This window comes from Notamacropus eugenii, chromosome 5, assembly GCF_028372415.1.
Source record: "Notamacropus eugenii isolate mMacEug1 chromosome 5, mMacEug1.pri_v2, whole genome shotgun sequence".
Lineage (NCBI taxonomy): Eukaryota > Metazoa > Chordata > Mammalia > Diprotodontia > Macropodidae > Notamacropus > Notamacropus eugenii.
Genome location: NC_092876.1, coordinates 78,011,478 through 78,125,051, shown reverse-complemented (window position 1 = coordinate 78,125,051; position 113,574 = coordinate 78,011,478). Strand labels below are relative to the sequence as shown.

The 113,574-nt window shown below is 49.6% G+C and overlaps 1 protein-coding gene across 1 annotated transcript; it reads right to left on the bottom strand.

The window, feature by feature from the left end:
- Nucleotides 1–1,600: 1,600 nt before the first annotated feature.
- Nucleotides 1,601–68,983, bottom strand: ADGRB2 (adhesion G protein-coupled receptor B2). Its single transcript, XM_072609887.1, is given in 32 exon segments — nucleotides 1,601–2,190; nucleotides 4,146–4,199; nucleotides 4,636–4,734; nucleotides 5,245–5,280; nucleotides 9,255–9,874; nucleotides 10,529–10,568; nucleotides 11,098–11,193; nucleotides 12,534–12,705; nucleotides 14,579–14,680; nucleotides 15,290–15,375; nucleotides 15,613–15,679; nucleotides 16,524–16,593; nucleotides 17,424–17,574; nucleotides 18,357–18,459; nucleotides 18,881–18,984; nucleotides 19,701–19,827; nucleotides 20,237–20,280; nucleotides 20,561–20,663; nucleotides 20,786–20,958; nucleotides 20,961–21,118; nucleotides 21,438–21,546; nucleotides 21,742–21,810; nucleotides 22,191–22,385; nucleotides 23,018–23,124; nucleotides 23,211–23,312; nucleotides 23,748–23,912; nucleotides 24,324–24,488; nucleotides 25,893–26,057; nucleotides 27,710–27,874; nucleotides 28,848–28,931; nucleotides 52,565–53,441; nucleotides 68,638–68,983. Coding segments are annotated over 31 exon segments (4,809 nt in total). The 5' UTR covers nucleotides 53,427–53,441; nucleotides 68,638–68,983; the 3' UTR covers nucleotides 1,601–1,974.
- Between the last annotated feature and the right edge of the window lie 44,591 nt (nucleotides 68,984–113,574).

The following is a 113,574-nucleotide window of genomic DNA, read 5'->3' as shown; positions in this document are numbered from 1 at the left end:
CCCAGATGTGAGTTCTGATTTCCCTTCAATTCAGGTTGAAAGGGGCTCAGATTGGTTTCAGCCAGGGTGGATATGTACCATACAGGACAGGGTCAGAAAGGGTTAAATGATTGTTCCACTTGCTTCCCTTGAAGTGACTTTCTCCCCCATCCAATTCCATGGTGATGTTTGCTTTGGCCCAATCAATCAAGTCTCAGGGCAGGAAAGGAAGAATGCTTCTATTATCGAAGTCAGGGGAAGACAGGGAGCCCAGAGAGTAGATAAAGATCAGCTCCGACTAAGGGGATGAGGAAGCTTTCTCTGGAGTCTCCCCTCCCTACCTAGCAAGAGAAGGTCATATGTATACGCACTGGCCATCTACAGATCAACATCCCTCAGCAGACAGCAAAGGAAGGCACACTGCTCTGAGAGTGACTCTGTGGACCAGAGAGGACCCATGGATCCACATCATTCTCCATAAACCCAGCTGCGGTAGGCAGGGACCTAGGTTCCAATCCTGCCTCAGATACTTTCTAGTGGTATGACTCTAGGCATGTCCCTTAACCTAGGCCTGTCTTCTCATCTGTAAAATGGGAGGGATCAGAATTGTAGGTCTCTGAGATCCCTTCCAGCAGTGAATGTATGATGACGTCTATGACCTCCTTGTGCCCAGGGAAAAGGAAGGCCAATAGAATGTAGAGATGATGGCTGGAAAGGGACCCACTTGACTAAGCTCTGGAGTGCTATCTTCAGACTTATTTGATCTTAATTAAGTTCCTGATCTCAGGCTCTTCACCTCTCATTCTCATTCGCTGACCTTGGGTCCCCATCTCTGGTCCCTGGAGGCTGCCATTTTCTCCCTCTTAGGTTGGACAATGTGTGTGTGTGTGTGTGTGCGCACGCACAATCATGCACTGTTAAATACCCAGAAAATAAACACATCGGTTCGGAGACAGAGTAGAAAGCCCAAGGAGGCCCTGGAGGGTGGAGAATGTGTAAAACTGGGCACCCAGAAAGCCCAAGGTCTGGCCTCAATTACTCCTGCCTCTCTATCCACAACTGGCCTATTTCATAGTCATAGCTGACAAGAGTCCTCAAACACCTGAGAATGAATACTTCTTTTGGAAATAAGATTCTCCTAAGGGGGCTAGGACAGGAACAGGAGACAGGCTACCCCCGCCCAAATCCCAGAGTAACAACCGGACTGGTGTAGCCCAGATTGCTGTACCAAGTGAACTTTGGTACGCTTCTGATGGTGAGGAGAGACAAGAACCTGGACAGCTGGGGGCAGGGGTGGGGTCTAGGAGCCCTAGTAAGTAGGTTGGAGTCTTGGGACCCTGTATGAACAAAGCTTAACCTGAAATCTAGAAAGCTCCCTGTGTAGTCAGGCTTTCCCTAGCACAGAAGTCCCAACTGGGGTCCCTTAGGGTCCTCCAGACAGGCTCTGGGACCAAAGCTTCTTTACAAGAAATCTGACTGGGCTGAGATGCAGGAGGCAGGAAATGGAGAAGGGGCTCTCTAGACCTTGATTGAGATACAAACCCAATAGCCCATCCTCTCACCACCCCACTCTACCCTCACCACCCCCCACCCCAGCCTAGAAGGTCACTTGGCAGGCAACTCCACAGAGCGAACTTTATTCCCAACAAAGATCCCCCCCAGCCCCGGATGGGACAGACAGACGTACGGACAGGCTTGGGGGCAGGAGACATGGTGGCCTGGGGCTATAGGCTCTGAAAAATGAGAAGGGGGCCCCTTATTCTGTCTCCTCTCTGGGCTGCAAGCAGGTCTCTGGAGTCCAGCCCACCCCTCTCATGTCCAGGGTCCCCACCTTGTCTGGAGCCAGAGTCCGGCTGTGTCTCCCTCCAAGGGCCAAGACCGCACACGAGAAGAGAAAGGGGGGGGGGGGTCCCTGGCTCCTTGTTTTTTTTCCAAATTGGAGTGTGAAAATAGAGATATATATATATTTATAGATGCCTAGGCAGCTGGCCAGGCTCACACCTCCGTCTGGAAGTCACCATCAGAAGCATCCAGACCCAGGCCTGCTGACTCCCAGCGAGGCGTCCGATGCAGACCCATCCGCTCACGGGGCTTGGGGGGCAGCGAGCCCAACGTCATTGCCTTGAAGGTACTCCAACTCTGATGTCGCTGGGGCTGCTGCTGCTGCTGCTGCTGTTGAGAGGGTGGCCTCTCTCCTGGGCTTATCTTTTCCTACATGGGGAAGATGAGAAAGGAAAGAAACAAGAATTGATGAAGCACCTACTATGTTCCAGGAACTGGGTTAAGCACTTTACCCAAATATTGTCTCATTTAATCCTCACAACTCTGAGAGGTAGGTACTATTACTATTGCAATTTTACAGCTGAGGAAACTGAGGCAGATAGTGGTGAAGTGACTTGCCCAGGGTCACATAGCTACTAAGTATCTGAGGCTGGATTTGAACTCAGGTCTTTCTGACTCCAGGCCCATCTAGCTGCTGGTGGGGATACAGATGGGAACTCAGTGAGATGAGAATGACTGCAAAAACCATACTCTGCCTCCTTCTATCCTTCCTCCTTCCCTGTCTTCCCCTGAAAATATATATTAGGTTAAATAAAGTTTCTCCAACCAAACAACTTTCACCCCTGTCTACTCCAATTCACAGTGCGCTCTCTCTCTCTCTCTCTCTCTCTCTCTCTCTCTCTCTCTCTCTCTCTCTCTCTCTCTCTCTCTCTCTCTCTCTCTCTCTTCTTAGATCTGATAGGACTCAAAATAGAGAACATCTGAGTTGGGAAGGACTTTAAAACACAGACCATCAAAGCTGGGAGGAACCTTAAAACCTAGAATGTCAGAACTAGAAGGGACCTTACAACATGGGATGTCATAGCTGGAAAGGACCTTAAAAGTCTAGTCCAAATCTCTCATTTTACAGATGAAGAATAGAGGCCCAAAGAGGTCAGGGTCAGGATGTGACTTGCCTGAGGTCACATAGCAAATATCAGAATCAGAAATTGAACTCAGACCCTGACTCCCAATGCAGCCCCTTTCACATTGTACAGAGAATGTCAGAACTGGGAGAGAGACTTTAGAATACAGCTGAGAGTCCAGGGCTGGAGGGAACCTAAGAGACTTGGGTTCAGATTCCAATTGATTTTCTACTTAGTAACTCTCATCTTGGGCAGGTCTTGACCTGTCAGCTCTTTTCTCATCGACAAAATGAACCTGAGCCAGAAAGGACCCTACAGGTCACCAAGTCAGACCTCCTCCCTCCTCATTTTACAGAGGATGAAACTGAGGCACAGAGTGTTTAAATGACCCACTCAAGGCCATGCAGACAATACATGGCCCCAGATCCAGAACTCTGCTCATATGAAGGAGTTGAATTACATACATCTGGGTTCTGATTAGTGAGAATAATAAATCCTGTGAAGGGGTCACATTATTCAGATCTGTGTTGCATCCTTCCACTGGGTTAAAGCCAATGACCATATTTTACCCAGTGATAACCCTGAATAGTGCCAACCTGAATGTATGCGATCACCCCATAGGATTCCTTGTGTGCATTAACTGGGACCTGGCTGTCTATCTCCAAGGACACATCAAGATGGAAATCTGATGATATCACACCACCTCCTCCCTTAGACATCCCACAGTCAACAACAGGGCAAGGAGTAAGAAGCCAGGGTTCCTCTCTCCTGGGGGCTGGGCTCTTTTCCCACACTGCTCTGATATTGCCAAAATCATTCCAGATGTTGACAGTTTGTCACTCAAGCTGGATTGGGAGCACCCAGGGGTAAGGATAGGTGAAGGCTTCTCTCTCTCCCACATAGCACCTAACTTGAACAGCTGGTATGTGGGGGGACTCGGGCAAAAGAACCAGCTTTCCTTCCTCTCTTCCTAACCCATGTCATACTAATGCCTCCCAGGAAATGCAATTCTCATGGATTCTGAGGAGAGACATGACACACACACACTCACATAAATGCAGCCCATCAATCTACCCTCAAGACCTCATCCCCTTTTGGTCTAAGAATCCCAACAGCCAAGGGCAGCAGGGTCCGGGATCATTCTGGGTACTCCAGAAGGTAACATTGTAGTGTCTGACTGGGGAAGGGGAGCCCTGGACCCCATGCTAGATACCAGCCCAGACCAGAACTCCCCACCCTGGCCCCAGGACCATCACTTACAGTGGAAACGCTGCGTTCAGCCCCGCCCGAGGACACACTCCATCGTTTTTCTCTCTGCAGAGGGGAGGGAGGGAGTCCAGTCAGGGCTTCCCCCAACTCACCCTCCTGTGCCCATGGAATACCCCACTGTCACCCACTGTCACATCGTGGGGGACCAGGAAAGATGACCAGGGTGAGCCAGAGCATCCTAATGCTTAGAAGCAGGAAGATCAGAGGAAACTGAGGCTGAAGAGATTTTTCCTGAGCTGTATTTGAACCCAGGTCCTCTAACTCCAGGGCCAGGGCTGCTGCACTGTACCAGCTTTAAGATTTATGTGTTTAATAAGAACATATGTGTAGAACCCATATAAGATTACATGCCGTCTTGGGAAAGGAGGGGAGAGGGAAGGGGAGAAAATTTAAGACTTAAGGAAGTAATTACTAAAAACTGAAAACAAATTAATTAATTAATTAAAATTTAAAAAAAAAAATGTATCTGGTTTCCTCTCACCTTGCCTGAGGTCGGGCCCCGGTAGCGATCGAAGGTGTGGAACTTCTGATTGAGCTCATGGTAGAGCTCTGAATGTCGCTTCCGTGTGTGCATCACCTTCTGGGGGGAGAAGGAGGATGGGGGGGGATGTTTCTCCTTTTCCCCCTGTCCTTCCCCTTTGACTGCTCCCTTATCCCTGTAGGCACCACCCCAGAAGCCACTGTCTTCCCCATCTCCCTATAGGCCTTGTTCTGAACCCTGCTCAGCTTCATATCTAGTGAAAAATAGGCCCAGATGTGGCTCTGAAGTCATCCCCTCTGGCAGTGGCTTATATGACTAGGGGCTAGAGATCCAGTCTGAGAGAAGGGGTCATCCCCTTTTCTACTGTTTCTGGAGGAACCCTGACTTCTCCCTATTCCCTCTCACCAAAAAAGGTCTTGAATGAAAATGGTGATCTTGGATAAGCCCTACTGAAACGGCGCCCTTTGGTACCTGGGTCTAGGTTCTAAATCATGTCCTAATTCCTTTCTCCCCAGGGCTGGGGCTGGGAGTGTACAAGCTACAGAGCATAAGGGAGGTTCCTCCCAAGCACCCCGTTACACATGGCCCCCTTCCCTCCACAGCTCTTACCTCAAAATCCAGGTCTGAATAGCGTAACTTTTTCCGCTGGAGTTGTTGCGGGGCAAGGGATATTAGGAGGAGGGGAGGGAGAAAAAAACTGCATTAGTACATGACTGGGAGTAAAGATGACAAGGACTTCCCAGGGGTGAGATCTGGGAGCCAAGGATTATGTCTACCTAGTTGCTTGGAGCCATAAGGACAGGATTCTTAGGGCCAGGGGGAAGCCTCAGGCAGAAAGAGCACACAGCTGACCCTAGGCATTCCCTGGAGTAGCAGGGAGAACAGCTGATTGGTCTGAGCTTGTGGAAGACCCCAGTAGAGTAAAGGAGCCAAGTGGGTGACAGGGGCAGTGACCACAAGCGCATAGATCAGACCCAACTCCCCACAAGGTCTGCAGGCCAACCAATACCCCCCAGCTCACCACAAACAAGACATACACATGCACACAAAAGGACACACACCAAGAGACGGATATACACACGTAGATGGAGAGGTGGTGAGAAGCACATGTGTTCCCTCAGAGGCCAGCCAGCAGAGGTTCCACTTCACCCTAGTTTTCTCTGTTCCTACACCCCCACCTTACTCCTCTCCAAGCCTCCAAGGAAAAGTTGTCCCTACTCTTGGCCAAGATCAGACACAATGAGCAATCCACAACTCATTTCTCTCTCCTATGTCTTCCATCCCTTCCTCTCCTTGGTCCAAAAACATACTTGGGTACACCTCACCCATCTCTTGGAGACAAATAGTTGATGTAAGATCTCTGTAGGCAAAGACTCGCTATTGTGACCCCAGTCTCAAGCATACACTAGGTGCTTAATAAATGCCTCTTAGAAGCCCTGGATTCCTTTTATACTCAACTCAAGAGTCATCTCCTCTAGGAGGTCTTTCCCTGTCTTCTCTGCAGCTGGTGCCATCCCCACTAAGGTTGCCTTCTAGCTACTCTGTGTTTAGTGTGGTGTGTGTGTGTGTGTGTGTGTGTGTGTGTGTGTGTGTGTGTATGTGTGTGTGTGTGTGATGGAGTCAAGAGATTCCTTCTGTAGGCTAGGGTCATTCCCACCCCTCCACTTTCATGCCTGCTCCCTAAGGGAAGAAACTCTTTTTGCATTTTCCTTGTATCTCCAGAATTTAGCATGGTCCCCGGTAAACAGTAAGCCCTTAAGAGATGCTTGTTGATTGACTGACTGATGGACTGGCTTGAATGGTGTAAGCAAAAAGAACAAAAGATCTGACGTTAGAGGAGCTGGGTTTGAATGTTGGCTCTGCTCCTTCCTACCTATGACAGCTTGGGCAAGCCCCTTCCCTGGGCCTGGCCCAGATGAGGATCTGCCAACGGAAGGGGTTGGATTAGAGTATCTCTAGGATTTCTGCTAGGAACACTGGGTGGAACAATGGATAGAGGACCAGGATTAGCGTTGGGAAGATCTAAGCTCCAATCTAGCCTCAGATACTTCCTAGCTGGGAGACCCTGGGCAAGTCACTTCACCCTGTTTGCCCCAGTTTCCTCATCTGTGAAATGGGCTGGAGAAGGAAATGGCCAACCACTGCCAAGAAAGTCTAAACAGGGTCACAAAGAGTTGGACATCACTGAAATGACTGAACAACAACAAAGATTTCTTCTAGCTTTGAATCTTAAAATCCTAGGAAAAACTAGCTCTGGCCTCATGATCCCAAGCTTGTTTCCTCACTTGCACTCTCTCTCCATCTCTCTCTTCCTCTCTCTGTCTCTCTTGTCCCCTCCCCCGTCTCTCTTCCTTTTTCTCTCTCTCTTCCCCCTTCCCTCTCTTTCTGTCTCTGTCTTTGTCCCTCTCTCCCTTAGCCTCAAAACTTTGAGAACCAATAGTTCACTGGGCTGGGTTGGGCTCAGTCTTCCCCATTCATTCTCACCGCACCAAGGTCCCAAAGTCATTGAATCTCAGAACTTGAAGCAACCTCAGCAATCAGTCCAACCCCTCATTTTTATGTTTCTCCTCCATAAAAACGGACTGGAAAAAACAGGACTGGAAAGAGGAAGAGACTTGCCCCAAATCACCCAGCAGGTCAGCGGATCGCTAGGCAGAGAGTTCAGGCTTTCAGGCTCCCAGTTCTGTGTATCATGTCTTGCCTTCCATCTCCCTCCTTGCTTTTCTATCTGGCTACGTTCTACCCCCTCCCACATGACTGAAAATACTTCAAGGTCATTGGTGACCTCCCGGTTATCAGATCTAGGGACCTTTACTCATTCTTCATCCTCCCTCCCCCATCCTCACACCATCCAACTACAAGACCCACTTCCTCCGTCTGGATACGATTCCCTTGCCTTCCATGATACCATTCTTGTCGTAAGAGACAGACCTATAGTTATTCAATGATTCATCTTCCTTCTCTCCCTTCTTCTTCTTCATTCTCTCCCTTGGCAATTTCATCCACTTCCTTGCAAGTGACTACCAAACTTTCAGGCCCCAGAGAATTCCAGTGGACATTCCAACCTGTTGACATCTGGACCAAAAGACTACGTTCCTCTCTTGGACCTGCTCCTCCTTCCAGCTGGAACCATATCTGTTCATGGCACTGCAAACTTGAGCATCACCTCTGAACTTTCCTTCCTACTATGACCTTTTTACCCTTCAAAATGTCACTGTTCTCCATCTGGCCCCTCTTCACTCCTAAAGCCCCCCACCCAATTCTAGGCCTTTATCACCTTTTGCAGTTTCTTTTAATGTTTCCCTGGACCTTTTCTCTGAAACCAGCCTTTCTAAGACCTAGCTTTCATCATTACTCCAAGACTTCAGCTCCCCTATGAACTGCTTAAGAAGACTGGAAAAGGAAAGGAAAGAAGGACCAAAGAGTCATCCCAAAATTATCCAAGATATAGTCAGAGCTAGAGAAGAACAATTGGTTAAATTCACCCCCTGTGGACATTTCTCAGGATTAGTCTCCTGAGTTTAAGGGGGAAACTCAGTTTGGATTGCAGAAAAGTCTTCACTTTAGGGGTGATCAGTAATCAGCTGATCTGGGATGCCATCATATAAATGTCAGGGCTGGCAGAGGGCTTTTCCTTAAACTTGTTTTTCTGTCTCTTCAATTTCTGTTATCATTTGCCCAGGAAAACCCTGATGTTATCTTTGCTTTCCTCCTCTCTTTCACCTCGTATCTTGTCCTGGGGTTCCCACCTTTGCATTCTCTCTAGAACCCATCCCCTCATGCCTACTCCCACTCTAGTATAACAGAGGCTCCAAGATGACTGTGACAGCCTCCCACCTCCTTCCTCTTCCCTCCTCTAATCCATCTGTTGCACTTGGCCGGAATAATCTTTGTGAATAACTCTCCTGATTGCATCACTTTTCTGCTCAGAAATCATCAATGGTCCCCTACTATCTAGAGAGCAAAGATCAGACTTCTCCACCTGGCATTCAAGGTCTTCAATGGGTTATTGTCACTCTGCCTCTCCAGCCTTGTCTCATACTTTTCCCATGCACTCTACATTATTGACAAACTGAATTCTTTTCTTTTCCTTCAACATATGTTCCCATAACTCTGTGCACTGGCTCACACTGGTCCCCATGCCTTGTTTTGCTTTTCAAATTCCTACCTATCTTCTTAAGACCCAAGTTGAATGCTGCCTACTTCAGGAAGCCTTCCTTGATTTCCCTCACCCCTCCAACCCACTCAGTGACTGAACACCAACCTCTTCACCTTGCATTTTCCTTTGTTTGCTCCCTGCCCTTTTATCTGGGTGTGAATTACCATGAATTACTAGATGCTGAGTTCCATGAGAGCAGGACCTGGACCACTCCTAAACCTTGCATTCCCCTCAGCCCAGAACACAGTTCTCTGCAGGTGGGAGAGAGTTCCCAAATCAAACTGAAGGATCTAAGGGAGGCTGGAAAACTAGGGATAAACAGAAAGATCCTAGCCTAAAAGGCAAACAGAAGCCGGTTCTTGAGCTTACAGTTCTCCCCAATGACAGAGGCTGGCAGGGCCCAGAAGGACACACAGGACTGGGTATGCTCCTGCTCCTCCCTCCCCAACAGTCTCCTCACCTCCAGAGAGCCCAGCTTCATGGTGGAGCCAGGCACAGTTCGGGGCATGGTGCGGCTGCGTTCGCCAGGCTCAGGGGTAGGGCCCTGGCGAGCACCAGATGGAGCCGGGGGTGGGGGCTGGAAAGGCACCCCATAGGGGTTCTGCAGAGTTCCATAGGCTGGGCCCAGGCCCAGGCCCACATGGTCCACGGACAGGAAGCTGGGGTAGCCTTCTGTCTGAGACAACCCCTTTCCCCCACGACGGGGGGTACCCTCGGGCCTGGCCCGCTTGGCCTCCTCCCGGCCACCAGGTTGGAGGCTCAGAGTCCTCCGGGGCAGCACCGTGTACTCCCCCTCACTCCCAGGGTCCCCAGACCTCAGCCAGGTATAGTCCAGCTGCCTGAGGCTGCTCTCCCCACACATGTACACGGGGTTGGTATCATGTGGGTGGGGAGGCTCGCCTACTCCAGGAGAGGGTACTGGCATTGGCACCAAGATGTTGCCTGGCAGTGGGGAGAAGTTCAGCCCGCTCTCCGTGCCCATGAGGCAAGGCTTGGAGTCTTCATCCTCATCCAGTGACAGGCGGGACAATGTGGCCGTGATGGTGGAGGGGTTGCACGTGTTGACTTCCTTGAACAGAACTGGTGGGGGGCAAATGTTAGGGAGGGGGAAAAGGATGTGGATTCAGGAATACAGAAGGGCACCAGCCCCTCCCCCAAAGCCCACTCACAGGGCAGACTGGAGGCCAGGGACAGGTACCCACAGTGTAAGAGCGAGTTCATCTCCTACACGATGGCCTGACAGACTATCTGGACTTAGGCCTGTGCACTGTATTGGTGTCTCACAACAGATGGAGGGACCTCAGAGTCACAGACTGTCACAGAGGGTGGGGGCCTTACAGACCATCCACTTGAAGGCCCAGGGAGGGGTCACAGAATATTCAGTGACAGAGTCAGGGCCAGATCCCAGATTAGGCCACCTTCTAATAAGACCACACTAATGCTACCAAATGGCCACTGACTCCCTTTCCCCATTCCCTCACACGCATGCACATTCCTCCTTCCCTCTCCTCCCCACATATCACATATATATCCCTCCTGCCCAGAGCAGGTCCCCTCCCATCTTCCTGGGCAGTGCTGGTACCTTGAAAGATTCCTGGGCAGAACAGCCAAGTTACAATAAGACCCTGCAGCCTCGCAGCCCAGAAGGAGGTCATTAGCAAAGGCTTCCCCTTTCCCACCCTGGCTCCCTCCCTCCCCTTCACCCCTCCCCATCTGGAGTCTCATCACTCTCACCTGTCTGACACGCCAAGTCCACATCCTTTTCAAAATCTGTCTATAGGCAGAGAAGGGGAGGGGGTTGGAAAGGAGGGAGGGAAAAACATAAAAGGGACAGTGGAAGGAAGAGGCTGACCTCCTCTGTCCCTAGACCTCCCCTTCTTTCATTCCTCCAAGCTAGATAGGACAGAGTGCCAGCGACAGAAGGTAACCCTGAGCCAGGAGGCCCCTTAAGAGTCAAATCCAACCCCTTCTTTTTACACACAGGGAAACTGAGGCCCAGAAAGCAGGCACACCTTCCCCAAAGTTACACAGTAATTTAGTGGCAAGGGCAAGACAAAAACCCAGGTCTGCTGGCTCAGCCTCTGACACCATGAGGCCCAACCCCCTTCAGCCATCCTTTTCCCCAACCTTAGAAGTCAAGGAGCTAGCTCCATCTACATACCCCTCAGACCTCCCCAAGGTTAACCCTTGAGGTGACATGACATGAGAAGTGGAGATGCTAGAGAGGGACATGAGGAGTGGGGATGGGCCACAGTCACCCTCCCAGAGGTGCCTATGTGCCCTGCCCTGCCCAAATCACTCACCATGACCTGGATCTGCCCATTCTTACATGACCCGGGGGAGTTCTCGTTCTCCTGGCTCTTGCAAACCCCAATCTGGCATTTCACCACATCTTGAACCTAGGCCAGGCAAGAGGCACTCATTGGGCATGTGCCCTCCTGGACCCAGCAGGAAAGCCACAGGGAGCCTGATGAGCTCCATGACTTGCCAATGGGTCCTGGTACTATACTAGGCACACTCCACCCACTGCAGTCCTCCCCCAGAATGTGCCCAGGCACTCTGGTCCAACTCAGCTCCTCTCTCCTCCCAGAGACAGATACTCCCCCTCCCCCAGATCCTTCCCACCTCAAAGCCTGACTCTCCCTCCTCACGCTCCCCTAGGCCTGTCCTGCCCACACTTATGCAAAACAAAAGGCTAGAACCTCCACTTCTACTCTGAAGAAACAGAGAAGAGACAAGGTAGGATAAGAACAGATGAAAGACTTGTGGATAGAGGGGGATAGCAGGGGAAAGATGAAGGGAGGTGTAAACTGAGGAGAGACAAGAATTGGAGAGACACAGGGATTGGACAGATGTCCATCAGCTAGAGAAGAATGGGAAAGATGGGAGAGATGGGAGAGATGGAGAGAGACAGAGAGGGACAGAGACAGAGAGAGACAGAGGGAGAGAGAGAGAGGAGAGATGGAGAGAGAAAGGGAGAAAGGGAGAGAGAGAGAGGAGAGATGGAGAGAGAAAGGGAGAAAGGGAGAGAGAGAGAGAGAGAGAGAGAGGGAGGGAGGGAGGGAGGGAGGGAGGGGGGGAGATATGCCCCTAGGGAGGCACAGACAGACTGGGGAGCACTGAAAGCCAGACAAGCATCAGGCAACCCTGATTCTGACTCTCTGTTGTTTTTGTTGTAGTGTCTGATTCTTTGTGATCCCATTTGGGGTTTTCTTGGCAAAGATACAGGAGGGCTTTGCCATTTCCTTCTCCACCTCATTTTACAATAAGGAAACTGAGGCAAACAGAGTGAAGTAACTTGCCCAGGGTCAAGTCGGTAAGTGTCTGGGGCTGGATTTGAATGCAGGTCTTCCTGATTCCAAGTCCAGTGTTCTATCCACTGTGCCATCAGCTGCCCTTCATCTACCACCAAACCAGGGACAGAGCTTCCAGCCCTACAGTGCCTCTCTGTTCTCCCCCATTTGCCGCCTGAGTCTCACAGAGCTCCAAGGACACAGGTGCAAACGGGAAAGACTGAGCATCGAACAGCGATGGCTCTGCCCAGTGGAGGTGCCTAGCCTGGTAGGTGGGGGTCCTTGGGTCCAGCACCCATCTCCAATACTCTCTGTGACCTCAGGACCAGGCCCTCCTCATCTCTGGGCCTCATCCTTCCCTCTGTACTATGGGGTAAGTCACCAGAGAAAATCTGCCGGGGACAGAGGCCCCTGGGGGGCGGGGCTGGCAGGACTGGCGCTCCCACCTCTCTCCGGAGAAAGCAATGCACAGCGATGATGACGAAGCCCTGCACGGAGTTGAAGATGGCAAAGAGGACCTGGAAGATGACGGAGCGTCGGTCGGTCATGGCCAGGACTGCAGACATCCAGGTGAGGGCAAGCAGCGGCAGCACCACGCAGGAGCTCCAGAGCGAGGCCCTGCAGCAGAAGACAGGGAGGTACAAGCCGGCCCATTGGCCCCTCCACACACCCATGCTCCTCCTGGGCCAGAGCAGGGGAGGTCGGGGCTCAAGCTGCGGGGACCCCGAGACTACAGGGGAGAAGGGAGGCCCCTGAGAGTCAGGCCCAGAGCCAGAGAGACAAAGAAGAAACAGGCAGACAGAGAAAGGTCAGACTGAGAGAGATCCAGACACAAACAGAGACCACGGATGGCAGAGCTGGGAGAGACTTGGAACGTGCAATGCTCTCCTTTTACAGAATGGGAAACTGGGTCACGGGGAAGCTAAACCCCCTGCCCTAAGTCACAGGCATTAAAGGTCAGAGGCAAGATTTGAACAAAGGTCTTGATTTCAGAGCTGTGCCTTTCTCATCACACTGTGGGGCCTCCCAGAGAGAGAGACGCCAAAGAGAAAACTATCGAGAAAAGCGAGTGGAGATGTGCCCACAGAGGGGCACCTGGAAGGGACAAAGGCAGGGAAGGGGGAGCTGTTGTGAATGAGACAGATACAGAAGAGTGTGTGTGTGTGTGTGTGTGTGTGTGTGTGTGTGTGTGTGTGTGTGTGTGTATGTGTGTGTGTGTGGCAGAAAGAGAGATGGAGAGAGAGACAGAGACAGAAACTGAGATTGAAAGACAGAGACAAGAAGAGAGGACCAGAGGGTGAATGATTCACTGAAAGGGCAGTAGGATGAGTCCATCTCAAACACATGCTCCTCTCCCTCAACCACTCCCTCCCCTAACTGTGAGTGAGTCCCTGGGGACCGTGCCCCATGATGCCCAAGAACATCATCAGCCCCTGCTTTGTGCAGATGCCCTTGCCCCACTACCTGACTTACTTTCCCTTCCCTCTCCCTGCCCCAGCTCCAGGACTGAGGGGGAGAGAGGAAGGGAGAAAGCACTGAGGGGGCCATCAGGCCCAAGGGAAAGAAAGAGAATGGCTGGCAAGATCTCAGGACAGGGCTCAGGGAGGTCCCCTCTCACACTCCCTGCTTCTACCTGATCACTCCCCCCACCATTAGCATTAGTGATCAATGCCTCTGACAAGTGCCCATAAGGATGGACAGGGTCAGATCAGAGGTCTATCTGGTCTCACAGCATCATAAATGAGACACTGACAAGCTGGAAGATGTTGAGGGGCCTGGAAACCCCGTCCCAAGAAGCGGAAAGAACTAGGTGTTTAGCTTAGATAAGAAAAATGGGAAGGTTACATTAGTCTTTAAGTGTGTGGAGGGCTGTGCTAAGAAAGCAGGTCAGACTCTTGCTCCTCTCAGCCCCAGAAGGCACTGGAAGCCATGGGTAGAAGGTGCAGAGAGGACTTTGGTTCTGTATATTGAAATAGAATGGGCTACCTTCTCGGGGGTAGTGAGCCCTCCATCACTAGAGGTCTTCAAGCAGAGATGGAATTGACTGCTTACTTGCCAAAGGTGATGCAAGTAAGGTTTCTGCTTAAGTATAGGCTACCCTCTGAGGTCCCCTGCTATAGTTTTCAAAGGACTGAAAGTAGGAAGGGGCTTTAGAGATCTGCAAGGACAACCTTCCAACCATTTTTTAAAGGAGAAGAAAACTGAGATGACGGATAAGGGAAGTGAATTGTCTAAGGACACAAAGAAATAAGGGAGTCAGGATTCAAACCCAGGTCCTTGGACTCCAAACAATAGCCCCTGGAGTCTTTGGTTCTCAGGGTTTAGAGTAAGGAGACAGGACAGGCTGGAGGGAGAAGGAGGTGTCTGTTCTCTTGTTCCCCTTCCTCAGGAAGGAGAACCTGGGAGCTCCCCTAGCTCCAGCCCCCACTCCCCCACCCTCTGCCCAATCCCCCCTCTCCCCACCCAACCCCGCCAGTGGGGCAGGACTAACATGGCGTTCCTGGCTGTGACCGAGCTGAGCAGGGGGCTGGGGACCATTCCACAGGCCGAGCAGGGGAAGAGGAGGAGGCTGGTACAGGGGAGCCGCTGCGGGCTTGGGGGGGAGGGGGGTGGCACAGACACAGGGTAGGAGAGGGATGGACGGAGAACCAGGGAGAGACAGAGGCAGAGCCACCCCCGGAGCGGTGGAGAGGGGAAGGGCAGACGAGAGAAAGAGAGAGCCCGGTTAGTGTGGGCACGGCCACAGCCCTGGTCACCAAAACTGCCTACGCTCCTAGACAGCCTTACGGCCTTGAAGAAGCCCGGTGAGGGAGGCAGTACAGAATGCCATTAGACCCACTTTACAGATGAGGAAACTGAGGCCAAAAGAAGGTCTCAACTCAAAGCTTTGGGAACTAGGATCTGAACCCAGATCTCCTGATCTCAAGTCTGGTGCTCTTTTCATTACATTTGTTGAAAGATTGCTTCACTCCTGGCCCTCCTTCCCTCTTGAGCTCTGTGTGTGTGCTTATGTTAGCAGCTGTAGGCCCTTAGGTGTGGGGGAGACTCCTCACAGCTCAGGTCCCCTGGGGGCACCCCCTTGATACCCCCCAATGCCAGGAGTAGGAGCCAGCAGTCCCCAGGGCTCAGTGGGGACAGGACCCAGAGTTCCTACAGTGGTGGGCATGAGACAGCAGGGCCCAGGACCCCGGGTCTAGCTTACGCAGCACGTTGCTTCTTAGACTTGTCTGAAATTCCATCTCGGGTCATCAGCTTGTTGAAGACTATGATTCCGATGAGCATGTTCACCTGAGAAACAGTGGGGAGGAAAGGGGGACAGAGGGCATCACAGAGTGCCCTCTGTGCCCAGGTGAGGACGGAGATCTGCTCCCTCCCCATACTGACAGAGAGCCCTGCTTGGACAGGCTCAAGTTGTCTGGAGGCAGAGGAAGGGTCAAGCTGACCCCTTCAGGCGCCTCCACCTTCAGCGTGCCCCAAAGCCCTGGGCAAGGGTACTGGAGAGGACCCGAGGCAAGGAACACCTACCAGGACGATGACTGCTGCGGGACCCACGAAGGCGTAGAGCAGCCCCCCCTCTAGGGAGAGCCAGCAGCTGTGACACAGAACACAGACTGTCAGAAGTGGAAGGGACCCTAGGACACAGTCTGTCACTTAAGAACTTAAAGATCATCAAATCTAACCTTCCTCATTTTACATATAGGTAAACTGAGGTTCTGGGAGATGGAGCTCCTCACACCCTCCCCCCTATATCCCATTCTGGTCCCCACTCAGCCAAACCACTCCAGGCATCCAACCCTTCCTATGACCCATCACATTCCATTCATTACTCTTTACTTCTGGATGGTATTTCATCTACCTCAAACCTTTTAGACACTGTTATAGAACTATACTGCCAGGAGGGGTCTGAGAAACCAAGTTTACCCCCCTCGTTGTACACTGGGGGAAACTGAGGTATGGAGACGGGGAGGGTCTTTCCCCATGTCACACAGTGAGTTCGAGGCAAACTTGTAACCAGAATCCAGGTCTGGCTGACTCCTGGGCCAGGGCTCACCTCCCACTCTTGGAATCTCTAGTTTCCTTTAAGCCTCGGGGCCAAGGACCCCCTCCATGAGGACTTTCCTGAACTCCCCAAAGTTGCTCTGACCCTCCCCCCAGAGTTAGCCTCTCTTCATTTTGTCCACATTTGGGTATATACATAGATGTACACACATACACACACACACACACATGCGCGCAAATCACCTAGACTGTAAGGTCCTGGAGGGCAGGATACGTTTCATTCTTTGTATCCCCAGCACTTAATGGGGTGCCCAGCACTTAGTGTGTTTAATAAGTGATCCTCCCCTCCCCAAAGAACCCAATGCCTCACACCTGCCCCCCTCTCTAGCCCTGGGTTAAAGCACACCTCCCCCCCCTTCTCTGAGCGTCTCACGTACTAGCTGGCTGTGCCATAACCTTTCGTCCGGGTGAAGCCAACGGACACAGCCACCACCAGGGCAGGCAAACCTGGGGAAAGAGGGAGGTCAGGAGACAGGAGAGAGGGTGAGAGAGAGGATAGGACAGTCCAGGGAGGCCAGGAGCCTCCCTGAACCTCTAGGCACAAAGACAAAATGTTAGAGAACATTTAGGCCTGACTCCCAGTGGTCAGTCCAATCTACACCCCCGCCCGCCATTTTACAGATGGGAAAACTGAAGCCCCAAAGGTTATAACAATGAGTTAGTAGAAGAGCTAGAATGTGAACTGGAATCTCTGGACTTCCAGCCTGGTGGAGTGACTCCAGTGACCCCTTCTGCTCCTCTTGGTCCTGAGCCCAAGCACCAACACACATGGTCAGCAGCCAGGGTCAGCTGAACAAGCCAGGCCCAGGGCTGGGATGACAGTAGCAGTCATGAGGTCCTGGCCTTTCTTACCCTCACAATAGCCCTCTGGGAGGCAAAGGCCTGAAAGGGGCCCCCAAGGTCACAATAAGCCAATAGTGAGATTGGAACTCAAGCCTCCTGGCTCCCAACCCAGGCACCTATCTAGGGCTTTCCCAAAGCTTATTCTGACCCAATGGCCCAGCCATGTTTACCTTCAGGTCAACTCTGCACTCCCACCCACCTGCCCACTCAGCTTCCATTTCTCTTGGAGACCCAAGGATATCAGACCTAGAGCCAGAGGAGACCCTGGAAGGTCACCCAATCCAACCTCCTTGTACCATAGCCCTGGAGACGAGGCCCAGAGAAGGGTTCACCCACGATCCCACGGGTGGAAGGGGTGAAGTGAAGATGGGACCCCAGGTTCCCTGGGCCTCAGCACAAAGTCCCCTCGGCTGGCCTCTCCCAGTCCCACTCACCCCATCCCAGGCACAGGAAGCGCTTGCGGACAAGGCGCGTGCGGATGCGGCCGATGACAGACAGGTAGGACTGCCAGGCCTCGGTGAGCACCCAGCAGAAGGAGGAGAGGAAGAAAAAATGAAGGAATGCCGCGGTCATAGTGCAGACACCCTGGAACAGGAGGGAGGCACCTGTTCCTCCAGCTGGTCCCTCTCTCCACTGAGGAGAACCTCTGCTTTGGCTGGCCTGAGGTGGCCGGGCCATCGCCAGGACCAGCACCAAAAGAGACCTGGGACCTTATCAGGCCAATTCTCCTTTGTTTAACATACAGGAAAACTGAGGCTTAGAGAGGTGAAACAACTAGCCCTTGGCCCCAAAGCTAGTGAGTGAGTGGGGTGGGGAATGGGGGGGTTAAGATTTGGAAACCAAGTCTCTCTTAATTCCAGAATGCTTGTCACTTGGAGGGAGCATGCTACAATAATAAGGAGCAGTCAGGATTTGAACCCAGGCCCCTTTATTCCAAATGTGATGCCCCTTTACGTGTGCTGCCCATCCTTTCTTCAGATGTGCCTCTGCTGTGTTCTCACAGAGTGGGCATGGGCACCTGGCAGCTGCTCCAGGCTCCTGCGGAGCGTGAAGGGGCGGGGCCCCATCCCTCCCTCTCCCCAGCAGCGCCAGAGCCTCACAGAGCGCCCCCAGCTTCCAGCGCCCACACACAGCACGACACAGGCCTGGTGACACGCACAGGCAGCCAGGAGAGGCGGGGAGGCCACCCACGCTCAGACGTAGCTCCAGGGACAGACACAGGCTCAAAGCCTCCGCTGTCACAGGGAGAGGTAAGCATGCCTGGACTCACCAGTGTGTGTATACACACACACACACACACACACACACATCCCCCCACATGTGTTCAGAGACACCAGCAGACAAGTAGTCTGTCTCCCGACACCTGCCTTGCTCAAAATCTGGGACTGCCCCACCAGGATGAGCACGTTGGAAGCCAGGATAGAGACGCAGAAATTCAGGAGAATGATGGAGCGCTCAGACTTGATGAATCTGGGGGGTGGGCAAAAGAGGTATGGGAAGAGGCACCCGCTCCAGAGGGGCTGGGGCACAGATAGGGTCACCAACTGGCTCTAGAGAGCACTTGGGCCAGTTCACCCTCCCTCCCAGGACTCACACATCTACAGTGCTTTGTCTTTTACATAGGGCCTCTTTACAGCAACCCTGTAGACGCTCTGGCATTATTATGCCCATTTCACAGAGAAGGAAGCTGAGGTCCCAAGAGGGGAAGGGACTTACCTATAGTCACACAGTTGTTCCTGACAGAACTAAGATCTAGAACCCAGGGCTCTATACTCTACATCCCAGGGTTCTTTTACCTGAAGAGACTCTACGTCGGTCCCCAGCCACCTCCCTCCCTCACCCCTGAACCCGTGTGCCCACTGTGCCCCGGCCCTCACGTGCATGCACCCACCTCCAAAAGGCAGCATAGATGGCAAGAAGGGTGAGCAGGGCCATGCAGGAGACAGCGCAGCCGATCATGAGGGGCACGGAGGGGGCGCCTGAGAGCTCCAGACTCTAGGCCAGAGAGAGGGGGTGTCAGGGAGCAGCAAGGGGAGGAGGGGGTCCTCGGAGAAGAGGCAGTGCTGGGTTCTAGGTCTATCCACACACTTCCCCCAGAGATCCTCTAATGAGGATGGGGTCAGATAGGATTGTCCATGCTGGTGACTCCATCTGAGAGTCACAGGAATTGTACAGAGCAGGGCAGAGCTGAGAGGGGCCTCGAAATACAGGGGGTCACAGCTGGGAGGGGCCTTAGACCACAGAATGTCAGAATTGGGAGGGCCCTTAGACCACAGGATGTCAGAGCTGGGAGGGAACTTAGAACACAGAACGTCAGAGCTAAGAAGAATCTTAGAATATGGAATGTTAGAGGTATAAAGAAACCTACAATATAAAGTGTAAAAAATGGGTGATGGGGGGATGGGGCAAGCTTAGAACATAGTAGTCAGTGGAAAAGAGTCTTAAATACCACCTACTCTGAACTCATTTTACAGATAGGGAAACTGAGCCTCAGAATGGGGAAGGGACTTGCCTGAGGTCATGGGGAATCTTTAGCAGAGGCACCTCCATGGGCAGTCTGGGGAGGGGCAGTCCAGGGGTGGAGGCGGGGAAGGCAGGGGAGAGGAAGACTTGTCCATATGGACACCTCCTGGCTATATCCATGTACGTCCATACATGGACATGGAACACTGGAATGGCTTTCTCATTCACACATGCACACACCCCCTCACCAGGTCCTTGGGCAGCTGTGCGAGAACAGCAAAGGTAGACAGCTGTTGGCATTGGCAACGAGTATGGGCAGGCTGGGTCTCCAGGGTCTGGCAGCTCTCCGTGTCCCACTCCCCGGAGCTGGCATCCCTACAGATGAGGAGGCATCCTCATCACTGGGGGAGTGGGGACCAGAGGAGGCCAAGGGACACCTACCTGTCCCTCCCACCCCTGGCCAATGGTGCCAAGTGGACGAGGGTTGGTCCGAATGCCCTGAATCTGGAAGGTCTTGGTGAGCACAGGGAGTTGGGGTGACCCCCCCCCAGATGACCAGCATACTCCCTGGGTGCCCAGATAGAGGCTGGTAGGGAGAGTAGAACAGTGAGGGTGAAAAAAGTTTACTTAGGCCTAACTGGGCACTGCCCTCAGAGATGAAGGTGCTGCCTGGCCCACTGCCCCTGTATGACTGTGCCACACCCCAGACTGAATCTCTGTTGACCCCAACCCAGGTCCTTCCCAGGGCCAGGCAGGCCCCACCTCTGGGCACCGGGGTACTCACGCTCTAGAGTAATCCCATGTGGCACAGTGAGGATCTGAGGTACCCTGTGGAACAGAACACACAATGATGTGATGAGGAGAGAGGCCTAGTCCCCAGACCATCTTCCTGCCCCCTGCCCAGCCCTGAGGAAGTGTGAGAGCAGAGAACCAGAAAGGAGGAGGATATGGGATACTGATGCAGAGAAAGGGGTTGCTCCCTGAGAGAGATTGATTCCAGAGGTGGGGCTGCAACAAGGAAGACAGAGACAAGGACCTCCACCCTCCCACTGCCAGTGGAGTGAGGGCAGCAGCCTTCTGGGGCCTGGGATCCCCTGGCCTCACTCACATTGATGACATGGGACAGCTCCACAGTAATGAGCGGCTCTGTTGGCTTGGTGGGTGGCCGCACTGTGACAGTCAGGACCCTGGAGCTGACTGCTAGAGGGGGCCTGGAGACAGAGGGAGAGGGCGTGAAGGCGTGGCACAACTGGTATCCTTCATCCTCAGCTCCTCTGGTGCTGTGGGAGTCTGGGGTCCATCTGATTTGGGGATCCCCAGACTCGGCCCTTACCTGGGTGCTGGCAAGATGAGGCCCAGAGTCCGGTACAGCACAGCCCCAATCACAAAATAAGATGATTCATCTGTTTCTGTGGGGAGAGGGATAGTTGGGTAAAGTAGATCAGGGGATAATGGGGAGATGCAGGGATACATAGGTCCAGACCAGCTGCCCCATGGCCCAGAGCAGGGCAGGCCTTACCGGAAGGTGGGAGGCTCAGCACCTCCTTGGGCAAGAAGAGCCGGTCCTCAGAGTGCCGGGCCCAGTCCTTCATGCCACGGCGGCCTCGCATGGGAAAGGTGATGTCACTGGAGACGGCAGAAACTGGCTCCCTCTGAATGCTGATCACTGAGGCGGGCACAGGGACAGGACCCCAGACATGGGAGAGAAGTGTGCATCCAGAGACACACCAACAGAGACAGAGATACGAAGAAACACAGGAAGAGGTCAGAGACACAGAGACAATGAAAGAGACCAAGTGCAGAGATGAAGAGACATGGAAACCATCATACAAGGAGAGACCCAGAGAGATGAAAGGGGGCAAGGAAGGGACAAGGAGGGAAATGAATTAGCAGCAGCATCTCCCTATTTAACCATCCAGGTCTGTTTTGCTCCCACCTCTGGCCTCCCCCTCCCCCTGCCAAGGTAAGCCTGGCCTGACCCATACCCAGGTTGTCGGTGACGATGAGGGAACTCTGGAAAGCTTTGAGCGCATCACCCACCAGATGGATGAAATCCTCTACCACCCGCAGCAGGTGAACAGAGCCTGGGGACACCTGGAAGGCCATAGGCAGCATGAGGAGCCTGGGGGCCCAAGGTCCTGGGTGGGGCCCCTCCCCATCCCACCACCCACAGCCTCAGGGCTAGGATCAGGCCCCTCTGTTCCACAGGCTGGGGTACTTCCATCTTTGGGGGCAGCATCTGCTCCCTCCCTTCCTCTCTCTCCCCTCCCAACTGCCCTGGCTGCTTACCTGTTGGGCATCATCCCATTTCTCCTTATTCTCTGCATCCACCATATAGCTGACAACCTGAAAGAAGCGCTGTGGGGAAAGGGAGAGGATCTTAAGGGGTCCTGAGGGCACCGTGGTGCCAGCCCACAGGGCACCAGGTTTCTCACTGTGTCCTGGCATTTCCCCCGCTCCCCACCCCAGGCCAAGAGCTCCCAAGAGGCAGGTGTCATTCCTTGCCAGAGATGGAGGGCACATCCTCTACCTGCCATACCCTACCCCAAGGCAGACCGCTGTCTAGGAGGGAGTTCTCAGAGGACAGCTGAAAGGAAGGGATTCTAATCCTGCCTTCTCTGGTACTCATTGTATGACTGGCTTGTCCCCTCTCTTCTGCCAGGCCTGGGTTACCCCATCAGGGAAGGTCAGACCAGATGACCCTTCCCAACTCAGTGCTAAGCACCCCGCCCTGCCACCTGGACATCATCCGCCGAGGGCACATAGGTGGCTCTCTTGAAGGTGTCAGTGACATTCCTCAGGATGTCCACAGAAAACAGCAGGTCTCCACTGTAGTAGGTGCGCCGGGCCAGGAGCTCCAGCAGGCTTCGGACCACCTGAGACATGCCCTCACCAGCCAACATCCGTTGACCCTTGGCAAGGTGTTCCCGCAGCTGTGGGGCAAGAGGAATGTGTCAGGGGTGGGGGGAGGTCGGCTCTAAGGGTCAATCCAGACTCCACCAACTCAGCCACAGTCCTAAATATGCTAAGTCTGCCACTCAGGGGACAGACAGGCCTAGAGACAGACTTAAAGACACATAGAGAGATGCTATTAGGAGAAAAAGAAATGAGAAAGAGGCAGATGTACTGAGGAAAGAGGAGTGAGGGATGCCAGAGACAGAAGGAAATGCAGAAATAGCTGGAGAAAGAGAGAAAAAGAAAGAGAGATGGGGAGAGAGAGAGGGGGGGAGGGGGAGGGAGAAGGAAAGGGAGGGGGAGAGGGAGAGGGAGAGGGAGGGAGAGGGAGAGAGAGAGAGAGAGAGAGAGAGAGAGAGAGAGAGAGAGAGAGAGAGAGAGAGAGAGAGAGGGAGGGAGAGGGAGAGAGAGAGAGAGAAGACAGAGACACTCAGAGAGGGGCAGGTGGAGACAAGAGCAGGACATACCCAGATACTCAGAGACAGACACATCTGCACACCTACATTCGGATATATGAGATTTGACACCTGGGGATGGGGTCCTGCCCACCCACATATTCCTCTGAATTGCAGTCTGAGTTGTAGAAGAGGAGGTCCTGGGCTGCACCTACCGACAGATGCAGGTATCGGTATTCATGCGAGATGCACCGGGCAAAGCTGGGCAGGCCCCAGTAGGCGACACCCTGGGCACTGAGCAGACAGCGGCGGCTTGCAGACCCTAGAAGAGAGAAGAATGCCCAATATACGGAAGGAGAAGGAGCACTGGCCAGTAGGCAAAGGGCCTGGGTGACAGAGACTTCCTACCTGTGGCATTGGGTGGGCATTTATTGTAGATGATTTCTCCCGCTGCTGTCTTCTTCCAGGTCATCAGCATGACATACTCATCCCTGCACATCTCGTGGAGGGCTAAGGAGGGGGCAGCTTAGCCTGAGCCCCATGCCTGGCTGACCCCTGCCCACAGCATCTTCTGCCAGCTGTCTCCACCCCCAGTCCCCCCAGGTGATCCCAAAATCATCAAGCCTTCCCTAAGGATGGGAGGTCCCTCAGAAGGCATCTCGTCCCTGTCCAACAGGAGATCTGGGCTCTAAGGACATCAGTGACAAATCCTGCTCCTTCCAAGGCAGCCCAATCTCCCTTCAGACAGATGATCACTGGCAGGTTTTTCCTCCTCTCCAGGTGCCATCTTGCTTCTCGTTCTGGGACCCCACGAAACCAGTCTAACGCCATTTTCCTTGCCCATGGTATTCCTCTGGCTGAATGACCCTGGGCATTCTCCATCAATCTCCCTTCCAACCCAGCCCCTGTTCCATAGCATGTCAGGATCCTGGCCCGAGAAGGTACCTGGACATTTCTTTTCATTGCATGTCTTCACCTCTTCACCGCTGCCCTCACAGGGGTATCCCTGAACCCCCGTGCCCTGGCACATGCGGAAGCGTCGCTGCCAGCCTGTGTCGCACGTCTTGGAGCACAGGCTCCAGGGGTTCCACGGGCCCCACTTGCCATCAGCTGATTGGAGGATAGTATCCATGAGGCATGGGGGGAGGAAAAGGAGGCCCAGTTGTGTGCTCATTCATGGCTTCCCATCTATGACCACTGCCCTCTGCACCTGTGACCTCTCCTGACCTCTAGTTCTTGGTCCCCCTGCAAAGGGTTGGGGAGCCTGCCTAAAGATGAAAGGACTTAGAACTGGAAATGGCCCCTCTTATTTTATGGGTAAGGAAACCAAACCCAGAGAAATCAGACTCATTCAAGGTCACACTAGAGGGAAGCAGGAGATTTGAACCTACGTTCCCAGACACCCAAACCCAGGGCACTTTCTATCCCACTGACTTTCACTGTAATGGTGATCATGGGTCATGGTCCCCCCCCAACATACCACATTGCCCATCCCTTCCCCTGGCCACAGCTGGCCCTCACCTGGGCACTCCGGATTGCTGCACTCTCGGGCATCAGCATGGGCACCCCGGCACTCTCCCCAGCCATGGGCTGTCACACTACACCGGCGGCTGCGCTGCTGGGTCCCATTGGCACAGGACACAGAGCAGCGGCTCCAGGGGCCCCACTCCAGCCACTGGCCTTCCACTGCCCCAGGGAGACAGAAACAGAGGATGCCAGATGGTGAGCTAAGGAGAAGGGGCGGGGGCAGCTGCAAAGGGCACAGGTTTAAGAGGGGGAAGGCACCTTAGGAACTGCCTAGTCTCTCTCCCTCACTGTACAGACAAGGAAATGGAGACTCATCATGTGGACTCAAAGGTAGTGATGTGACAGATATCCCCCTCATGTCCTCCACCTCCAAATACATATTTGGGGCATTTCCATTATACCACACTAGCTGGGTTCACGCATAGGGGGCACCTGCTCGCCTTGAATATGGTATCCTGGCCCACTCCAGCCCCCCAGGAGCAAGCCAGGGAATGCTGGTCACAAATAAGAGAGGGAAAACCTAGTGGGCAGTGCCTTGTCCCTGTCTCAAGCCCCCAGAGATATAAGCCATGGCTGGGGAAGAGCCTAAGCCTGTGAGGATTCTACTAGAAGAGAATGGGAGCTGTCTGAGAGGCCAGAAGGAGGCTCCAGGGGAAGGGTCTCTGTAACCCACCTGAGAACTCCAAGCCTCTTAACAGAGCAACCTCCTTGACCCAAAGCCAAGCTCTGAGTCTCCCCCAGGCCCCAGAACCCTCTGCAACAGGTACACTTCCTCCTCAGAAACTCACTTTGGGGGGTACCAGGAAGAGGAAAAAGCAGGGCCCCCACTCCAGGCTGCCACCCCTGGGGATGTGGGGCTCTTTGTAAGAGATCTGAGCTGGTTAAGTCTCCCCCTAGAGCTTTCCTCACCACCTTCATACATTTATAATTAGGCCTTCACAGCCAGGGTTTATAAGTGGAAGGGATCACGAGGTTCTTCCTGTACAACTCCCTTGTTTTACAGAACAGAACCTAAGGTCCAGACAGGCCAAGTCATCAGATTACATACTTTCCCAAGGCTACCAGGCTGTTGTCCAATGCCGGGCCTCTCTGTGGCCAAGGTCAGGGTGCTGGGGCACTTGGGACTCCGAGGATAAGGGATTGCAGAGTTGTCTGCCATCAGACTATCACAAACCCATCCCCATAAATCCAACTGCCCTCAAACATGGAGTTACGTGGTCTTTCCCCTCACTTCCCTTGGGGGCTCATGATAAAGCAGACACTGGAAAGACCCCCTACCCAAGCCTCAGGGACTCCCCCTCCAACCCCAGCAGCCAGGACACAGTTTAAAATCCAAGATGGGTCTCCCCATGAGGCTCTTTTCCACTTCTATGTCCCTCCCCAGCCCCAGAAAACCCCAACCCCAGCCCAGTCCACATCTTGGGCTCCTTCCTGCCCAAGAAACTCAGTAAATAACCCTAGCGCCCTGGTAAAGAGAAGATGAGGAGTCAACAGGATTGGGGGTGGGGTGAAGGTAGGGAAGGGGAGAGGGAGCAAAGGTGGTGAGGGGTGGGCGCTACTGACCCGGACAGGCAGCCAGGTTGCAGAGTTTAGTCTGCAGCTCGGGACCTTCGCAGGTCTTCCCACCGTGCTGGGGGGGCACACAGGTCCGCGTCCGGCTCCGGGACCCCCGCCCGCAGGTGCGGGAACACAGGCTCCAGGGCCCCCACTCCTCCCACAGGCCAGGAACTGTAAGGAAGCACGCCACCCAAGTCACCTCTCCCCACCCTCCCCCACCACCTCCAGGCTTCACACACCCCAGGGAAGGCCAGGACCCTTGCCCCCAGTCAGGATCCCAGGACTACCTCCTCTCAGCAAGCGCAAGTTCCCCCTACAATGACAGAGGACAAAAGCACTTTACAGGAGCATCTGGTCCAACTCCCTCCTTTTATACAGGAGAAATCGAGGTCCAGAGGGGGTGAAGGGATCAGCTAACAGTCACAAGACACAGAGCAGAATCAAGCCTTGAGCCCAAGGTTCCTAACTTCAGAACCAGGGCTCTTTCCACTACACCACAAAAGCCATAAGTCCTTGTCCAGATTCTGACATTGGAGGAGAGCTGGAGACCAATGCCATCACCCAGTGCCTCTTGGGCATGGTTGACAGGAACACCATCTCCCCTTCCCCAGATATCTACAAGACAGCCCCCTCCACTATCAGACAGGAGAAAGCACATGGATGGATGCAAACCAGAGGAAGAGAGGGGTGGGCCTGAGGATCATTGATGTACAGCTTAGAGGTCATCTACACTACTCTGCTCATTTTACAGATGAAGAAACTGAGGCCCAGAGAGGGGAAGTTACTTGCCCAAGGTCACACAGGCATTAGGCAGCATGGCTGGGATTTGAATTTAGGTCAAATGGAAAAGACCTGCCTCCCTCATGGTCATCACCCCCTGCACCATGGTGCCTGCTGCTGAGGACCCAAGATAACAGGATGAGAAGCTATCTCTCCAAGTGGAGAGACGGGGCCGATCACTTCTATGTGGGTCGGGGGATTCAGAGTTGGGGAGCTGGCAGAAGAGCTACATGTGCGGGGGTGTAGCAGAGGTATAGGGAGGATGGGGGCCAAGCAGCCTCCCTCAGCCCACCAGAGACAGACAAGAGGACAAGGACACGCAGACACACAGGGGCACAACTAGAGGCCCCATGGCCATAAGCAGGACTACCCTGTCCCCAGCCCTTTTTGGGGGCCGGTACCCCCTCCTAGTCCTAGGCAGCCCACAGCTGACCAGCTGAAAGGGCACTTTTCTCTTTCCCCCTCAAACCCTCAAGACAAGAAAACAATGTGTCTCCCTGCACAGAGAGCCAGAAACTGACCTTCCAGGTGTCTAGTAACCTGCTAAGTAAAGGAGCTGATGTATAGTAATTCCTCCCTGAAGGGAGAGGAAATTGACCCTGGAGTAGTGGGGATATCCCTGCTGCCATGGGCCCTCCCCAGACCATCATCAGATTCAGGGCTAGAGGAGACAACCCTTTCCTTTTACAAAAAAGAAATGGAGGCCCAGAGAGGATCTCTTGCCCAAGATTGCCACGTCACACAGGTGAAAATTAACAGGCAGTGGGATCCAAATCCAGGTCCTGATTCCTAACCTGATTCCCTTTCCACACTATCAGGCTTCCTCTGGACCTGGGAAGAGATGAGAGTATCTTTCCCCATCCTATCCAGGACATCCCCTCACATGAGCAGTCAGTGGGTCTCCAGTTAGGGACCCTGATCCCTTCCCAGAGAATGTCTACTCTAGACTAAAGACCCTGGCAGCTGGGTGGGGGGCAGTGCCCCTCCCTTGGTGACCCAGGGTTCCGGTGTGTTTAGGAGATGGGCGGCCCCAAGGGCCGTACCTGGACAGGTGTCCGTGTTGTTGCAGGTCCGAGTCTCCCGCAGTGGCCCACTACACAACGTCCCATACGGGGAGGAGACACAGGAGCGAGTCCGAACCTGAAGGCCCTGCCCACACGTCAGAGAGCACACACTCCACTGAGACCACTCCTCAGCTGCAGGGTCTCCTAGGAGAAAGGGACATGGAGTATCGGGGTGCAGCGGGACAAAAGATGCCACCCAGGGCTATTCTGTGCTAAGACTATCAGGACACCAGGCTGTTCTGAACAGTGACTAGAGGGTCACCAGGCTGTTCAATTCTGTGACTGTGGGGTTAGTAGGCTGCTCTGAGCAGAGTCTAAGGTCACCAGGCAGCACTGAGCAGATTTTTTGGCCACCAGGCAGTCGTGAGCAGAGTCTAAGGTCACCAGGCAGTCGTGAGCAGAGTCTAGAGTCATCAGGCAGTACTAAGCAGAGATTCTAGGGTTACCAGGCAGTACTGAGCAGACTTTATGGTTACCAGGCAGTCCTGAACAGAGTCTAGAATCACCAGGCAGTCATAAGCAGAGTCTAGGGTCACTAGGCAGTACTGAGCAGAGATTCTAGGGTCACCAGGCAGTTCTGAGCAGACATTCTAGGGTCACTAGACTGTTCAAATAGCACCAAAACCATGGAGGGAATGATCTGGGAGACGATCTAGACTTGGCTTCAGGGACCCCGAGCTGATCCCTCTGTTCTCAGAGGGTCATTTGTAATGTCTGGCAATGGCATGGCTCCAAGCATGGGGAATTCCCTAACTGTAGGCCTCAGGCTTCCCTCTCCCTTCCTGTGGGCAGACCCTCCTTCCCACCAGCAGCACAGCTACCATCCTAGAGTCCAAACACACTCTGACTATCCCCTTGCTGGTCTGCAGCCATAGCAGACTCAGCATGGAGGAAGGACCTCTCCCCAGTGAAAGTCCCCATTCCCAGAATGTCCCCAAACTCCTATTGCTGCAATCCCCTGTTCTCCCCAAAGGGCTGGGGAGAAGGAAAGCCCTAGCACAGGCTGCAGACACACAGAAACAAGCACAACCCCCCAACATGCTAAGCACATGCCCTGATGCACTAAGCACATGGGCAGACACATCACAGGCTTGCAGACTCAGACAGACTCGGTTACCTGTCTGCGCCATGTACACTCCGGGCTCGTCGGCTGACCTGGGCCACTGGGTTTTCACCTTCGGCTCTTCTTCTGGCTCCTCACCTGCAACATGGAGATGCCCTCAGCTGGGGCAGGAGATGAGGCTGGGGGAGAAAAGAGAATCCCTTCTCCTCCATCCCCCATCCTCTCAAATCTGGGGCTATCCACAGGGTCTCCAGAGAACATGCAAAACCCATGAGTAAGACAGTCTGGAAAAGGAAGGTTGAGGGAGATCTAAAGCCAAAGAATGGCAATGTTAAAGAGTACCTTAGAACACAAAATTTCAGAGATGGAAGGGCCTTTAGAACACAGAAGTCTTAGAATATAGGATGTCAGAGCTGGGAGGGGTCTTGGAACACAGAATGTTAGAAATGAAAGGAAACCTAGAAATCATCTAATTCACTTCCTTGCTTTTATAGATGAGGAAACTGAAAAGGGAATTCTCTCTAGTGCCACACTGAAAGACAGTGAAAGGCAGCACTAGAATTTGAATCCAGAACTACCGGCTCCTAGTCTAGGAGTCCTTTCCTTGCAAGGCTCTGTCTCTATCATATGGCACCCTCTCCTGGAATAGTTCATTGATCTTAGCTGACCTCTTAGCTCGGCTGCAGAAGCCTTGATGAGCCCAGCCCCTCTCCCCCATACACAATGGTCCATCCTCAAAGTGGCCTCAACCACCCAGGCCCAGTCCCCTGCACCCTCCTCAGAGACTTCAGGTTGGTAGAAAAAGACCATTTTCTGGGCACTCTATTGTTGCGGAGAATGTCCATGTGTGGTGCCAGCTGTGTGCCAAGGGGATAGGTGGCCACCATTTGATATGCGGGTATATATATATATATATATATTGTAGATATATATGTAGATATATATAGATATATATGCATTGAGGGAGGGGGGGAATCTTTCCCAAAGTCCCCAACCAAAAAGTTTCACAAAGTGGTATAGCTGAAAAGCAGAGCATTGGGAATGAAAATGTTGATTCTCCTACTCCTCTATGTTATCTTGGGCAAGTCATAAACTCCTTGAATCAGTTTCCTCATCTGAAAAATGGGGTGATCTAGTCTAGTTATTGGCTAATGGCTTTTCCAGCTCTCTGACCCTCTGATCTCCTATCAGACGCTGACTGTGTGGTCCTGAGCAAGCCTCTTGTCCACTCTGTGAGTCACAGGTTTGGTGGAAGGACACAGCTTAGAAACCTAAAGAAGTCTATGGAAATGGTAGGTATTAAGAGGGCTGGATTTAGAATCAGAAGCCCAGGATTCGAATCCTGGCTCTCCCAGTTACTCTCTGAGTGATCCTGGGCAAGTATCTCTAAGCCTCAGTTTCTCTAATCTGTAAAATGAAGCGATTGATCTAGAGGACCAGTTTGAAGCTTGTGACCCCAACAAGCCGGGTCTGTGTTTTGACATATCTGAAGGCAAAAGGAAAATTTTAAAATTTTCAGGGTAAGTATTTATACCTCAAAAGTAGATTGTCTAGATCTAAGAAAGTGATAGAGGAAATATTAATAATAAAGATTAAAAAGTGTGTTGAGCATACCTTCCCCCTCAGATAGGTAGTTGTTAAATGTTTACCAGCATACCCCCTGGCAGTAGGAATAAGAATACTATATCTAACACACACATGAATACACACACACACACACACACACACACACACATACACACCAGCCTTTGTGCCTTTGTGCCTAGCACATATCTAATTTTTTTTCCCTGGAGGCAATCAGGGGGTTAAATGACTTGCCCAAGGTCACATGGCTAGTGTCTCAGGTAAGATTTGAACTCAAGTCTATCCTGACTCCAGGCCCAATGCTCCACCTAGCTGCCCTTTATCTATTTTTCAAAGCAAGTGCTACCTCCTACAGGAAGCCTTCCCAGATTTCTCACCACATTCTCCACTCCTATTTTTCTAGAGTTGCTCAGATGCAGAACCACAGAATTAGGCATCTCAGAATCCCAGCATCCCAGATCTGAAAGAGTCCTCAAAGGATGTAGAGTACAAATCATATGTGACTTGGGCAGTTGGGTGGTGCAGCAGACAGAGCCTCAGTTCTAAAGACAAGGAAGACTCATCTTCATGAGTTCAAATCCAGCCTCATTCACTTACTAGCTGTGTGACCCTGGGCAAGTCACTTCACCCTGTTTGCCTCAGTTTCCTTATTTATAAAAAGAGCTGGAGAAGGAAATGGCAAACCACTCTGCTTTCTCTGCCAAGAAAACTCCAAAGGGAGTCATGAAAAGTCAGACATGACTGAAAAAAAAAGCTGAACACACACACACACACACACAGACACAGACACACAGACACAGACACACAGACACAGACACACAGACACACACAGACACACACAGACACACACACAGACACACACACACACACACACACACACACACACACACACACACACACACACACACACACACACACACACACACACACACCCTGAATTAAGTACCCTATATACAAGGCACTGTGCAAAAGCAGTCCCTGACCTCCCAGGGTTAGAGGAAGTCACACGAACACAGTAGCAGTAAACAGATACAAAACAAAAAACACTGAACCTGTGATTGGATTCTCAGGTAAGGAAAATGCCCTCACTAATAAAGGCACATCCACACTTTCTTTGTAGCTATTTATATAGAATAGCAATTCTCAGACTTTTTGGTCTCAGAACCCCCTCATACTCTTAAAAATGGGACCCCAGAGGGTTTTTGTTTTCATGAGTTATTATCTGTCAATATTCACTGTATTTAAAATTCAAACCAGTAAATTTTCAAAATATATGTAATATTTTGTAAAATGTACGTATATTACATGCATGTAAAGGTCCACATGTATCATATATATGTAAAATACATGTGATGTGTATAATAACCTATTCCATATAAACATAAATAACACATTTTATGAAAAATATCTTTTCCAAAGCAAAATTAGTGAGAAGAGTGGTATCATTTTACATACTTTTACAAATCTCTTTAATGTCTTAGCTTTAGAAAAGACCGCTGCATTGTCTGTCTTATCCCCTTCTGCATTCTGAATGTTGAGATACATTGTTTTGGCTTTGAAATACATGAAGAAAATCCAGTCTCACAATATCATTATGTCTTACAATATCATTATGAAAATATATAATTGCTATAATTATAATATAATAATTATATTATTGGTATATATTAATATTATTATTATATTATTATTATAATAGTCTAGTGTATAATAATAAATAAATAATGGAATAATAAGTTTCTACCCCATGGACCCCTCTTCAAGAGTCTTGGGAATTTCCCAGGGGTCCATGGGACTACACTGTCTTAGCAGGTTTCCTAGCTTTGAGGCCTGATGGTCTATCATCCCCTATACTATACTGCCTCTCTGCTTATGGTTTGCAAACCATATATGCCAAGTAAATAAAAAATAATTTGAGGGCCAGGATCAGGAAGGCTTCTCCTAGAAGGTGGCACCGGAGGGAGCCTGGAAATCTCAGGGATTCTAGGAGAGAAGAGGGAAAGAGGGAGTTGGTACCAAACAACCAAGTAATGAATAAATGTTTATTTGCAGGTGCTTAATAAATGCTGATTGATTCAATGATTGGGGCACCTGCTCTCTGCTGGGAACTGTGCTCGGCACTGAAGGTACAAATACAATAAAAGGCAACATTCTTACGCCAAAGGAATTTACATTCTTTTAAGGAGAAAGCATCGCCCTATATAAACAGATATGAAATAGATACTAAATAACCATCAGGCAATTTGGAAGAATGTCCCACATGAGGCACAGCAAAACTAGTTTGTCTGGACTGTGTGGAAACCCAAGGCTGGAAAATTAGGCTGGAGCCAGGTTGTGAAAGGCTTTAAATATCAACCAGGAGAGTTTACACTGGGTCCTAGAAGTAACATGGAGTCATTGGGTTTATTGAGAAAGGAGACCTGTATAGGGGAGTGCTGGAGCCAGCTCTGACCTGCTTAGGAGGACCATTATTAAATTTCAGGGTGAAGTGGAAGGTAGGCGATGCAGGCAATACAGCGCCAGTCCTGGAGTCAGGAGGACCTAAGTTCAAATCCAACCTCAGATACTTGACGCTTAGCTGTGTGACCTTGGGCAAGTCACTTAATTGCCTCCAAAAAAAATTTCAGTGTATTTATTTTTACCTCAGGAACTGGCAAACTCTACAAATCAGGGCTCCATTCATGGCTCTGCTGATTGTCTAGACTTTTTTTTTCTTTTTACATATTTATTTATTTTTAGTTTTCAACATTCACTTCCATAAGATTTTGAGTTTTAAATTTTCTCCCTCTCCCTCTCCTCCCCTCTTCCCTGAATGTATAGGCTTAAGAAAGTGATGGGAAAAAAGGTTAATGCAGACTATACTTGAAAGTATGTCATGCTACACATGTATAACCAATATCAAACTGCATGCCTTCTTAAGGGCAGGGGGGCTGGGTGGGGAAGGAGGAGGGAAGAAATTGGAACTCAAGGTTTTAAAAAATTATTGTTAAAAATTGTCTTTATGTACAACTGGGGAAAAATAAAATACTAAATGAAAGCTAAAGAAATAAAATTTTACTTTTATTTACTTATTTATTCATTTATTTTTTTTAAAGTGTGTCATGCATACATTTCTCCCCTCCGCCTCCAAGAGCTGGTTGTAAAACATTTATCAGCACAACCTGTACCTAACAGAATTTTATCATTTTTCTTAGCACAGAAACATTCTACCACATTCATATACTATAATTTGGTAAGCTATTCTCCAATAGGACACCCTCTTAGTTTCCCTTTCTGGGCTACCACAAAAAGAGTTTTATAAATATTTTTGTATACTTAGATCCTTTTCCTCTTTCTTTGATTATTTTCACGTGACACAGGAAAATCATTTTGGCAGCTATACAACTGCCAAAGGAGAAAAAGGTGACATGGACCAATGGGAATGGTTGTGTGAATGGAAAGAAAGGGAGAGATAAAAGAGGCGTGGGAAAGGATCAAATATGCCAATGGATTGGCTGCATGGGGTGAGTGACAGTGAGTAGCTGTAGCCAGAAAACTAACCCACTGTCTTGTGAACCCTTTTACACAGCAGATTGTGGCAGAGGAATGTGACCAAGTGTCTCTGGGCCATGAGAAATGGGGAACGGTCAATTTCAGAAGAAACTGGAAAGACTTTTATGAACTGATGCAAAGTGAAGTGAGCAGAACTGGGAGAGCTGTTCCTGTAATAGTAACAGCATTGTAAAGAAAAACAACTTTCAAGGATGATAGAATTTGATCAAAGCAATAATGAAACCAGACTTCAAAAGACCAAATATGATACACGCAACTCACCTCCTGATAAACTTAACATACAGAAAGTGACATACTTTTTCAAACACAGGTGGATTTGTTTTGCCATAATGTGTAAATAAGCATTGTGTTTTTTTTAAGATGTTCAATGGGGGGGGCAGGGAAAGTGGGAGGGACAGGCTAACAAAAAATAATTTTTATTTTAAAAATAAAGAGAGAGTGTGTGAGTATTTGAAGATGACACCAACGTGGGTAACTGAAAGGATGCTGGTGTTCCAGGCAAGGAGGACACCTTCAAGAGGCATGGAAGTGGGAGGTGTAATCTTATATAAAGAGAACAGCAAATAGGTCAGTTAGACTTGAATATGGGATGAGAGAGGCAGAGTCCAGAAAGATAGGATAGAGACAGATTATAAAGGGTTGCAGTACTAAAGAGAGGCACGAGTTCTGTTAACATAGAAGTAATAGGGAACCACTGAAACTTCTTGATAAGGGGACGTGGTCAGATTCATGCTTTAGGAACATCAATTTGTCAGCTGTGCAGAGGATGGATTGGAATATAAGTCCTTCAGCTGGGGTCTGTGAATTTGTTTCTGTTTAAAATTTTGTTAACTATTTCCATATAACTGGTTTCCTTTGCAGTTCTATGTGTTGTGTTTTTTTGCATTTAAAAACATGATTCTGGGAAGAGATCCACAGACTTTTCAAGATTGCCAAGGGGACCCAGTACATGAAAAAGGTTAAGAGCATCCGGATGGGTGAAATAAAAGATTGAAAATCCTTGCTTATTCTTCTTTGACAGCCTCCAACAATGGGAAAGTCATTACTCCCTGAAGCAGCACTGTTCCACTCCTGGCCAGTTCTAGCAATTATGAAGTTTTTTCTTATACTAAGCTGAAATCTGAACTTTGTTCCCTTCTACCCTCTGGGTGGGGAATAGGCAGAGAAAGACCTCTCTCTTTCACACAACAGCCCTTTGAATATTTGAAGGTTTTCCTGTCCTGTTTCCTCCATCCCCCCAAAAGTCTTTCTTTTCTCCAGTCTTTTGAACTCAAGGATTGAGTCCTGAGGCACCTCATCAGGGACCCCTCCCCTCCAGATTGGCACCATTGCCACCAACCATTGTATCTGATTTCCATAAAGCTCCAGATGCTCAAGACACCCTCTCAAGACACCCTAACCTATCAACTCCTTCACTAACCCATTTCTTCCTCCATTTCACCACAGCAACATACAGAGATGTTCATCCCCGTGTTCTTGCCATCCTTATTCCCATCCATGTTCATGAACTTTGACATTTCACTGTCTGATCCCAACCTGTGGTCCTTCCACATCTCCCTCTGCCAGGCAGCCTCTAATCCTGCTCTTCACCTTCCCCTCTGCCTCCGATCCTTCCACCCCCCCTGTTCTCTCCCAGGCCATCCCTGCACTCTGTTCCTTTCACGTGTCGACCCCTTGGTGAGCCAGTTCAACTCTATCTACACCATCCTACTGACTCTCTGGTCCCTTCACCCTTCCAAACGTCAGCCTTGACTCACTCTCACCATCCACTCCTTTTGTTCCTGCATCCACACTGCTGAATGGAAATGGAGAAAGAAAATCATGAAATCAAGCTGATTGGGTCCACTACAAATTTCTGTTACATAACCTCAACTGGGCCCTCAGGCGATCCTTCTACACCTCCCTAATTAACTCGCTCTCCCACTCTCCGCAGTGGCTCTTCCAAACCTTTTCATCCCTCCCCAAACCTCCCATGGCTCCTCCTCCCCCCACCCTCTCAGCTGAGAACCTTGCCTCATATTTGACGGAAAAAAAAAATTGAGGCCATTTGCCGAGAGCTCTGTCTTCTCCCCCCTACCATTCTCCTATCACTCAGATGCTTTCTGTCACCGTTTCCTCCTTCATCTCTGCCTCACATGAAGAGGTGGCCCTTCTCCTTACCAAAGCAAATCCCTCTCTGTGTGATCCCATTCCAGCCCCTTCTCCAGCTGCCTGTCCCCTCTGTCATCCCTGCTCTCTCACCAATGTTCTCTGGTTCCTTCCATCCATCCTGAAGCATACCCACCTCTCTCTCATCCTAAAAAGCCCTCACTTGCTCTGTCCGTCCCTGTTAGCAACTGGATTACGGTCTATCTTTACCACAATCCTTTTGAGGCTAAACTCCTCCAGAAAACTGTCTACATTAAGTGCCTCTACTTCCCCTTCACCACCTTGCTGTTAACTCTTTGTGGGCTGGCCTCTGACCTCACCATTCCCCTGAAACTGCTCTTTGCAAAGTGACCAATGCTCCCTTAACTGCCCAATCGGATGGTCTTGTCTCAATCATCCTCTTTCTTTCTCCACCCTTCTACAGTCTCTGAAACTGTTCATCACCTTTTCTCCTCAAGACGCCCCCTTCTCTCTAAGTTTTTGTGACTCTGCCCCTGCTGGTTCTCCTCCTGCCTGTCTGACTGCTCCTTCCTCGTTTCCTTTGCGGGATACTCTTCCAGGTCATGCTGGCTAACGGTAGATGTCCCTCACGGCCCTATCCTGGGCCCTCTTCTCTTCTCCATTTCTTTGATTTCACTTGGTGATCTCACCAGCTCCCATGGGTTCAATTATCTTTATGTAGATAGGCGTACAGATCCAGCCCTAACCTTTCTTCCAACCTCCAGTCTCACATCTCCAGTTGTTTATTGGACATCTGCATCTTAAGCTTAATATGTCCAAAAGTGAATGCATTCCCTTGCCCCCAAAGCCCTCCCCTCTTGCTAACTTTCCTATTACTGTATAGGGACTGTCATCTTCCCAGTCACCCAGGCTCCACTGAGGCGTCATCCTTGACTCCTGTCTCTCTCACCTCCTCCCCCATATCCAGTTAATTGTCAAGGTCTGTCATTTCTTCCTTCGCAACATCTCTCATCTACACCCCCTTCTCTCTTCTGACACTGCTGTTACCCCAGAGCAGGCCCTCATCCCCTGAGACCTGGACTATCTCACTAGCCTGTCAGAGACTCTCCTTGCCTCGATCCCCACTCCAATCCAACCATTCAGCTTTTGAATTGATCTTAAAAAGAACAGATCTGACCACATCATCCCCATAGTCAATAAACTCCAGCGACTTCCTCTCACCTCCAGGATCAAATAGAAAATCTCCTGTTTGGCTTTCTTCTTACACCTTACTGCTCTCAATGTCCTGGCTGGGGTGAAGGGGTGCAGTGATAGGGGCTTCCTTGCTTTTTCTTGCATACAATATCCTATCTCTCAACTCTGAGTGTTTTCATGGGTTCTCCCCCATGCCAGGAATGATATTCCTCCTCATCTTTATCTCTGGGCTTCCTTTAAGCCTCAGCTAAAGTTCCACCTGTCCCAAGACCCCTTAATTCCAGTGCTCTGAGATTATTCTCAATTTATCCTGTCTCTGTGCAGTTTGTACATAGTTCTTTGCATATTGTCTCTCCCATTAAACTGTAAGGTTCTTAAGGGCAGGGCCTGTCATTTTCTGTTCTTTGTATCCTCAGCAATTAGCATGGTGCCTGACACAGAGGAAGCATTTAATAAATGTTAGTTGATTGACTGCCCACAACTTTGTGCACTTAGGCAGGAGTTATCCCCATTTTACAGATGAAAAAAACCATGACAGGGATCCAGTTCTTTTGATCCCCGGAGTTTCAGAGCCCAAGGACCTCATACTAAGATTCTAATAGCCTCTCCAAAACTATTGACTCCTACTCTTTGGGCACGATTATGCAGGCAGCTGAGAATCCACCTAACAGTACCATCATCCACATGACGTGAGACTTTGTCAAATGCTTAATGCAGTCAAGATATATGTGCATTTCCCCAAAGGGCAAACCTATCATCCTCATCTCCCCAAATAAATCAAGTTGTCTGGACATGATTTGTCCTTAGTGAATAAACATTAGTTTGTAAGGATCACTATGTCCTCTTCTCAATGTCCATAACTACCTGTCTGAGGATTGGAACTCGTATTTTTGCCAAGGATCAAGTTTGTTTGGCTCTACTTTCTGGAATGCCACCTTTCCTCCCTTATTGAGGAGGAGGAGAACATTTACCCCTCTCCAGTCTTCTAGCACCCTTCCGTTCTCCACAGCTTCCCTGAGATTACAGATAGTGGGTGTGAGATCACATCAGCGAATTCCTTCAGCACGCTGGGACATAATTTGTCTGGGTCTGGAGGCGCGAACTCATTTAGAAGAGCTAAATGCTCCCTTCCTATCTCATCACCTATCTTAAGCTGCAATTCCCTCTGAATGATGTTTGTTCTCCCCTTTTCTGTCTGAAAGCTGTTCTCCTTGTTGGGAAAACAGAAACGAAATGTGAGTAGAATAGTTCTGCTTTCTCTCATTAGTGGGCTCACGTTACTCCACCCATGGGGCAAGGAGAGTGCTGGACCTGGATTCAGGAAGACCTGAGTTCAAATGCATCCTCAGAAACTAACTAGCAGTGTGCCCCTGGGCAAGTCACTTAACCCTGTCTCCCTTAGTTTCTTCACTTGTACAATGAGGGGGCTAAAGAAATGGCAAATTATTCCAGCACCTCTGCCAAGAAAATCCCAAAAAGGGTCATGAAGAGTTGGACATGACTAAACAACTCTACCCATCCCAAAACAATAGGCCAAGCTCTTCCCTGGCCTGTGTGTGATGGAGAAGGCCAAGGATCTCAGGTTAAGCTTATTCAATCATTCTATATACTGTAAAATTCCTACTACGTGCAAGATATCATGTTAAGACAGAGATGTAGATAGTCATTGTGTATCTTGATATACTTATTAAGTGCCTACTATGGGCCAGGCACTGTTCTAAGAGCTGAGGGTATAAAGAAAGGCAAAGACAGCTCCTGTCCTCCAGGAGCTTAAATTTAAACAGAGGTGTACTTACAGCTGTCCAACAACTTCTATTCGGGAGTTGGGGGTAGGGAAGAGACAATGCAAGTAGGGCAACAGTGGGAGGTACCCAGGGTCACTGGAGCTGTACTGGTGAGTGTCACAATGCGAGGCGAGGTTCGTGCCATCAGCCCATTGTTTGCCCAGCCCTTGGCACTGGTAAAGCAAAGCAAAAGCAAGTTACAGGAGGAGAGGCCCTTGTCTGCTGGCAACCAGACTATCCCTTATCCTTTCCCTTTGAAGGCTGAAATCAATAGGATAGACACATTTGGGAGGAGATGAGAAAGACACAGTTTGACTTGACAATCTCTCCCCCCAAAATCAGCTTAAAACTGTGTACATCCTGGAGACAACCCTCTGTCCTTCTAACAGTCTAGTGTTTCTTCTAGGGTGTCCAGACCTCCCACGGATAGCCTCAGGGCCCTGCATCCCCTAGAGACAATCCCAGGGAAAATCATGGGGCCCTACAGTCTTCCTCTAGGGGCAACCCTATCCCTGCCAGGGCTATCTCTAAGGGGTGAATCTGACTTCCTGAACCTTCAATGGGATGCCTGAGCCCTGATACCCTTTAAGGATGATCCTCTAAGGATGGCTATAGGAGGACCTTGCTAGGAAATTCTAAAGTTTCTTAGCTAAGAAATCTATCACTACCATGCCCCAGGATCTCTGATCAGTCCTGTCTCTGGGTTCTATTCCTTCCGCAGGGGAAATGGGCCACCCAAGGAACTCCCACTGGACAGTCATCCCCTGCCCGGAACACTGGTTTTCACACATGGTCCTGGTTATTCAGCCTATTGATCCTCTGCATATATGAAGTTAGCATACAACACTATGATGACTCATTCTCTCTGGGCTTACAGAGCCTGGCTGGACTGGCCTGCCGCAGGCCAAACTCTTTGAGCCATATGCCATCTTGTCTGTAATGCTGAACCCCAAGCTGCATCTTCCCTTTCCAGACCCCTTTCTTCTTCCTCCTCCTTCTTTTCCTCCTCCCAGTCTAACAGAGTGCCTGCGTAGGAAGGACTTTATTTACAGGAGAAGAATAAAGTTATAATTTACAGCTATAACAGGGGACAAGCCCACTCAGAGTGTGATGAAATAATCTGCCCAATACAATGGCAGGAGAGTTTCTCCCCGTTACCAAACCTGCCTAGACACCCATTTCCCAGGCCCTCCTGAGAGGTGTTGCCACGTGGCAAACAGGGTGAGTCAAAAGCATGAGGCAGCAACCAGAGATGTAAGTGTAACCTTGGGCTGTTCACACAGGCATAGTGTCTACATCAAGGAAGGTGAGGATCCCATTGTCAAGTAGAGTCAACTAGCCTTTATTAATGCCTGCTAAGTGCTGGGGATACAAAGGAAGGCAAAAAAAAGAAAGAAAGAAAGAAAGAAAGAAACCCGGTCCCCACTCTTAAGGAACTCACAGCGTAGTGGTGGACAGAACATGCAAACAACTACGTTGTTGCTCAGCTGTTTTTCAATTGTTTTTGATTCTTTGTGACCCCATTTGGAATTTTCTTAGCAAAGACCCTAGAGTGGTTTGCCATTTCCCTCTCATTTTACAGATAAAAAAACTGAGGCAAACCGGGTGAAGTGACTTGTTCAGGGTCACATAGCTAAGAAGGATCGGAGGCTGTATTTGAACTCATAAAAATAAGTCTTCCTGACTCTAAGCCCTATATTTTGTCCACCATGCCACCTAGCTGCCTGACAATTATGTGCAAATATGATATAAGCAGGATAAACTGGAGATTGTAAAGGCAGTAAGATTAAGGAGGCCTGGGAAATACTTCTTACAGAAGGTGGGATTTTAGTTGGAACTTGGAGAAAGTTAAGGAAGCTAGGAGATAAGAGATGAAAGCTTCAGGCAGAGAGAGAGTGCCAGGAGTTGGGAAGATTGGAGTGTATGGTTCGAGGAACAGCAAGGAGGCTCATGTCCCTGGACTATTGAGTACAAAAGTGGGAGTAAGGTAGAAAAAGACCAGAAAGGCAAGAAGAGGGGCAGGCTATTATGAAGGGCTTTAAATATCAAACAGAGGATCTGACATTTAAGCCTGGAGATCATAGGAAGCCACTGGAATTTACTGAATAATAATAATGAATGATAGTTAATAAGTAATAAATAATAAATGATGGCTGATTGATTGAACAGGAGAGTGATGGGGTCAGCCCTGTGTTTTAGAAAGATCGTTCTGACAGTTGAGTAGAGATGGATGGGAGTGGGGACAACCCACCCTCTGATGGGGAGACCCATCAGAAGACCAGTCTTGCTGTCCTCTGTCTTCATCAGGCCATAGATCTGAAGTTCAGTTCAAGGAGCCATATTTTGGAAGGAAATTGACAAACTAGAGCATGGAAACAGGAAGGTGAACAGGAAGGGTCCATCAGTCAACAAGCATTTATTAAGCTTTGTACCGTGGATACAAAGAAAGGCAAAGACATAGTCCCTGCCCTCAAGGTGCTTGGATCGTGCTCCATGAATGACCTAGGAATGTTGAGGCTTCGGGAAAGAAGACTCAATGGAGATTTTAGGGTCTCAGAAATCATCTTATTGAATATTCTTGTTTTACAGATGAGGTAAGAAAGACCCAGAGAGGAAAAAGTCACACAGGTGACTGACCAGCAGAGAGAGAATCTTCACCTGAGTTGTGTGACTCCAAAGCCATCATTCTTCCCATAATTGATGTCTTCAGGTCTCTATGGAAGAGGAACCAATGCTTGCTTTTGGCCCAGGAGGGCAGCCCTTGTAACAATGGGAGGTAGTGCAGTGCAGTGGAAAGAGCCTTGGCTCCACTTTCACAGGCTAATCTGACACTTCCTGCAAGTGGGAGGAAGGGGCACTGAAGGCCTTTGACATGCCTCCCATGTCTACATCTAGGAAAATTGAATTGAAAACTCAGATCAGGCCACACCTTTTGCCAATCTTTTGTACATACACATCTAGGTGTATGATAGAATGCAGGCAGTCATAGTACATAGTACACAGAGCCTAGGTCCTATAGTCAGGAAGACCTGGGTTCAAATCCCACCTCAGACTCTCACTAGCTATAGGGGTTTACTCCTGGGCAAGTCACTTCATCACTATCTGCCTCAGTTTCCTAAACTGTGAAATAGGAATCATAATAGCACCTACCTGGTACGGTTGTTGTGAGGATTAAATGAGATATTTTTTAAAAGTGCTTAGCACAGTGCTATATAAATACCAGATATTATTGTTATTGTTGTGAGAGGGAGGAGGAGGATGGAAGTTCCTCCCAGGATAGGACTATCTCACTTTTGTCTTTGTATTTCCAGTGCCTAGACCCGAGTCTGACATACAGTAGGTGCTTGGTAAAGAACTGGTTGATTGATCCTTCCAGCTTTGCAATTCAGTGAGTCAAGGAATCCCAAGCCCAGACTCTGACACCTGTGAGGAGAGGTACCAGATGAGATAATAAATAGATGATGATATATTAAGGGGGGGCAAAGAAGCCAAATCCCACTCCTCAGTCAAGTGGCATCTCACCTGGTTGAGTGTGAGCCTGGAATGATTCTAAAGATACATGAGCCAGATCCAGCCTGAGTTTGCTCTTGAGGAAGGGAAATGTTCTTATTCGAGGTCCATAAATGGTTCTGACTTGACCTTAAGGATCAGAATGGGTCAGGCAGCTGGTGGCACAGTAAATAGAGCACCGGCTCTAGAGGTGGGAAGACCTGAGTTCAAATCTAGCTTCAAACACTCACTAGCTGTATGACCCTAGACAAGTCACAACCTCTGTCTGCCTTAGTTTCTCCATCTGTAAATGGGGATCATAATAGCACTCACCTCCCTGAGTTGTGAAGATCAGCTGTGGTAATATTTGTAAAATGCTTATCACATAATGGGCACGTTATAAATGCTACCTTGGTACCTACCTTCCTTGTGTCTTCCCTCTCTCTCTTCTTCTTTCCTTCCTCCCTTCCTTTTTTCCTTCTTTCCTCCCTTACTCCTTTCCTTCCTCCTCCTTTCTTTCCTTCCTTCTTTCTTTCCTCCTCTCCTCCTTTCCTTCCTTTCTTCTTTCCTCCCTTCCTTCTGGACTAAGCTTATAAGATCAAAGCACATAAAAAGTTCTGCAGTCAATAAACTGGCTTAGACTAGAAATGAAGCGGCACCCAGCCTGAGATTTTTATTTATACTTCTAATGACCTCACTTTGGTGTTTTATTTCAAAATTAGTATCTTTTTATTGCCCTCAAAGACAAATCGTAGAAAATCGGCTGTAGTCGCTGTTCATGTCTAAAGACGGGGGAGAGACGGGACAGCAAGGGTAAAGGCCAGAGTCAGGTATTCAAGGAGGATGGCAGGAGCCAGAGAGGAGTGGAGTTAATTAGGGATCAGGGGTAGCGGTGCTCCAAACCCAGAGACTGAGCAAGCTCAGGGGGCTCCCAGCATGCCCAGAAAGTCAGGAGAATTGAAAGCTCTGAAGTCAAAGGTCTCTTGGATCAGTTCCAAGGAGGAGCTAAAACCGGGGGACGTTGACCCAGTTTAACGAGGCTTAAAGTTCTACCTTGGATCCTTCGGATCCTTTCTAGAAGGTTTTCCTCTTTGGTGATGTGCTAAGCCGATGGCCCATTTCTGTCTGTGCTCTCTGCCACCCCTGCCCAGACTCCTGAGGTCCCCAAATCCCCCTGTGGCTCTCCTGGCCTGAGTTAGAAATGAAATCCTGTCTTCCTCTAATCCCAGGGGGACAAGATCAGAGAGGGGTAAGTGAGAGAATGTCTCTCCACATTTGCAAACGTGACTACCATAAGCTAGTACCTTATCTTGCTCTGAATTTCCCAGAAAAGTCATCTTTTTTTATTATTATTATCTCAGCTGCTTGGGGGGAACAGAGGATTTTTATTCTTGTTGCCTGAGACAGGAGACTCGGGGACCCTGATGCAATCTGCCGTGGGAAGAACTGCCAGGGGCAACATTGGCCCCATAAGGGGGTTTCCTGGGGTAACAAAGAATATCAGAGAAAAAAAAGAAATGGGAGAACTTCTGGTCCTCCTCCCTCATTTTGCAGATTTGTTTTTGTTTTGTTTTGATTTTTATGTTCTTTATTAAACTGATAATAGGAGTAAATTCATCTCAACAAGTGCCCACTATGTGCCAAGCACTAGAGATGCACCCCTTGCCTTCAAGGAGTACATTCCATAGTTTGGGTCTAATATGATTTAGTTTCTTAAAAATATATTCTTTCTGAATGTACATGGTTTTTCTTTCCCTTGTAAACAGACCATAGAAAATGTACTCTTTTGGTATGGAGGATGCAGAGATAGTAGGGAGGACAGAAAGAGTAATCTAACTCAAGAGGTCTTTGGGATCCTCTTATGGTAGTGTCAACAGCAGAAGGGAGGGTTGGGTATCAAGGACTGGCTCCAGAAAGGTCTCTGAGCTGCAGAAGCTGAGAGGTCTCAGGGCAAAGGAAAGTCAGGAGGAGATCTGAGCAACCTTAGAAAGTAAGGATGGGTCAGATCACTAATAATGAAAGAAATGTAAATTAGATCAATTCTGGTGGACAAAGTTGACAAAAATGACAAGTCTGGAGCAAATGCAGGCAAACAGGCACGCTGATGCATTGTTGGTGGAGTCATTTCTGAATTTTCAGGCATTCTGGAATTTATCAATTAATAAAATAACAATAATGATAATAATAGCATTTCTATAGTGCTTTAAGGTTTGTAAATTGCTTTGTAAATATTTTATTCCATTTTATTCAATTTGGAACTATTCTCCCCCTCAAAAAAAAACTAAACTAAAAGCACTAAATTATGCATAACCTTTGATCCAAGGATACTATTTACTGCTTAGCCTATATTCCAAAGAGATCAAAAAAAAGATGACAAAGACCATGCACAGAAGGACCAGCTCTTTTGGTCAGAGTTAAAAACAACAACAACTGGAAACTGAGGGTGCCCATCTACTGCGGAATAGAGAAATAAATTTTGGTATATGGATATAAGGGAATGTTACTGAGTGCACCGTTAGAAATGGTAAAATGGAGAGTTTGTGAGAAAATTAAGAAGACCTGTGTGAACTGATGCAGAATGATGTCAGTAGAACCAAGAGAATAATTTATATAAAATTAACAGCACCATAAAGAAAAGTACCTTTGAAAGGCAAGAGAACTCTGATCAATGCAATGACAAATCCCCATTTCAGAGGACCTTGGTTGAGGCATGTCACCTACCTCCTGTCATTGAGGCAACGGACTCAAGGTCAAAAGTGACCTGGACATTTTTGGACATGGTCATTACTGGAATCTGTTTTGCTTTACTATGCATAATTATTAGGATAGTTTTCTTCTTTTGTTCAAGGGGGAAAGGAGATGAGAAGAAAAAATCATTTTAAAAAATTTTAACCAAGTAAGGAAAGGTAAAGTCCACGGGTTAAAAACAAAGGTCTCTAGGTCATCGGCAGGGAAGCTCTGGAATCCCTGAGGAGCTAACCCAGATAAGCAAAGTCTCAAATCCGTATCAGGATCTCACGCTCCTAAGTATTGACTTTTCCAAAACTTTTCCCATGTCATTATCCTTACCTCTCTCCCCTCACAAGATCCATGTTGGGAGAGTCAGACCAGGATTTTTATCCCCATTTTATGGAGGTGTTCAGAGAGGGGAAGGTGTCAGTCCAAGATCAAAGAGCTGGTGGCAGGGATGGGTAAGATTTCAGCTTCTAGCCCCGTGAGAGAATATCTGCTGCCTGAGGCTATAGGGGAAAGAGGCAAAAGTGGTAGAACTTGGGAGATATGGGTTCAAGCCCCAGCATAAAGACTGACTACCTGTGTGACCTTCAATAAAAACCTTTTGGAGCCACGGTTTTCATCTATAAAACGGGAATAATTGGTTATCTGCATGACTTAACATGGGCTTGTGGTAAGGAAAGCAAGCAAGAATCTCAATGTTATCTAAATGTTATTATGAGGAAGTACTGCTGGGTGGCCAATCAACACCCCTGGATGGGAGAGGTCATAGCCACAAAGTTCTGGCTATCCTTAACTTCAATCAGATAGGTTGCCCCTCCTAGTCCTGGGGATTTTTGTCTGTACCTCTATCCATGTAATCCAGAAGGGGAGTTCCTAGAAGGTGACAATGAGGTTCTGCTCCCCCTAGGAAACTCCCTAAACAGAACGCTGGGCCAGAAAGATCAAGTTCAAATCCAGCCTCAGACACTTGCTAGCTGTGTGATGCAGGCAAGTCACTTAACCTCTGTTTGCCTCAGTTTTCTCAATTGTAAAATGGGGATCATAATAGCACTTTCCTCCCAGAGTTGTTGTGATGATCAAATGAGATATTTGAAAAGAGCCTAGCATAGTGCCTTGCGTTATGTAAATATTAGTTATTATACTTATTGTTAAATGAGGTAACATCAATAAAGCATTTAGTATAGCACCTCGCACACAATTGGTTACTTAATAAATATATGTCCCCCTTCCCACCTCCTGGACACATAGGAGACACTAATCAGAGCTGCTAGTTTCCTTCCCTGGAATTCTTTTAGAATCTTTTTGTTTGTTTGGTTTTGGTTTTTGGAGGCAAAAGGGGTTAAGTGACTTGCCCGGAGCCACACAGGAATCTCATAGAATCTTCCAGGTCGTCGAGTACAATCATGAAGAAGAACGCAAGCTTTTGGCCCTGGTCCACTAGCAGACAGGAAGGCAAATGAAGGAACTCCCAGAAAATTCTGGGATAGGCTGACAAGCAAAGATAAAGTAACCACATTTAGGGTCAAAAAATCAATTGCACAAGCACAGAATAGGGAAGCCATAGCTTGATCGAAGGACATATAAAAAAGGTCTCCGATGACCCACCAGCTCAATAGGGGCCAACAGTGTGATGCAGCAGCTAAAAAAAAAAAAAAAAACCAGAACATGATATGATCTTAGGCTATATTAATAGAAGTCTAATACCCAAGGGAGAAAAGGAGAGAACAGTCCCATTGTCCTGTCATGCCAGTTCTGACATTTACTCGCTATTGGAAAATGGGCAAATCACTTAACCTAAGTTGCTATTCTCATTTAAAAATGGTAATAATAATCTTTGCACCACCCATCTCAGAGGATGGGTGTAGGAAAGGTGTTACTCTCTATTTCCTGCACCCTGCTGCTCCAGCCAAACTAAATGACTCACGGTTCCCCAAATTTGGCCCACACTCCCCCACCGCCATGTCTTTGTTCTCACTGTTCCTAGAAGGCTCTCTCTTCTCATTTCAGCCCATCCAAATCCTCTCCGTCCTTCTCCACAAAGCCTTCCCTTATCTTCTCGATTGAAAGTAGCCTTGATGGGGTCTCCCTTCCTTCATGGCAGGCTGGGTCCTGCAGTTCACCCCTCCCTACCTCAAGGAAAACAAATCACAATTGGTAATACCAGCAAGAAACTTGGGAAGGGAAGCGAGGAGGGAACACAAATTATGAATGAGGAGGTGGAGGCAGCATTCCCCTGCCCCAGGCACCAGCGTGCTACCTTCTCACAGCTGGCACCAGACGCCGATTCTCCAGTAACTAAAGGTTGGAAAGCAAGAACTGTGGGAACTGTTACCCTACCAAGTGATAGGTACCCCAGCTGAGATTGCCGGCCTCCTGCTGCCACTCCCAGGTCTCCTTACCCATGTCAGCTGGACCATCTCTGCCCCCATAACTGTCTACCTGTCCTAGGGCCCAGCAACTACCCCATCCCGAACATCCAAGCCTGCATAGGATGCTGCCTCCACCTCCTAACTCCTTCCTGTTCCTTCCTCACCCCACACTCTCCCCCCCCCCCACTTAACAGATTGCAGCAGCAAGATGGTGCAAATTTATAGCTCAACTCACCAAAAATAACAAGAGATCTATCAAAGGCAGTTTGCGTGAAATTAACAGGCACCCAGACCCTCTTGTCAAACTCGGGCTCAGCACTGAGGCGGGCCGAGGCGCCGATGTCACTCTGTCACCTGCCCCCCTCCCACTACCAGCTTCCCATCCACTCCCCCCAACTCCTCTGGTCCTCCACTCCCCACCCCACTTTCCTCCTGCTACGGTTGCTTTCCATACCATTTCTCTTCTCTCTGCCAGGCCTCCTCTCCCTCCCCTCTGGCTTTCCCACTCCTCCCCACTGTCTCTACTGCTCTAAACCTCATCCTTGCCCACCCTGGTCCAGATGGCTGAGCAGCAGCCTCCCCAGGAGGACCCAGAGGGCTTCTAGCCTGGGCATGTCCCTCCTCGCCCAGGCTGGGAGATGCCAAAGCTCTGCCAAGAGGGATGATCAGGATGAACAGGGCCTAGCTACCACTCTCCAACTCAGGGACAGCCTCTGGGTCATAGCACAAAGACCACTAAATTCACAAGACCTCGGCCTGCAGGATAGTCCTATGACTTACTAGTTGGATGACAGTCAGGAAGTCACTTTTGCCCATAGAGGTTCAGTTTCTTTCTCTGTAAAAGGGAAGAGTATCACGGTGGGATAGGGCAAGGAGTGAATCCCTAAGGTCCCTCTTCTAGCTCCAATTCCTATAATCCCTGTGACCAAACTCACAGTTGCCCTTACTAGGCATATACTGGCCAGAACATCGGGAGATGGAGCCGTTCCCAGGAAGCTGGCTGCAAGACAGAGTTGGTACCAAGCAAGTCTGGTCCAGCGTGCACGCATGCACACACACACATGCATATTCAGCTATCACAATAAAGTGTCTCCCATGTGCCACTGATTCCCACCACCACCATCCTGAACTCCAGAAAATCCTGCTCCTTTTTCTTCCTTCCTTTCATCTCTCTCAGCAGGTAGGGCCTTGTCCATTGCTGCTTCAGATGACAAAAGGTGAACACCAGAAGGCTGAAGTTTAGAGAAAAGGGTCAGGGTCTCGCTCTCCTCCCATTTTCTCCCAGTTCCTGGGCCAAGCGTAGGAAATTGGAGTTGGCTCTTTGTTACCCACCCGCCTTCTCTCTCCCATCCCCACATATTCCTGATCGCAATCTGTCCGCTGCAAAATGCCAGCCCGTCTCCCTGCTGCCGATACAGCCATCCAGCTGGCCTAGCACAGAGGGGGTGGGGGAAGGAGTGCAGGAGAGGCCAAATGCTTGGCACAAGTGGCAATGCCATGTAGGCACGGTCCTCTCCAGGCCCCGGTGGTGGCACTGGCCCCAGAGACACTCCCTGCCACGGAGAACAAACCGAGCTGAGTGCCTGCTATCCCTGCTAATTGGCACTAATCTGCCCAATGATGGTCCTAGGCAGCGCAGGAGGTAGCAGAAGGGAAGGCTGCCTCTCCCTGCACCCACGGGCCTCAGTGCACTATAGCAACCAGCTTGCCCTCCTGGAGTGCAAGGCTGCCCACAGGCCCTTCTCCCACCAAGAGAGCAAAGCCAGATCCTCCCAGTGCCCATTGGTGATGACAACCACCTGCCCTTCTCCCTAGAGGCCCACATTCGTGGGCAGCAACCTCTAAGAAATGCCGTGTGGATGAGGAATGATTTGTAGCAGGCACAGGGTAGGGTGATGCCAAGAGCAGGGAGGGTTATATCCACCATACCATGAGATACAGCCTCATGATTTTAACTGTCAGAGATGACTGGCAGGTGAAAGATGCTCTGGGCATCAGGTCTCCTGCCCTGGTCTGGGGTCCCAGTTCTGAAGCTATGTACCCTCTGTGTGTGTATCCCTCAAAGCCACTGTTCCAGTCATCTCTGACTCTCTACTGCTGGCCTTCCAGGATGCTACATTCCCTCAACAGACCACCCCATCCCAGCCCCCAATATTTCCTGGCTCTCAAAGTCACCAGGGCAACGGACCAAATCCTTCTTCCGGCTTCACAACAACCCGCCATCACCTGGCAGAGTGCCCTGGATGGCCCAGTGCCTGGATGGTGCCCGCCTGTGTGGGCAGAGCCTCTCTCTCTGACCGCTCCACAGCCCAAGGGGAAAGCCAGACAGGAAAATCTTCTCCTTCAAGTGGAAGGGAAACTGAGGGAGGGGGTGGTTCTCCCCATCAACCTTTCCTCCCAGTTCTTCCCCAAAGCCATATGCACCTTGCTATGTGCCCTGGAGGAGAGCAGAGAGAATAATAAAATCACTGGATATATGGCCCCACTCTCCTTGGTTATGTTCAACAAAGAAACAAAATTCAATTTCCTCCTGAAGGCCCTAAATCTGAGGTCCCAGCTGCCTCCCCCGCTGGGTTTCCTGTTCACAGGAAGCATCTAAAACCTGTCCAGTGTTGCCCCTGCCTCCCTGGCTCAGGCCTTGAAGACCTGGGACTGTTACTTGCCTGGTAGGCTTTATCAGTAGCTATAGAACCAGACTTCACTGGGTTCCTGCCCCTGTGCGCCTGGAGGATGGCGGGTTGGGTGGCACAGAACCTGAGAATAAGAAAGTAGCCCCAAACTTTCTCTGCTCTGGAATGGTGACAGGGAGGGATGAACTGGAAATCCTGGAGCCCCCTCCCAGTCCCTGGGTGAAAGAGGGGGTAATTGCAACAATCCCCTTGCCCAGAGATACCAAAGAATATTTTAAAATAGTTTTCACATATATGATCTCAAGCACTGGAGGTGGTATTTTCTCCCAATAGACAGAAGAGGAAAGTGAGACTCTTATAGGTCCTGGGCTTTGGAAAGGACTACAAAGGCCATTTGTCTGATCCCCCCGCTTATTTTATAGAGGAAGAAACATGCCCAGAAAGTGCTGGGAGTTGCCAAAGTGAACAGTGAACAGAATTGGGGCTAGAACCAGATCTCCTGATGCCCAGTTCTCAGGCTCTTTCTACCAGGGTAAGGGGCAGAGAAGAGAAAAGAAGGCAGCACCCAGCCCACCTGGACCTGGGGATCCTGGATGGGAAGAAGGAGAGAACACCAGAACACAGAGGATTGGGGGGAAAACCTGGGGTCTTGGGCTAGCGAGAGACACAGAGAGGAACATGCCCTGCACACCAATCACTGCGCCTCTCGTAAAAGGCTTAGTCAAGGCTGCCTCGGGGACTGGGGACAATTCACAGGAGCAGAGAAGCCTGGAGAAAGAAAGGGAAGGGAGAGGAGGGGGGGAGTGCCCACAGCAAAACCCTGACTCAGCATTTCAGAGGCAGCTGCTGCAACAAGCCCTGTAAGCTGGGAGGGCAGGATGCCTGGGTCCCCCTGCAGATGAGGGCTTCTGCTTCAGGGGGTAGCAGGCCCAGAGCTCTCCTTGGGGTTCTGGAATAAGGGTGGTGCTCTGGACTGTGGGGGGTCCTGAGCAGCTCCCATGGGCCCTCAAAATGCCTTGGGGCTTATGTATGTGGGGGTATGCTTAGCTTGACCCCTCCTCCTTCCTGCCAGATGGCTTCTGATGTCAGCCACAGCTAGGTGCATAAGGTGGGGTAGCTCTGGGCTGACTGCCCCAGGCCCTGTCTCCATCCAAGGGGTCTGTTCTCAGTCCCAGCCGAGGAGTTTGGAAAGCTTGGTACAAAGGAGAGTCAGCATCAACCTCTGGTGACAGGGAGTAGGGATGCTCCAGGGGGGCAAGAGATGTTGGAGCCTGGCTCACTCCAAACTCTGTGTGTGCCCCTCTGATCTCTCTCTCTTTCCCTCCCTTTCTTTTCTCTCTCCCTCCCTCTCTCTCTCTTTCCTTCTCTTCTCCTTTCCTTCCTTTCTCTCTCCTCCTCCTATCTCTCTCTTTTCTCTCTCTCCTTCCTTCTCTTCTTCTCTCCTTTCTTTTTCTCTCTCCTCCTCTCTATCTCTCTCTTATCTCTCTCCTCCCTCTCTCTCTTTCCTTCTCTTCTCCTCTCCTTTCTTTCTCTCTCTCCTTCTCCTCTCTACCTCTCTCTCTTTTCTCTCTCTCTTTCTTTCTCTTCTCCTCTCCTTTCTCTCTCTCCTTCTCCTCTCTATCTCTCTCTCTTTTCTCTCTCCCTCCCTCTCTCTCTCTTTCCTTCTCTTCTCCTTTCCTTTCTTTCTCTCTCTCCTTCTCCTCTCTATCTCTCTCTCTTTCTCTCTCCCTCTTCCCCTCCCTCCCTCTCTCCCCACCCCGACTTCCTTCATTTCTCTTCAGTCCTTTTCCATCTGTGTTCCTCACCCTCTCCTCATTCCCTAACCAAGCTTCAGGCTTCCTGGCTTTCTCTTTTTCATGTCTCCATCCACTGGCAATCCCTAATCTCTCTCTGCCCCAGGCTCCCTTTTCTCTGGCCAGATCAACTCTTGATCCCTCTAGTCTCATCTCCCCCTCCTTTTCCTTATGTCCCAGTACCCTTGTGCTCCTCTCTCTCTGCCTCGGTCCCCCCCCCCCATGCTCTAGTCTACCCCATCCTTCTCTCCATGTACCCTAGTCTCCATTTCACCTGTCTTAGTTTTCCCCAATTCTTCTCTCTGAGCCCCAGTCTCTCTCCCTGCCACTTTTCTCTCTGTACCTCAGTCTTTCCTGATCCATGATTTCCCAGGCAGGAGTTAACAGGTTTACCAACCAGTGCAAAAAGGCCCTGGGGAGGGTCCTTCTGACCCCAGGAGCCTGTATACCCAGAGGTTTGCACATATACCTGCCCCACTCCCTCGGCCAGACCCTGGCGCTCCCATCTCTAGGGGTTGGAAGCAAACTCACCATATCTTATCTCGGGTGGGAAGAGGTCATTGCTGCTGCCTGCATGTAGGTCAGCCTCACCTGGAGGACTCCCTGGCACCAGGGCATTGGAGAGGGTCTGGCTGCGGGGCGGGGCAGGAACAGTGGCTGGAGGGCCCGGGGGCGCAGCCTCTTCCCCCTGGCAGCTGCAGCCTGGCTGAGAAATGCCACAGGCCCGGCCTGCAGCCCGCCCGCACTCCTGGCCCCAGCGGCACAGCACCCCACAGGTGAACTGGCTCGAATTGTTGTTATTGATAAGCAGCACCTCCACAAAGCGGAACTCCAGGGCCGAGGGTGCTAGCAATCGGGGAGCCTCCCAGGGCTCTGCTGTTAGGCAGAGCTGCACAAAATTCTTGTCAAAATGAAGAAAGGTATAGGGGTTGGAGCCTTGGCACAACTCCAGGCCACCCCCCACCTCTTCCTCCTCCTGCCGCAGTCCAGCCTGGGCTGCCGCTGCTGCTGCCACCTGCTCAGGCTCCTGCTCGGGCTCTGGCGCCTGCTCGGGTGCCTGCTCTGGCTCCTGCTCCAGCTCCTGCTCTGGTGCCTGCCGAAGGCAGGTGAAGTTGGCCAGGTAGTGATCCAAGGGCAGCAGCCTGGGCGAGAAGTGGGCACACACCTGGTCCTGGCGGTTGAAACGCAAGTAGAGAGAGTACTTGGTGGGGTCTGGGTTCTCCAGGGTCCAGGAGCAGCCTGAGGCAATGGTGGGAAAGAGGTCCTGAAGGGAGAAGGCCCCGTAGAGGACCCCTGAGGCCAAGGCCGAGCAGGCGCTGGGGGCAGGGTCAAAGGCCACGGTGAGGCGCAGGGACAGAATCGCAGACAGTAAGAGGGGACAGGCCGGGGTCATCCTATGTCACTTGCCCTGCAAGAGATCAGAGGTCAGTGGGTCAGCAGCATGTCCAAAGTCGGACCTCTCCTGTCCCACTCCCACCCCGCTCATACATGCCCCCACACACACATACCCCTGTCCCCATCTAGTTCAGTTCCTTTATTACAGGACCCCCTCTATCTCCTTCACCTCTAACCATTCAGCCTTTTCGGCCAGAGCCTTGAGATGCCTCAGCCCCAAAGTCTGCTCTCTGCATTGGCAAGTCCTGGCCCAAGGTACCATGTCAGGGGTGACCTCAGACACAACCACTAGACTCCTGGCTCAGCTCTCCCTCTGGAATCCTCCCTCTTCCCCCCATTCCAGTTCCTCTTTATATGCTTTATACAGGACCCCCCACAAAAATAGAAACTTTCTTGTTTGTCCTATTTGAATCCCAGCCTTATCACAGTGCCAAGCACACGGTAAGCACTCCATAAAGTTTCATATGTCTAGCTGCCAAAATAATCTTTCTCAAGCACTCAAGCACTGTCACTCTTCCGCTCAAAAATCCTCAATGGCTCCTTATTACCTCCTTATAAAGTTCAAATTCCCATGTCTGATATCCATTGTACTACTTCTTGTCATGTGTCATACATTCTAGGGGTGGGGAACCTGTGGCCTCAAGGTCACGTGGCCCTCTAGGTCCTCAAGCACAGCCCTTTGATTGAATCAAAACTCTAGGTCCACATGTGGCCTCGAGGCCACAGGTTGCCCACCCCTATTCTAGACAAACCAGATTCTTCACTGGCCTTTGCTCCTGGTTCCCCAGAGTATTTGGAAGGGATTTACATCAATAAGCATTTCTTAATCATCTTGCTTTAGCATTTTAGAATTGAATGACTATGGTAAATTACTTTCCCTCTCAAATCTCATTTTCTCACTTTCTGTATCCTTCAATAATGATAACAATGCTTGCACTGCTTACCTCACAGGCTTGTTGGGAAGAAAGCAGTTTATGAAAATCTCCAGTGACATAAAGAGGGTCACAGGATCTGAGTTGGAGTCCTCTCTTTGCTCCTTTGCTCCCTGGAGTGTTAAGTGAAGACAAATCCCTTAACCTCTGCCTTCATCTTTTCCTCATCTCTAAAATGTGGGGGTTGGAGGGTGAACGGATCCTCGGTCCTCAGTTTCTTCATCTATAGAATAAAAGGGTTGGACCACATGGCTTCCAAGCCCCTTCCAGTCTCATTTTGTTGATCCTAAGTGATCATTCCTACTGTACAGAGTCAGAAACAGAGACCCAGAGAGGAGAAGGCGTCTGGCCTTAATCACCCAGCCCGACTCAACAACCTCTAAGGTTCTTTCTGGCTCTAAATCTATGGTCCTATGACAACTATGTGCCAGGCACAGTTCTAGAGATATAATGAACAAAAAAAAATGATCCTTGTCCTCAAAGGGCTTACAGTGAGATGGCACAGTAGACAGAGGGCCAGACCTGGTGTCAGAAAGAGCTGAATTCAGATATTGCTTAACTATTGACTAGCTGTGTGACCTTAGGTAAGTCACTTAACCTCTGTCTTGGTTTCCTCATCTATAAAATGTGGATAATAATAGCACCTACCTCCCAGAATTGTTGATAATAATTGTACCTAGTGCATAGTAGGTACTAATATATATTTATGGAATTGGATGGATGTGAAGACCAAACAAGATATTTGCAAAGCACTTAGCATAGTGTCTAGCACTATTATTATTAGTGGGAGAAAACAACCTGTAAGCAGGTAAGTAAATAAAATAGACTCCAAACTCAGATGAACTAGTGTTCTCAAGTCTCTAGCCACACTGATTATCTATGTGTGTGTGCGATTCTAAGAAAATTGCCAACAGAGGGGGTCCCTTGCCTTGTCTTCCCATTAAGAGGAGACCCATGCAGCACATGGTCTCCCACCAATCAGCCCTCATTCTCATCAGGTGACCAAGCCATTTTCTTTTTCTACTCCTAAACTTCTTTGATGTCATCCTTCATCTCTTTGCCAAGAGAATCCCTCCCCATTCCTAAAAAGGCCGCTGGGCTGACACCTTCTCTGGGAAGCTTTTTCCTTTGATCCTTCTCCCCCGGCCTGTCTGTGGCACTCTGCTTAGACCTTTCAGGTCCTCTTATCAGGGAATATCTAGTCCTCGCAGCTGTAGTCTCATTTCACTATTATATGGTGAGTACCATGAAGGCAGGGACTGTGTCTTATTTAACCCTGTACCTCTCCTGGGGCGAGGCACAGTGGTCTGTACATGGCCCTGTGACTTTATGAAATGTTGGTGGAATAGAATCCTTCCCCTTCTATTGAACTCCTAATGGTTACTTACTGCAGGTGGCTAGCAGGTACACCAGGCAGACTGCTGGGCCTGAAGGCAGGAGAATTCAAATCCAGTCTTACACACTATGTGACTATGAAGCAAATCACTTAACTTCTGTCTGCCTCAGTTTCCTCATCTGTAAAGTGGGGGTAATAAATGCCACCTATCTCAATGAAATAACCCATATGAAGCATCGTGCAAATCTTACATAAATTTTAGATATCATATTTCTATTATGTTCATGATCTTATTAGAGAGTCATGATAACCCAGAAGGTAGGTAGAGTCCCCATTTTACAGATGAAGGAACTAAGGAGGCTCAAAGAATTTGATTTACTAGAAGGCATACAAATTAGGATTCAAACCCAAATTTCTCCTCACTCCAAAATCAGCATTTTTTCAGCAAAATCACCAAGCTATTTCCCCCACCCCCATCCTCCTCTGGCTTGTAAACAACCTTTGTCCATCTCAGAATGCCCATCCTTCCAGGCCTGACACAGGTCCTTTCTCTCCCAGGAAGCTGTTCCTGACTTTGCCATCCTTCCTGATGGTTCTTCACTGGTTGCCCCTTCCACCCTACTGCATTCGTAGCCGCACCACACAATTTACCACTTAATTACAGACTGTCTCGTACTGCTCCACAATTGCTTTATGCATGTGAGTCTTCTCTCCCCAAATAGACTATGAGACCAGGGACCATGTCCTGTGCCTCCACAGCCCTGAAGCACTGAGCACCCAGTTACTGGCACAGTAGGTGCTCAAGTACCCAGAAGTGGATTAATCATAGACAGTCCCTCACCGGGAGGGCAGGAGCTGATAACGAAGACAGACATTCTGGCACTGGCACTCATACCCACATCCAAATGGCAAAAGAACAGAGAAATTGAATCTGGATGTGAGTGAACGGTAGTTTCAGAAGACCAAAAACCAGGAGGAAAGAAGATACTCAGCTCACCTCTGATCAATCCAGGATAGGCCAGTGGCAAGGCATGACAAACTTCCAAGGTGGCTCCCCTAGCTCCATCCCATAGCTGAGAAATAGGAGACCTGGGCTCAGTGGGAGGCCAGGTGATGCTTCTACTGACAACTAGGCTGAGTGACTGAGCACAGGTGCCTTTCTGTATGTGGGCCTCAGGTTTTGGCTCTAGACAACCAGGCTAATCACAGGCTCTCTGGATTATAGATTTAAAGCTGAAAGGGTCTTCAGAGGCCAAATCCAACCCTCTTGGTTTATAGATGAGATAAAGGAGGACACATAAAATTAAGTCATATGTCCAAGGCCAAGCATTAGAGGCACGGCTTTAACCCAAGCCACAGAATCATGGAATTTCTGAGTTGGAAGAGACCTCAGCAGCCATCCTTACTTAAAAAAGAATTGCCATTCTAATAGACCAGATTGGTGGTCATCACTTCTGCCTGAAGACCTCCAAGTAGGGGGAAACCACCAGCTCTCAAGGCCCAACTATTCCAAAGCTTGGGCTCCACCTGCTGTCCAGGGGTACTGGAATTGTTAGAGCTCTGAAAATTTAACAGTGAGCTCTATGGACTGTCAAGGTCAGTTTTAGCACACTCCTGCATCCCATAGCAGGCTACACCTTGCACCTGCAAGGCACCATCCAAAGCAAGGGAAGACATTATAAGAGACAATGTCCTGGTTTGGTCCAAACAGAGAGAGCATGAAACTGGGCAGGGGGCAGAGGGGCGAAGGGGGAACCTAGTTTTTACTGGCCCTGCTGCTTACTGGCTACGTGGCTTCCCCTCCCTGGGTCCCAGTTTCTCCATTAGTGAAATGGGGTTGGGGGTGAACTTGATGACCTTTAAGGTCCTTTCCAACTCTAAAAGTCTAGAATGATTTGGATTTGCAAGCCCCAGCTCTGCCCACAGCATGCACATAAACTTGTGGCTAGGGGATTGAACTCTAAGCCACACTCATTAATAAATGAATTTATGTTTGGCTACTCAGTAGGTCTGAATTTCTCAAGCCTCCCCTTTGCAGCTTGGCTAAAGAGTACAGGCAGATGTGCTCACACCTTGGATCCCTGCAGGATACCAACCTTAAGCAAACTGACAATTAGCTTCAGAAATTAAAGTGTAAACAGAAGGGTGGTTGAGGTACTAGCTAATTGTTCTTCTCCCCAGAGTTTCTGCCAGAGATGCCTACTTCTTCCATATGTTTGACTCAGGCTGATCAGAGAGCCAAGGCCCACAGCGACTAGGCCAGCATGGGGGTCAAAGGGAAGCGCCCTCTGTCCCTAAGTCACAGCTCTCCCCTAGGTTCACAGGCTGGATTCTTACCTCTCAACCCCCAAATACAGCTCCCAACCCATCTGCCATCCTCTTACTCCCATACTGCACCCAAGCCCCCAGTCTCCCACGTGATATTTCAATCCTCAGACATCCTCCCAAACCCATATAGAATATAATATCCAACAGCCTTAGGTATTCCCAATCCCACAAACCATACCCTAACCCCTACATACTGAACCTCTGCCTCCGGATTATACCCCAAGTCTCACAAATCATCACCCCAAAACCCATTTTCTACATTAGATGGGGTCAGACTCGGAGGTCCTTTGCACCTCTGAGGATTCATATTCTTGCCATTTTACCCACAGAAAAGACCCTACCCTACCCAGAGCCAGGTCTAATCTCACACACTATCGCCCGAAACCAGTCACAGGCATACTCCCCAATACCACCATCCTAAAACTCCAGATCCAGTCTGATTTCCAGATCCACTCTCCAGTTCAAACCCCACTGAGTCCCAGTCACACACAACACTCTTCCAGCCCAGCCCTCTCACCAACTTATACCCTTGGTCAGCAGGAAACCTAGATACAAAGGTATGGATAACCCTGTGAACCCCACTGTCAATTCTGGGCATTTAGCCCATGAAATTCAACCTTCTTAGGGTTGGTTGGGAATCCAATAGGAAGGTTGGGATCCCCCTACATCCATGCTGCCTCACACAAAGCAATTCCTATAGAGGTGAGACTAAGCCGGCCTCCACTGCCAGCCAGGGGCCTGGACTTACTCCCTTGCTCCCTCCCAAATCCAGAGACAGGCCCTATGCTTCTTCAGCCCCAGCCTAGCCCTCAGGAGATGCCAGGCTTGCCATCAGGCACTGGGTAAATAGCTGATGAGTGACGTCCAATCCCCCCACTGCCCCCAATTATTTTTAAGCAGGTTGCAAAATTCAGGCTGCGGCTTCCAGGCTCAGCAGAGGAAAAGAGAGACAGAGAAGGGGGGAGGGAGGGGAAGGAAGAAGAAAAGGAGAAAGGGAGGGAGGGAGGAAAGGAGAGAAGAATGGGGGAGGCAGCATTATGACAGGCTCTCCCCTTCCCCCCAACTAAGAACAGGGTGCAGGAGAACCTCCCCTCACCCCACCTCCCATCTCCCTCCCTGATTCACACATGTATATGCCTATGTACACGGGTGTCTACAGACACACACATCTTTATCCACACACAGGCTCACTCTGGGGTTTCTGGGGGATGCCGAGTAGAAATTGAGCAGGCAGAGGAGGTTTGGGGCCCGGAGTAAGATTCATTTCTCCCTCCCGTGTGTTCCTATGGGGGGCAGGCAGGCAGCCGGAGCAGAGCACGGGCCAATGATGGATAATTGATCAGCCCTGCGAGCTCTCATTAGCCATGCCTTTTCTTGTGGGCCGCAGGAGGTTCCCAGCTAGCTCATCAGGCAACCCCCACAGCCAGCCAACCAACCTATTCTGGAGGGGAGAGGGAGAGGCTTCTCCATTCCCACCCTTGGCCCCCCAAGTCTGCATTCCCCTTCCTCCCTCCTTAAACGGGAGACTACAAGAACAAAGTACTGCTTCTGTCTCTCCCAGGTCTTTAAAGCCTGGGGCAGAAAAGGCCTGGGTCTGATGCTACCCATAATTCTACTCTGGGCAAATAGGTGAGCCCAGATCTGTTCCAGGATCCCATACTCCTATATAAGTTCTTCCTGGCATCTAGCCTCAGTCCCTGCCACTACAGCATAAGGCAGAGATGGGGAACCTGCAGCCTGGAGGCCACATGTGACCCTCTAGGTCCTCAAGTGTGGCCCTTTGATTGAGTCCAAATCTCACAGACCAAAGCCCTCAATAAAAGGATTTGTTCTGTAAAATGTGAACTCAGTCAAAAGGCCATACCCAAGGACCTAGCGGCCTTGAGGCTGCAGAAGCCCATTCTCTCTCACTGTCTCCTTACTAGGAATTGAGGATGGCCCTCAGTTCGATCAATCAACAAGGATTTATTAAGCAATCAACTGTTTACCACACACTGCTCTAAGGCTGAGGTAAAAGCAAAAATACCCTGCCCTCAGGTAGCTTCCTCTGTAAAGAGAGAGACTACACGTCCATGCGTAAGTAGAGAAGGGAGATACAATGTAGCCTGAAAGGGAAGGGCCTTCTGTACAGAGCAGTCATGCACTGAGTCTGGAGGGAGCCCTGGAGATGAGGAGGGAGACATTCCGGGCACGGGAGGCAGCCGGTACTCAGGCACACGGGTGGGAAACTGAGTGGCTTATAGAGTATATGGAACCACAGGTAGGTCTAGGTGGCCGAAGCACAGAGAGCACTGAGGGGAGTGATGGAACAAGTATTTATACGGTGTCCACAGGTACCAGGCATGGTGCTAAGAGTTTTACAAACACAGTGTCTCATAACAATTTTATCATTATTATCCTCATTTTAGTGAGGAAACTGAAGTAAACCAAAAGCAGGTGCTATTACTATCCACATTTTACAGTTGAGGAAATTGAGGCAAACAGAAGTTAATTGACTTGCCCAGGGTCATACTAGTAAGTGCATGAGACAGGATTTGAATTCAGGTCTTCCTGATTCCAAGCTCAGCACTGCACCACCTAGCTGCCTAGTGTAAGAAAGGATCAGGTGGCAAAGGATTTCGAATGCTTAAAAGAGAAATTTAAATTCGATTCTAGATAGAAGAGGGAGCCACTAGGGTTTACTGGGGGGGGGGGGGGGGCGCGCAAGAGTTAGGTGATGTGGGCAGATCTATACATTAGGTAAATCACTTTGATGGCTGATTAAAAAGTGGGCTGAAGCGTAGACGCTTGAGACAGGAAGACTAATCAGGAAATGGTCCAGGTGATGAGCACCCAAACTGGAGAAAGATGTGAAAGATGCTTTGGAGATATGTGCCCAGATCCAATCATTGTCTGCTCTGCATGGTGACTGACAGTGAGGCTCCAGGGATGGCAAAGGGACTGAGGGCTGGGGTTAGGGGAGACGACTGGGAGGGCAACGGTGCTCTGGACAAAAACAGGGAAGCTTGGAAGAAGGGTGGGGAAGACGCTGAGTTCTGGTTAGGGCACCTGAGTTTGGGATGCCCGTGAGACATCCATTCAGAAATGTCCAAGAGGTCCTTGGGAATTCAGGGCTAGAGCTCAAGAGGGAAACTTGGGCTGGATGTATCCATCTGGAACCCTTCTTGGTGGAAGTCACAGTTAAACCCATGGGAGGGGCAAAGAAGGGAAAGGAGAGAGAAAAGGAGGTCTAGGCCAGAGCCTACAAGAAAATCACACAGTTTCTTCGTATTGAAATGTCACCTTCACACCCCAAAGAGGGACAGAGGTATGCCTGACTCTGGGGGCCAGTCTAGGGTCAGAGTTCCCACACCTTTGGGAAACCAAACCACCAAGTGGGGACCAAAGATTCCCCGCTGTCAGGAAGCTGTTGAACCATGTCCATCCCCCCTATTTATCTGGGCCCCCTCAGCCTAACTCTCCCTTCATACTGGTGAGGGAGGTGTGAGGAAGGCCAGGCAAACATGCCAATCAGTGCCCATCACTGCCCTGCCCCATAGAGTACACCATCAAGTCTTAGCAGGAAACAGGTTCACCTGTTGGGAAGAACACTGAATTGGAGTCATGGGGCTGCCTTCAAATCCCTGTTTTGTCATTTGCTATCTGGGGCCTGAAGAAACCTCAGTTTCTTCACCTGTAAAACGAAAGGGATTGAAAGGTTAAGATCTCTAAGTTCCCTTTCAATTCTCAGAACAGCTGAGACCAAGCTACCCCCTAAGCCAGAGGTGGGGAACCTGCAGGCTCGAGGCCACATGTGGCTCTCTAGATCCTCAGGTGCGGCCCTCTGACTGAACCCAAACTTCACAGAACAAATCTCTTTAAATAAAAGGATTTGTTCTATAAAACTTGAACTTAGTCAAAAGGCCATACCCGAGGGCCTAGAAGGTCACATGCGGCCTCGAGGTTTCAGGTTCCCCACCCCTGTCCTATAATCTCCCCCCAAAATGCAGAGTTTGCCCTCCAGTACTGGAGAATTTGTTCTGGTCAGTCCCTCAAGGGACTCTGCTCTCCTGGCCACTAAAGGCCCACCTCTGAATACCCCATCTCTTTTCCTCCACTCTCCTCCACATATCCCTTCCCATTTTTCTCTGCTGTGGGTTCCAATGCACATACACTCTCCAGGTCCACTCTGGCATTTCTGACTCCCTGCCTCCCAGAGCCACTACTTCCCTAAAGTCTCTCCAGGTACAGTTTCCCCATTCACATGACAAAGGGAAATAGAAGAATCCACTTACCCTTTCTGATCCTCAGTCTCCTCCTCTGTAAAATGGGGACATTTAATTGCATTACCAAAATTTACCAGGTCATGGGGGAGAGGGGAAACAACTGTAAACCCTACAGCACTCTAGAAGTGGGAGAAAGACCTTGAAGATCATTTTGCCTAATTCTCTCATTCTACAGAAGGGGAAACTGAGGCCAGGGAGAAGGGAATTTCCCAACTTCCACAGCTGATTCCTGGCAGAGTCTGAAATCCTAGATCTCTTGACAAGTCCACAATTCCCTTGACAGGGAATATCCTAGCCTGGGAGGGACTGGCTTTTACAGAATGTAGAACCAGCCTCTTCCCTGCATCTCTGCTGAAGCAGAGACTTGGTACATTGGGTGTAATGACCCAAGCATGGGGAAGTTATGGTCACTCCACAAAGATTAATGAATGCCTACTATTCGCCAGGCACTAAGGGTAAAAGTCAAGGTAAAAGCCAGTCCCTACTCTCAAGGAACTCAGTCTAATGGGGGGATAACAAGTAAATAAACGCCTACAGACAAGTTACATATAGACCAGGAAGGCACTAGAATTAAGAGGAGTTGGGGAAGGCTTTCTGGAGAAGATCAGATTTTAGTTGGTGCTTCAAGGAAGTCAGGGAGGTCAGTAGGCAGGGATGAGGAGAGAGAGCTTTCCAGGTCTGGGGGGTAGCCAGAGAGAGTGCCCATGCCCGGAACTGGAGCCCAGGGATGGAGGGCCTTATTCATGGATCAGCCAGAAAGCCAGTGGCTTGAATCAGAGCACTTTAGCAAAGAGTAAGGTGTAAGAAGGGATAACAGTGAGGCTGTCCTTATTCGGGTCCCCTACTTCCGAGCCTCAGTGAAGGTAGTCCAGGTGATGTTGTGGGGCTTGTTGGGTCCCCCAGGGTTGCTATCCCCCTCTTGGGAGGTTCCTAGTCAATCCAGTAAGCATTTGAGCTTCTGCTCTCGATCAGGCAATGTGCTAAGGGACAAAAGGGAAAACCACCTCCTGCCCTCAAGAAGAGTATATTCTACCAGGCAAGAAGAGATTTACAAACTAAAAGGGTCTCCCTTCTTTGAAGAATTCAGGGGTTCTCGCTGAGGAATACTGTGAATTCTATCAAACTTGGCTGAGACGTACATTAGTCTTTTATTATTATTATTATTCTTTGTTACAAAGGATGGTTGCCCAGAGAGGGGAAGGGAGGAGGATACTTTTGGAAATAATGGTGATGTAAAAAAAATTAGATAGCAATACAATTTTTTTTTTAAGTGAGAAGGGCGAAATTGGGGAAAAGTTTACTACAGTGGAAGGCAGCACTGAATGAATGAGCACTGAATGAAGCCAGGGAGCCTGGGAGGTAAAGGTGAGGAAGGAAGGAGTCCCCCATTGGCACCTGAGAAAAACCAAAAGAGGTGGGGAGTGTGTAATGAAATGCTGAGATTGGGGACAAACGGGAAGGAATGTAAAGTGAAGCTGGAATGTAGAGTGGCTGAAAGGGGATGGCAGGAAATAAGCCTAGAAAGACAGACTGAAGTCTGATTGTGAAGGGTTCAAAACACCAAACTGAGGGAGGTATATTTTATTCCTAAGGCAATAGGGAGCCACATTGGACTCCCCAAATCACACCCTCTAGGGCTCAGTGGGGAGCCCTCCACTCTGGTAGCTAAACCTTGCCAGATACTTTTACAGCCAAAAACTCTCTCTGTCTGTCTCTGTCTCTGTCTCTCTCTCTCACACACACACATACACACACACACACACACACACAGAGTTATCTACCTTCCTGAGGAAGTGAAGAGTGTGTAATCTCCCTGTGTGAACCTGGCTAAATCATTTCTAATCCTTCTGAGCCTCAGTTTCCTTTTCTGTACCTATCAATCAACCATTCTTCATTTAGTCTTCTCTGCACTGGTCATTCTGCTGGACAAGGGATACAAAGGGAAAGAGCGCCTTCCCTGTACAATGAGGGGAGCCGATGACATGATTTCTAAAGCCTCTCTGAGCTCTAACATACTATATCACAGGCTACCCCTGAGAGCCAGGGGCCACAAGTCATCAGGCATCTGCCCAGCCCCTTCCTCATCCCCACAACAACCAGCCTTGTCCTATCCCCCACAGCCAGGGCCTCAGGTAACTCTGAAGGGGACCTCGTTCTGCAAGGATCTGCCCATGAGAAGCCACATCCTCTTGAGCCCCAGAGCAAACATAGAAATGAGAGGGATTAATGCTGGACCTCCGCAGGAAAAGGGAAACACAGGCACAGGTGAGCAAAGGAGGAAGGCAGGTGGGGGTTTCCTAGGAGTGGCTCCTGGTCCTTTGGGCTGGGTGAGGGTAGAAGAGGAGACAGCTTGCCATGGAGCCCCCATGAAGCTGGCTAAGTTGAGAGCCAGCCCTGAGCGCTGGGGCTGGAGGGCATGGGAGTGTCTGTAGAATGCAGACCAGTGTCGGGTGGGCTGGGAAAGCTCTGCCAGGGCCTGATGGAGGATATGAAGGGAGACACAGCGGGAAGGACGTCCACACCGTTTACCAACCTGGCAGTTCTAATTTGCCCAGCCATCACTCATGCTCGGCCTCCCAAACAGTCCATTACAAGAAGGGGCTTCCACCTGGCTTGGCCTGGGTATGGCCAGGCTGGGTGGGACCTAGGCTTGCCCCCCTAGATCCTACAATCAGCCCCATGCCCTGCCCCACAACACATTCTAACAGCCGTGTGGTCCCAGAGGCCTTGGACCCTGAAGGAAGCCAAGAATGCCCAGTCCTGTCCCTCGACCCAAACAGCTCTGCACGACCAGAGCAGGTCATTTTGGAGGTCCAGACTCTAAGCATTCTCCCCTACTTCCTCTGCTAGCAGCTCCCATTCCAATTCATTCTTAGGGACAGTCTCCATGTGGTATTGGGGGAAATGTCCTGGAGTCACAAGACCCTAAGCCTAATCCTGGGCTCTGCTGTATGTCTTGAAGAAGTCCCTTGCCCTCCCTGGGCCCAGGGTTCCCGTGCATAAAATGAGGAGGTGAAATGATCCCAAAACCCCAGTCTTATATAACAGTCCAGGAGCAAGTGGTAGCTCCCAGGTAGAAACAGCCAGAGGCCTCAGTTCTTCTTCTCTGGACAAGGCCTACCAAAGCTGCATTCCCCCTCCAACCACCACCCCCACCTCTGGCTCTCTGCCTTCTTTCCTTTGGAATCTTTTTAGGAACCCCCTAACCAACAGCTGAGGTGTCAGGCAGGAACATGCCCACACAGCCCCCTGGGCAGTGCCACTAAGCAGCACAAGATTAACCAAATCTGCTATTTTGGCAAAGAAAGGCTTCTGAGATGGACACTGCCCTAGCCAAGCAACTTCTGCCTGCCTCCCCACTCTTCCAACAGCTCCTGGGGGGGGGGGCGGGGTTGGGGGTGGAGGAGTCTCACAAGCTTTGCTCCTACCTCTGGTGACTGGCAGAGGGGAGAGAAGAAGAGGGAGAAGAATCTGGCTTTTCTCTACCCCACATACATACATACATACATACATACATACATACATGCATACATACAGCCCAGGGAACAGAAGGAGGAGAAGGGAAAAAGGGATGAGATAGTAGGAGAAAGAAGAGCTCAGTGCATCATCAGGGGCACCAGGTGGTGCCTGGGTACCGAGCCAGCCTGGAGGAGGCAGGGGAAGGGGGGCGGTGACTCAGCCCACCCCATCTCCCCAGAACTTTGCAACAGCCGGTCTTGCTACATGAACAAATGAGAAGAAACCTTTTGTTCTTCTAGCCTAGGGGGGTGGGGGTACTGGAAAACTGGCCTCCTTAGCATTCCTCCCCACACACCCCCAACCCTACTCTAGGATGAGAGAGGGTCCTTGAGTTCTGGGCTCTGGCTTCCCTATCCCTTTGGCAGTTAGCAGGGGCTGCTCTCAGGTTGGTGGCTGCTGGGCCTTGGTCACCTGATCCAGACCTCTGCCTACCTCCCCCCAGACAAGATGGGGCCTAGTCGAGAGGACACAAGAGTCCCCCTTCTAGCCCTGGACCTGGCAGGGACAGCCATCCTTCAAAGGCCTCCGAGAGGCTGGCAAGGGTTCAGATCTTGGGCTATTCTACTGTATGCTCTGACACTAGTTGGGTTTACAATACCTGGCCCTCCTGGTGACTTCCTTGAGACTCAAGGCTTCTCAGATTCTTCCCCACCAAAGCATCCTCAGTCACCAGGAAGCCTTGTGGGCATTTCCTCTCACTCTCACCCAGCCCCTCCCACACAGCTGCCACCAGTCATCATTATTCCAAAACTGCAGGTCTCTTCTCTGCCCAAGCCAGGTTCTTTAAAAGTCCCTCCTGGGCACCAGTTTCTTCTAGTGGTATTACCCCCCACCCACCCTCAACACCCTCCCAAAGTGATTAGCAAATCCAGTGCCACTCACAAACAATCCAACACTCAGATCCCCCTCACCATCATCTCCTGGGGCTCTGGGAGTAACCAGCCACATAGTTAGAGTAATGCCCCCTGAGAAGAGTTCTCTTATCTCAACTTTGATCTGAAGATCTCCAAGCACTTAGCCCAAACTACCCCTCATTACTTACTTACTTACTTACACACACACACACACACACACACACACACACACACACACACACACACACACACACACACACACACCAAGGAGATCAAGTTCAAGGTTGTGCCCTATCTGGGGCAAGAAAAGGTCTCAGGGGTCCCCATCCATCCCCAAGGGTTCTTCATTGCCCCCACACCAGCCCCACCCATGGCTCCACGTAAGACCATCAGGAAAGATAGGCTAAATGCTCTGAGAATGAGGGTGAGTTCAGAGATGGCTCTCAAAGGCAGTGAGGGGGACTTGTCTCTGCTGTAAACCAGACTAGACAGACAACATCCCAGACACCAGACAAACAGAACAAGGCCCTCTTTGGGGGGAATGCCCAGCTGGGACCTAGTGCACCAGCACTCTGAAGTCTCCACCCTCATTCCTTCCCCCTCCAAACCCTACCTCACCCAAAAGACCTAGGGGAGGGAGGGGTGAGAAATCTAATGAAGGGTCCTGGACCCTCTTCCCACCCCCCACCTCCCAGTCTCCTTTCCCTTCCTCCCTTCCAGGGCTGGGCAATGATGAATGAGGAAAAGGCCCTGCCAATGGCTGGCTCCCTCCCCAGGGCCACCCCTCCCCCCATTTCTCTTCTTGCCAGGAACATTCTGTCTCTGGATTGGAGAGGAGGGGGCTGGCCTTGGGGTACACTAGCTCCACTCCCCCCTAGTATCCTAGGCCCTACCTACATGTCTCCCAGACCCCCAAGTTCATTACTACTACCTCAGGAACTCTCCCCTCCTCTTCTTGGCATCAGATCTCGATACTCTCTGGAGGGCATTTCTGCCCATTGGCCTAAAAGTGCCTAGGGGGAGCACGGGAAGACAGCGTGCCAATGAGACCCACACTGCAGGTGGTTACATCCCTACCTAGGCAGGGGGACGGGGAGGGGCTAAGTGATTCCAGGTCCTTCCTCCAACCCGAGAGCCCCTCACCAAAGGTCCTGCCCGGCCGCTCAGCACCCAGGCGCCTGGACACTTGGGAGCCCGTACCCGCTGTCACACCTCAAAGTCCCTTGTCAAGTGTGGGAGTGCATGGCTCGGGGTCCTCGGCCCACGTGGACCCCTCCACCCACCGATGCCCACGGGCGCTCACTTAGGGCCGGGCGCCTCTGAGGGCATGCTCAGTGCTAAGCCTGGTCCTCACTGCCGTGCCAGGGCCGAGTGCGGGGAAATAGCCACCGGGCTCCCGACAAGGGGCGGACGAGGAGGGAGGGGACCCGGCAGAGCTGGGGGCCGGGACCACCGCCGCTCGGGGCACCGGCAGGGGCCGCCGGAGAGCAGGCCCCGCGGAGACCGAGCCGGCCTCGGCATCTCTCTCCCGGCTCCCCAGCCAAAGTTCGCAGCCGGTCCCCCGTGGGGAGCCGGGCCAGGCCAGCCCCCGAACCCCGAACACTGGGCCCACCCCGCCCGGGCGCTGCTCAAAGGAGGCTTTGATGGGCATCCCCCGCCCTCCCCCCACCCCCCCGCCAGCGCGGAAAACTGCGGAGAGCGCCCCCGCCCCGGCGCTGGCTGAGCATCCCCGGACCGCTCGGCTCCCCTCTGCCCGGGGCCCCGGGCCCCCGAGCCCCCGGGCCCGGTCGCGGCCCCAGGAGAGGGCAGAGGCCAGCAGGTCGGGGGAAGGGGTGCTGGGGAGGGTAGAGGAGGGGAGTCGCTGGAGGAGGGGCAGCTCCAGACCCCAGGGAAAGGGCAGGAGAGGGGGTTAACTTGGGCCAGGGGTAACTCGGGCCGGGGGCAGGACAGCCGAGGCCGGGCCGCAGGCACTCACCTGGTCGCCGTCAGTAGGAGTCGAGGGCGGCCCCACGGCGCAACTTTGCCATCAGGCCGGGGAGGCTGAGGCTGGGGAGGGCGGCCGGGGCGCCCGCTCGGGGGGCAGCAGGTGACGCCAAAAGCCAATTCAAAATGTTCTCCTTTGAATTTAAAAAACAAACGCCAAGCGCATCCAATGCAAACGGAAGCGCCGCCTCGCCCCGGGCTCAGAAGCTCAGACCGGCCCGGAGCAGCCCGAGCAGCCGCGGACGCGAGCAACTAGTGCCGGGCAGGCTGCGGGCACCGCCGCCGCCTCCTGCCCCCTCCTCCTGTAGCTGTAGCCGCCGCCGCCGCCGCCACCGCCCGGAGCCCCGAGCTCGGAGCCCGCCCGCCCGCCGCGCGCTGGCATGACTCGGCCCCCTGCCCGCGCCCCCGGCCCCGCGCCTCATCCGCGGGCGGCCGCGCAGGGTTCGCCGAGCCTCCTCTTCATCCTCTGCCGCCGCCGCTGCCTTCTCCTCGAGCCGGCCCGAGAGCCGGGGGTGGCCGCCGCTGCCGCCTGTGCCCGGGCCCGGGAGCCGGGGGTGGCCGCCGCCGCTGCCGCCGCCGCCACTGCCTGTGCCCGGGCTCCGCTGCCCGCAGCGCGCGCCGGGGCTGAGTGACAGCGCGGGGCGGGACCACGCGGCTGCGCGAGACCCGGGGACGGGGGAGGAGGGGTGCGAAGATGGAGGGGCTGGGAACCGGGGCGGGGGGTGTGGAGGGGGGCAGGGGCGGTGCGCGCGGGGCCTGAGTGACAGCTCTGCGCGACACTCGGCAAGGAAGGGGCCCGTGGCTTCTCGGGCTCTGGGCTCCGCCGGGGAGGGGAGGGGAGGGGGCTGGGACGGCGCGCACCGCCTCCTCTTAAGGGGGCCGCGGGCCTCCGGGGCGCGCCCCCACCCGCCCAAAGGCCCCCCACCCTCACTGCCCGGGTGGCTCTCTGTCTCCCCCTCCCCTCCCCTGCACTCCCCTGCACCGCAGGATTTGAGGTGACCCTGGGGTGCTCCTCCAAGAGTGGGTCCAGTTTCCTCTGGGGTGCCAAACTCGTACTGGTATGCTTCACATGTCCGAAGGGTGGAAGCGTATTCCACAGGATGATTTCCACACTGTGTGCCCCTGGAGAGTACGTGTTCCACGCGGGGGCCTCGGGCTGGCGTGTTGCACGGGTGTGCCCCGTTGCGGGAAGAAGTTGGAGTCCCTAAAGGACGGGAGACACCGTGGGTTTCATGCCTTTGTGGGGAGGGGGCGACGCCGGTGTGCCCCATCCCGAGCCTGGAAAAGCCAGTCCTCTGGGAAAGCTGCTCCAAGTCCAGATCCTCGGTGATGTCTGCCCATCCCCCACGCCCGGGGGAGCATCACTCAGTGGATGCCTGCTGGTGGTTTGTGGTGTGAGCAGCAGGCAGTGGGCCAGGGGAGGCCAGCTTGGGGGTGGGGGAGAAGGGTGCTCACCACTGAGGCCAGGCCGGCCATCGAGGCCAGAGACAAGTAGGTTAATCAGATGGATATGAGAGCAGAATGCTGTGGTCTGAGAAGTGGGAAGGCTCTGGGCACTCTGTCCCAGCCAGAGTGATGGCTGCAGCAGGATGGATTGGGGTTAGACTACGGAGAGGCTACTGCTGACCCAACGAATAGTGAAAACTTCCCAGAAGCCGCTCTGCTCCTCCTACTAGGTCTTGTTTGGTGCCCTTGTTCCCCCACCCTACCCACACATCAGATGTGTCACAGAGCAAGGAGAGGGCCCCCTCAACTCTACCTCTAAGACTTAAATCAGGATGCAGGGGAAAGAAGAAATAGAAGGGAGAAGCAACAGTCAGTGATCCACCTAGGTTCTCCCATTCCCAAGACAGGAAATTACAATTTACCTGCAAGTAGGCCCTAGGCACTAGGAAGGGCATCTCCCATCTCCCAGCAGATCTCAGCTTCCTGGCCTTGGTCTTCCCTAGCACAACAGAGCCAACCGCTTTCCCAGGAACCCCTCTCCCTTTCTCTCCCTCTGCACTGCCCCTTGAGGGTGAAATGTGTTCTCGGAGACGGAGACGGAAAGAGATTAGTAACCTTAATAGAAAAGGACCCTCATCTATCACCTTAAAAAATTTATGAAGTTAGGGGAGGGGAAGAGGAGACCAGAACTGGGGCCAGATAGGGCTTTGTGTCCCCTACTTGGCCCTGGGAAATAGGTACCCCAAGATTCCTTTCCAGCCACATCCTGTTCCAGAAAAGTATTGTGGGATATTTTGGAATCTGTTTTCTGGAATCTTTCTTCTGGCCTTGCAGGCTAAGGTCTCCTCCCAGCGATGGCCTGAGGTCCACAGAGAGAAGGTTATGTGGGGGGAGAGTAAGCTCCTCAGTCTTCAGATTATGCTTTCCTCTCCCCCTCCCCAAATAACCCCTAGCTGCATTTTAGATGGGGAGTCAGGAGACCTGGGATGGAATCCCTATTCTGCTGCATCCTCTGTGGGTATTCTCTTCCCTGGTTGGAACCTCAGTTTCCCCATGTCTAAAATAAAGGAGTGAGGCTAGGTCTGAGTGAGTGAGACTATCTCTAACATCCATGCCCTCTCTAGCATCCCAGGAGGGTTCCTTAGGGTCCTCTTTTCCTGTTTACAGAGAGTAGAGACAGTGAGTCAGCCAAAGAGGAGATCAGAGGAAAGAGCATCTTCCCACTCCAAGGCGGACAAGAAACAGGAGTATCGATACCCCCTCTTCACCTGTCAGTAGGGCTTGAGCCCTGATAACCTCTCCCCTCTCCCCTACAGAGTTGGGCTTTCTTATCTTCCCCCTCCTCACCTTAGGGACCCCTGTGGGAAATAGAAACTAGGAATCTTGACCAAAGATCTGTCCCCAGGAACAGTGTCACTGAAGGCCAGTTTAAAGACTGAGTAAGGAGGGCAGACCCAATTCTCACACACTGGGAGCCAAGATGCTCCCCTAGCACATCCCTCCCATGCAACATTTCCATGGGGAAGGGGCCTGAAAGTGGTCTTTGCATCTGCCCTTTCCCCGCCCCAGGTACTGACAACTCCCTCCACCCCCATATATATGTTTGTGTGCGTATATTTTTATACATAGAATAAAAATGGGGCCAGTAGCTACCGGAGAGAGACCATCAACTCTTCATAAATATTCATAGAGATTAATAAACGTGAAGATAGGGAGAGAGATTCAGAGACCCTGCGATTGAGAGATACCCTGAGACAGGGAAAGACTCAGAAACTGGGAGAGACCTTAAGACTGAGAGATCCCAAATCTCCATCTCCATGAGTGCCTGTGATGGTGTCCCCTTCCAGACTAAACAAAGAACTCAGACAGTGTGTACTAAATGGTAGTTGAATGAAAGAAAAAATTAACAAATGAAGGTCTCAAGGACCAGAGAAATACAGGGAGAGATCCTCCCTCCTCTCTCCTTCCTCCCTCTCCTACGAAAGTAAGGTCCTTAATGACAAGGCTCGTGATATCTTCCTCTACACGATGACAAAATTCAAGGCCTTGAACCTAGACGTTGCTGAATAGATGGCTGAATAAATAAATAAGTAAATGAATGAGTGATTGACTGGTGAGAGTCAGAAACTGGGACAGAGAAAGGTTCCACATTCCAAATGTGCCACAGCTGGTTCCTGATCCATTTCCCCCCAAGAAAATCTGCTCCAGGTAGAGGGAGCTGGCTCTTCTTCTCAGGTCTCTCCCCCAGGAAATGCAGTCTCTGGAACAAATAGAGACTCCCCTGTCCTTCCCTGGGCATCTAGCAGGAGGATACCCCAAGACTTTAGGGAAGAGAGGCAGTTAGCTTGACGTCCAAGGACTGGGAAGGATCTCAGGGGCTCCAAGGAAGATAGGTTTGTAAAGCGCTTTGACCAGACCTCAGGAGGGCCTTTCTCAGAAGGGAAAATCTCCTGCAATTCCCCCAACCACCACCACCACCTCTCAAGTCCCCACCCCAGGGAATCCTCAAAGCCATTTGGATGATAAAACTACCCAGGATGACTTAAAGTAATTAAAAATCATTTCCATATTCAAATGCAGCTGATTGAGGCCAAATTGACTTCTCTAATGGCCCATGGGGGAGGAAAAAGAAAGGAGCGGAGAGAAGAGAGAAGGCGAGTCAGAATTAGGGTTGAGGGAAGGACATCCAAATCAGAACTAAGCACCCTAGGCCTGGAGCAGAATGGGAGACAGGAGGGTTCTGCTAGCCCTTTGTCCTAATGCCCTCTGGCCCTTTGGGCACCGTAGGAGTTGACCCTAGCCTTCCAGCCCCATAGGTGAAAGGATACCAAAACAGATGCCCAAGGCACAATTTCCCTAGTTTCTAACTACTTAGGCCCAAGCAGTGGGAGTGGGCCATACCCAGCTGGCGTAAGGGACAATCCTTGATTCCCACTGCCTTTACTAGCAGTGCCCCAGAGCATCTGCCTGACACAGTAAGCCCACAGATGTGTGTTGAATGTCCCTTCCCTGATTGGGTGGGTGGACAGATGAGGAAGGAATAAAAGGGAGGGAAAAGGAAAAAGAAGAGAATGAATTAATAAATGAAGGAAGAAGGCAAGGAGGGGAAAGGAGTGAATTTGCTCCCAAGGGCTGAAGGACCTGAAGCTTCCTTCCCTTCCCTTTGCCCTCCTCTAGGCTCCCCTGGCTTGGCACAGGCTGGGCCTCCTTCCCCATGGGAGGAGGTCTTGACCATGCTTCATTGCTCTTTAAACAGATTAGAAACTACTCTCATTTCCTTTCCCATTATTTACTGGGCCTAGAGCCGAGGCAGGGTTCCTTCGATGGGGCCTGGGTTGGCAGGAGGAGGTGAAAGCCCAGAGTATATCTTCAGCCAGGCTCCTTGACCTTACCTCCTCTAGCTCCATGTTCTCTGCATTCCCCCACCTCCCCAGGGTCATTTCATCCACACCCCTGCCTCCACAGAGGCTCTTCCTTCCCTACCTGGACACTGGCTTCCATTGGAAGAGGTGCCTAACAGCCCCTAACGGATGGAGAGTTTTTCCCTTAGTCTAGCCTCAAGTCTTCCTATTGCAGGGGAGGGAGTGAAGGCCAGTAGAAAGACTGCATTAGATGCTTGGTCACTGGAGGAAACAGACAGAAGATCTGGAAAGGCAGGGTAGGTGCTACCTCCCCCTACCTACCTGTCTTGAGGTTGGTGGGAGTGGGGTTCTGGGTCAGTGTCTCTGGGCTCCAAAACCTGAGATCCCCACCCCCCATCCCAGTGGGGGGCTGAGTAGAGGCAGGAGATTGACCATGATGATCCTGGGAGGATCCTGGGGTTTATATGTGAGATCTAGGTATATGAATCTCTGCAAGTGTATATTTGTGTGTGTGTATGTGTAGCAGTGTGTCCCTGTGTCTGTATTTGTATGTCTGTGTGTCTCCATGCAGAGAAATTGAATTTGGACCACTTCCCTGTTTCTGGCTCATCTTCATATCTCTCTCTCTCTCTCTCTCTCTCTCTTTCTCTCTCTCTCTCACTGTACTGCTGTCTTCCTTCACTGTTTGCATGAAACACACACATATACACACAAAGACATTGACATATACCACACACACACACACAGACCCACAAACAAACTTGGGAACATCACACCCAGGCTTACAGACACAACCCCCTTGTGTCCCTCCCTTTCTTGCTCCTCACCTTGTAGGGGTGGGGAGGGAGAAAGGGAAGCAGCTGGGAAGAGCAGGACCCAGGAGTCCTACCTTCCAGCTGAGTAGCCAGTGCCGGGCTGAAGGGAAATCCCTTGGGGGAGCTGGGGCTTAGCGGACAGTGAGGCTGCCTCCCCTGGGCTCCTGGCCACCTGGATCCCTCCCCAGACAGGCATCTAGCCAGCCAGGCTGGAGCTGCAATGGGAGGAATCTTCATTCCCTAGGTTGAGGGTTGAAGGGGAACAGGCAGGTATAGAGAGAAAGGATAGAGAGAAAATGGGAATGAAAGAAACCAGCAAAAATTAGCCAAGAGAGAAGAAAACGGGAGGAGAAAATGATAGCTGTCTTGAAGCGTTTGAAAGACTGTCATATGGAGAAGGGATTAGATGTGCTCTCCTTGGCCTCAGAGGACAGACTAAGAGCCACCGTGGAAGTGACGAGGGAGGCTTGATCTCTGCTGTACAGCAGTGAATGCCAATCCATGCTCTGGCCTGACCTGGAATGAACTCTACAAAGTAGTGAGCTCCTCAGCACACAGGATCTGAGATCTAAGTCTTCCTGAAACCAAGCTCCAGTTCTTGGGAAAGTTGATCCACCCATTTTTTAGAGCCACCATCCTAGGACCCAACCCTAGCCACCATCCCATACTTCACCTTCATGCCCCATCCACACATGGCACCCAAGCCAACTCACCATCTGACTGTCACCCTGATGATGATCCCCACACCTCCTCCTTCCTTCATCTCCCAGAACACAGTTCCCTTCTCTGGTTCCCTTTTGTCTTATATGTATTTTCTGCCCTTATTACACGTTCCTTGTAATTTAGAAGTACGCCCAAAGAGCTATAAAACTAGGCATACCCTTTGATGCAGCAATACCACTACTAGGTCCCTGTTGCAAAGGGATCATCATAAAAAAGGGGGAAAGACCCACATGTACAAAAATATTTGTAGCAGCTCTTTTTGTGATGACCAAGAATTGGAAATTGAGGGGATGTCCATCAACTGGGGAATGGATGAACAAGTTGTGGTATATGATTGTGATGGAATGCTATATTGTTCCATAAGAAACAATGAGCAGGTGGATGTCAGAAAAACCTGGAAAGACTTACATGAACTGATGCTGAGAGAAATAAGCAGAACCAGGAGAACATTGTATACAGTAACAGCAACATTGTTTGACGACCAGCTTTGATAGACTTAACTCTTCTCAGCAGTACAATGATGCAGGATAATTCCAAAAGACTGATGATGGAAAATGCTATCCACACCCAGAGAAAGAACTATGGAGTCTGAATGTAAATCAAAGCATACTATTATCTCTCTTTTTTTTTTCTTTCTTGTGGTTTTTCTCTTTTGTTCTGATTCTTCTTTTACAACATGACTAATAAAGAAACGTTTAATATGATTGTATGTGTATAGCCTATATTAGATTACCTGCCATCTTGTGGAGTGGGAAGGGGAGGAAGGAGGAAAATTTGGAACACAAAATCTTATAAAAGTGAATGTTGAAAGCTAAAAATAAATAAAATAGCTAAAAGAAAAAGAAAGTAAAAAAAAAAACCAGAATGTAAACTATTGAAGGGTAGGGACCATCTCATTTTTTAATCTTTGTGTTTCCAGCAACTTAGCATAGTATGTCTGGCTTATAGTAAATAATGTTCTTTCTTTCTTTCTTCCTTTCTTTCTTCCTTTCTTTCTTTCTCTCTTTCTTTCTTTCCTTCCTTCCTTCCTTCCTTCCTTCCTTCCTCCCTTAGCAAGAGATCCATGCTAAGGAACTGGTTGGAAGGGATTGTTTCTGAAGCCCCTTCCAAATCTGAGGTTCTGGGATTCTTTCTAAGGAAGCTAAAGTTAGACATCCAGGGTTGGGTGAGGCAGGGTATAGGAACGGGTCCAGCTAGGTAGACTTTATCATATCCATTTTACCAACAGCTGCTCCAGCCATCACCACAAAGACTCCAAAATATCAGGAGAACCAAACCCTGCTTTCCTTCACTGCTCAAGGTAGGTCTTCTCAGCCAACACCCTGTCTCTGATGACCATCCTAACTGCTCCTAGAAATAAGGGTCCAACCCCCCCAACTCCTACAGGGAGTCAATTAAGCTCTCCATTTAACCAACTTTTGAGGTCACTGTTTCAGATACTAGGACCCCCTTCAGTCTCTGGGATTCCCCTACCTTTTTTTCCCAGAAAAAACTTAGGATATCTCCATCTCCTGATAATCTCCAGTTATCCCCCACTCTGAACCCTGATCCCTGGGTTTCCATAGACACCTCATCTCCCCTTCTCCTATCCTAAATTTCTCCTCTGGTCCCATCCCCTAGATCCTCCCTCTCTTCATCCCTTTCCCAATCCTCCCCCAGTGGCTTCTCTTCTTCCACCACTCCATCTCTCCCAGGGACTGGGTCTGCACTGAAGCGGCAGAAAACAATTTATTTCCCTGATTACTGATAATTTTCCCCTAGACACCTGCTTCTTGCCCCCCTCTTCCACACACTCCTCCTTGGGGCCTAATCCCTTTAAAAATGGCCCTCTGAGGTTTTAGGGCAGAGTGGGGGCTAGAGAGGGGAATGGGGCTGATAAGGGGATAAGGTGGGGGACAGGAGGGGAGGTTTGAGGGTCAGGATATTTGGGGGGAAGATAGGAGACTTTGGGGACAGGATGGGAAGTATTTGGGGAAAAGGATGAATGCTTTGGAGGAACAGGATGGAAATGTTTCAGATCCAAAGCAGGTCCCACAGAGCTGAACCCCACAAGGATTAAGTGAGAGCCTTGAAAGGCAGGGCTGAAAAGAATGACCCTTTCCAGCTAGTATTTCCTGAAACCTTCTACCTCAGTAAGGGTCCCACTTGTTCCTTCGGTCTCTCCATACCAGGGAATGAGAAATATCAGTCCCACCCTGCCATACCCAGAGTCATGGGGGTGAAGGGGGTCTGGGTTTGACAATCAGTTTAGATGATCCATCCAGGGGTGGCAGGCTTTTCTCTTGGCCTGGAAAGCTCAGCCTCACCACCCCACCACGCCCCGCAAAAAAAAGATTCCTCCATGTCTCTTTGCCTAGAGCTTTGGCCCTGTCTTTCTGTGCCTAGACTAGATGTGGGAATGACTAGCTCAGAAACCTCTGCAGCCTAGACACCTGAAATAGAATGTCCCAACTCAGACCTAAAGATCAGATAGACTGCAAAAGATGAGGAGAGAGTGGGGGTGGGGAGAACAACAAACCTTTCCAGAGGATCCCTGAGAGAAGGGACCTCCAGGATCTGGAGGTAGAACTGGGAAGTGAGGAGAGAGGGCTACGTGGGGGCTGTGAGCGAGGCTTTGTGTCTGGGGCGCCTGGAGCACACTCCCCAACGGTACTGTGGGGGCGGTGAGCGCTGAACTCACCAGCAAGAGTGTGTGGGTGTGTGCGTCAGTGTGGGGGTGTGTGGAGTGTGTGTGTGTGTATGTGTGTGTGTGTGTATGCTCACAGTGTTTGTGGCAGGTTGAGCTGCATGTCTGATGCTCTAGTTCTGCCCAGCGTTCATGGCATGGGTCTGCGTGTGTCTGCCACTCTGGGGGTTTCATCCTCTTTCCAGACCCCTCCCTACCCAGGGCCCCTTCTTTCTCACCCCTCTCTCCCCTCACTGTCACCCCCAGAAGTCATTTCCTTAACCGAATCTCGGCTCTTTTATTCCCAAACTCAATCCTAAATCTCTTCCCTCCCCACACACACTCCCACCCCACCATCCCCCTCATCTCTCCTATTCTCCCCCATCTTGAACTAGCCCCTCCTCCCTGGCCTCAGAGAGGGACCCAAGGTCACACAGCCGGAGAGGGCCCATCCAGACCTGTAGCACCAAACACTAGCTCTGTGAGCTTATATCTAGACCCTGACACAGACCTGTTCACATATGGACACAAGAACGGTCCGAGCTCAGCACAATCACAGACGCACGTGGACACAGACCCCAGGAGCTGATCCTGCAGCCAACACACCAGGGAAGCCCCCTCCTCCCAGAGCTGGTTTCCAAAGGTCGCCCCTGGAATGAATTTTAATTTCCGATCTGGGCAGCCTGCGGTAATTAGACAGGATGAAACGTGGTGATTCCGGCAAGAGCAGCTGGGGATCCGAGGCTGGCGGACTGGGCCCAGTGAGCAAAGGAAGAATTTGAATTTCAAAGGCAGCTGTGGTATATGAGCGTTTGGGGAAGGACAAACTCTGTCTTCTCATCCCCCACCCCACAACCCACCAAGGCCAGACCACCCCAACAGATACCAGGGTGATCCAATAGGGATTCTCTCTGCCCTGCCCAAGCTATGTGGCACCAAGGGCAATGACTCACCCTCTGGGCTTGGGGCAGGGGCTGGGGGAAGGGGAGTCAAGGGTGAGAATCCCTCTCTACCTGGACCAGGGAGATCACAGGCCCAAGTTAAAACCCATAAGAGTTTTAAACCCTTATGGAGCTGAAAACCAAGAGACTTAACCTGTATATTTCCCTGTTCTGACCCAAGCCCATCCTGGCACCAACCCCTGCACCATCCTGCCCATTCAGGGCTCTCTGGCAGGAGATGTTGGCAAGTGAAGCTGAGAAGGATCTTAGGTGTCCGGGTCTAAACTGGCATGGAAGCTGAGGAGTGAGGGCCAAGTCCTGCTCTGGTGCACACACTACCCTCCCTGCCCTCCCGAATGGGCACTCGGGAGCCAACAGCCAGAGAGGACGGGCTGTTAGGCGGACAGCTGCCACCCTCCATCGGGCACAACCCATTTCACGCTCCCAGGGTCTCCAGGGGAATGAGGCAGGGAGTCATCTGTCTTAGATAATGGGGCTCTCACATACTTGAGGCTGTCACAGGGCAGGCTAGAGCCCAGGACGGACTTCCCTCTGGAGATTCTGACCGGTTAAGCAAGATGTCCAAGGTGGAGAGGCCTTAACAGTGAGAAGGTTAGAACACAGGACACATGTGCAGCTGTGAAAAGAGCTAGATTTGGACATAGGTTCAAAACCCACCCACCTCTGCCTTTTGCCATCTATGTGAACTTGGGCCGGTCATTTAGCCTCAATGGACCTCAGGTGCCTCATCAATAAAATGAGAGGCTTGGACAAGATAACCTCAACATTTTATTCTAGCTCTAAATCTATGACCCTTAGAGCAGGAGAGACTTTATGTTATAGAGTGACAGCCCTGGGAGGGCCTTAGAACACAGAAGGTCAGAGCAGGAAGAGTCTTTAGGGTACAGGATGTCAGAGCTGGAGGAATCTTAGGAATGGGATGCTAGAACATAAAATTAGAATATTGGAATGGGAAAGAATTATCCAGTCTAATAATAACAGCTAATAAATAACATTTATATAGCACCAACTCTGTGCTAAGCACCTTACAAATTATCTTATTTGATTCTCACAACAACCTGGAGGGAGGGGTGTATAGGTGCTATTATATCACCTCCTTTTTAAGGTTAAGGAAACTGAAGCAAAGGGAAGTTAACTGGCGTGCCCAGAGTCATATAACTAGTAATCACCTGAGGTGAAATTTTAACTCTGGTTTTCCTGACTCCAGACCTAGTACTCCATGTAACCCACCACCTAACTGCCTTATTGTAGAGATGGGGAAAGTGAGACCCAGGCAGGGAAAGAGACTAGTCCAAGGTCAGTCATGTAGTGAGTAAGTGGCAGAGTTGGCTGTAGGAACCAGGCAGGTCTCCAGATTCCTGGTCTGAGGCTCTTTCCAGGACATTTTCTGACCAGGGCCAGTTAGAGCTTAAGCAGGACATCCTAACCACAGAGGCCATTGCTAGAGACAGAGAGATAGCTGGTTTGAGGAAGAGTTCAGAGGGCACAGGAGCTTCGAGTGGATAACACCTGCCACTGTGCTTGACTCTCACCGCCAAGAAAAGGGGAGGCCTTGGGAAAGAGCCAGGCCTATAGACAAAAGTCCCAGGCTGGTAGGGCATCTCAGTCCTTTCCAGAAGGAGGGGCCCAGGATCTGCTGAACACACTGTGCATACTCACATAAATAACAGGGCCATTTCAAGGGGCAAGGTAGAGGGGAGATAGCATGCCAAGTATGAAGAAGGACCAAGGTACAGAGGTGGAAAACCAATCAACAAGCACCTTCTATGTGCCAGGAAAAAATAATTCAATTCTATTGATGTATAGAGTGCATGGTAGGCAGCTAGGTAGAGGAGTAGATACAGTGTGAGGCCTGGAGTCAGGAAGACTCATGTTCATGAGTGCAAATCCGGCCTCAGATACTTCATAGCTGGGTGACCCTGGGCAAGTCACTTTACCTTGTTTGCCTCAGTTTCCTCATCTGTAAAATGAGCTGGAGAAGGAAATAGCAAACCACTCCAGTATCTCTGCCAAGAAAACCCCCAACAGAATCACAAAGAGTCAGATAAGACTGAAACAACTGACCAAGAAGCGTGTGTGGTAGAGAATTACATGAGATGGAACTCATGGTAGGCGGTACCAGAATTGTGGTGCTGCCATCCATCCAAAGACGGGCTCCAGAGCGGGACATGGAGCACTTCTGAGTAGCAGTGTCACAACCACAGCCACTTAAGAAGGCTTTTTCCAGCAGCCTGGGAAGGTTGGATTGGAAAAGGGAGAGAACAGAGGCAGAAAGAGCCATTAAGATGCTGTTGTACCAATTGTCCAAGTGGGTGGCAAGGAGGAACTGTACCTGGGGCGTGGCTGTGGGAGTAGAGAAAGAGGAGACAGATTCTGGAGACCTGCAGCAAAAAGAAAGAACAGAACTTGGCATCTCATTGGAAGTGGGAGAGGAGTCAGAGAGGACTCCAGGGTTTTAAGCTGGGGTGATTGGAAGGGTGATAGGACCATGAACAGAGCTAAACAAGTTGGGAGAAAGGGCCAATTTAAAGGGGGAGGGGATGAATTAGAATTCAGCCATGTTTCAGTGGTTAGAGTAGAAGATCTGACTTTGAATATAGCTTTAGACACTTACTAGCTGTGTGACCCTGGGCAAGTCACTTCTCCCTGTTTGCCTCAGTTTCCTTATCTATAAAATGATGGGGTTGGACTTAATGGCCTCTGAGGTCCTTCCTAGTTCTAAATCTATCCGACAAACTATAAAATGAGGGGACTAGACCAGAAGAATGGAGGGTCTTTCCAATTTTTACACTTATGTTCCTATGATCAGAGTGGAAAAGAAGCCATTGGATTTGTGGATTAGAGGTCATTGGTGACCTTGGAGAGAGCATTTTCGGTAGAGTGGTGAGAGGAGAATATTGCTGGAGGTTGGAGAGTGAGCCTGTGATAAGAAGTGGAAGCAGTGGGTGGAGGTAACTCTTTTTAGGTGTTTGGCTATAAAAGGGAAGAGAGAGAAGGAAGGACAGCTTACGGGGGTGGGAGAACTGAAGGGAGACCTGAGTGTGCTTGGAAGGAGAGGGGACAAAGAGAGTGAAGAGAATAGGTGAGCTATGGAAGGAGGTGGGGGGGGGGGGGCAATCAAGGGTACAGGGCTTAGGGAAGCACTCTCCCTCAGAGACCCAAGGGAAAGAAAAGATGGGGAGAAAGATGTCAGTCAAATCAGAGGTGAGAGGGAGAGGAACAGAGGCAGCAGCTAGCCACTGGTTTGAGGGAAAAGATCAGAGACTGACATCTGCAATGGACCTCAGAGATAGAGCAGCCACTGCACCGTGTACACATGGTACAATGGAGGGAGCACCAGAACCAGAGGGAGGAGGATCTGAGTTCAAATGTGGCCTCAGACACTTACTAGCTATGTGACCCTGGGCAAGTCACTTACTTCTCTTTGCCTCAGTTTTCTATAATATAGGGATAATAATAGTACCTACTTGCTGGGGATGCTGTGAGATCAAATAAAATTACTGTAAAGCACTTAGCCTAGTGCCTGGCACTTAGTAAGTGCTATATAGTGTTAGCTGCTGCTACTGCTACTGTTACTACTACTACTCTTATTACTACTACTACTGCTCAGTCCTTTTACAGTCATATCTGCCTCTCTGTGACCCCATTTTAGGTTTTCTTGGCAAAGATACTGCAGTGGTTTGCCATTTCCTTCTCCAACTTATTTTACAAATGAGGAAACTGAGACAAAGAGGGTTAAGTGACTTGCCCACGGTCACACAGCTAGTAAGTGTCTGAATCTGGATTTGAACTCAGGTCTTCCTGACTCCAGGCCTTATACTCTATCCACTTTGCCACCTAGCACAACCTCATTTTGTAGTAGAGGCAATTGAGGCCAGGGAAGAGAAAGGAATTGCCCAAGGTCACATGGGTAGTATGAATGGATCAGGTTTCGAGCTTAGTTTCCTACCTCCAAATCCAGCTGTTTTCCTCCTTAGTGGGTGGAAATTCAAGGTGATAATACATGAATCCAGGAGATATCCAGCCACGTAGTTCTCACTGAACTACTGCCAGATAAATTTGTAGCAGGATGTTCTTCAGGCCCCTCAGAAGGTCAGGGGATGAGAGGGCAAGGTTTGGCAGGAGACTAATGAAAGCAGGGACCAAGGCTTCCAGCAGAGAAGGAAGGCAAATGAGGCCATATCAAGAGATGTCAGGGACTCCACCTAGTTAAAAGAGACCTCATCCTGAAAGAGGAGCTATCTAGCTCCGCCCACCTCTACAACCTGGCGGCTTCTTTCCTCAAACCAGGAGCTCTCTGAGGGCAAGGAATGAGTCTCCTCTTTCTTCCGTCTTTCTCCTTAGAGCTGAGTATCCTTCCACTATAGCTCTTCCCCTCTTCTAGCTCCAAGGGAGATAAGGGTTCCTGCTAATTGCATTAGGATTTTGTGTCAATTAGCAGACAATTACACGGGTAAATTGGTGCTTAATTTGGAAGCAATAAATATATCTCCATTGGCACAGAGATCCAATTCCCCCAACCCACTGGCCCATGCCCACCATGGGGGCCCCTTATGGAGTCCCTAGGAGAGGCCTTGGTGCAGAGTTCCATCCCCACCTCTCTCAAAGCAGAGTTTAGACCAAAGTTCTGGATGGTCCTTCAGGATGTCTGTGGCCTGGAGCCAATGAGTGTGTCTTTACTGACCTCCTCATTTGTTCACATCCAAGTTGTAGGGAACAGAGAGAAAGATACCTGCAAAAATCCTTGCTTGAGGAGGTGGGGGGTGGGGAGAAAGACTCTGGTGCAGTCCAGACCTTGGGGGCCAGTGGGATAGGGAGGGAGAGAGTCTGGAACTGACAATAAAAAATATTGAAAAAAGCCTATGACCATAGGAAAAGCAGGGAAGGAAAGGTTTCTGCCGTCTTCAGAACAAGATGCAAGTTAAGTTCACTAGGACCTAGGCATGACCTGTGTTAGACAGATGTGCCCAGAGATGTGTGGGTGTGTGTGCATGCCCCTTCCAGTGAGTGTGTTCTCTACTCACACATGTTCTCTGGGAATATATTCTACCCCCCCACCACTACCACCACCATCACTGACCAGGTGGTACAGTAACCTGTGAGAGTGACTGTACATTTTTTTGATCACTTAATTTGCTATGGTTGGTTAAACATCTTTTGCTTTGCAGGGAAAAAAAGTTACAGGAGGAAGTGGTCTTTGAAGGAGGAAGGGAATTCCAAGGGAAAAGAACAAAGTAAGGCTGGAATGCAGAAAGGAAGCAGGACAGGGAATATACTAACTAGGGTGGGATAGATGACCTATGTTGGGAAACTGTGGGAGATCGGAATGCAGAATTTGGGGCTAGTTGGGATAGGGCCTCGAATGCCAGGCTCAGGAAGTTAGACTCCTTTACCTCATGAGCAACAGAAGCCATTCCACAGGACTAATACCCCTTTTCTCCTCATGAGCTGACTGTTCATTGAGAACTGGGAGGCACCTTAGAGCTCATCCAGTCTGATCTCCTTATTTTACAGAGATTCTGAGAGGAGAAATGACTTCTCCAAAGACACAGAGTAGTAAGTAGCAGAGTTGAAACCCAGGTCTTCCACTCTTTCCTCTGTATTCAGAGAGACCTCCCCAAATTCACACACATAATAATAAGACCAAAGATTAGGTCTAGGGAAAAAGTAGGGACTGGAGCCTCCCTACCTCTCTTTTCAGGCTTTCTGGCTAACGCACGGGAAGAAGGGATAAACCTCAGCCCCCTAACAAGTCACAGAATCACAGAATGTCAAAGCCGGCTCTCTGGCCAGACCAAGAGTCCTCTCTGGTCTTTCACTTAGGCCTTAAGGCTCCTGCCTTCGAGAAAACCTCTGGTGATAGGGAGCTCACTACCTCCGAAGGCAGCTCAATTCACTTTGGAATGGCTCTGATCATTAGGAAGGGTTTTTTTTTTCATGATATTAAAGCTAACTGTGCTTCTCTGAAACTTGCCACACATTTTTCCTAATTCTTTCCTCCAGGGCCAAACAGACCCTCTCTAAGCACTCTCCCATAAGATGGCCCTTCAAGGACTGGAAGACAGTTATCAAGGTTTTTATTCTCCTCGCTAAACATTGCTAGTTATTTCAGGCCATCTTTCTATAGGCTGTGATTGCCAAACCCTTCTCCATCCTTGTATAATCCAATTCAACAAACAATTATTAAGAGACCTACTACGTGCCAGGTCTGTGCTAGGTACTGGGAGTATGAAGATACAAAAAGGAAAAAGCAGCTTCTGTGTTGTCAACCTTCTGCTGGGGTAGGGGTGGGGGATTAAATATGAACACCAGTAAGCGAATAAAAAGCATATTAATGCCAATTGACTGAGAGAGACAAAGAGAATTAAGGAAGGGAAATCAATCAGGAAAGGCTTTGGGGTGGGGGGCATCTGAGCTGGACTTTGAAGGAAGCCAAGGATTCTGCAAGGAAGGGTGAGAAGGAATCATGGATTTTGACCTGGGAGACCTCAGAGATAATCTGAGTCCAACCTCCTTCTTTGACCAATAAGGAAACTGAGGCCCATGAAAGCTGTGACTTGCCTAAGGTCACATAGGTAGTGTCAGAGGCAGAATTAGAACCTATGACTCTGGAACTGGAGTTCTTTCCACTGTACCACATTGCTTGCCTAGGATGTTCTAGGTTCAGAGGACCATTTCGGGAATGAAAAACTCATAAGTACAAGATGGAGCAATCAATTGGAAAAGAATAGAAAACATAAAACTGATTTTGGAGTTGTTGTTTTTGGCTGACATACCACCAGCCAACACACTGAACTTGCACGTTGTACTTGTAATGTTGATTTTAAGGGGAAATGGAGACAGGACCTTAGAGGTAACAAGGAGCTCAATGTGAGTCTACTGTATGAGTGGCAGTCCAGAAGACTACAGCCCCTATTCCTCAGGTATCTAGGATTTCACTGGTGCGGGCTATTTCCTCCACAAAAGCAGATCCCAGGCCCTCCATTCCTCTTTAGTACTTTACTGAGCTATTGACACCCAAAATGCTTCACTAAAATGTTAATTCCCCATGGCAGCCTTGGACTCTATTAGGAGGGGCACATTGGCCAAGGTTAGGGAGGTTATCATCTTCCCATGGTCCTCTGCCCTGCTCAGGCCACACCTGGAGTATTGAGTTCAGTTCTGGGTAAAATATTTTAGGAAGTACATGGATGAGTTCATTGATAGTTAAGAGAAGATCATGATGGGAGGGAATTGGAAAACAAGCCATACAGAGATTGGTTAAAGAACTAAGGGTATCCACACACAAAAATAAAGTACAAATGGATATATGATCTATGTATAAAGACTGATCCTATAAACAAATTAGGGGAGCAAGGAATAAAGTATTTGTCAGATTTATGGAGAATGGAGAAATTTTAGACCAAACGTGAGACAGAGAACATTATGAGGTGCAAAATGGATAATTTTGATTACATTAAATTGAAAAGTTTTGCACAAACAAATCCAATGCAAACAAGATTAGGAGGGAAGCAGAAAACTGGGAAAGAATTTTTGCAACTAGTGTCTGTGATAAAGGCCTCATTTCTAAAATATATGGAGAACTGAGTCAAATTTACAAGAATATAAGTCATTCCTCAATTGATAAATGGTCAAAGGATATGAACAGGCAGTTTTCAGAGGAAGAAATTAAAGCTATTTATAGTCACATGAAAAAAATGCTCTAAATCACTATTCATTAGGGAGATGCAAATCAAAACAACTCTGAGATACCACATCACACCTATCAGACTGGCTTTTAACATGACAAAATAGGAAGATGATAAATGTTGGAGAAGATTTGGGAGAGTTGGAACACTAATTCCTTGTTGGTGGAGCTGTGAGCTGATCCAACCATTCTGGAGAGCAATTTGGAACTATGCCCAAAGGGCTACAAAAAATGTGCATATCCTTTGACCCAGCAATATCACTTCTAGGACTATATTCCAAAGAGATAGTAAAAATAGGAAAGGGTCCCACATGTACAAAAATATTTATAGCAGCTTTCTTTGTGATAGCCAAAAACTGGAAATCAAGGGGATGCCCATCAAATGGGGAGTGGCTGAACAAGTTGTGGTATATGAATGTAATGGAATACTATTGTGCTACAAGAAATGATGAACAGGAAGACTTCAGAGAGGCCTGAACTGATGCTGAGTGAAAGGAGCAGAACCAGGAAAGCTCTGTACACAGCAACAACCACAGTGTGCGAGAATTTTTCTGGTAGACTTACTGGTAGTACTTCATTGCAATGCAAAGACCTAAAAAATTCCCAATGGACCCTTGAGGTAACACACTTTCAACATCCAGAGAAAGAACTATGGAATTGGATTGCAGAATGAAACAGATAATTTTCTCTTGTGTTTTATTTTGTTTTATGATTTCTCCCATTCATTTTAATTCTTCTATGCAACATAACTAAGGTGAAAATGTATTTAATAAGAATGTATATGTAGAACCTATATAAGATTGCAGGCCATCTAGAGGAGGGAGTGGGGAGTGAGGGGGGAAAGAGGTAGAGGGAGGGGAAAAAAATCTAAGATATATGGAAGTGATTGTAGAAAACAATATGAACAGGCAGGAACTACGGACTCCATGGAGCCTTCCCTGATACCCCTGGCTGTCAGTCCTCTCCTGGTGGCCCAGTAGATAGAGGGCCAGACATGGAATCAGGAAGACCAGGGTTCAAATCCAGCCTCAGACACTTGCTAGCTGTGTGACCCTGGGCAAATCCCTTAACCTTTACTAGCCTCTGTTTCCTCATCTGTAAAATGGGGATACTAATTGCACCTATGAAACAAATAAAATACTTTTTTAAAAAAGAACTAAGCATGTTTATAGCCTGGAAAAGACAAGACTGAGAAAGGGTCATGATAATTGCCTTCAAATATTTGAAGGGCTGTGATGGGAAAGAGAAAATAAGGTTTTTCTGTTTAGCCTCAGAGGGCAGAACACAGATCAAGGCAGTTGAGGTGGGGAAGAATCCAGAAAGATATATTTAATTTCAACAGAAGAGGAAAACCTTAATATTGACTTATATTTAACATTATTATAATATAGTAACTAACATATGAATATATTGTATATAATATATTAAACATATGTATAATATGTAGTAACACATAATATATACTGTTTATAATGTATTATACATGTATAATATGTGTGTGATTATATACAACTTTTATATACATATAAAATATGATACAGTAATTCTTGCCAGCCCTCTCCAAAAGTAGAATGAATGGGCTGTTTTGATAGGTAGTGAGTTGCCCATCACTGAAACTCTTCAAGGAGAGGCCAGTGACCACCTGTTTGGATATATTGTAGAGAGGATAACTACTTCAGCATAAGTGGAACTAGAGCACCTCTCATTCCTCTTTCAGCCCTGAGATTCTACTATTTTATAGGATAAATAATTTACATGTATCAGGCTTGTTCAGTCCTTTTTTTTCAGTTATATCTGACTCTCCATGACCCCATTTGGAATTTTCTTGGCAGAGAAACCAGAGTGGTTTGACATTTCTTTCTCCAGCTCATTTTACAGATGAGGAAACTGAAGCAGATAGAATTAGGTGACTAGCCCAGGGTCACAAAGCTAGCAAGTGTCTGAGGCCAAGTTTGAACTCAGGTCTTCCTGACTCAAGACCGCAGCACTCTATGTACTTCCAACAGCTACCTGACCTAATCAGGCTTATAGCGTTTTACATCCATTATCTCATTTGAGCCTCACACCCCTGTGAAGAAAGTATTATAGAAGGCAGTGGAAAGAGCATTTAGAGACTCCAGAGTTCGGATCCCACTTCTTGTACTAATATGTGACCATGGGCAATCCCTGAATTTCCTCGAATCTGTTTCCTCATTGGCAAAATAAGGATAACTGGAATAGGTGCCTTCTGAGGTCCCTTCTAGAATCTAGATCCAGGTTTCCTACCCTTGATCTAGATGAACAAACTTTTAATGTTATTATCCTCATTTTACAAATTAACAAACTGAAATTCATAGAGATTGAATGAGTCTCCTGATAATGTCAGAGATGAGATGTGAACCCAGGAATCCTAACTCCAAGTCTCTTATTTCTATTTACTACACTATGTGCTGTCTCTCATGAGGCACATTGAGGGGAGAAGAGAAGTCAAGGGAAAAAGAGACTCATTCCCTGCCCTGGAACGATTAAAGTCAACCTCGCTGTTCCCTTTTCTACCCACAGAAGGATTCCCCTTCCGGGTCCTTGGACGTCACCCCCAGAATACGCCTCTAGAGGAGATGGAGACTTCCCATTTGTGCCTAGTTAAAGGCATAAAAAGAAGCACCTCTTCTAACTCCTTCATTTTACAGATGGGGAAACCGAGGCCCAGGGAGATAAATGACCTGTCTAAGGTCACTCAGGTAGTAAGTCCCAGAGGTAGGCTTTAAACCCAGGTAGGGTGACTCCAGAGTTAGCATTCTTTCCCCCACTCCACACTGTCTCTTACATAGTACCTTCCTCAGAAAGGTGTGAGGCTCTGACGAGTCAGGATCCTCAAGGGCCCTCCAAGAGGAATGAGGGCTGCTTCCTGGAGGGCAGGGTCAGAGCAGATGGGGAAGGTAAGCCAGGCTGAGACAGAAACAGCCCTGAGCTTGGAGGCAGGAGGCAGCCCCTAGAGCTTTCTTTGCTTTGTCCGATCTCCGAAAATTCCCCTGCATTTCAACTCAACAAACACTTCCTAGACCCTATAATGTCTTGTGGTAGAAGCTGAAAATGCTGGGAATGCAGAATGCAAACCTGTGTGCCCTCATGAAGCTTAGCATCCTGTTGAGAGAGGTGCATAGCTTATGTATACAGATACAGAATAATACAGAATTATAGTGATAAATACAAATAAATAATAATAAATACAGAATAATAGTAATAGCTAACGTTTCAATAGTACTTACTATGTGCCGGGCACAATAATTATCTCATTTAATTTTTGATCAACAACCTTGGAACATATGTGCAATTAGTATCCCCATTTTACAGATGAGGAAACAGAGGCTAGTAAAGGTTAAGTGATTTGCCCAGGGTCACACAGCTAGCAAGTGTCTGAGGCTGGATTTGAACCCTGGTCTTCCTGATTCCGTGTCCGGCCCTCTATCTACTGGGCCACCAGGAGAGGACTGACAGCCAGGGGTATCAGGGAAGGTTCCATGGAGTCCATAGTTCCTGAGCTGAGCAGAGCAGAGGATTCTGAGCCAAGGAAAGTGCACAGGACTGGCTGGTGCAGATTATCTGGGTCTCACTTTCCTCATTTGTAACTGGAGGATAAGGATACCGTTGAGATTTGTAGGAGATAATGGTGTGACAAAGTGCTTTGTAAACCATAAAGCCTGGGGCAATGTCAGTCCCCAAAGGGGGATCGCTCTGTTTTTGTTAAAGGCACCTCTCAGCCTTCCAATTGCGCTGGGTCCTGCCTCAAAATCATCTTCCCTCCTGTACCTAACTAGCTGCCTTATCTTGCTCTTCTAGAACAGGTGGGGATTCTGTGGCCTCAAGGCCAGGGGTGGCCTTCTAGGTCCTCAAGTGCACCACACATGGCCTTGAGGCCACAGGTTTCCCACCTCTGGTCTAAAGCCTCGACATCACAGCAGTCCATCTTCTCTCCTCTCAAATGGGCAGCACTCTGATCCAGGCCCTCCCCACCTCACCTCTGGATGGTCGCTATAGCTTCCTTTTCCATTTCTCTGCATCTGATCCCTTCCCTCTCCAAACCATCCTTCACTCGGTGGCCAAAGTCCGTCTGCTAATACCCAGGCCCATCTGCATCACTGGTCAAGAATCTTCAGTGACTCTCTATTATCTCTAGAATAAAACACAAACTTCTGTTTGGTAGAGCGCTGGGTCAGTTAGACCTGAGTCTAACTCCAGCCTCAGATACTTACTAGCTGGGTGACTTTGGGCAAGTCATTTAACTTCTATCTGCCTCAGTTTCTTCATCTGTAAAATGGGAATAATAATAGCCCCTACCTTGAAAGGTTGTTGTGAGGATGGTATATTTGCTGTTGAGTCATTTTAGTACTGTCTGATTCTCTAGCACTTTTTTGGGGGGGATTTTCTTGGCAAAGATGCTGGAGTGGTCTGCCATTTTCCTCCACAGCTTATTTTACAGATGAGGAAACTAAGGTAAACAAAGTTAAGTGACTGCCCAGGGTCACACAGTTAGTAATCATCTGAGGACAACTTTGAACTCAGGTCTTCCTGACTCCGGATCTATTGCTATGTAAATGCTAGTTATTGTTATAATTTCAATGAGATTTTGGCCACTGAATGAGATAATTATTATATTAAATATTATGTTATTATATATTGAATTATTAAATAGTATAATTATATTGTTATTAAATTATATTAAATATTATTACATTAAAAGTCCAATATGGCTCCAGTCTGTTTTTCCAAGTTGCCCTTCATATGCTCCACACACAGCCAACCAGGCCTATTTGTTACTTTCTTATATAACACATGCAGTCTCCCACCTCTATACCTTTGCCCAGGTTGTCCCTCATACCTGAAATGTTCTCACTCCTCTCTGCTCCACTCTTAGAATCCTGGGTTCCCTTCAAAGCTCAGCTCAAGTGCCACCTCCTACAGGAAGCCTTGGTAGTTGTTAATCTTCCCCTTCCCAATGACTTTGTATTTATTTTATCTATACCAATGCGTCAATCAAATCTTGACTCTATGCCTCTGTTAAACCCTGGAGTATATGCTGCATTTACTTATCTATATATGGCTTGCTTGGTATGTATTTCCTCGCATGTTGTTTTGAGGGCAGGGACTGTTTTTTGCCTTTCTTTGCATCCCCAGCACTTGGCATGATGCCTGACACAGAGCAGGCACTTACCACAAGTTTATTGATTGATTATCTGAGAATATGTTGTATTTCTCTCCTGAAAAATAAGGGCAGAAACTATCTTTTTTGTATTTGTCTCCCTGGCACCTAGCATAGCGCTTGACACATTTTTTTGTCAGTCAACAAGCATTTATTAAGGTCTTACTATGTGGCAGGCACTCTATTCTTATTTGTACTATATACAAAGAAAGGAAACAATACAGGCCCTGTCCTCAAGGAGCATATATTCTAATTGGGGACAGAATATGATATTAAGTTCATTCTTGGGGCAGTTAGGTGGCGCCATAGTACATAGAGCACTGGGCCTGGAATCACAAAGACTCATCCTCCTGAGTTCAAATCCAGCCTCAGACACTTACAAGCTGGGTGACCCTGGGCAAGTCATTTAACCCCGTTTGCCTCAGTTTCCTCATCTGTAAAATGAGATGGAGAAGCAAATAGCAACCTACTTCAGTTTCTTTGCCAAGAAAACTCCAAATGGGGTCACAACTGAACAACCACAACAACAATGGTAAAAGTACAAGATATGTACAGACAAGATAGGAGGTGATCTGAAAGGGGGATGCATTAGCAGCTGGGAGGACTGTAGAAGGTAGGATTTAAATTGAGGCTTGAAGGAAGCCAGGGAAACTTGGAGGCAGAAAAGCAAGGAAGCAAGAATCATTGGTGTAGAGAACTTCCAGAGAGGAGAATTTTGCAGGACACTAAGAGGCTCAGTGACTTACCTAGGGTCACTCAGTCAGTATGTACCATAGGCGTGACATGCACCCAGGTCTTCCTGGCTCAAAGACTGGCTCTATTCATCGCACCATTCTGCCTTTCTATGTTGTGTTTTCTAAGGTTCTAATAGTCTATATTCTGCCTCTCACTCAGCACCAATTAAGGTGCTCCATGAATGTTTACTGATTGATCAACAGACGGGATGGAAGTCTACCTAAAGGCAGGGCTAGAGTTGTGCAGGTTCTCAGGAAGGGGCAAGGGGGCAGGCTCCCTTTTCTCACCTGGGGCCCATTGTTCAAGTTAACTACAGGAAAGAAAAGGAATTCTCAACATTTCCATACTCCTACCCAGCTCTGCTATTAGGCTAATGACATTCAGAGAAATTGCACATGTCTCTTGGATGGTGTCCTGAGCCCAGGAAAAGAGAGAGCACACTTTGGGGGCTGGGGTGAAAGTTTCTTCTTTCATAGAAACCCCATAGCTACTTCAGGGTTCCTTACAGGGAGATGGGCACCTGCATTCTGGTGCTGACCTTGATTCCTCATTACTACCTTTTCTGAACCCCCTACTTGGCTGCTACACCAATCACTGAAAGTCACACCCCCTCTCTGTGCCTCAGTTTCCCTAACTATCAAAAGGATGATCAGTTCTTAGAAATAATGATTCCTAAACCCCTTTCCAATCTCCCCAACCCAGCTCAAGCTCTTGTTCCCCTGTGAGGGGGTGTAGGGTGCAGAGAGGAGACCTTACTTAGAACACATGATCCTTTGTCCTCTGGCCTTTCCCCAGCTTGGGGCAATAATTGCTTCAGATTCCTGAAAGTTCAGATTGGAAGAAGCCTCAAAGATCATCTACTTGAACCCTTCCCCATGCAAAAGTCCTCTCTATAATTGGTTGCCCAGCCTCTGCTTGAAGACCAGATCTATAACTAAGGCAGGGCAATTAGGGTTTGATCCAAGGCCCTAAAATAGGAGGGTGCTGACAGCATTTCCAGTCATAGATTTAGGGAACATTAGAAGTCATCATGTCCAATCCCCTTGTTTTACAAGACAGGAAACTGGCCCAGAGAGGGTAGTAAGTGATTTGTAAGTACATAATATGCCAAGGTTGTGACAGACCTGGACTCCAAACCAGCGCTGGGAGTTGACCCAAGGTCCTCTGACCAGATCCAGCCTCCTAGCTCAGTGTCTAGTTCGTAAGAATAATTCCTTCAAACAGGAAGCTACCAGATGGCAGAGTTGATCCTTGCCCTACTCCCACTCCCTCATCCCCACCAGGTATAGGGACGTATTGTAGTCCTACAGAGAATGCCTGACTTGGAATCAATAAGACCCGAGTTCAAACCTGACCTCAGACACTTACTAGCTTTGTGACTTCAGCCAAGTCACTTTACTTCATTTTGACTCAATTTCTTCATCTATAAAACTGAGGTGATAGCAGCGTCATTGTAAGGATATATTTATAAGGCGTTTTTTCAAACCTTGAAGGTTATATAAATGATCACTTTATCATTGTAGTGGCCTACCTGGCCATGGCTTCAAGCCAGTGTGGTCTCTGTCCCTCTCAACTGACTGAAGACACACTTCACATTCCTTGCTCTACCCCAGTCAAGGTTTTATGGTATTTGCTCACAGAATCTCCACCACCCTCTTCAATGGGGAACTCGCTATCTCCTGGAGTAACCCATTCATTTCACTTTGGAATCTCTCTGGGATCCCTCCAAGGCTCAAGCCCCTGCCTTGACTTGTATACTCCTGGATACATGTCCAGGTCCCCAGCCAAGAGTTACCCAATCTTGGGTCAGAGCCTAGATGTAGGGAGGTTCCTTACTCCTGAAGGAACTTGGAGTAGGAGTGTTTGAGAAGGGAAGAGCAGAGGGGAAGGATGGGAACAGACCCAAACAGAAGCAACACTGTGAGGAACCCAGCTATAGAGTTTCTAGGATAGAGCAATCACTCCTATTTTTCCAATCCTTTGGGTCGAACGAAATAATTTGTGAATATTCTGCCATGTGACTATCCCAACAACCCTCCAGGTTAGCAGGGCAGGTACTATGATCCCCATCTCAGAGAGAGGGAGGTCATACAGGTAGTAACAGAAGAGACTCAATTCTGGTACCCTGACCCTCAAGTCTTGTGCTCTTTGTACCCAGACCTAAGGAAGCTCACAGTCTAGGAAGGAGAAAAAGACAATTAGAACAGGCTCGTTGCATAAGAAGCGTATCAAGGCTAGTCTCTCAGAGGACAGAGGGTGTAAGAAGGTGGGCAGAGGGGATTAAGGGAAGGTGGTTGAAGTAGGGATTTATCTGCATGTGCAATTTCTTCCCAGAGAATGTAAGATCCTTGAGGCCAACGACTGTTTCCATTTTTATCTTTGTATTCCCAGCACTTAGGGCAGCTGGATGGTTCAGTGGTGGAGTGCCAGAGTCAGGAAGACTCATCTTCCTGAGTTCAAATCTGGCCTCAGACACATTAGCTGCATCATCCTGGGCAAGTCACTTCACCCTGTTTGCCTCAGTTTCCTCATCTGTAAAATGAGCTAGAGAAGGAAATGACCAACCATTCCAGTACTTTTGCCAAGAAAAGCCCAAATGGGGTCACAGAGTCGGACGTGACTGAAAAACAACTGAACAACATTAATCCCCTGAATCTAGCACAATGCTTGGCAAATGGCAGATGATTAACAAACACTTGTTTATTGATTGAAATGAAGGAACTGAATATGGGTCTCCATCCTGGAGCCTCACCGCCTCTGGGCTCTCTGTTTCAAGAGTGACAGACATTCTATGAATCAACCCATCCTCCATCAGACCTCCTCTCTTTTTCCTTCTTCCCATCTCACCCCCTATCCCATGTATGTCAGTTTGGGGTCCTGAACCCTGGGAAAGCACGAAGGAGGTAGGGTAGGAGGAGATCCCATCAGGACCCGAGCCCCCAACTATCTCCCCAGCTCAAGGCACCACTTCACCCCATTAGAACTTTTCAAGCATAGATTCCTATCCAAGGACCTTTCCCAATGACCTTCATCCAAGGTGCATCTCATCGTAGGGGGAGAGAGCAAGGGGGAAACTAAGGGGACCCTGCCTTTCAGGGTCAAGCCATTGCTCTCTCTTTTTCCTCCATCCTTCTTCTCACCCCCTCAGCTTTGTCATGGGCACTGATAGAAAGACTCTTCTCCCAGAACCTTGGTGGAAAGGGTCTGAGGTGTTCTGGCCCAGGTCCTCCTACACTGCTATGGAACAGATAGAACAAGTCAACAATTACAAGAATGTATTATGCAAAAGGCAATGTGCTAAGTGTTAGGGATACAAAGAATAGCAAAAACCCAGTCCCTGCTCTCAGGCAGCTCCCAGTCTAATAAAGGAGATACCTCTCCCTTAAGCCCTTCCTTTGCTAGGTCTTTCCATTCAATACTGGGAGGACTGTGCCCACCCTGCACCTTGGGACCCCCTCATCTCTGGCTCAGCTAAAGCTCGGCTGCCTCTCTTTTCTTGGAGAGTGCCCTCAGTAACCATAACAAGAAAGATTTGACTGATTGATAGGGGGAGACAAATAAATTGTGGTGACCAGGTCTGGGCAACTGAATTTACAGCTGGATTTATGAGCTTCAACTGAGGCCAGGAGCTGTCAAAATCTCTCCCCACCTACCTATACCTCTCCTCCCTGGTGAAGAGAGAGTGCAGTGGGTTTGAGCAGAAGCACCACCCCCCATTCCTAGTACCCCAAGCTGGCTGTACATATACCCATGATGCCAAGAGTGTGGGCACAGGGCCAAAGGACCAGGGACTAAGCTGAGAACCATCACTGGACTGGGAGGAAAGTTAGAAACCACCTAAGACTCTTCCCTCATGTTACAGGTAAGGAAGATAAGATTCTGCCCAAGTCAGTGTCAGAGATGAGGCTAGACCCCCCCTATCTCCCAGGCAAGGACTCTCAAAGACAAGTTTTTCCTTAGGTTGAGCAGAAATCTGCCCCCAGCTCACTCATACTCACTGACCCCAGCTCTGCTCTCTGAGACCTCCCCTCTCCCAGCAGGCAGCTATTCAGGTCCTTGAAGATATCTCTCATATCTTGTCCTCTCAAGTCCACTCAACAAGCATTTATGTGCACCCTGCTCCATGCTGAGGCTCAGAATCATTCAGTGACCCCGACCCTTACCAGCTGGATAACCCTTGGGAAATGTCACAGGCAGGATTTGAACTCAGGACTTTCTGACTCTACAGGACTCTATCCACTACACCAGTTTCCTCTGCCTTGCACAAATAGGCATTTAATTCAATTCAGTAAACATTTTATGAAATACCTACTATGTGCCAGACTTCTCCTCTAGGTGGGGTTTATCTGGGCTACCAGTTCTCTTACTCTGGAACAAGACCCCCTTCATAACATGGAAAGATCCTTCAACTGGGGGAGAGGACTTGAGTTTGGAGGGAAGGGAAGGGAAGGGAAGAGAAGGAGCTTTCATTAAGCCTATTATGTACCAGGCACTATGCTAGGCATTTTGCAAATATTATCTCATTTGATAATGAGGCAGGTATTATTATTAACCCCATTTCACCATTGAGGAACCTGAGGCAGGCAGAGGTTGAGTGATTTGCCTCAGGTCACACAGCTAGTAAATGTCTGAAGCCAGATTTGAACTCAGGTAGCACTAGATCAGGGGTGGGGAAATGAGGCCCTTTGACTAAATCCAAACTTAGCCTTGAGACTGCATGTGGCCCTCTAGGTCCTCAAGTGCAAGCCTTTGACTGAATACAAACTTCACATTCAGTCAAAGGGTCACACTTGAGGACCTAGAGGGCCGCATGTAGCCTCAAAGTCACAGGTTCCCCATCCCTGGGCTGGATCATAATATCAAAGACCTCTTCCAGCTCTAGGCCCTATGATCCTGTTATCATCCTGTTCTTTCTAAGATGCCCAAGCCCAGCACTGCCATCAGCATTAGCATATGGCCCTTGGGATCCCTTCAGAAGATTTGGCTTCACCTTCCACAGTGGGGGTAGGGAAGGTGGGCATCTTGGTGCCAGGCTTGGCAGCCACACAGGAACCATCTGCTGCCTGCTGGAAGAAAGTCAAGGTCAGGCTTCTTCCTAGGGTGAGGGAGGACATACAAGGGCCCCTTGCCCCCTTCTCAGTCAGTTATTAATACTCCAGTTATTAACATCTGGACCCTCGGGGATCCCACTCTCCCTGCCCTCCCTCTTCGGCTCAGTAAAGAGCTTAATTAATTAATTCCTTTTTTCCTTGCAGATTGGTGCTTCTTATGCTCCAACTTCCCTACTCCTCCTGGCCTCCCTTACCCAGGCCTAGGAAATTGTGTAGTAGAAGAATCTCTGGACTGGGAGGAAGGGTATGCTGGTAAATGTTTAACAACTAACTCTCTGGGGAAAAAATGTATGCTTGACATACTTTTATTTTAACTTGCATTATCAGCATTTTCTCCTTCACTTTCTTAAGTCTAGACATCAAAAAAATCAATAAATCAAGCCCTGATTTGTAGCATTTTCTGATTTCCAAGGTATGGATGCTCATATAGAAAATTTAACAATCAACTTTTAGCCAGCTCCCCTGGATACCCAGATTCCAGTCTTCCCTTGGCCTCTTGTTAGCTATGTGAATTTAACCAGTTCTGTTCCCTTAGCTTCCCCACTTATAAAATGAGTAGATCAGACTAGATGGTTTCTCAAGATCCTTCTCGTAGACCACCACTATAGGCTGCATACCCTCTTTCCTTCCTCCCCTGGCCCCTCCTCTGGCTGATCACAGAATTCATAAAGTTTAGGAGGGGGAGAGAATCACTAGACTCAGCACCACCATGGGCAGCTACTTCCCTCACCCTGCCCAGGCAGCTGAATTGCTCACTGGGCTTGTCTCTTTCAATATTATTGGGGACCACCAGGCTTTACTGTCTGTCATCCCTGTCACTGCTTTCAAAAGTCCTCTGGGCCTTATTGTCTGCCCTCCTGTACAACCTACAGCTGCTGCATCCCAGGCCATCATTGGTCACCCTGACTTTCATCCTGACACTGGACTTTGATGACTCTGGAGGATAGAGTGAGGCTGGCCCCCTTGGAGAGTTCTGCCTCACTTAAATCCAATTCACCTGCTAGTCAAGACATCATCCCATGATGTCATTGGTCTGCTTTGACAACAAAGGACCAGCAGCAACAGCCTACAGTGCCAGAACTACTCATGTAACCTAGAGACCTCTGTGCCCCACCACTGAGCCCTGAAGAATTCTGGGACTTCCCATCTGCCATGTAGCCGAACTTCTCAGTATTATCTCCCCAATTTGCTCCTTGAAAGCAGGGACTGTCTTGCTTTTTTCTAGTATCTCTGGTGCTTAGAGTTCAGCAAACGGTAAATGCCCAATAGATACTTTTTCATTCATTTATTCTAGCCCAGATCTGAGAATCTAAGGTCCAGAGTCTGACCTCCCTCACCTGCACCTTCAGGCTGTATCCTGAGAGTCTCTGTATTGCTAGGTAAAAAGCCAGTTCCACCAAGCCCCAGTCATCCCTGAAAGACCATCACTCCATGGTCCCTAAACCCCTGGAGAGGGGGGATGACACCCATAGACACAATCACTCTTCCTCCCTGAAGTGGAAGAGAGAACAAACAAACCACTCCACTGCTTTTGAAGGCCAAAGGAGGCTTGGGTCTATTTGTCTGTGGCCCCAGGTGCTGTGGTTCTGTCCAGCTCCTCACCGGGTCAGCCTAGCTACCTCCCCACATGACTCACAGCAGGAGGGATATAAGGTAGACACCAGGAAGGACTCATAATAGGTCACACTTCTCCAGCTACTGAAGGTTTACAGGGAGTTTTCTCCAGCCCTGGTCAAAAAGAGGTGGTACCACTTATTATCCCTATTTTATGGACCAGGAAACAGGCTCAGAGAGAGTGTAAATGTCTTGTTCAAGGTTACACACCCAGGTGTCTTCTGATTCTTGGTTTATTTATCTTTCTTCCCTCCCCACATTCTCCAGTTCTGCCTCAGAGCTCAGAGTGAAAGGGAGAAAGCGTTCTTTCTCCAGAAAGAGAACAGTTCTTGGTCCTGGGAGGGTGGTGTGGGTATTCAGGCCTCTATAGCCAGAAGGTAATGGGTTGAAGTAGCTGGTTTTTCTCATTAGAGGTTAAAAATGACAAAATAATTGAGTGGAAGGGGGGACAGGCTGGAAAGGGAGATGTCTGGGATATGACAGAGTGAGGGGAGTGGGGCAGAGGGAGAGGACGCTGGCATCCACAGTAGGATACTCCTCACAAAGGGAGAGGAGCCAAAGCCAGCCAGTCATTATATGAACAAGCAGACTCACAAAAACGCATCCTCATACACCCACACTCAGGAAGGTACATATGCACATAACTCCTCACACACACAGAGTCACTGAGGCACACATAATGTATGCTCATACAAAGATGAAACTGTGACAACACACAGAGATACTCACATGTAAATACACACTCACAAAAACAAGCTAGGTTCCTCTGGGGAGGGGCGGCATTTTCTTCATCCATACATATCTTGCTCCCTCCCCACAACACATACACCTTGGGAGGGGGAGGGGAGAGGGATAGAAGGTAGGGGGACCGGGAGTAGAGGAGTGGAAAGGTAGACAGAGGAACACAGAGACAGGTAGACAGAGGAACACAGAGACAGGCAGACAGAGGGACAGGCAGACTGGCAGCCAAACCCTTTTGCAAGCAGAGGGGGAGGCAGGTACCCTGGAGAAGGGGTTGCCAAGGCAACGGGCATCCTGTAGAGCCAATGAGTGGAGCCTTCCCCCTCTCAACCCTTATTTTTAGAAGTTGGGGCTGGGCATCCACCCTTCCTAACCTTGGCCCCCCAAAACCAGGTGCCATTGCCTGAGACTGACAGGTTCTTTGCGCTGGCTCCTCCCCAGCATCACCCGCGACCTCATTAATAATGATAGAAGAGCAGCCCCAAGCAGAGGTGCTAGTCTGAAGGCTGTAGCCCAGAACACCCCTGTCTCTCCTTCTCCCCGACATGTGCTTCCTTTTTCTCTTCCCCCTCCCTCTGCCCCCACGCTTTCCTCCTCCCATTTTCTCCCACCCCAGAAACTCCCCCAGACTTCAGACCCACCACCCACCACATTGCCCCTCTCCTTCCTTTCACCAACCCTTCCCCCTCAGACCCGTCTTCCCCTTCTACCCTATTGTCCAGATCCCTCCCTCTTTCTTTCTCTTCCATACATCTTCCTACCCTAGAACACTCCCCAGTTCCCAGATTTGTTGCTTTGCCTTCTCCCTATAGCCTCTCTTCTCGTTTCCTCTCCAATCGTCTCCATTCAAAGGTGGCCTGAGCCCCCAGATCAGTCACACCCTCCCAATCTGGAGAGCTAGTGACAGGAGACCCCTTCCAGGTGACTCTGATGGAGCAAGTCACTCCTTTGGAGATCTGGTGGGATCCGTATGTCTGCAATGCAAATTTGGGAGAGGGAGGTGTCAGCACCTTCCTCTCTCAGGGGAACTCCACTTAAGATTCCTTCCATCAATTCAGACTCAGGCTCGAGTAGGGTCTGTGTCCACTGGAGACCCCCAGCAGTGCCCAATCCCCCAGAAAAGACCCAGCCCCCACCCCCGCACCAGCCACCAGACGAGGAGGAGTGGGGGAGACAGGGAGTCAGACAGACACTAAGAAGAAAGGGATAGAAAGAGTCAGAAACCATGAGTCAAAAGGCAGAGAAAACGGAGGTGGAAGGAGACAGCCTGACGGACACAAAGGGATGGCAAGAGAGACAGACAGACAAGGGCACTGAGAGACAGAGACAGAGATGGCAAGAGAGACAGACAGAGGGATGGAGAGAGACAGACAGACAAGGACACTGAGAAAGAAACAGAGACAGAGTCAGAGAGATGGCGAGAGACACAGACAGAGACAGAGGGAGGATGGGGGAGCCCTTGCTGACACTGCAGCTGGCTGAGGCTACTGGGGGATTTCTCCATTAATCTAGGACTGTCCAATTTACATCTCATTTGCATGTATTTGCATTCCGGGGACTGGCAGACCTTGTCAAGTGGAATCCCTGAGCCTGAGCAGCCTCGGGCAGAGCTGGTCTCCCAGAACCTCAGTATCCAGAGCAGGTGGGAAGCAGGGAGCTGGCTGCCATGACCCCCCAAGTCCCTTTTCTGGTTCCCCTTCCTTCCTCTTAAACATCCCCCTCCCCTCCATCATCCTAGGACATTAGAGAGGATACTGGGAGGAGCTCAGTTTCAAATGATCAAATGAGATCATTTTTGTAAAGCGCTTAGCCCAGTGCCTGGCACACAGTAAATGCTTTATAAATACTTACTCCCTTTCTCTTCCTTCTCCGATTCTTAAGGGGTTACAGAAGTTGTGATGTAAAAAAGCTTGTGAGCACTTTAAAGAAACCTATTCCTATCCCCTCATTTTCCCGAAGGAGAAACTCAGTCCTAGAGTAGGGAAATGACTCACCCAAGATCACCCAAGTTACGGTGAGGGCCAAGACTAAAGAACAGATCTCCTGCCTTCAGGAGTCCCCTAGTACAGCAAATGGGTCAGTTGGACTAGCCACGATTTTTCCATTGATTTCGGGGGGGGGGGGTGGAAAGAATTTGAGCCCCCTTGGTCTCCCATTCACACTTCCAAAATTCCATCCCCACATCCCCATCCCCACCCCTGCAGTAGAAACCCATTGTCACTCCTTAAGTGAGGCTGGACACCCTCTGACCTTAACAACCCCTTAGGTCCCCCCTCCTCCCCCAGAAAGAGGCAGACAGATAGATGGGCAGGAGGACAGACAGATGCATAGACAGACTGATAGACAGAAAGACAGACAGATGGTAAGCAGGCATTCTATCTCTCTGAGGCCCAGGGACCAGGAAGTCTCAATCTGTTTCCCCAACTGAGAAAATTGCTTCTGTCAGTTTTCATTTGGGTGGGGGAGGAAGCCTGGGTCTAGCCTCAGGGAGGGGCTGGGCCAGAGGAGATGACGGACAGAGCCCGGAGATTTCTTAAGGACTTCAATCAGACTACAAGTAGAACTTTCTGCTCTCAAGCCGTAATCCCAACCCCCTTGAGACCCAGCTAGGAAGGCTCAGGAGCCAAAGACTCAAGTGCCCAGGGCTGGGTCTGCCCTGTTGGGATCCCAGCCAGCCAGGAACCAGCCCAGGAGGGCCCTTCGATCGCTCGCCACCCTGGGGAGGCCAGAGATGTATGAACGGGCATCAGAATGGCAGATGGCCCTTGGAAATGAATCATTGGGTTCATCAGACTGTATAGGGGAGAAAACTGAGCCTCCAAAGGGGAAGGAGACCTGTCCAAGGTCACATACCCATCAGTGACAGAGGAAGCCCTTTACCGGGCTCAAACTCCTGGGTCTCTTGGTTGGGAACCCAAGCTCCTAGTGGCAGGCCTCTCCAAGGGGCTATCTGGTGACTCAGTTACTGGATGCTTCCCCTGAGTCTCAGAAAAATCTGGCAACTTGTACCTTCCTTAGGGTGACTCCCAGGGCTGCTGGGCTGGGCCTGGGGCCTGGGGCAGGACATACGCACACACATCTTTGTCTCTGTGTGAGTCTCTTTTTATCCATGTATGTCACACAGGTATGGGATTCACTGGGGCTTGTCCTGAGATACCTGCCAGAGGTGGGAAGAAGGGATCCAGGCTGGCCCAGACCTTTCTATGTGTTGTTTCCTCCCAACAGAAGAAAGTCCCTTCCTTCCTCTATAGACTCCACAGGGCAGAACCCCCACCAGAGGAGAAAGATGGGAGAGAGATGCTTCTCTGTGTGTGTGTGTGTGTGTGTGTGTGTGTGTGTGTGTGTATGTGTGAGTGTGTGTGTATGTGGGGGGTGGGCGTGGGTGTGTGTAGGTCTGGCTGCTTCTGTGACTGGAGAGCCAAGAGAAATCAGGGACAGGGAAACAGAGCAGAGACCTTGGATTTCAGGAAGGGTGGTGGGAGTTTAGCCTTTCAGACACAAAGCCATCTCCCAGGCAGCTATACAAACCTACCCACACAGGCTCACTCACACAAGACATACACACACACACACACACATACACACACATCAATGCATTCACACACACACAAAGACTCCTACAAGAAACTGCATCTCCCCTACACACAGAAAATCATTCACACAGGATAAACACAGACTCACCCAAGACTGACCCTCCTGGTCCCCATATCTCCCTAGACCCCATACACATACATTCACACAAGGCATGTACCCGCAGGCTGACTCAGGTGGGACACACTCAAACACAGACATATGCAAAGTCACTCATGCAGGACACACACAGAGTCACTTGCTCGCCCACTCAGACAGACGCTCCCATGTGACTTGCCATGGAGGGGGCTCTGTGAAAACCACATTTCTCAGGGTCACTCCAGGCAATGTCCCTACCCCCACCAACCAGTCTCCATAGGGGAGGGGGCCACCAAGCACCATTACCTCCCTATTTACAGCCGTCTGCCCACTCGCCCTTGTGCCAGGGCCCAGCGAGCTCGCCTGTCAGCCTCGGATTAGTCAGTGATGGAGAGAGAGAGGGACAGTAGTCTCCCCCCTCCCTCTTGCCATCTGGCCTGAGGGGGAACGGAGGAGAAGGAGGGGCATAAGCTGAAGGGGTCTCCCCCTTTCCTGCCCTTGTCGGAGGGGCCCCCTTTCCTCTAGCTGAGAGAGAGTATGTTTGTATGTCTTTGGGTCTGTGTGCAACAGACACAGATAAAAAGAGATCCACACAGAGACAAAGATGTGTGTATGTGTCCTGCCCCAGGCCCCAGGCACAGCCCAGCAGCCCTGGGAGTCACCCTAAGGAAGGTACAAGTTGCCAGATTTTTCTGAGACGCAGGGTGGGCATCCAGTAACTGAGTTGTATGCATCCCAACATCCCCACTCCTCCAGCTCCCACCTGCCCTCCTACAGAAGTGTTTCTGTGCCCATTCACCGCAAAAAGTCCAGTTTCTCTTTCTGGGAAGAGCATAACCCCAAGAGAGGTGAGGGGACTTGGGAGTGCCTCTACAGGCCACGTCTACCGAGGGGTGAAGGGCTAAGGAAGTACTAGGGTGGATGTGAAGAAAGCCTTTTGAAGACACAGACTGCAGATGGGGGCCTCTGGCTGGTGTTGGTATTATTATCATTACTGCATGGACCTAAATGCAGGTCAGCCTCTTAGATGAGGCTTTGGAACAAACAGTAATTTGGTGACAAATAAGACCCATTATAGGTGGCTCTTGAATTTTCTACAAGCCAAATTTAGGGGAAAGGGACTCTACTCAGCTTTGCCCAACATTATTACAGCAACTGTCAGCCTGTTGGGGGAACAAGGAGAAAATAGACCCCACTCAGGCAGGGGGCTGGAAGAGAGAAAAGGGCAGGAAAAGGGACATTGTCCCTACTATGGTAGCTCTGTCTGCCAGGGAGGAAGCAGGGGCACAGATTTAGAGCAGAGGCCATCTCTTCCAACCCTTTCATTTTGCAGAATAGGTAACTGAGGTCCACAGAGATGAAATGATTTTCAAGAGGTCCTGAAGCTCGAGTGCTTTAGACAGGGTCTGAACCTCAGTGTTCCTGACTTCAAGTTCAGCACTCTAACCATTATGCCACATATCCTCAAGCTGAAGGGAATATACAGATGCCTTGTCATACCTGCTTCAGTATCCATGATGGATGGCACAGTCAAGCTGCTCAGGCACTAGGGGAGGGGGTCGGAGACACCCCATCAAACAACTCTACACTGACCCAGGAAAGACGGATGGTCCCATCCTCGTGCAGCCACAATCCCCTGGGGGACCCCAGGGAGAGTACCAGGGGCTCCTACTTTCCACTGCAAACCCGAGGGAGGGAGATGAGAGCCTGGGGATAGGGATAAGGCTGAGTTGCATAAGGCACGGTGTAGCCATGATCCTGGTAGGAGGGAGGGTACTCTCCCCAAAGCATCAGTGCCAGGTTCTGAGGCCTCCCCAGGTGTCCAACATCCAGCTGGGATGGGAGGGAAATGGGAGAGAGGGGCAGACTCCTCTGGCTATGAAGGAGTTAATTCTGGGCCCCAATGGCCCTAAGCACCCCATCCCCCTGTTTGCTTTCCCAGTCTCTTCCTCTGAGGCTGTGGAGCAGGAGGCAGGTTGTGATGGGCGAAAAGCAGGACAGACATGCTGAGCTGAGCGTGGTCTGAATACCAACAGTGAAGCAGGCGCCAGGGGACCCATGGGCCAGCCCTCTGCAGAGTGGGGCTAGGGCCTGAGGCTTCAGTGCAGGCCCCACTAGGTCCTAGTCCTGCAGGGCTTAGCTCTCCAGATGGATGGGCCCTGTGGGATGCTCATAAGTCTGATGGGGGAGTCAGGGCCCTGTCCCAAGAGAGTAGACAGGGGATAGGAGCAAGAAGGGACAGGTCCCCTAGCCATGAAACCTTCCCAGAATCCACCAGCAGGACAGTCTTCAGAGTGTACCAAGTCTCTAACTTACTTAACCAATGGTTGTCCAGACTTATTTGAAGAATTCTAGGGATGAGGAACTCATTACCTCCTGAGGTGGTCCATCTCACCTTGGGGAAGTTTTTCCTGACATTGAACCAGCATCTGCCTCTCTGCAGCTTCCCTACCTTGCTCCTGGTTCTGGTCCTCTGGGGCCAAGCAGAACAATCCAATGCTTCTGCAGGACTGGTTAGGGGGACACCTAAAAAGATCAGGCCAAGGGGATTGGAGCCCAGGGTCTTCAGGCATAGAAATGGAATAGGGGAATGGGAAAGAACCCCAGGAAGGAGGCTGGTGGAAAATGGAGGCTAGGAGTTCTGTCCTCTGAGGTCAAAAAGTCCTGGGTTTGAATGTTGCCTCAGACACATACTAGCTGGAGGACCATGGGCAAATTCCTTGATCTCATTAGTCTCAAGTTCCTCATCTGTAAAATGAGGATAACCATAGTACCCACCTCCTTATATTATTTTGAGAATCTAATAAGAGTAAAGCATTTCACAAACCATTATGGGTTGTATGAATTCAGACTTCTGCTTTCTGGGTGACTCCCACCGGCCCATACCCCAAGCCAGGACTGTGCTGCCTGATTTCCCTTCCTACAGCCCAGTTTATATCATGTCCTCTCCCCACTCAGGACTTTGCACAGCTTCCCAAGGTCTAGGAGAGAGACCCCAAACTCCTGATTCTGGCATTCAAGACCTTGATGGTCTCTATTCTAACTCACCTACCCCTACAGCCCACGATCCCCATACCCTCTATTGGGGCCGTACTGGACTACTCATTGTCTCCCACAAAAAGTATTCCTCACTCCCCACCCCTCACTTCTATTCCACCTCTCCACAATGCTCATGTCATAATCATAGAGAAGGCACTGGGTTTGCAGTCAGGAAATCTGGATTGTGACCCTGGCTGCAAGTCCCTTCTCATTGGGTCTCAGTTTCCCCCACTATAAAACCAAGGGGTTGGACTCAAGAACCATGATACCATTTAAGGTGCGTTGGCTCTGAGTCAGAGGTTTTGTTTTTGTTCTGTCTGACTCTTCATGACCCCATTTGGGGTTTTTTTGGCAGAGATATTGCAGTGGTGTATCATTTCCTTTTCCAACTCATTTTACAGAAGGGGAAACTGAGGCAAACAGGGTTAAGTGACTTGCCCAGGGTCACCTAGGAAATAAGTGTTTGAGGCAGGATTTGAACTCAGATCTTCCTTGCTCAAACCCAGCATTCTAACCACCACACCACCTAGCTGAGGTCCTGGGCTGAAATCCTTCTGGCTCTTACTCCCTGCATGGCCTTAGACAAATCACTTCATCCCCTGGGGTCTCAGTGTCCTCATCTGTAAATCAAGGGAACTAGACTTGATGGTCTTGGAGGTTCCTTTTAGTCCTCAGTCTGGGATCCTCCAAAGAATCCTATGATGTTTTGATTTCTTTCCTGTGCATTCTTCAGGGACCAACTTATGGCTCACCTCCTCCAGGGAGCCCTCCCTGCCTACTCTGGGAGTTTGCTGGGATCTGGGAGCCCATGGGCCCCCTATCTGTACCATTGTGTGTGTTGGGAGCTGGTTGGTGCTCATTTCATAGGTAGGAGACGGACCTCCCCTAGGACCTGAAGCCTTGCTGAGGGCAGGAAAGCTGCTTCTCCTCTGCTGGCAGCAAGTGCCAATGAATGCCTATTGATAGCCATCAGAAAGCACCTGAGTTTGCAAGGAATGGCATTAAGTCATGCCAGACTCCCGAGAACCCCCTGGAACAGGTAGATATTCCAGGTGCCATCATTCCCACTTAACAGAGAAAAACTGAGGCTGGAAGGAACGAAATGTCCGAGCTGGGATTGGAAGCCAGGTGTCCAGGAGGAGAAGTCTTTCCTGTAGACTCTCAGACGATGACTGGATAGATGGCACACGTGCCTCCAAGTGGGTGCACACATGCCCATGCTTGCATGTGTGTGAGGGCACATCTGCTCATGCCAGGGAAATCCCGGGCCAAGCCAGAGCTCCCCCCAAGACCCCAGTTCCATCCGAGGTGTGCCTGCCCCTCATCCATCCGTAGTGCTGTATGTAGTGGACAGGGCGCTCAAGGGGACATAATTACGCTATTCATCTACTCTGCTTGTTAATGACTCACTTATCTGCATGCGGATTGTGAGGCTGGTGCTCTTAATGCCCCTCCAAAGCTGCAGGTGTTTGCTGCCTTATTAACTTTTAATTGGGCACGTTCGGGGAGGGGGATGTAATTGTCGGCCAGGGAAGCCAGGAGGGCCTGGAGCAGCTGGAGGATTACAGGATCTTGGGCTGAAAGAGACCGCGGCAGATCCCGGTATATGACTCCTTCGTTTTACAGATGGGGAAACTGAGGCCTGGAAAAGGGAAGGGGGCTTATGACAGTGAGTTAGTGATAATGGCCAGATGGAACATGAACCCGGTCACCTGGCTTCCAGGCAAGGCACTAAAGGGCTTTCTTTCACTCCAATCTGGCTAGGATTAAGGACTTTGGGGGCTAGGAGCCAGGTGGCCTGTGGTAGCTATTGGTTAATGGGGATAACTATAGGATCTGGTCACTCCATAATCCAGCCTCCTCCTGCCTGCCCAGGACCTGTCTCCATTTCTTTTATGAGGAAAGGGGAAGGGGAGAGTAAAGTCGTTTCCCCCTGGGGTAGGGGATGGGGTGGGTAATAGCTCCCAAGGCTGGGTGAGAGAGATCCTGGTTAGAACCCTAGAACCTCAGAGCTAGGAGGAACCTCCAGTCTCATTCAGGTCAGCTCTTCACCCCAAGCATGAATCCTCTCTAATAATAACTGACATTTACTCAGTCCCTTCAAGTTTGCCAAGTACTTTACATGTATTAGCTCATCTGAGTCTAACAACAACCCTGGGAGGCTGGAACAAAGGCCCTGCAGGTATTCTTGTGGCTACTATAAAGAGGAAGAAACCTGGAAGGGGCTGAGTGACTCACCTGTGGTCACACTAAGAGCCAGACAGGATATTTGAACCCAAGTGTCTGTGATTCCCAAGTCCAGAGTGCTATCTCACACATACAAAATTCAGCAAACATTTTGATGAAACACCTACTATGTGCTGACCACAAATTCACTATTCTCAGAGAGGGCATCAAACGTATGCTTAACCACTTTCAGTGATAGGAAACTCATTACCTTTCAAGGCTTCTAAGAAACTCGATTTATGGACAGCTTGGACTCTTAGGGAGTTAGTTCTTCTTTATACTGAACCCAAGTTGGCCCCCCAGAGCTCCCTTCCCTCTCTCCCAGGGCTATCTCCATCAGCCATCCCTAGTTTGGTCCTCTGGAGTCTATCCCTCAGACCATCAGATAGTGAAGGCTGGTTAATTCTGAGCCTGCGGATGAATCTACTCTCTTACCTCAATCTCAAAGTATTATTGGAATTGAAATTGCTGAGGAGCTGAGAAGGAGCCCAAAATGCGATCTCCTAAACTGATGAAGGGTTGCTGCCAAGCCTCATGGTTATTACTGTCTTGAGCCTCGTGTCCCTGCCATCCTCCTAGGACCAGTCTGAGGCCTTGCTGGCCCACACCTTCCCAGCCTCCATCAAACTCCCTGCAAGTCAATTCGATTCAGTGCAATGCAATGCCTACTATGTACCAGGGAGTGTGCTAGGTATGGACATACAGTGACCAAAAAAACAAAACAAAACAATAAACCCCCTTCTTCAAGGAGTTTACATCCTACTAAAAGAGGCTCGTCCTATCATTTGGAGACTTCCAGTCTAGCATCTCTGTGGGTAAAGAGGCAGAAGACAACCAGCTCACTTCCTTCCATCCTTCCTCCACAGGCCCCCAGACCATTCCCCTGTTACCTACCAACAGACAGGGACCCTTACTATCTGACCTGCTCTCCAAAGTTACCCCCCTCCCTACCCAAGACCCCATTTCCTAGAGCTGCTTATTTAGCTTAAGTCATCCCAGGGACTCTAGGCTCTGACTGGTAAACATTTACCCTTCTTATGCCTGCTCTCAGGCCCTCCCCTTCCAACTCTGTTTCCAAGGACAGAAACCAAATCAATTCTGCCCAGTAAGGATATATCAATCGAGTCCACTGTTATTCCAATCTCAGTTTTCTCTGACTCTCCTGACCAAAACCTTCTCCCTTGGCCACCATTTCCCAGTGTGTGTTGTTTTCCCCTATTAAAATGTAAAATATTTGATATGTGAGGGCAGAAACTGTATTGTATTGTATTGTCTCCCCAGGTACAATTGATAAGGCCTCAGTGAATGCTTTTCTCATCTCCAATCTTCCCAGAGCCAACTGAGTTCTCTGCACTTGAGGAAAAGGGGAAAAGGTATAACATGTTAGATGGCAGAATAAAGATCTGAAAAGTTCTCAATAGACTAGGCCTTTGACCTAGTCTAAACAGATGAAATTTAATAGGATTAACGTAAAGTCCTCTGCTCAGGTTCAAAAAATCAATTGCACAAGCAAAAGTTGGGAAAGGTATAGCTGGACAAGAGTATATATGAAAAAAATCTGAGGGGGTTAGTGGACTACAAGCTGCATATGAGTCCATGGTATGGTCTGGCCACCAAAGAAGCTTAATGGGATCTTAGGCTGCATTAGGAAGTTGGGGTTTTCAGAATAAGGAAGTGACCCATGAAACCTCCATCCTGTGTTCTGGACAGACCTCATCTGGATTTTGAAGCCAGATCTGGGTATTATATTTTAAAGCAGTCTTCAACAGGCTAGAGCATGTGCCTGGAATGAATAGGAGATTGGAAACGTAAGTCACACAAAGGTCAGTTGAAGGAATTAGGCCTGGAGAAAAGATTTAATGGACATGATTTTGTTGTTCAGTCATTTTCAGTCCTGTCCGACTCTTCATGACCCCATTTGGGGTTTTCTTGGCAAAGACACTAGAGTATTTGCCATTTCCCTCTCCGGCTCATTTCACAGATGAGGAAACTGAGGCAAACCAGGTAAAGTGACTTGCCCAGAGTCACCCAGCTAGAAAGTGTCAGATTTGAACTCAAGAAAATGAGTCTTCCTGACTCCAGGACTTTACAGTCTATCCACTGCACCATCTAGCTACCATTTTGCTGTCTTCAAGTATTCAAAGGGCTGACTTATAAAAAAGGCATTAGACTCATTCCCTTTGATGTCAGAGGGCAGAACCAGGAGCAAGGTGTGGGGGTGGGGGGTGGGGATTAAGTGGGGGGGGGAATGAGATGGGGGGTGCTCAAAGAGGAAAATTTAGTCTTTAGGTAAGGAAAAAACTTCCTAAGAATCAGTTGTCCAACAATGGAATGGGAGTTAGTGACTGTCCCATCACCAGACATTTTCAAGTCCAGTCAATAAGCATTTATCAAGCATTGTAATAAATTCATGTGATACAAAGAAAGACCAAAACAAAAAATCCCTGGGAAACAACATTGCCTGGAGTTGAGAGTACCTTGTTCAAGGAACAGCTAAGGAAGCCAGTCCCTGATGAAAGAGGATGTGGAAAGGAGTGAGGCCTACGGAGCCTGAAAAGAGAGGAAGAGGGCTTAGGAAAAGCTTTGAAAGCCAAACAGAGGATTTCACAGTTGATCCTGGCAATAACAGGAAACGAACTGGAGTTTATTGAATGGGAGTGGGTGGAGGAAGGTGACAAGGTCAGATCTGCACTTTAGGAGAGATATTAGGAAGGTTAAATTGACATGATCTGGCAGAAGATTGGAGATGGAGAGTGAGAGTGGAGAGTTGAGGATGAGGCCTGGATTCACTGGAAGCCCTGTGACTGGGAGAATAGCCAACTATTTCCTTATTGCAGTCTTAACAGCTTGACCAACTTGGGCATTTTCTTTGCCTTCTTCCATCAGGACTTGGACTGTGTCCTTTCCCTGAAAAGTGCCCTCTTGTCCTTGGGCCCTATTAATTGTCCTCTGATCACCAGCAGCTCTGTCTTGCTCTATATCCAGGGGGAATAGTTGAACAATATTCTGACAACTTTTGCTTAGTAGACAGCAGGATTAACCAAGGGATGGAGAGATCTATAAGGTCCCCCACTTCTAGGTCTGTTCTGCTCCAAATGGACTTTCTCATTTGCTCCTAAATGAAGCCCAGTCAACTGGAAGGTCAGTTGTCCATCATCTTCAAGGGATGGGAAAATATCAAATTGCTGACAAGGTGGAACAGGGTTCTAGGCAAAGCCTAGAAGAACAGGCAGTAGCAGCAGTGATATGGCCTTGAGTGTGTCCAGTCCCACTTATGGGCTGGGGAGGAGCTGTCTATGGAATGGGGCAAAGGAAGAACATCCATGTGGGAGTCGGTAACTGTCAACAAACATAAAGTTCCTACTATGTGCTGGACACAAAGGTTGTGAAAGAGGGGATTCCTGCTCAGTGATGGGAAGAATTAAATGCCATCTGAAGTCCCAGTTTCTCAGCCTCAGAGTCTGTGGTCTTCAACAGGTGTCTGCCTTCAGTGAAGCCACTGCTGGCCCCAGCTCCATCTCAGCAGTGATAATGAAATGTCTCCAGGAATAAACTCTTGGTAATCAGTGTGATGGAGACAGAAGTCCTGTCAGTTCCCCAGCTTCCTCCTACTCCCAGCAATCCCAGGAGCGTGCAGATCTTCTTGGATGAGCCCAGACTGTACACAAGACTATCTTGAACCAAGGAAGATACAACCCGAAGCCTGGTAAATAGTCTCTCAGGGGTCCCCTGGGCCAGAAATGCACCCTGTTCAAAGTGGAGAAGACCCTTCTGGATCCTAATCTCCATCCCTTCTGAGCCAATGGAAAAGGACCTCTTTTTGGTGGATCCTCAGATTACCTTCCTCCAATTAGTTTCATGCCAGTCTCATGTCTGACATGCTCCCTGAAGAGTGGCACACAATGCATTGGAAAGTGCCCCTAGGCTGGCAGTCAGAAAACAGATTCTAATGCCCACTCCAGTGCTGGTCAGCTGCATGATCTGTGCGCACATGTCACCTTCCCTCCCGTGGGGGGGGGGGACTCAGTTTCCTTATCTGTAAAATGAGGGGATTAAATTAGATAATCTTTAAGCTCCCTAACAGTTCAGACTTTCTTTTGTGTTTTGTGCCCTAAGGACATTTACAGATCTAAGGATGAAGGGTCTAGATGAGGAGTGAGGGGTGGAGTATCTTGGGGTAGAAGGGAATTAGGGGCAGAATTTAATGGAAGAACCTAAGTGTCTAAGCCCAAAGCTCATACTCTTCCCCCTTGAAATAGCTTCCCAAGTTCCTCCACAGTCCACCTGGAATGTCCCCCATGACCTTGGACAGAGGGTGGGAGGGCAAGACTAAGCCTTATGAGTCCATAGGGGGTCCAGTGCTAGCCCCCCCAGGGCTGGCCAGAAAGACAGGAGAAGAAGGATCCTTGCAATTCTCACTTGAATACTGCAAAGAGCTGGGATTTCCTGGGTGGGAGCGCGCCTTGTCACAGATCATCCCAGTGTGGTGCCCTGGAATGAATGCTAGACTTGGAATCAGGGCCTGGGCCCAAATCCAGGCTCTGACATTTAATGTCTGTGTCCTTCTGGGCAATTGGCTTCCCCTTCTGGATCTCAGCTTCCTCAGCCCACAAGGGAGGGGTGCAGGGCACTGGATTCGATGACTGCTAAGGAACTTCCCAGCTCTAATCTCCCATCCTATATTCCTTCCATAATTTAGGAGGAGGCCTGTATGTTCCTCAGTAAAACAGAAGCTTTTTGAGGGCAGGGATGCCTCTCCTTTTGGGGCCTGTGTGTCCCTAACTTAGCACAATGCCTGACTCCCAGTAGTCACTGCAGAAATGCTTGTTAAATCATTGTACTGGATGGAGCCGCCATGCTGCCATGGACTCAGTGGGCCAGCTCCAGAATCACTTGATCTCTACTTGAGGGTTCTCTAACAAGACAGGCCTTACCAGGGCTTCAGCTCTGCCAGC